This window comes from Gymnodraco acuticeps, unplaced genomic scaffold, assembly GCF_902827175.1.
Source record: "Gymnodraco acuticeps unplaced genomic scaffold, fGymAcu1.1, whole genome shotgun sequence".
In the NCBI taxonomy this organism is placed as follows: domain Eukaryota; kingdom Metazoa; phylum Chordata; class Actinopteri; order Perciformes; family Bathydraconidae; genus Gymnodraco; species Gymnodraco acuticeps.
The window spans coordinates 1,451,256-1,573,151 of NW_022989748.1; the positions used below are offsets into that span (position 1 = coordinate 1,451,256).

The 121,896-nt window shown below is 42.5% G+C and overlaps 2 protein-coding genes across 12 annotated transcripts in view; one reads left to right on the plus strand and one right to left on the minus strand.

Annotated features, from left to right (window-relative positions):
• LOC117561624 (B-cell scaffold protein with ankyrin repeats-like) overlaps positions 1-15,564 on the plus strand; it is a 19,475-nt gene extending 3,911 nt beyond the window's left edge. The window contains 11 exon segments of the mRNA XM_034239190.1: positions 505-619; positions 1,298-1,494; positions 7,358-7,480; positions 7,706-7,865; positions 10,342-10,404; positions 11,680-11,864; positions 13,600-13,663; positions 13,842-13,871; positions 14,113-14,192; positions 14,346-14,380; positions 14,480-15,564. Of these exon segments, the coding sequence (XP_034095081.1) occupies positions 505-619; positions 1,298-1,494; positions 7,358-7,480; positions 7,706-7,865; positions 10,342-10,404; positions 11,680-11,864; positions 13,600-13,663; positions 13,842-13,871; positions 14,113-14,192; positions 14,346-14,378 (1,050 nt within the window). The 3' untranslated portion in view covers positions 14,379-14,380; positions 14,480-15,564.
• Positions 15,565-50,745: 35,181 nt separating this feature from the next.
• On the minus strand, positions 50,746-120,164 carry LOC117552454 (nuclear factor 1 B-type-like). Of its 11 annotated transcripts, none has more exons than XM_034226093.1 (12): positions 119,830-120,164; positions 115,110-115,641; positions 79,368-79,424; positions 77,555-77,623; positions 74,146-74,266; positions 72,894-73,015; positions 69,655-69,789; positions 69,152-69,336; positions 66,927-67,062; positions 66,181-66,281; positions 59,912-60,000; positions 50,746-56,652 (listed from the first exon to the last, which is right to left on the minus strand). In XM_034226093.1, the coding sequence occupies exons 1-12, from the start codon at positions 119,845-119,847 to the stop codon at positions 56,520-56,522; spliced, it is 1,698 nt and encodes a 565-aa protein (XP_034081984.1). In that variant the 5' UTR covers positions 119,848-120,164; the 3' UTR covers positions 50,746-56,519. The 11 variants fall into 11 exon arrangements, with proteins under 11 accessions (XP_034081984.1, XP_034082057.1, XP_034081907.1 ...); XM_034226166.1 differs by having other exon boundaries at positions 69,655-69,786; positions 119,830-119,847; XM_034226016.1 differs by lacking the exon at positions 119,830-120,164 and adding an exon at positions 118,340-118,820 and having other exon boundaries at positions 69,655-69,786.
• Between the last annotated feature and the right edge of the window lie 1,732 nt (positions 120,165-121,896).

Here is a 121,896-nt window from a genome sequence, read left to right on the forward strand (position 1 = left end):
GAAACACATTTGAATGCTGCTCTATTCTCTCCCTTCTGAGGCACTCTGAATGTGTTATAGTGACTCATCGTTATGCAACGCATTTATAGAAATTAGGCAATCGCCGCCCTAAAACGCTGCTTATAATCAATCCACTTCAAGCCATTAGAAAGAAACAGAAAATTAATTAGATGCACATATTTCTGCTGATGTTTATGTACGCCACTGTTTACTGCCTCCTCTCTGGAAATGAAAGGGCAGGTCTCTTTCTGCCATGAACACTTCATTTGATTATGGTCTCTTTTGCTGAAGAGGCAAACATGAGCAATGCCAAAATAAGAATTGGCCAAGAGGACTTCAAAGTAAAAGCCTGGATTGACATGACTGGACTTTGATGCATGTTAAACTTCTATAGCTTCCCCTGAAGACTGTATTTGACCATACAATTATAATGTCACCATCAAAAGTGCTGCTTTTGTTTACTCCTCAATTTATAGTCAGAGATATGCTTTTATTTCATTGCAGGCTCTTCAGCAGTCTTCTGTGCAGAATCTGGACCAGAAGTTAACCTCCATGTTGTTAAAGCACATGCCCAACGGAGGGTTTCGGGGACTGCAGTGTGAAAACACACCCCAGAGAGGTACTGTATACAATGGGAGGATTGAGGACTGACATTGAACAAAACATGATTGGCATACAGTACATATGCAAATACTATCTCATACGTTTGGGAGAAGTGCCAAGCATGCATCAATTGTAGTATGAATGGATATACAGTAAGGTATAATCCCCCAAAATGTACTTACACAGTCCCTAACTGGGATGAAAACACTAATTGCAGATCTACCCGTGAGTAACAGGTGATGATTACTTGAAAGTATGGCTTTGGCATCATTGTTATAAAAGCCTCGAGACAACAGATGTTAATTCACTCCTTTCCCGGAGCATGTGTTTATGCAACAATGTGTAATGAACGTAATTCTCACAGTTGAAATGCCTTACTTTTGCATGACGCACATTATCCACCATTAAAGGAAAGCCTTCCATAATTTATTGGCTCATTATGTGGCAGATTGATGGCTTCATCAGCTCCTGAGATTGATGGCTTCATCAGCTCCTGAGATTGATCCTCAACTGCTACAAAGGGGTCAATAAGTGCCTCCGAGCTGTCTTCCACTCTCATGATTGTGTGAAATCGTTCACATTAGGTCAACTTCAAGATAGCACATGTAAAGGAAGTTGAAAGGGAATATTATGTATGGATTGTGAATTTAAAAAAAAAGTGTTTCTCATTTAAACTGGAAAATATCCACATCAGAGCTCCACCATTCAGATGTCCCATCACTCCTCCACTTTGCTGCCCAGTATGGCTTCAGGAGCGTGTCCAGCGTGCTCCTGCAGTGTCCCGGTGCAGAGCGAGCGCTGCACACCGCCAACCGCCACGGACACACTCCCACTGAGATAGCCATTACACACGGCCATACCCAGCTTCACGTCCTTTTGAAGGAAAGGCTGGTAACTATTCATTCATTTCCTTCACCTTGCTCGAGTAGTTATTGCTAATCTTGTATCAGCTTCAGGGACCTCATGCACAATGAAGACATTTCTCTAAATGTCAATATCCGATGACAGCTTCTCATGGTGCTTTATGAGCCAATTCAATCCACACAGAGGCATCGTTTATATCGAGCCAGCAGTATTTAATGTCACCTGAATGGAATTGCATAGTTTCCAAATACCTGCAGACAGCTGTGGTAAATACCACAATGCACCTCAGCTGCTGGGATGCAGTGCAGCACTCAGAAATGCACTCACTAACACCAATACAGCGTACAGAGGACTATGAGTGAGTGGTGCTTTATCAATAATGGACAGAATGGAGAGGAAAGGAAGGAGGAAAGCAGGGAGAGTGACCTGTATTTCAGGGGCGACCTCGCTCCCTAACTAGCGGCTTTACATTCAGCTCATGGCTCAGTTAGTGGATCCTCTCTTCCTGTGCGTTTGGCCTGTGAGGTTCCTAATGGAACACCCCCACAGAGAGTAGAAAGCTTGTTCATGCATGCACAATGGCTCCGAGCGCAGGTTGTCTGCATACATTCAGACAATTAATGCAGCCACTAATGTTGGGTGTTACTGGCGTAATGGCTGCCATTTCCCCGTGTTAATATGAAGAGCCTCTTCCTGCTCAACCTCCCACTTCACTAAACACAACATCACGTTTGCTGCAATCCTAATTTAATAGATCCATTGCATGCATGCACATCCCTTTATTTGATCAATCTGGAGGACACTGGGATCATAATGTTTTTTCCAGTGCTAAGGACATTATCGTTAAAGAAAGACATGATGCTGCCACGGTACAGTCAAGAAGGCAGGATGAAAACACATTACATCCAGCAAAGAGGGAATATTTGTATTGCCGTTTGTTTCTCAGAAAGATTACGGAAGAACTACTGGTTAGATTTTCTTGGAAGGGTGTAGCATTGGCCAATGAAGAACCCATTTGAAAGTAGAGGAGGATGTAATCATAATGCTGATAAACTAGTTATTTATCTCTCACGAAAACAGCCTTTGAATGACCTTTAGGTGTATTGATGTGTCGTGCAATTACTTAAAGACCCCGTGAAGTGTGCGCCTGTGCATGATCTGTTATGCTAATACGTATAGTAATGACCAAAATTGTCCATTGGAACCATATCAAAAGATGTTGGAATAGCAACGAATTTGACGAGTTTTGAATTTGCCGCAGGGAAATCCGCAGTTGACCTCCGCCTTCGTGGGCGTGGCTTGCGATCTACTGCGTGACGTCACGAGATGGTCGCCGCCGAAGTGTTTACATTCATCACAGTTTATTGTTTCTCTGTTTCAAAGTCGAATTTATCAAAGTTTTTGAGCGAGTATTTTACTGGAAAGTGTGTCGGAGTCGACTGGAAGTGATTGCCAATCGAGAAAACCTGACAATGGAGGCGACAGTGAAGAAAAAGGGAGGAAAAACACACGGGAAGCGATGCATTGCCGCTGGCCGTATTAATGTCAAGTCTACCGAAGTGGCGATGTTTCTGTTCCCAAAAGATGAAGGTGAGCCTGGCTGGTGTCATTGTTTCGTAGATTCGTTGATTGTTCATGACAAATAACGGCCACTGGTCGATTCGAGAGAAAGAGAGACTGAGAGAGTTACAGGGTTGTTGTTAGCATCTGGTGCTAGCTCGGAGCTAACGGAGATTAGCTGTTTCAACAATAAGGAGAGGGAGAGTCCTCTCCTGTGGGACTGAGAGAGATAACGTCAGCTCAGGGAGGTAAAGGACTCTGAGTGATTAGATTGTAAACTGTAGCCTAAGTTATCTCAGTGGGTTTAATAATTTAATAGTTTAATAATACTCTAGCACATGACATGTACATAAGCTAATTATTTCCCAGAGGCTGAGCCCAAGCAGAGATTTTAAACAAGGCAAAGGACCCTTCAGTCTTCACGCCCCCCCCCCCCCCCCCCCCCCCCCCCCCCTATTTTCCAATCGACAGTGACAGCACAGTCACTGCTAACCTGCTAACCATTCAGTGTTCTGTAGCCGGTCAATGTCTTCCCCATCGTCCATGTCGTCGCCATTATCCTCCCCACTTGACGTCCCTGACGGCTCAAATCTGTAGGGTTCAATGATGTCCTGCACTTCCATCTTCTGTGCCACTTTCCTCATCTATCCTGTCAAAATCAATCATTTCTCTCGCACTTGTATCACTTTCCAAAGTCTCCGCCATGTTTACAATCACAACAGGGCCCATCTTGTGACGTCACAGCCGATATCGTCTGCAACTTCCGGTAGGCTTAGACGGCCGTAATTATTAAAATTAATAATGAATTAAGTAATAATTAAAAATTATTTTAGCCATGAACAGGCGCAATGATATGTAAGGAATGAAACTGCCATTTCATTTTGGCGCAAAAACATGCACTTCACGGGCACTTTAACCTAACATTATAGATGCACATAATACATTTGTATATAGAACATTACTGACTGAGTTCAAACTGCTATCCTTTTAATGTGAGCACAAACGAGTCCAGTTAGCTGCATTGTTCAACCCCCTACACGTCACTGTGTAATAGGCAGCGAGATAATCGGCGTTCATTCATATGAAAATCTGCTCTTATCTCCCGTCTGCCCTTATAATGCTGACAACTTTTAACTTTCTCTGATGGCTGGGATCAACCCATAGAGAGTTCCCCCTTGAGGGGAATTTCGACACTCCAGCAGCTGTTCCAAACATATTTATCCCTAGCAACGCGGCTAATTGAGAGTGACTGCAGATGGAGCTAGGTTTGATCAGATTGCTCTAGTGAGTTGCGGTGCTCGGCGAGTCTGCAGCGAGTCGGATCAGCTGACAGGGGAGCAGTGATGTCAAACCGAGGCCTCCCCACAGGGACCCCCACATGCCTAGATGCGACAACTTAAAAAAATCGACATGCACAAGCTATTGACATTTACAATTTCCTTTGGAGGGTAATTAAAATTCATCTCAACAGATAAAATTACATGCGTGTTGCTACAGAGGAAGTGTAAGAGGGGTTTTGTTTTCTTTGTTTCATTAACTGATCTTCACTGTTACCCCCACCCCAATTAATCAACCCATGATGCATGAGTGATTTGGAAGTCAGTGTGGCAGCACTTTGTCAATAAATCCTAGATGGATGGGTCCCTAGCTTCATAGACGGGCTGAATCACTCACTGGGCCTGCGTCAGATCCACTACTCTGCCCTGGCACCACTTCTTTGTTAATTAGCTGTGAACTGCTCCAGATGGGAAAGATTCATTATTCAGGGGGGGCATAACTAGAATATAAATATAAAAAATGCTCCGCTGTTATTGACGATGTTCATGTCCTCAAAATGCCTCGTTACAAATCTTTATTAGTAACACAAACACACATTGTCCTCATTTCATATTTTAACAGAGGGTCACACATTTGGCTGAGTGTCACTTGGTATTAAGATGGACTCAGCGCTCCGACTAAGATGCCACTGTGTGCTCAGATAGAGCCGAGCAGGCCTCGATAAATAAATACAAATTACTGTATGGTTCTCTGAAGACTACACAGAGCCTTTCATGTGCTGCACGTTGTGCTCGTGTACACTCCTATCCAAATTCAAGAGGGACAAATATGGCGACACCCTGCACTTTGTTGACTCCACAGACCTTTTTGCATTTTATGTTTGGTTAGTCAGAGACTGCTTAATCATTAAGCTTACTCCAGAGAGATGTTTATCATTTGAATGATACAGTACTCCTCATTCTGCTAAATTAACTGGTTCTCATCCCTCAGGTTGAAGGAAGCAGGACTACTGAAAAGTGTTCCTCTTTGAGTCAGTCTTTAGCCATGTTAAACTGCGACCATCAGGGATTCCTATGATTCCTTTGAAGCATCATTGAGAATGCAGTTTGGTTGAATAGTATTGTTTTTTTGCAGGACACAGGGTTTACAATTTAGTCTGGTCCAGACTGAAATATCTTGACAACTATTGAATGGATTGCCATTCAAGGCATTCTCCAGAAGATGAAGCTACTGACTTTAGTGATCTGACTTCTCATACGGCAACACAAGCTATACTTGAGCTAAATGCAGTGAAACACCTCATCTGGTCAATGCTCATTAGTTAGCATACTAAACTAACATTATAACATTATACCAGCTGCAGATTTGTAGCATCCCCATTGTGAGCATATTAGCATTTAGCTCATACTGCAGTACCACTGTGTTTAAATGTGATGTACTATGGTTGAAAGAAAACTATAACCCTTCACAGAGAAAGGGATCGTTTCTTCTCCTGCTGAGCTGATTACGTTCTATTGTTCCGTGCCAATAAGTCTGCACATTATCAAAGTGATGGGTTCAGTGTTACCCTCTACAATCTGCCATGCATTAGACTCCGTTATCCTGAAACCACGGTGTCAGGTCAGCCCGCGTGTTGAGGATTGACCATTTCAGCTGTTGAAACCAGATTCAAACTCCTGATCTTTATACCAGGTTTGCTCTCCCTCTAACAAAAACCTGCCTGCTGTTCCGTCCACAGCACTGCTGCTCGGTGAAACTGAATTTGCCTGGAATGCCTGAGGCTCCTGCAGCTTCAGACATCTGTAAAATGATTTAGCATTCGTGGTTAGTCAATAAATTCCCCTCCCCTGTCCAGATATTACCTCCAGAAATACCACACTATGCTGTAGCACAGCTTACAACTAATATTAGTCAATGTTCACGCTGCGACGGTAATTAACCCGTCCTTTCTACCTGTTGGGCCCATTATGAAGCGCCACTGTTAAGTATTCATGGCAACCAATAAGTGATTTGCAGTACTAGGAACATTGTAATATTGTAATTGAGTCATGAGTGGCTGTGTTGCTTGGAAACTGAACACGGAGCGTGGCGGGTTATATATGGAGGATGTCAAGATCAAAGTGAGCTGTATTTCATATGTTCTGCAAATATTTATGTTATTAACTGGGATTTATTTCAAATTCAAACTTTAGCCATTCAAATTGATAATAGAAATGCAACCTTAAGGGGTTATCATATGCATTATGATAGAGGCTTTTGTAATCCATCTTGAGGTTAAATCTACAATCCATCCAGCTTTTTATTTTGTTTAAAGATGTGACTCGGTTCCTTACATCTCGATCAGAAGTTGAAACACGGCAAGATACTGATATCCGTGTCTCAATCTAATTACAGATGCAGTCTAAATATCAAGCCAAGGGTCTGGGATTGCTCACTAAATGATATGTTTGGACTGAAAGGGGAAGAATGTCTGATTTGATAATTACCCTGATCATACCCCGTCTGTCCCTCAGCGTGCTATTAGCAAATAGGCCGACTGTGCAGCAGAGGGAAAGCTGCTCTGTTATCCAGCAGCAGGCAGCGTTACAGCACACCTCTCTCTTCCTGCGATAGTCCTGAAATTGCTTTTTCCACAAGTGAAGTCCTAACAGATTCAGCGAGAAATTAATAGTCTGGACATTCGTCACATCCGACATGAAAACACTGAATATTAAAGTGTGGCATGGAGGCAGAAATCAGACCATACTGTGACGGAGCATAAAAAGCTTAGTGGATAGTCATCTTAGCTTTTTTTGTTTCGTAATTGTACCTTGGAAGGAGGACACAGGTGAGGACATGAGCTGACAGGAAGGATGAAGTGTGCAAGCCAAGCACACATTAGGTCACACACTTGTCAAACATGCATGAATACCGAGAAAAGGACAATCCACTCTAACATGGCAAACACCCGGCTTTAACATTAACATATCTTTCTAAATCTCCTCTATTGAGCTTCTCCTTTGTGATCTGGATGGAGAATAAAACCCGTCTCTTCATGCTCTTGTTGTTGCAGAATATGTTCAGCTCAGGCGAGGACAATGGTGATGCCAGTGTGTACGAAATGATGTGCGCTGCAGGTGAGTGAGGGGCTGATGGGAAGTGGAAGGAGGACAAAGGGAAAGCCGGTAATGGAATTGTATATTTTCTTCCAGCACATCATTATGCTGTTGCTGTTCATTTCCGACCACTGAATATGTTCCCCTCGCTGATGGGCACAGCGTGTAGCGTTTGCTTCCCATTCGCTGTGAAATTAGCAACAAAAGCATCAAGCAGAACTTGATCATGACAGGATAGTGCAGTGAACACTTTGTGTGTTATAGGGACTACTTCCAGCAAACATGCAGAGCCACCAGCAGAGGAGGGGGAGGAGGAGGAAGATATCTACCTACCACTGGAGGATGAATATGACTCCATCCTGAACTCAACAAAAGCTGTGGTTATTGCCAATCGCCCACCAGCACCCACACCTCGGCCTGAGGGCACCCAGGTGAAGGAGGACGGCACTCCTTACATCACCAAAGGTAACTTATGGCTGTTTTCTTGCATTCTGTAGCAGCCAATGATGTAATAATAGACTACAATGTAATGAAGCACAATCATAATAGCCTGAACAATAGTGTAATAAAACGTCCTGACTGCAATGAAGTACTTTAGTAAAGTAAACCCTTTACAAAAGCAGCAATTTCATAAGATCAGACGAGGCAAATAAGAAAGGGGGGGGGGAAGCCTTTAATGGATCATTAATCTACTGGATTGTGTTCTTCTGTGGCTTTTGTCCTCATCTGATCATCTGATCTAAGATGCACTCTGGTCTAATGGACCACTTTGCACATCGACCAATCAGCATCGGTTAGGGTGGGTTCATTTCCGATTAATATTGGTTTTAGTTGAATGCATCTTTGCCTGATAACGACGAGCCATTTTCCATCTGGTGTCAATTTAAAATTCTACATAAAGCCTGGATTGTATCAGTCTGTATTTGTTATTGTTTTACATTATCCATCAAAGTGAAAACATCATTGGTTTTGAAAAAGAAAGAGCCCATCTGAAAGGTATGACATTATCGATGTAAATGGTCATACAATATCAGACAGTACGGTATTGGTTGTTACATTATTGGGTTTCATTACATTTTCAGGAAATGAATACGTTAATATTAAAGTGCTGCACATCCTTTGCCAGTTTTCCCCCTCATCACAGACATGATGGAGCGGAGTAAAAACGACGCAGTAAGTGAAGGGGAGTTTGGGACATCATGTGGGAGGGATGAAGTGCCTGGAATGTGCATCGCCATCGTCAGTGGAGTGCTGCTGAATAAAGTGGAGATGCTTTTTGGGATGAAGTTTGTTTTTATCCCACATAAACCGCAAGAACATGGTCGCTCGCTGCGCTGCAAAACAAACTAAAGTGAGGAGAGACTCTGCATGGAGAGCACACAGCCCCTAACCGTTCAATTTCAGCTGTGTGAATATTTCATGAAGATGAAACATCCAAAAGTGACTGGTATTATTAAGGCCTATAAATCATTAAAAGGGCTCGTTTTCTTCTTGCAAATGCACACACACACACAATACTGATTTTTCCCACATAATAATGCTGCTCTCTCCCCACACTAACCATCATTTAAAAACACAGAAATGCAACAGGCGCCCTATGTCCATTATGAAGCTTTTTATTAAGCCTGTTATATCCAGTAAGCCATCCCTCTGCCCAATGGGGACCTACAAAGCAAAACAATTAATTGAGTGCACCACTGAAAACCCTGCATCCCAACCATTCCCTCAGCAACAGAGGCAACTACCGAGCTGCCATCTGCAACCAATCTTGGCCAGACCAAGGCCAAGTCAGCCAGAATAAGTCATTACATGTGTTTTCCATCATCCTTGTCCCCAGAGCGCACGAGAAAAAGGAGAGGGATTCTGAGGTTTCCATCTATTGAGACAGCGGAGCTTCAAAACCACACAAGGATCACATTCTGCTCCTCACTCCCACTGCCGCAGTGAGAGATGTGAGGGGAGAGATGAGGCTCGGCGGAGGATTAGGCGAGGAGCCAGTTATTGGACACCACTGCTGCACAAGTGGAAATAATGAGGAGTTTTGCTTTTGTTCGCAGCAGTGTGTCCAGCTAAATGAGACTGAAATGATGTTGGAATAACCAGGCATGTAAACTACATGGAGACAAATGTAGACACAAGGCAAAGCTTCAGTCATGTGTCCTCAGCTGTACTCCACTCACTGTTTTGGTCTGAATGGAGCCATAGCTGGTATTACGAGCAAGCTGTGTTTAAACATGGAAAAGAGAGACGCTGTCATGGAGGAAATGCTCAGAGGTGGGATTATCTAGCAGGGTGTGGATGTTTCAATCCAGTGTTGGTCACACAGCCGCAGCTCCACCGCTCTGACAGCAACACAGTGTTGCCTTTCATTCCGAGTGCTCACTACCAAACCAAAGCATCATTCAGGGCGTCTAATTCAACCCAGAGCGGAGTGTGTACGTCTCTCTCTGAGAGGAACACAGATTTAAGCTCTGTGAACCCAAACCTGTCATTTCACAGATATTTAGATTCAATTATACTGCATCTCAAACACTAGTAGGATGTTTTTCTCCTCCTGGATATTTACACTTGGCTTTTTGGCAATCAGTCGGTTGCTTGTAAGTAAAGGTTATTGCGCCATCTTGTGGAATAATTCTTGAAATGCAGAAGCACAAGCTTTGCAGGAATCTGTATAGCTTGGAATGTTTTCAGTGAGGTTGTTGACTGCTAAATTAGAAAAAAATAGAAACATATATGCATACTAACAGAGTTGGATATTTTACTTGAGTAACAGTAGTTAATACCACAGTTCAAAAATACTCTGTTACAAGTTCAAGTCATTCAAAATCTATTTAAGTACAAAAAGTATTTTGCATCAAAATATACTTAATAATAATAATGTTACTTGTCACCACTGCATCCTAAATAAATGTTGTATGTTATGTCTGCTTTGTATTCACAGTGTTCCAGAAGAAGAAGACGCAACAGGGAGAAACTGATCTGTACTCACTTCCCACTAAACAAGGTGATCTCAATGATATAAGGTTCATCATTTAAAGTCACAATTAAAGCGTCACTCTAGGAATTTAGTATTACACAACCAATAAGTTGTAAAACTACAAAAAAAAACTGATTACAGAAGAATTATCAATATCAGAGCAGCAGCTGACATACAGTATTAACACAGTATCAAGACACTGACACATTTCTGTTACAGCAGCGAACAGGTGGGCTACTGTGAGACATGCAAAACACCGGGGGCATTAAGATAAACCTTCCTTTAAAACAATTAAAAAGCTACTATTTTCAGACTTCAGTTTGAAAATTCACATGATGAACTTATATAACCTCTCGGTTAGGGGTAGTACGGGGGTCTGGCTTTACCATTTATACAGAAAGACCCAAAAGATTGATGAGCTAAATAAGAGAATAACCGCCTCGCATTAATATGCCTCCACAAAGCAGTCAGGTTGCAGTCAACATTTATGTGTGTCCAAAAAATCCTCACTTCATTTTAACCAAATTTGAAAGGAATCCTTCGAAAATCTGAGGATATCACGTCAGAGAAGGGGACGCAGGTAAAACCTACAAACAAAAAGCATCACAACACAAGGTTAACTCTCAGCTACAGGAGGCCATTTCCATATTTTCTGCTCGCAAATGTGTCTTGTTTATTTCCCCTTTCTTGACAGAATTTGCATTACGACTTTGAGACTGTAAATGTTTTACTCATGACAGCAGGACTTTTACTGTGCCAGTGATTTTTGCTGCCTTGTCTGTAACTGTTTGATTACCTGCTGGAATTACCTGCTGGGTGGTATAACTTAATGCTTCCTAGATAATTACTGGTGCGTTAAAATTGTAGTGATAACCATGAAGAAAAAAAGTCATCGCGGCAGTAATGGGCACAGAAACCCAAACACATTTGAACAAGCCAAGAAGATGAGAAATAAATCCAAAGTGTGAAAGAACGTCTACAGAGATATAAAGGTATTTTTCTGCTCCTCTGTCGCTGACACTGAGTGACAGATCTAAAGATCATCACAGTCACAGAACATTACTAACCATCTTCACGACTCACTGACAGTACAGATGTGCAGAGCAGAATCACATTACCAACAAATCCCCTGTATGAATGCCATCTGGAGTGGCTTTATTCCCTGTCTTGTCTTATATCTGTCACTGGAATTAACAGTTTAATGTATGCCATTATGTATCAAATCCAGTGTGATTTTTCTCCACCTTTTGCTCAGAATTTGGATGTTTTTTCCAGACGTTTTGATTGAGTTGTTTGTTGCAGCATGTGGGCGAGAGGATAGCATCTCTGCCACCTATAATACGTTCGTGCCGAAGCAGATGAGCAGTCTGCAGACCCTCATCGAGCTGCAGCAGAGTGTGAAGGGGGGGGGACTCACCGTGGACGCAGCTCTGGAGCGCTTAAGCGACTTGCAGCGGGTTCAGAAGGGCGGGGAGGAGGTGCAGCAGGTGGGACCATCAAACACTGCCATCACACACACACACACACACTGGAACAAATAAGCATGCAGAAATCAAACTGAATAATACAACTGTAACCATATGTTGCTCATGATACGCCGTCCTGCAAAACAGAGCCTGACACTTTGATATGCTTACTGCTCTAAAAAAAAGGGTAGAAATTGTAGCCTACTGTTAGCAGACAGTATAACATTACATTGCTAAAACATACATTAAATGCAGTGTTGTTGTGTGTGTCACATGGCAGGGGGAATAGGCATCTCTTTGCAGAACTGGTCATATTGTCTCAAGTAATACAGGTTTAAATGATATGAGTTAATTTGGTCTAATTTGAGCAGTTATAGGCGTCTTGTTTTCATGCAACCACAACAGCAACATTTTTACTTTTTCATTTTCATACACAAGGTACAGTAAATAGACAGTTGTGCAGGTAACTTTAGGTCAGCATTGTTCAAGATGCAAAGGCTTTATTGTCATATGCACAGTAGCTACAGTGTATAAATGGCAATACAAATCTAAAGTCCCAAGCTCCTCCAACATAGTTATATAGAGAGGTGAAGTCCCTCCTTCGCCTCTCTATAAATAGATTTAAAAAAGCTAAATAAAGCAGAGAATGTTGTAAGTGACCAAGTAGCCTAAATGCAGGAGTCTATATACATGTAAATAGAATGATATATACAACATAATGTAAAATGTAATATTCTACAGTAAAATAAAACACTGTTTATTGTAGTGATAACTATTTTGAATAGCAAAACATACTCAACAGTGAGTAAAACAATCTACCACTTACCACTTCATCCATATCCAAATACATATTCATATTCTAGAGTTGATTTACATACTTTTAAGTAGTAAAGTTGAGATTAAAAGGTTATATTAGCACTGTTTTAAACAACCTAAACTAAATGAAAACGAGCTAGTGTGGGCACCGAGAAGCTAATCATGCTAATGAGGGACAGGTGTGTAGGCAGACGGTGATTAGGGGAACTGAGGACCCCTGCTGGCTGGGAGGGGGAAGGACAGGAGTTAGAACTGAAACAGCCATCACCATCACAAAAGACGTATGTGTACTGTATGTGGATGTGTCTTAAAAACACCGTATAGGAAAAATACAGAGGTACATTTTCAAAGTCAATAGTAGTATATGTAGTAATACTCAGATCTTTTACATCATGTACAAATGACGAGGTGCAGAAATACTCTGCATTTACATTTTTAACTACATAATAAAAATATAATTTGCAAACATTTCCAGGAAGGATATGTGAACATTGAATAAAGTCAGGTGCAAAATTCTAGTTTTATTTTGTTGACATACTAGAATCAAAGGTTTTTACAGAAGGGATTTGGATTTGTTGTTTGGAACTACATAAATCAGAAGAAACTGCTAAATAATAAGCATAATTGTGGCATGTATGTGTAACATTCCATATACGCACTACAGGTGAACAGTGTTCAGTGTTTTTAACAAATATAAGACACTGTAAAACCTACCAAGGTGATAACTTACATTAGACAATAATATTTAGTTTTACAAGATTTAAGAAATGTTATGTTTAAATATGTAAATGCTAAGTTTTGGGGTGAATGTAGTAAAAATATACAAGCATAAATACACAAACCAAGTTCCAAAATAGCCTAACTTGTAACCAGAGCATAAAAAGACAATGCTTTAAGGAAACAAATGGTAAAATAAATGGATGTTTTCTGTTTCCTGCAGGAGAAGTTGAATCAGCTGAGAGCCAGTATCGTCAGCAGTAGAGAGGCTGATGACAGTGTCTACGGTAAATATTCCTCCATCCTTCACATGAGGGTTAAACTTTGCTGTCATCACAGAAAGCTTTCCTGGAACTTCAACTTAAAAAAATAAATATTATGCGGTGCAGTTAAAGTTGGAGCCTTACGAATGACTGTAATAACCTGTATACTGTAAATGGCTGAGGAACTCTTCTCTCCCCGCAGATAAAATCAACATCGTTCATCACACGCCAAGTGAGTATTTCAAATCCTATCGAGTGTGTACAGAGAAAACCTGTGTTTGCATGCCTTTGTAGTTTCCCCTGCCGCAGTCGCAGTAGTGGGGAATTAATCCTCAGGGAAGTGTTATTTAATCGAATCCCCACTGCCTCGCTTTGATCGAGTGAGCTTCACTTACAATAAACGGGACTCTTTTATTTTAATTTTAATGCACAATCCTCTGTTCAGCTGTGCATGTTGGATGTTTTCCCTGCAGGTGTTACAGAGAGTGAAAGTCGAAGAGGAAGCCAATAAGTGAAGTCTAATGTTTACAGCAAGCCACTTAAAGGACAGCATGTGAGTCACCTGCTAAAGTAAAAGCCTGGCAGAAGTTTGTATTCATATAAAGTTGACATGATACTGGATATTATTAGAGTTGGAACAGACATGCAGTTTCAGTAAACAAACATAAATGCCTAACAGGAAGTTTCCCTCTGAATTGTTTTGCAGTCAAATTTATTTTCAAAAGCTGACAAACGATGAAGGTAGGACTGAAAACAATGTTTCCTATAAATCATTTCTAAAGAAGTGCAATTTTCTTTTTCATTCAAGCTCATAATTTGTCACATTTTCCATATTCACAGGCTCCAACATTCTACAACGACTCCATTCTTCCACCAGATTTAATTCATTTGAATACATAGATTGTCATTTTGATTGTATAATTAAGAAAGATTTATATTTCTATCTTTTTATATATATATTTTCTCCTGCTTGTTTGGCCGTTATTGCTTCTTTTAAAACACAATGGAAGGTAATTGTGGTTTAGATAAAAGTTATTACATATGTGCTGAAATATACATTTATGACTCCCAGAAAATGATGAATGGATAATGAAGTAAATATTTAGCATTAGTGTCATGTTAGCTTTTTTTAAATAAATGCATGTCATTCAAGTTCTTTATGTCAACATCTACTATGAATCACAATCTGAATTTAAGATTATATTGTATAAATGTCATCTTGGAAATAATTAAGCTTCCTCAGTTGTTATACTTTATGAGGATGAATCCTTCCAACAACAAATATATTTGAATTTGCATTAAAAAAATGATTGGCAAGTAAAATACTGTTTCAGACCTGTGTTGCGGGGAAAGGGATACCATTTTCCTAGCAAGCTTTTTTCAAAAACCCCTTCACAGCTTTGCCTCTAGAGGACGCTGTATCTCTAAAAAAATATCCTCACACTCACTGTGTGAAGAAGCCAAAGACATCTGGCTCAGAAGCACCTGCTGACCTCCTGATGGCTGGGAGGCAAGCTTTGGCTAAAGAAATGTATCTGTACATGTATATGAATGTAAAGGGAACATCAAATACTCATGCAGCAGGTGAGAACATCAGGGCAGTTATTCTCACTGTGCCGGGCTGCAAAACAGGAAACATGTGTAATCCTGCTTTGCATCAGCCAAGACCTGCCAAATTGAAACCACAAATAACTTTTTATGTTATTAAAAATAAAAACTAGTATAACTCAGCACCCTGGGATAAATAGCACTGTCCATAGAGGGGTGTTGTAACAGCAAGTGAGTGTAAAATGAAAGGTCAAAGCCGGTTTAATTTTCCTGGGAAACTCATTGTGTTCAGCTGCCACAGTGCAGGCTGCTGTGTGTGACAAACAGCTTTACACTCATTTCATAAATAAAGCTTGAAAAGGCCTTTTTAAATCACATCCATTGAATCTCTGAATTATAAACATTTCCTGCATATACTTGTCAAAAATCAGAATTTGCTGTGATTTACAAAACTATTCAGAAATTGGCACAAATGCACACAGTCTGTCTCACACACACACAGATAGCAGTGTGTTGGTACAGGCCGGCCTGAGCCCGAATGAATGAATAAGAGCTGCATGGGGAATTCAGTGAATGCATGGCCAAATCCAAGCTCAGTCTTGAAACCCAGTTAGAGGCTGAGCTGTGTGCCAACGAAGCAGCTGGGTACACGGCGGGCACATTTTTCTGTTCAATCATGCTCTTTGTGAATAATATGTATTAATGCCGCTCCTACTTAGACCTGCCAGTTAGCCTTTGGAGATGATCCGGCTTCAGGACCCCGTGGCATTTGAGGCATATGTTTGCCTGTCACCTGCTGACTATATTTCAGTCTGAGCGTCAGGCATGGCCACCGAGATAGGCCTCCATTCATCTTATATACAAACATGTGAGCGGTGCAGAGAGACAACAGATAGAGCTTCAGTGGCATGTGTCGCCCACACCAAACATGCTTCTGAATGTGGGCAGCGCCACATCAAAGAGCAGGGATCAAAGATCCTCTGTTCCTCAAAACCCTGCACTGAATATCCATATCCACACTCCGGTCATGATGTATTATGGGGGACCAAACGTACTCTTTCTATCCTGGAAATGTAATTGAATGCCTGTTTGCAGTAGTGAAAAGTCAAATGTATTCAAGTAATGTGTAAGATGTTAAGGTTTTAAGCATTTTGCTTCTTGTTTTTTTTTATGTCGTGAGACTTTTTTCAGTTACACTTCCATTGCATTTCACATGTAATACATTTCAAATGTTTTTTGTTAAAAGACAATGTGAACGGGTTATCTTGTTTATAACTTGTTCTTCAGTTCACTTTGAATGCTTTTAATGCTGTATGCATAAAAGGTGTTCTATATCCTAAATAAGAGATTGTAATACTTTAATTTGTTTATGAATCTGTGTGGACTACTTGGTTGAGTGATAATTATATATTTTTATTACATTTGAACTTAAACTTAATTATATTTGATTTAAAGCGGGATCTGAACGCAGTGGAAAAAGCTGTTAACTTAATATTGACATCAGCTTTATCAGCATATACAGTAATGTTAAAATGGCAAAACATGTTATAAAGGAATTGCCCAAAATGTAACATTATAATATAGAGTCCTGTATTTACAACATTCCCTCTTCTTTTAGATTTGTATTTTTAGTATCCACTGTCTGTCATATATTTATATCAGAGCTTTTTTGTTGTAGGCTGCTAAAACCCAAAAATGTGCTAAAAGATTTAAAAACACCGTAATAATATTTTTTTTGTAGGTTTATCAACAAACTCTTTTATATTTCACATTTGATAAATATGAAACGTTGATAGGTACACCTTTAAGTTTCCCTCAGCAGTGAATGGAAATGTGGCATCAAAAATGCTCCCAGTTGGATTTCCTCTTCCTCTCTATCCCAGCAGCAGGCTTGGTCAGATAGTGGAGAAACAGGATTATACAGTCAACGCATCAATAATATTGTTATGACACAGTTCTTAACCATCGATGGCCTCGACCAATTGAAACATGAAAAGCCGAGCTGTCTCCTCTCTCATCTGCTGAACTCTTGCTGCATGCACGCCGCTGCAAACACACTCACGAGAGTACAAACACTGGGATAACTTATCAGGGCTAACTAGTCTACTGAAGGAACATGCATAAACACCACCATTCAGAACTTCCCCATCACACACACACACACACACACACACACACACACACCACACACACACACACACACACACACACACACACACACACACACACACACACACACACACACACACACACACACACACACACACACACACACACACACACACACACACACACACACACACACACACACACACACACACACACACACACACACACACTTTCCGTGGGGCTCGGTCCTCTCCCGGCCCCGGGATTAAGGCAGAGGATTGTGCACAGCTGCTCCCCAACATCCCCGATAAAAATCAGGCAATTTCACAGTCAGTGGCATTCTTTCATCCCCTAATCCACACCCTGCATACAGTAGAGATGAGCCTCGCTGCGATGAGAACAAGCTGTTCTGAACTGACCCCATCCCCCCACTGCGGTCAGTGTGGACACCTTCGATTGGCTGTGGAGGCATCGAGCGGCGAACTGTAGGGTGCAGGAGCAAGAAAGGAGATGCGGTCCAATGCGACATATTGACCTTCACTTCCTGTCTAAGCCACTAATTAGATGATTACAGTGAAAAACTGGTCTTGACTTTAATTAAATGTTTTATGTCAACAAATGACACATAATTGCATTAGGTTAGTTGAAAGCAATTATTGTAAGTTTAAATATAATTAGATATTTGTTTCAACTTAATACTTTCATCTAACCTAACACAGTTTTGTGAATTTTGTTGACATAATAAATGTATTTAAATTCAACGTTTCAGTTTTTCCAGTGTATGTGTCCAACAACAGACATTACTCTGGCAAGGATTACAGCTCATGGAGAAGTGAAATAGAGGAAAAAAATGCTGTCTGCCTTCAGGCCTGTTTTAGACCAATAACCTTTGTTTAATGGTTTCCTTAAACATTTGGAAGGGGCTGGAGGCACATCTACTCTTCTTCTCTCATTTAGAACTCCAGGAACTGGCCTTCCAAAATATGGCTTCTGGTGTCTGATATTAGGGAAGTGTACGGACAAGGAGTATAGCTAATATGGGCACCAAGTCAAATAGGAAGGCACTGTGACTGCCTTTAGGTCCCTTTTTTGGATGGAAATGATTGATTTGACATGGTTTGTTCAACCAAACAGGTTAAAAAAAGAAAGAAAAATAAGCTACTTTTTTCCTTTATTAAAAAGTCTTGCCTCACTCATCACTGCACATTATCAAAATGAAGCATTTAGAGTCAGTTAATAGGAAAGTGTACACATATCCCTCTTTATCAGATAAATGGGAAACTCTGGACTGATACAAGTCAGTGTAATTAAGCTCAGACATTTTAAGGGACATAAACTTAAGAAAAACAGATTTTTTTTACTTTAAATGTAAAGACTCATGATCAATTAATGCACAGCCAAAAGTTTAAACTACTTCAAGAAGTGTGCAATCTTATTAAGCCTAGAAGCCCATAGAGGAGCAGCAATCGTTTGCAGAGGCTTAATGCTTTTCCTTATTCATTGCAGCACATTACTCTTCATAGTTTTCCCCCTTCTCAAGTCATTCACTCTGCCCATTTTGCTCTGACCCCGACCTCCATTCACAGAGTAATTCTTCACCGAAGTTCAAACAGGGGACACAAAGGTACTTCACAGCAAAAAAAAGAGAAAAGGGAGAAAAAAAAAAGTATGAATCAAAAGGCAAGGAAATGGAATTCACTGTACAAACGTCGGGGGAATTTCAATGTCCGCTGAGGCACAGTGGAGCTCTGTTTGGAGCTCGCAGGCTGTGGGGTGAAAAGAGCAGCAGCCACAGCAGGGTACATCTATTCTGACATGTCTTACACTCTGTTTGTTTTAGAGGCAAGAGAGCCAGCGGAAGGATGCTGAAACTTTAACGCGATAACAGGATCATTTTATGGTTTTGCTCCTTGAAGAGGTGAAGGTAATGGAATACAATGTTTCCTGTTTCTGTTCGAGGCATTAACAGTTCAGGAAACTTGTTTTTGATTTAAAACCATTCAGCGTTGAAAAACATATTAGACACCATTTTTTTATAGAGTAGATGTGAACAGAAAATAGGAGCGAACCTCTGTTCACATCCTGGAGGTAATATTTTACATTTTGAGATACAGTTTCTGGTGATAATTGACTGATAGCACATAATTGCGGTCCTCTCTCTTCTTCTATCTCCGATTGACAGTGTTGGGACAAACGCATCACAAAGTAACGCGTTACTGTAACGCCGTAATTTTTGGTAGTGACTATTACTCTAACGCATTACTTTTTACATTCAGTAACTCAGTTACCGTTACTACATGGTGCGTTACTCCGTTACTGTTTTTGTATATAGTCAACAGCCAGGCGAACAGAGATGAGAACTGTACTTAAGTACAGTAGCCTACTTGAGTAAATGTACTTAGATACTTCCTGTGTCACATGCGGAGACGGGCTGTGGGCGTGTTTGTGTTGTTTACTAACAAGACTATCATGGCGGCTAGAGATGGCAAATCCGGATCATTTTATGGACTCGGAGTCTTCTGAGTCAATCATTGAAGAGATCCGGATCATACGAGTCATTTGAGTCATTTGAGTCATATGAGTCAGCATGACCAAGACCGTAGAAATCCTACCGGTGAAACCGAAAAGTTGTTGCATTTAACCAGCATATTAAACTAACGTTACATTAACCTCCGCTACACAGTGTCTTTTGCTTTAATAAAACATGTGTGTGTGTGTGCATTTTAAAAAATAAGTGTTTTGCATTATATGTATATAGTTATTTTAATATGTTCCTGTACTTAAGCTAATTTTGCACAATTGTGTTTTCATTTAATAATAATAATAATAATAATAATAATAATAATAATTGTATAATTACATTTTATATATTCTAACTGTTTTGCAATTTTCTATCATTTGTTTCTTTTTGTGTGCCATGTTCAAAATAAACGAGTTTCCAAGTAAGATCCTTATTGGAAATGCAGATATTATTACAGGAGACTGTTGCACAACATGACCATTTTGTTAGAAGTCTACACTGAAACTTAATTTAGAGCCGGAAAAATCGCGGGATCCGTGAATCCAGGTCAATGATCGAGAGAGACCAGTAGCCTACGAGGACTCAGAGCCGTAACATATAGCAGGCAGCAGATCCAGAGATCCAGCAGACTCGTCCCCATGCACGAATCTACAGCAGACTCAGCCCCTCCTCCGGCTCGCACGGCTCCCGCGAGTCCCACGGCTCCCTCGACGAGTCGCAGCAGACTCAGAGATTTGCGGACTCACGGCTCACTCACGGCTCACGGCTCACGGCTCACTCACGGCTCACGGCTCACGGCTCACGGCTCACGGCTCACTCACGGCTCCCGCGAGTCCAACGACTCACGGCTCACTCACGGCTCACGGGACTCTCGCGGGAGCCGGAGGAGGGGCTGAATTTGCTGTTGATTCGTGCATGGCGACGAGTCTGCTGGATCTCTGGATACAACAACGTTGTAATGTGATTGTACACGTTATAAAGAGAGTAAAGAGTGACGCAATTTATAGTTTTAATTGTTACGTCACATCAGGTGTAGGACTCAAAGGACTCGGGTTAATCGAGAGGGAGACTCGTCACGACCGGCTCATTACTAGGATCCGGGTTAATGATCCGGATGAATCATGACTCGCCCATCTCTAATGGCGGCGGCGGAGCTCAAGTCTAGTTTCTCCACCTGGAGATATTCTCACTATTTCACTTTTGTCGAGCACAAAGAAAATAAAGTTTCTGTTAAATGTAAGTTGTGTCTTGGCGGGTCAAAGAGCCTATCTACTGCCAAAAACAGCAATTCAAATCTCTTAAAACATCTGCAAAAACAACATGCTGGGACGAAGCTAGTAGCTAAGACCACAGAGACTCAGCCGACGCCACTCCACCTCCACCTAAGCAACAGCGGCTGGATTTTAACCGAGGGACTGCTAGCCAGGGGAAAGTCGATAAAGCCATTGCACGGTATGTTGTAGAACACATGCAGGCTATTGCTACAGTGGAGTCACCCGCTTTCAGAGAGCTAGTTAGCATGATAGCATGTCCGGGCGGCACACGGCATATGGGACGGAACACTTTTTCCAACTACCTGGAGAAAGAATATACAAAAATGGAAAGCCAGCTAATATCGATGCAATCCAGATTGCATATAAGGCATGTCAAGTTGATCAACAGATTCTATTATTCTCCAATGCAATAACCGTACTGAAATGAAGGCTATAAGGGCATTAATGGGAGCCCCTTTTCTAAGTAACAAAAACGTTACTTTCCACAGTAACGCATTACTTTTTTTGAAGTAATTAGTAAAGTAACTGAGTTACTTTTGAAATGAAGTAACTAGTAATGGTAGGCCTAACTAGTTACTGGTTTTCAGTAACTAGTTATGCCGATAGTCTCAAAAAGGGCAGAATATTGCCTATACATCACTCATTCAATCGCTTTGAAGTGTTTAATGTATGAAGATAATATTAACAAAGTGATTCTATGTTTGATATTTGAGTTGAAACTCAGACTTTCCGTAACCTCCTCCACAAAGGTCAAAGGTCAGGGTTAGATCCACAACTGCACCCATGGGGGGTGGTAGGCAACTGCTTTTATGAATACAAAGATGACACTACTACAATATGATTTTATTGATCATCAAACTAGGAGAATTGTAGGTTTATGTGATTAATTATACATTTTTAAATAAAGCTTTTGAACCATGCTGGTTATTAATAACCCTTTCCTCCAGTCATTTTTAACTTCTGTGCATTGCGATGAATTGTGTCCAGATGGTGTTGCTGTGCTTTTGCCAGAGCATACACATGTTTTGAGATTAGTCGATAAGACATTGTGTTGTGTGATTGTTTTAGATTAATATTTGCAGTCTTAATTGACATGCTACTGTTTGTGATAATATTACTAATTATGTTCATATTCTATCATTTTGAACACATTTAAATAAAAAGGCATGACATGCAATCTGTTGGTCTTTTCGTGGGATTCGTTGACTACCAACATTCTTTAGATTTTGCTATAGCATACAGTTGTTAAATCAGAGAATGTATCAAAAGTAAAGGAAACCTAGTTTTCACAGTATACAATACCAAAAGCCACGATTAAAATATTAATAACACCAGAGCAACTACAACCACACAAGAGAAAAACAGACTTTTAGTGCTTCAATCAGACAGCACTTTCTAGACCTATACTGACATACTTTCTGACTATCCCATTATTTTCCTTTACCACTGTGATAAACATCCTGTAATTCAACTGCTAAGGCAATACGGTTGTTCATTTCATTCCAGTATGACTTACTGTAAGTCATAATTTTGTCCTCTTGAGATTCTACAAAAGAATGAAAATGGCTAAACAAGCCTTCAATGTTTTCTAATTTACTCACATGAGCAAACCACCATGCATGCATACTGCAGTCAGGTCATATTGCTACATGTACAAAGAGTCCAAACTGCTAGTGTAAATGTGTCTTTATGGGATCATTTCAACCACAAAGAAAAGGCAAACGGAGCCACAGGTGTGGTTTTTCACTTGAGTGCTGCAACTTCCACTTTGGGCCTTGAACACCAGAGAGAAAGAGCTTCAGACAGCCCTCCATCTCTCTCCTCTCTCCTGATGGAGGCTCCACCCTGATGGACGTGGGTGGAGGCCAGCAGCACCGGGGCTGATCCTCTCTCCTCTCCCCGGAGCAGGCCCCAGCCTGGCATCTGCTAAAGGGCACAGGTACACCGTCCTGTGCCCTTGGCCCGCCCCCGCCTATTTGATCGGGGGCCAAGAGTGACCCCGCAGAGTTTGCCAAGGGCCCCCGTCTGCGGGCCCCAGACTCAGGGGCTCATGCTGGCTCCTCTGCTTTTCGAGGCTTTGGGAAGATTAATAGGCCTCCTCTGCGGAGCGCCTTTGTGAGGCAGCGCCCAGGCGTGTTCAAGCTGTTGGGTTAGCAGGAGACGAAAGGAGCAGCGGCTAATTCCTCTGCAGGTCAGTTTGTCTGTTGCTGCTGCGCTTTCCCAATGACTCACAAAGGTCACAGCCACTACCGGATAAGCACCGACTTTAATAGACTTCAGGATAGTTAAAATGTGTGGCAGGAAACCGCAGAATTTCCCAAATTCTTCTTTATTGGTGTCTGCTTCATCAAAGCACCTATCAACCGCACCGCATGACCCTGCAAACCACAGCTGAGCAATCAAACACATCCACACAATGCTGTTTGACCAGTTTCATTTGGATTATGGATTAATGTTCAAATGAATGACAGCACATATGCAAATATACATATCATATTTGTACAGCCGTTTGCAGCGGGGGCTGCTAATCATAGGCAAATACGAGGGTCAGCATGGCGACTGGAGAAAGCATCAATGCAGCCTTGTCTGTTCTCTGCAGATTTTTGAACCGCATGGTTTTCCTCCGCACATATTTCCTCACACACCTGCTGCAAATACCGAAAACCCAAGCCAATGTTTTCTTGATTGTACTTTGAACTTTGAATTTAACACCAGGAGAAAATGTTTTTTAAACTAAAAAGTTTTATGCAAAGGCTTTTGGCCTGAAACCATTTTAATGATTTTTCTTCTCACTCGGTTGCAGGTGAGGGCCTTTGATTCTCGTCTTGTCATGCCTCCAGTAGTGACACACACACACACACACACACACACACACACACACACACACACACACACACACACACACACACACACACACACACACACACACACACACACACACACACACACACACACACACACACACACACACACACACACACACACACACACACACACACACACACACACACACACACACACACACACACACACACACACACACACACACACACACACACACACACACTCCTGGCTGCTCCAGGTGCCAGGGTGTGAAGGGATCAGCCAATCCCAGCACTCGTCTGAAGTTGGATGCCGGCCATCGTGTTATTAAAAGCTACGGGTAAGCTATGCTGCTTGCCTCTCCTCTGCACTCCAAACACTTTATGAAAAATTGACTTATAGAGCAAAACAGCGTTGGGTACTGGGTTAGCTTTCCATAGGGAAACAAATAAATATGAATGTCTAATAAGCCAATGTCCTGAATCACTTTTACCATATCATTTGCATGTGCTGATAAGAAATCAATTTATGGTTCGTCATTACATGATTGATGTCTCCATCTCTCTGCTCTCTGTGTCCAATGATAATCTCCACTGATATCATTTCCATAAACATCATTATCAGATCGAGACGTACCCTGTCCTAATGCAGGACTACTGGGAGAGCTGAAGTGCTTTGATGAGATCACATTTTAGAGGGAGCTGCCTGCTCTTTGCCTGTAGCCAAAAACAGCCTAATTGTGTTTTGTCCCATATGTGAATTATTATTAACGGCGATTCATTTACCACACTTCTTTTGCCAATTTCCTAAATTAAAAAAATACCATGTTGAGATTTTCAGCACTCCCCCCCTTTTTTTCTGCACCGGCTTCCAGCGTCACCATGGCAACTTCCAATCAGCAAGGATGGTGGTGGCTGCCGGCCGTGTGTTTGGCGCGAGGCTCTGAGAGGCGCAGGTGGAGCACATATGGAACAATGGCCTAGCTAAAAAAAAAAAGAAAAAAAAGAAACACTCTGCCCGTCTGTATGTGCCAGCAGTGCCCATTTTAATCCCACCGTTGCCTTCTAGTGCTCTCTGATGGAGACGTTGTGCTGCAATCACAGCCTCAGACTGCTGCTGGGCCCATGCCAGGCTTCACTTGACAAAGCAGGACCCGGTGTGCTTTTGTAAAACAATGTCTCCAAGAGCCGTGGATGCACCGTCTCTCAATCGTTTAGTGTAATTATTCCTCGATGTCCTTCTCTGGAACGTCACTGACCTTGCCTGATCTTGGCGAGGAGAGATGTTCCTTCCTGATTCCGATATCTTGAAGCATTGTCATGTTTTAGGATGTTTTCCTACATTCATGCCCTTACAGTACATACATTGCCGTTAATGACTTTTGTGCCTCATATGGCTAGTAATTGGGGTAGTAATGTTATGGAAATCACTAGCATGTGCAGTAAATAAATCATTCATTCGAGGGGCCTTATCTATCACTGCACATTTAAGCAGTCAGCTCCTATGTAGGTTAATTAAAGCACAATGGCCGAGGAGAGGACCTGGCACCCGTCCTGCTTGTGTTTAAGCCTTCCTTAGGCCCGCTGGGCTGGAGCTTTCTACAGCCAGATGAAATGTGCCCATTTTATCCACCCCCATCCCCAGCTGAATACATAAATCATCTGCGAGGGCCTCAGCTTCGACCCTAAATTCCATGAACAATGGCGTTTGTCCGCAAATGCCACACATAATTGCTGGATTCTCTTCAAAGTATAAATCGTGTTTCTGTGCACTTATCTAGGGGCATATAGAGCAGATTTTTGTGACTCACGTCATCTGGTTTTTGGAACAAATCAATTAAGATGTTGTGCCACATCCAGCATGAATATTGCTGCCACCACTGATTTGCTTTTATGTTTGGTCTGAGCGGGGAGATAAGGATGGATGGCATCTGTGTGGAGGGGGAGGCTGTTTGGGTAACAGAAATGTCAAAGTTCAAAAGTATATTTATAAGAGCAGTAACACATTAACACTTTGTGAATTTCTTTCTCAGCAAAGAGTTAAAACCTATTTATATTCACACATTTCATTACAGTTACTCACCTCAGTCACTTTAACATAATGGGGGCTGGCTTGTTTGTTGTCTTTACAGCAGTTTGAAGGAGGGTTGATGTGTTCGTTGCGTTAGCTTAGCGCAGGGACTGGAGGTCTAGGGAAGGCTAAGAGAGGAGAAATCAGGGATGCCAAATGTTCATTTTAGAGTTAGTTAATTATTTGTATATTTGACAGGATCAAAGTCAGAGTGATCTTAATATGACTCTAATGAAAGTTTCGAGAGGTCAACGTTGGACATGTTCAATGTGTAACAAACCATAGAGGACGTAGGCTATCTGCTGACTGTTTGCATTGGTAAGTCAAATTTGATAAATGAATAACTTTTATGTTGTTTTTGGGTGCTCCAAGAATCATTGTTGTGTAAATAAGTTGCTGTCGATAACTTTTGAGTTAGCCGTTAGCTCAGGGTTGCCAACTTTGGGTACCTGGCTGGAGTGAGATTTTGATATCATGGGTTTGATTACACATATGCGCACGAAATGACTGCTATCGTGTCAGTAGCGAGACCTTAGCATATATATAGGATATATAGGCTATACAATATATACAAATACACAATATTGGACACAGATAAAGGGCACAAAGTTTCATTCACTAATGAAAGTCAAACACATGTTTGTTTCCACTGTTTTATTGTGTGCCTGTTGCGATAAGCACTTAATTGACTTATCGTACGATAAATAAAAATGAACTCGATAAATTGCCATTTACATGAGGATGTGACTAGCAGTTTGAAAGGATGTACTTGAATTATTATTATATATTATCATTATGTCAGTGGTCTAAAATGGTCATACAACGGTGCCGACAATATTATCGTTTATCGCAATAATTTCTGGGAAAATGTATCCAACAAAATTAATTATCGTGAGAGGCCTATACATGAAACACACACACACAAATCTACAGACTTACTCCAAACTGCCAAATATGCAGTGGCGTTTTCTCCTGGAGGCCAAGGGAAGCCAGGCTTCCCCTGTTTTTTCGGATTGTAGTTATAATTTTAATAAATAAATAAAAACACTTCGTTTGGTTTCGGTAATTGTTCTTTGCTGTGTGTTGCTGCCGGCCCGTCTCTCCCCCATTCTCATTGAGTATTTTACAAAGAGTGAAACAAACAGCGCCCCTCTAGATGTTATGGTGAAAATGTAGATTGCACTCACTGTTGCGAGAGGAGGCCAGCCGAATCTGGCTTCCTTTGGTGAAAAAAAATTGAGGGATTGACCAATCAGATGAGGCTCACGTGATGTCCCTTCCAACCTGTGATTGGTCAGGGCCATGCCAAGGGAAGCTGGAGGCGGCTGGCTTCCCTTGCCTCACAATCCAATCAAATCGCATCAAAGTGATGCGTCCTAAAATCCGGAAGTAAGCTGCGCTCGGTTTCCCTCGACAACAAATAAATGGGATTTCTCCATAGGACTTAGGAAAATAGCTTGAAATAAGGTCAGTGGAAAACGAACCTGTTAGATAAATGCACGTTTTGTTCAGTCGGATAATATCCACATGTCTACCCTACTTTTATAATTTTCTAATCATAAATCTAATCGATAGAAGATAGATAGCGTCACTCTCACCGCCGTTAGAAAGTAGCAAGCAACTGAAGCAAGTGCAATTATGGAGGGTGGAGATTTGGAGTATGTCATCAAAAATAATTGTACTAAACTTCCGCTACAGCAGCAACAACAACAACAAATACAATCTGATGACAGGCCAATGCCCAAACTGGAGCTGTGTACAGAGAGGAAAAAAGGAGCGAATCAGACGTAAAACGTTAAAGGTCTCCTGATTTAGTTTGTGAATGATTGCTTATTAGAGTTTCGGCTGGAGAGTGCGTGCGGACCTGTCGGTTAGATAACAGGCGTGTGTAAGTCCTGCATCTGTATGATACAAATGTGTGTAAAATGATACCGGGTGCTGTAATCACTCATCTGGTTACGTTATTATATTGACCACCACACCCCCGACCCAAAAGAAAGGACGTATTATTGGCTTCCCCTAATTTTTTCCCCACGCCACGCTACTGCAAATATATTAATTAACACACTCTATTTTGGCCTAGTAGAACAATAAGCAGCAGACTTTTACTTTTTTATCATTTCTACTGGATCTTAGATCTGCGCTTGCGCAATACGGGTCGGCAGTTGCGAGAGAGGAGGCTTGTTTGAGACAAGCAAGACCTGCGCAGACCTGCGCAGTTGCGATCAACGTCTTGCTAGTGCGTTGCATGATGGTTAGTCATTTTGTCCGACTTGCTCTGGAGGCCCGCCCACATGAGACTTTGAAATTTCGCGGGACAAAGACGCCCGCAGCCTTGAGAGCGAGGCGAGGCGAGTTGGCGCAGTTGCTCTCCACGGGCTGCAGAAGCGAAATGCTTGATGGGAAACGACTCGCTGGTATCTCGAGCTGATCGCTCATTGGTGGTTTTTACCACGTGCTGGTGATGAAACTCTCCAATTGGCTGGCAAAAGTTTGTTGTTGTTTTGTGTCAGTTTTACGTCGCCACATCCATTCCCATTTTTCATCATTGTTCCACAATATTTATCATCATTAAATTAATATCTATATATTTTATACTATACTGCTTACCGTTTTCATACTTTATATATCTTAGCATATTCATACACACTGTTCATGCTGCTCACAGGCTGATATCTAGTGTATTCATACCCCTCACTGTTTATTCATCATTCAATTCATTTTTATTCTGTAGGTTGTGTACATTACTTTTCACTTTACTGCTTGTTGCACCTGGTTAGAAGCTTAACTGCATTTCGTTGTCTCAGTACCTGTAATATGTGCAATAACAATAAAGTTGAATCTAATCTTGAGCAGGAACAAATGCATTTACTTAGTACATATCTGACATTAACGAATATACACATTTGTGCATTCTTTATAAATGCAAACTTGTCAAGACCACTGACGGAAGTAGTTTTGAAAAGTAATAAGTGGTTCTGTCTTTTACATGTATTCAACCCCCCTTGTACTGATTTGTTTCAAAATGAACTGACACTTGAGTCATTCATTTGTAGTGATATAATAATTGTGGGATTTCTATTGCATCCACTTCATCTGCAACGAAAAACGCCAACGCAATTTCCGCCATTGCAAACCCAGCCAGTCAAGCCGACTCCGACTCCGAGCTGTCCGACTTAAGACGAGCTTTTTGACACCTCCCCCGGCTGCGATCGGCTACTCTCGTCTACTTTCGAGGCGAGCTGCAATGTGTCTCAAACAAGCCTAGTATTTTTGTTGGGTAATCTATGGTAGGGCTAACCCATACAGTGGTGGGGCTCAAGTCAGTATTTGCAATGTAATTACATGCACGCTCCCCTTGACAGTGAAACGCCACGCGTGAGGGTTAGATTATTTCCCTGTCTCAATCCAAATTGAACTGTATGAAATAAAAAGGCACATTTGTCTTGTAGTAAATAAAAAGGGCGACCTGGAGCCAATCCTGCAGTTTCCCCACAGGTGAAAGAGTTGACATGCTGAAAACCCAACCCCTGCAGGGGGGTCTGGGGGGATTCTCCCCCAGGAGATTTTTTGAAATACTAACATAAAATACACATTCTGGTACTCTCTTGAGAAGAAAAATAAATACATCTATTACTACATGACATATTTAAAAAAATGAATGCCATTTTAGTTCTGTGTTACTTTGTTCTGAAAGCTGAACCTGCTGCTCCTCACAGAGAGAAGAGGCTGTGAATGACTTTACATTGTGGATAAGGGTGGATAGCCCCCATTGTTCTGTGTCAAAATGAAAGACAGCCCACACACCTATCAATCATCAAACCGTGGGGTCTTATTTCATTACGTGTTGATTTCTATCGACACGTAATATTGTATCGATGTATATAGAGATGTACAGCAAAAGTATTCTCCGTCAGGACTTCCTGCAACAACACCACGCCGTTATCTTGATTCTGATTGGCCAGAAGACATTATCAAAGATGTTCCTTCGAGAAGACGATCACTACGTCACAACAGTTTTAAAACCGTTTCTAGTCTTCGGTATTCTTGTTTTTTGGTGTGAGAATAGTTTGGGCAGCGTGAGAGCGTGAGATTGAGAGTGAAAGCGTGTGTCACACGCCAGATGCGTGAGAGTTGGCAACCCTGCGTTAGCTTTCTGTAGCCTTTGGTAGCTTTAGATATTTTGTTAGTAAGCCTTCAGTCAGCTGGTTTTGTTCACCAGGGCTAAGCTAACATTAGCTGTTGATGTGCAGTGAATGCCTCCTAACACTAGGCTGGCTTCTTGATAGACCACAACATCTCTTTAACACATACATTTAATAAAGTAAATGTGCATGGAGAAAAAAGGAATATTTTTCTTTTGCTATAAAGTGTGAAATGTACTTTTCCAACACCTCTTTACATTAACAGAGACTGGAGTTTTCAAAACAGTTCTTTTAAAGGACCCTTTAATTTGCAAAGTCCCAGAAGGTTTCTCACCTCTTGACAAACCTGACCAACTAATTATTAACAATCTAAAAAGCTATACCTCCAGCTCAAAAACAAGTGTATATTTAAAATATATACAAATATTTAATAGATTATGATAAACGGTTTCTTCTACATTAGTGTCATGCCAGTCTTCCCTCTCACGCTGGGAGGAGCAGAGCGGAGATACGAGACCTCGTGGCCCTCGGCTGTCACTGATAACAACTGTATCTCATTATCCTCCTTGTGGGGGCCAAGGAGGTAGCGGCGATCGTAAACACCATCCTCCTATCCTTCTACAATGAGCTGTTCCAAGACAAAAGGGATCTCCAAAGTTTGAACTCAAGCCAACAGCTCTATTCAAGTTGCCATATATGGCAGATGTCTCTGTGAGCCTATGGAAGGTTACACATCTATGTCTCTCATACACACAACTGCAAACGCAAGTCAGTGTCTCAAGGCATCTGCAACGTGTGAGGAGGAGTGGAGGTATTTAAATGTGTTCTTATAGTATTGATTAGATGAGAAGAAGTTAGCCTGTGTTCACTCCAAATTTGAATTGTGTTACTTTGGTTGAGTTTGACAGTGGGAGCATTTGTGTTTACGTATTGTGTCATTCATGCGCCTGAATTAATACACCAAAAATGTGTAAACTGATTCTACTGTGATATAATTGCATTAAGCAAATCAAAAAGATGCCGGAATAACAGACAACAACTACAAATATTTGAAATGCTTAATGAATGGTTTCTGTTTCTGTGCACATACTATGCTTTGACTGTTTGGAGCATGAAACCTACATGCTGAGAATTGAAGATATTAAAAGCCAAACTAAAAGTTGCATCACTTGTAGTTGAGTTTCATCCTCTCTACGGTGTGTACGACTACAATAATAACTGCACCCTAATTCATATTAACAAGTAGAACTGTGAAAATCAAAAAACAATTGCATCATTATCCGCTCACAGTTAAACATCTCCCTCAACAACCAGAGCCATTATTAAAAAAGCAAACAAATCAATCATTGAGTGCGGCACCCCGCTTTCATTAGAAAATCATATAGATTAAATGTTAATCATAGCTAACTCCATACCAGTGGGCTTCTGCCAAGATGACAGATGGACCATTAATGAGAATAACGAGGGGATCTTAGTCTATACACGGATATGGAGATGCAACAACAATCATAACACCACTCTTGGCTTCCAAAAAACTGTTATTCAGACAGAAATAGAAGGAGATAATCAGCGTGCACACGCAGAGTAGCTCCTTTCCCAAAGTCAAAGAGTATGTGTTAAAAATGTGTGAGATCACTACAATGCGGATGCAGGCGTGTTTTTGAGATGTTTTCATAGTGGGCGCTGCCACAGGAGACTGAGAGAAATTGGTGGTAACACCTGTCACACACATTCACCATCAGATATTAGCATCCGTCTCTTTTACTGCTCTGTGAGCGATGCATAATTACTCTTGTTTAAAAGTCTGCCTATTAGCGCTAACCAGGTTATATTGGACATCTGTCTCAGAAATCTGACTGATATAATTGGCTGCCATCATACCGTGCTTCACTCTATAGCAAAGCACACAGGCCTGACAGGCATTGGGAAGCTTCGTGACGTAGCTCCCACATGTCAGTTTCACAAGTGAGTCAAATGAAATTGTACGAGATGAAAGTTGCGGCGAAAACAGAACACATATGTCCATGTGTGGCGCTCAGTGGCATGTTATTGGCACAGTGTTTTCATCAGGTCTGATAACATATGTTTAGAACTCAGGAGGCTTTGGGCAGGAGGGAATAGCACAGCGTTTGAAGTCAACTGCCGCATTAGGCAGAGAAGCGGCACAGTTGTGTGGAGATGCTCTCTTGTTCAAAGGGATGGAAGGAACCGCTCCGGGGAGCGTCCAACATCAAGAGCTGACCCCGGCACTGTTTCCCGCTACCTTCTGCCATGCGTCCCGCCGCCGTATGCTGTGATTCCCAAAGACCGGCAGGCCTGTGCCATCTGGCCTCACTTCGGATTCCCCGGACACATATTGGGAATCCAAACTATGCCACCTCCCTGTCTCTCCCTTCCCTCTGCTCTCTCCCTCTGGGTCGTCTCTGCGCCTCCACTTCATCCCTGCTTGAGTGCTGGCTCAAGTGGAAGGGGTCTGCTCTCCAAGTGATCCCAGTTGCCCTTTTCCTCTTTAATCCCCTTGTGATGGGATCCAGTAGGAGCCCTTTAAATTCAGAGGGAAACAGTCGATAGTTTTTAGGATGAAGGAAAATCCCCAGAGGGTTCTCCACCCAGTGTCTCTGACGTAGGGTGCTCGGTTCATTACATGACCTTTAGACTTCTTGTTTTTTAACCAGCTGCTCTTAAAGCCCACAGCCATAAAGCCAAGATGCACACAATTCAGCCCCTCACATTAATAATACTATGCTACACATTGGCTTGCTGCTACATGGTGCTGATGGTGGCGTGTTTACAACACAATGAAAGAAGAGGCTCCAGGAAGAGAGCAGTGGTGGGCTGTACAGTATGCTCTGTAGCACTGCCACAGATTTCACACTCTTTTTGTGTGTCTCTTTCACTTCCTCTCCTCTGGGCGTCGCCTCAGTGGGGAATTCGTTTCCCTAATAACTGGGGAATCAAAGTTGGACAGCACCACTGCTGAGAGCCATAAAGGAGGCAGTGGAGTGGCTGGCCATTCATTCATCCAGGCCCATTACAATGACGTATACCAGATGGACACTGCACGTCACCGGGTGACATCTCAAGACAGCCGCGGCCGCCTGCCTGCCCAGCTTGGAAAAGATGAAAGTTAGGAGGGAGACGGGAGGCAGGTTGCGTCAAACGGAGACAGATCTGATCAACAACTGCAAGGAGATGAAATCAAAGTGGTTGAAGCATGTGGCGTGAGGCATCTGGTATTCAAGCAAACAGAAGCTAGCGTAGCTGCCAACGCTTTCGGGGAGAGCTGCCTCCCCCCGCTCTGCGGCCTCAAGTCAGTGGAAATGCTACTGGCTCGATTTTTAAATCCACAAGATGTAATATGTTTTGCTGCCGTGTCCCAGGGTTATTTTTTTGGGAGGGGGTGGGTTGCAGGTGAAGTAAGCAGTGCCATTTTATTGCATATTTTGATGATTACTTAGATAATTGAGGAATGCATTTATTTTAGCCAGGATGATCATGACCTGAAATTCTAATATTGCGCATGCTTTCATATGTCAAAGGTCCTAGGCTGGTTTCCTCCTGGAACTCAGGTTTACATGGTACACACATGTTAGCGCACCAAGCTGCCCTATGCTAAGTTCCTCACACAACAAGTATGAAGTAGGGCTGTGCAATTAATCGTATTTTAATCGCGATTACGATTATGGCTTGCGACGATTATGAAAACAGCATAATTGACAAAATACGATTATTTTGCTGGGTGCGCTTCGCCCCTCCCTAAAAGCCCACTCGGCCACGTGGGAGTGACATGTGTTGTGAGTGTTCAGCGCGAGCGAAGATGTCAGAACAAGAGCAGCAACTCGTTAAAAAGAAGGGTACAACTATTTCCACTATTTGCAAGTACTTTGCCATTACATTTCACATCGCTAAAGATATGTGCCCAGTTAGCACTGTTAGCAACCAGGGCTTTAAGCAACTTGTCAACACGTTGGACAAGCGTTACGCGATGCCGTCTCGGTATTATTTCAGCAGGTCTGCGCTGCCTACGCTATATGACAAATGCCGTGGGGAAGTTGAGAGAGATGTGGCTTCAGCTGACTACTTTGCTACCACAACAGACCTATGGTCTAGCCCAGGGGTGCCCAACCAGTCGATCGCAAGATGTGTCTAAAAATAGAACAACAATATTCTGTTTTATCGTTAATGTCCTAGTAACATAATCTTCCTGTGCCAGAATAATGCACTTGAACGCATCAAAGCTTTGTGATTGGCCGGCGTCACCCCATGTGTCGGAGCGTGGCTGAGGGTCTTCAGTACAGGTGGCAATATCGTCCCCTGCCTGCACTCATCTCTGAAACCAGACCATGTAAACAGCCTGGTGTTTCTAGCAAAACATCTTTGAGAGATGACATGAGCAGTCCCTACCAGCATTTGCCATGGTGGCCTAGACATTTTTATTTGGTCTTAAATTGTAGTTCAACATTTATTTCCTGTTACTTCTGGACCATGACGGTTGGCCAGCCTTCAACGTTTAACTGAGTGGAAATAATGAATATGTTGAACCAAAATGTTGGCTATATGTTAAGGAGTTTTCAGTAGGTTGTGACAGTGCTCTGCAACATATTGGATTTAATTTATTTTGGTCTAATTTATTTTTATTTATCATATTAATAATATATGTTTAGTATGGTTTTGGAAGTGCGCTCCAACATATTTGTTGATCTTGTTTATTGGTAAAATATTATTTGTTTTAAAGTTCAATAAATGGTCAATGAATAATCGTCAAAATAATCGTGATATCAATTATTGACCCAAATAATCGTGATTATGATTTTTGCCATAATCGCACAGCCCTATGAACAGTAACTTATTTATTCAAAGTAAGTAAATAGCAAAGGTGACATTAGGAATTTGTGCTTGCTGGAATGACGCCAGTACATCTGCTCAAAGCCCAGGCCTCTTTTCTTATCTGCAGCGGGAGCCAAGATCAGATAACAGAATTTTAAAATGGTTTGTTTTACATCAGCAAATATTGCATTTCCATACGAGGTACTGGAAAGTTACAAAAAGCCAATTACAGTATGCTAACACATTAAAGGAGAGCAGATGTAATGTGGGTTTACGCGGTGTATAACAACATTATGTATGGTGTATCTGTGTACATCTGTAGTAAAGGAGCCCGCTGGCATTGATTTTACATTTCATACTACTTCCTGCAAAGAGCCCTGTGAGCATCTGATCCCCTAATCTCAGAATGCCAGCTTTCACTCAATGTCATCTGCCAATGAGCTGCAACCAGGCGCCCATCCTGCCTCTGGCACCAGACCTGCACCCATCCAGCTTGTGTGCGCTAATACCCACCGTTGCTAGGCTACAGCGAGAGGAATCAAATTTAGGTGGCTTCCACAGCTGCGCGGTACTGTTGTGCACCGAGGGATATACATGGCAGCGTTCCCAGTATGCACCTGGATGGAATGAAACAGGAAGACGTAGAGAAGTCTAATCTACTAGGTACAGTCGTGCCCCGAGTTTGCCCCGAAAGTATGTCCGGAAACAAGAGGAAATCACATTTCACATTAAGGATTTTCTGATTTTAGAAGCCTTGCACTGTTGACCAGGAATATGTGTGTTTTACTGACAGGAAGGTCAGCAGGGGACTCAAAGTATTGGGTTGGGGAAAAGTGGGATTTTATCTGGAAACTGTTAGCTAGCTTCTGGTCTGATTGCAGGCACTTTCTAAAATGGTGCCACGAAGTGTTTTACTAAGACGCGTGATAAACAGAAACATCTGTGGCTTAGAAAAAGTTGGAGGAGTCTTGTGATAACACAAATCGAAAACAGTCCACTTTTCTCTACGGAGTCATAATGCTGGTACTTATTGTTCTTTACAGCTAAACTAGAGTTATGCTCTCATCCTCTTTTCATTAGTTATTTTTCATCAGTGAATGCTCTTTGCTCAGATGTGTGAAACAACAGAGTTTTCTGTTAACAATTGGCTGCAAACAGCCTCTCCAACATGCCAAAAGCCATAAAGGGCTTCTCCACAGCTCGCTTCTTAGTTTCAATGAAATCAGTGAGTCGCGCTGCTCAGATATTGTTAATTCACAGGGGTTACACAAATGCAACATCTTAAAAATCATGTTCCAGATGTGTGCCAAAGGAAGTGCTATTAGATCTTGGAAAACATGCCAGGTTTAAAAAGCACTCACTAAAAACAATGGAAAGCTTTAGTTGAGAGAAAATCAAGGTAAAACTTCTTACATATCTTCAGTTCGATATTTTAGACTGTTGATTTCTTTAAGTTTATGTTAAACAGCAATTCACCAAAGGATCGCTTGACCACGAACCAGGTTGTGATACTTAGTTTACAGACATGAAAGTCTATATCCAACTTTTCATAAATATCAAAGTGTTTCTCTAACAAAATGATGTGTCTTGTGAAAAAAAGCCTTTTAACATCATCACAATTAAGGAATTGAATTTCTTTAGAATTTCTTGAAAAAGCCAACAGTCCCTCAAGTTTGAGTCAAAGAGAGAACGAAAGTGAACACAGTCGCTGAAAGTGTATTCTAATGTTTGATTTCACTCTGCCTTGGCATATATGGGCATGATTGGTAATCCTCCCACGTGTAACTTCAAAGCTGGACTTAACCAGTGGGTGGAGAGCAATCGTTTAACAGGCTGTCAATGCACACTGATAAATGAACAAATACACTTTCATTTGAAAGGGCCAAGTCCTCTACCTCCCTCTTGGATAGACGTACGCCTCCTCACCCACACTCTCTAACAATCAAAAAACTTGACGTGGTACCAAACAATTACCTTTCCCATCATCTCTAAAGTACATTAGGATCAGTTAGAAGTTGACAAGTATTTTGTCGGTTTATCCCAAAAGTGCAGAAATAAATCCTTCCCTCCTCCAGCTCCTGACAGATGCTGGTGCCACCATGTTGCCAGCTCTCCTAATGCCAGAGAAGATGACAGGAGCTGCCAAAAAAAAAAAGTATCCTTCAGTGGAGGAAGTGATTTTCAAAAGCACCCTCTCAAGAAATGTTGAAATGTCTCCTTTGTAAAAAAAAAAACCTGGAATATTAATATGGACGTAAAATATTACACATTATTTTCCTCCAGGTAGAAGATAAGCTCTCCTGACCAAAAGGAGAAATAAGAATTCAGACCTACATGTGACCTTTCCTCTCATCTGCTCTTGTATGTAGGAGTTTATTTGTTCGGCATTTGAAACAGGATAGGTGAGATGGGCAGCTGAAGAGGAGCTGGCAGAGGAAGGCAGTGGGATGATTTTGTTCTAGTGAGAAGTAAAAATGTGATTTTCTTTCGGCATTATGAAATCAGGAACTTAGCATGATCTGAAAGTTTAAACAGTTTGGTATAAGCTCATTCAACCACAGTCAAAGTAATCACTTATTCCTCTCATACATTAATGCAAACACTGTGTGGGAGTTGAATAACCTTACGACTATGCATTTCCATTTTGTGCTGCCAAATCCTACAAGTAAATTCTGACTTTCATCCCACATGAAATCTACATACATTTCATGAACATCTTATACAATTGGTAGTGTTTTTTAATTCAAACAATATATAGAATACTTCAAATGTACATGCTTTCATGTTGATTGGTCAGTACTAATAATGTAGTATTTAATGTGGAACTTTTCTGATACTATTAAGTTCTTTATATATTTCAATCTCTTCTTTTAATGTCAGGCTTTTTTAGTTGTTATGGAGTGTTTTAAAGAGCACCATACTTCTTCCACATTCTCTGAAAAATGCAGTTTTATCCTAAAGTATTATATTTGTTTGCTTGTAAAGTGTATCCTTAATTAGGAATATCTATATTCTTCTGCATATTGGTTGACTGTACTGTAGTTCAGGATAGTTTCACATTGTCAGCTTTTGATTTATATTGAAAAAAAGGAAATGTTGGAAATAAAGTAAATTAAAAGAAAATGTCAAAATATATTGGATGTTGTTGGAGGATGGAGACATCTTTAACATACACTGCTGTTGTAGTGCTTATGAAATCAAATAGCTTGATATAGCCTGTGGGAACCGGCATATCTGAAGACCTACGAGCTTCCCTTTCTCTCACACACACACACACACACACACACTCACACTCAGTCTCACGCCCCATGTGAACACTCATCTTTAACGAGGGGAGAGCTCTAACCGTGCGTGATTGTTTTAGAGAGGCTGCCCTAAAGGCACGTTATCGCTCAATGTGGGACTGCTTCTCCAGTCATACGTCCCCTCTTGTTGATTGTGCAGCGTGGATCAGCGTCAACAAAGGCATCATTAGAGGGGCTTTGGTCCCCACCAGGCCTGGGCTAATTATGAATGGGGGGCCCGGTAATAATTCAAGGGCCCATCGGTGCAGCTTTAAACTGAAGAGAGAACTTCACAGATTCAGTGGTGGCGTGCTCGGCCCATCTGCCTGCGTTTCCCACCACCTGCCTGAAGATCTGACCCACGTCAGCCACGAGGATGGAGCACCATTATACATGAGAAAGAGGCGCAGGAAACATATGGGATTTATAGGTCGCTGTAATGAATGATTTACATTGGTCATTAAATGCTCAAGACGATTACCTGGTAAGAGCATGAAGGCCTGTCTGGTGAATTGGCAACCAATAGTTCATTTTACATTTATTTCTGGATTTGGTTAAATTATTTCCTCTCTATGCTGGAGCTAGAAAAGTTGAATCAACTGTTCCTAATTTCACACACACGCCTTTAAAGCTAACACATAAAAGGATAGGATAAGTCTGTTTTATATAAAAACGTATTTCCTGTGAAAATTCTGTACCCTTTTGCGTTAGTCTGATAACTATAGTAATTGAAGTTATCAATGTTTCTGCCAGCAGAGGGCAGTATCCATTTTCTTAATCACATCTCAAGTGATTTCCCACTTGGCCAAAGCAAGCACAAACATTGCTCCAATTCCAAACCACACAAAAGAGGGAATTTGAAAGTAAACAAATGAGCCCAATGGAATGATCAGCATTCCCAGATTCACAGCATAAACCCCGTTCCCATGGAGCTGCCTCATCATTTCAACACAGGCCTCGGATTTATCTCAGAGCGCTTGATTCAATTGGTGACGAGTGACGACGCGTCTGATTCACATCAGCTCTCAGATTTGATGTATTAAATCCAAAAAGGAGACAGGGTGAGAAAAATAACTTCAGTAGCGCACACTATTAATAGATGCTGAGAGTGTGTATTGTATCACTTTACTGTCAGAGATACTGTAGTAAATTCGACAAATGTGATCCATTTGGACAAACTTGGGCCATAAAGTATTCATGAAATCATGAGCTGTAGCATAAAGCGGGATTGCAGTAATGCAAATCAAAAGAAGGTATTCCTTCCAGATGCTGATGAATAACATGATCAAGCATTCACTATGTTCATATGAGACCTGATAAACTTCAAAAAGCTACTTTTCAGTTCAAATCCAAGGTTTTTGATTATGATCGTTGAACTCAATCAAATGTGAATGTGTTAAGTATTACCAGTTCGCCCCGGTCACTCATTAATATGCAAGCTCCAATTTGGGCCTCCACATATAGGAGTCTTTTCTGAATGGAGCAGCTAATTTGAAAATAATCTAGAGTGGCACACCGCTTTTGTGGGCGATGACATCACCCTATGGATTATTCACGCAGCTTGCAGACAAGGTTTCTCAACGATGGGTTCACCACTATTTATAAGTGCTGCCTCGGGGCAACGAGCCCTTTCTCTTTTGTTTTCTTTTTCACTGAAATTCTCACACACGGTCCAGGGTTTTCTTTGAGCGCAACATTTAACAAGAATGTGAGTGACAGAAAAGGTCTGATCTGTGGGGATGTCTGCCTCCAGAGAGCCGCTCATATTTGTGGTTTCTAATGCAGAGCTGCGGTGAGGATTTGCCTCCCTGTTCAGTTCCAGAAGCATTCAGCTACTGATTGTGAAGAAAAGGGGAGCCGAACACTGAGTCACAAACACACAGGGCTGGTTTTGATCTGGATTCAATGGCCTGGAATAACTGGCCCCTGAAGAGCTCTTGTGTCAAATGGTATCTGTGACAGGGAACAGAGAAGGGGGATAAACATGCTGCATTTAACATGTGGACATAACACCTCCCCCTCACACCATCTGGAGACAAACAACCACCTCCAAGTCTTGAAAATTTCTTGTTTAGGTTGTATTTCATAAACGTTAACTAGTCACAGATTCTCTATTGCAAAAACTCGAATGAAATCCATCTGTAGTGTAAAAAACAGCGATATGAGAATCAAAATATTCCCGTTTACCAACAGGAAGACAAGCGGTGAAGACGCATCGACAAGTTGGCTGACTCTCCCCCTTTGAGTCGTCCTCTGCTTTGTAATGTGAGGGTGTTTGGAGGCAGGTCAAAAGGCCCCTTCAACCCAAGTCCTCACCTACTTCCTAATGAATTCCCAGGGTCCATCAACCTGCAGGCGCTCTCCCATACAAGCTAACCAATGATTACACCTTGAGGGGAAGAGGGGGCGGGTGGAAAAGGAGGAGAGACTTGTGAGATAGAGCATCCCCAGCACACACACACACACAACCTCACACATCCACAACCACCACTATACCATCACCCCCCAGATTGGAGGCAGGTGCAGCAGCAAATCAAGCCTCATTAGCTGCACCTTCTGCTAGCGTATACCGTGGACAGATGGAAGCTCGCCCTCACATGTTACCTCACATCAGATGGCAGTTGGAGGAGGGTGGCTAGGGGGTAACAGGGAGGTACACTCGCCCCCTTCTGCCGGCACCACTTCCTCAGAGCTACAAGATGCCCCTAAGCGCTGATCCAGCACCGGAATGCTCCTTAACCTTAATCCTGCTGGCAACTACCGGTTTCCAGAGAATATCTTACATCTGATCAGTTGTAACCCGTTTCCCGTCAGGCCTGGCCCGGGTTAGAGAGGTGCAGTCTGGCCCAAGGAGGAGTCATGGTCATACAGAGCCCCTATGGTTGTGTTTCTGCCGAATCTATGTAAAAAGAGCTGGTAGAGTGTATGTTTTAGCGTGCATGGGCATACGATATGCTAAAAAACACACTATGGGGCCACCAGGTAACCGACAGTGCCTCCTCTGCAGAGTATCACATCGCCTCCTTGTCCTCATGGCTCTGACACAAGATCCTGAGCAGCTAATTGAGGCAACGGTGCATTTCATTGGTGCCAGGCACAGTGTCAACACCTTCTTCAAGGTAACAGCCGATTTATCTAGGGACGTTGGGAAAAAAGTGTCAAGGGGAGGCCATGTGCAAATTGATGTGACCAGAAATGTTGTGCTTCTAGAGAAAGGTTGTCAGAACTGAGAGGGGGTTTAGGATGCGGATATTTCCTGTTGAGCCCCTGGAGGTGTCTAATTCAGGGGATCATCTGTGACAGAAACACAAGCTAACACCAGTTTCCTTCAAACCTCAAGTGAGCAGGTTTCTGTTTTAAAAAAGTCCACACAAACTGGACAAAAAGAAAAAAATAATATATATTTTTTAATTGGAAACCCAAGGAGAAAGAAGTCACAGGACACATTGATTGGAAAGCACTGTGCATTAACATCCTAGGTAATTTTAAATTGCTTAATCCAGATGTATGACTCAGTTAAGTGATGTTTTGGCTAGTATTGATCTATAATAAATCAAAAAAGATATACTCTTGAATTAAGATGTTCATATGTATAATTAAAATGTAAGTTTAAGTTTGCAAAAAAAAGTGTGTCTTTAAAGTGTGTTGGTGGTGTTGCAGCAAGAATGAGGGCAGTGGCACAATGGACACTTTGTCTAGAGTTGGTAGCGAGTGAAGGGAGGGGTCACTGCGGTGGGAATGGAGCTGGGGCATCAATGGATTGAACTTAAGTAGTTTGGCTTTGAATCTTCAAGTTTTGTGGCTTTTACCGTACAAACCACAGTAGGGAATTTATGACTTAAATCAAGCGAATTGCTGTTCTCTGGCAGAAATGTAGAAAAAGTTTTAAATGTGACGATAGGTGGCAGAAAATGTGCCTCAAAGCAGCTGAAATGTATATAGTTGAACAAGAATAGATGCAAATATTAATTTAATGCAAAGTAAAGAGTGTCAATGTCAATGTCAAAATCTATGGAAACATTGGCGTTTGTGATGTCTTGTGTAAATGAACTGCGTCCGTCTTGACATTTAAAAAAACATTAATTTCAATCAAGCTGCTGAGGAGGTACTTCTGTTTGGCTGGGATTTAATGAAGAGAAACAGACACACATATGGGACTCTTTTTCTCCTTTATTTCCGTCTTATCCTTCCATCTACACGCAGATCCATTTGCCATATGGGAAAGTGTGGATGAGAAGATCCGAGAGCATGTTCGCCCTCTCTTAAAATGCAGCGGAAAGAATCAAAAAGTCTCCCTCTCTAGTCGAGCTCACTCCCAGGGGCACATGAAAGTGAAGGTTACACTTGGGCCCTTTTAATGATGGTCCTTTATTGATGGGTTTTGTTTCATTAGGAGGAAATCTTCATTGTTAATCCATTGCCTGTTGCCAGGTTTGAACACACAGTGCCATATGTTGTATGCTGCCTCGCTACCTTACATCTAAATCAAGGATTTTAAATCTGTTATTTTTTAAATGCTTCACAACCAGACAGCCTATTGCAGGTGCTGCTGATGGACTTTGTTATTAAAGCTTCAATGAAAAATGCTAAACTGTTGAGAATCCTCATTTATTTCCCTGGGAGATACTTCCTTAACCTTTAGTTATTTTGCAGTGCTTGAATATGTTTGGCAGTTACAGTAAGTCAAGCTAGGCCGTTTTTAAAGTGCTTTTTTTCTTCTCATACTGCCTGTGCTCCAGCACCTCTTTTCACCCTCTGTCGGAAACCAGAGCCCAGTCTGCTCTGATTGGTTAGCTGTTGTGATTGGTCCACCACTTAGAAATCACGTACAATGTGTTGGAGCGCTAGCCAATAGAAGTGCAAAGGAGATCAATGGGCCATTTAGGCAGGGGGGGTAGTGTGGGAGAAAAACTCACTCTGAAGGGAACTTTGAGATTTGCAGCCTTTGCAGACTATTTACTGTACATGCACATATATATACATATACATATATATATATATATATATATATATATATATATATAAAACACACGACAGGAAAGAGAAAACCCCCCAATTCATGGTACGGCCCCTTTAATTCAAACATCCATTCTTCTCTGCTTTAACCTTGAAAGTAAAAGCAGAAAGGAATGTTTGAACCGAGAACACTCTTATTGTAAAAGTCTCACATTAAGCATTTCTTGGTATAAGTTTCCAGCTTGAGGAGAATTCTCGCTAAATGACATCGATGTGCTGCAGCCAACATTAAGTCTGGAAGCTATACAGGGTATAGTGGGGCTTCAGCAGAAAGTACAGTAAATGTTAAGCAGGTGAGGGATTCAAAAGCTATAACGATGCGAGGAAGTTTGAGGAAACCACCTTTACAGATTGAAAGCTGGATAAAGATGGTACCAACATTAACACAATTGTTTCTGTCTTTGTAAAATACAAAATACATATGCAGCAGTACCTTTTAGCAGGGTTAAATGAAGTGGATGTTTATGGAGACTTAAGATACTAACATAACACTGCATGCATTATATACATAAAATAGCTTCCCCCAACATAAACAATTATTCCTGCTGTTCTTTTCACAGGTGGAAGTGCAATATTACTGTGCCATATCCTATACATCGCACCGTTCATCACGTAATTAGGTTTTTTATGAAGTAGATTGCCTCCTTATTGGTTGTCACTTCAACTCTATGCTGTCAATGAGAGAAGTCCCTTCTGTAGTGTGTTCCATCAGCCCATCTTTACTTTGCATACCTGCCAACACAGCTATGAAAAATTACCCTAATCATCACGGTAATTAACATCAATAATTATTGACAGTGTCACAGACGGAAGGGAACGATGGACAAAGGATTTGGTTTCTTTGTCGAGTGCTTTGAAGCCAATTTCCTGTTGTTTCCACTTTTAAAAAAAGACCCGTCAACGCGCTGTTTGGAATGAGGTATAGGAGCTGGGTGATGTCATATACTTGCTAATGTAGAGTGCCAACCGACAACAGCAGGTGACCCCCCCCAACACACACACACACACACACCAGCACTGCCACCCCCTGCATCTCGTGTCTTTGCCAGGAGTGCACCTGCAGCTTATTATCCAAGCCTTTAGGTTTATAATGCAGCGCAGGTGCCAAAGTGCCACAGCACCATTGTAACACACACACAAGTCAACAAACATAACAGACAGCGAAATGGGCATACACACTTGCAGATGTGCAATAATTAATTAATACTATGGTAGGTGAATCCTAAGCAGTGGTTCCTCCCAGTGTTGGGAATCAGGGAGCGCAATGCAAAGGGAAAGCAAATACCACTTATTGCAAATTTACATCAGACTCAAGATGATTAACAGTTGCAAGGACTAAAGAAAACAACTTGCTGAAGCAGCCTTTTGTGTCTTTAGCTCCATCAATTACAATTTGGTTACATTAGATAATTTAGTTCTTGGCACAACTGTGCTTTTTTAAGAAAACGTAATCACAGACCAAGCACTACTATAAGGGAGATGTTTTTAAGCCATCCTTTGAAAAGGATAACTTATATATTAAAGGAGAAACAGCATGTTTGAGAAGCAGTCCTTGATTAGGTTAAGTATTTAGATTTACAGGTTATCAAGCGAACTATTTATTGTGAATATTGTGGGTTTTGAGTTTAAAATGTGTGTATCTTTCTCTAAATGCTTGTTTCATTTGAAATCCATTGCAACTAATCAACACGTTTTTATTTTCAGTCTTTAGTTCTTGGTATTTCATATGAATGTACAGGCTGATGTTGCACCGTGCAGAAGTGGTGAGAAACCAGTGAATTGATGTATGTGTCACGGTATGTTTGAAGTGATATAATAAAAAGCTGAAGAAAACACTCACCTGAAGCAGGGAGGTGCTGGGTCACAGGCAGACGATAAAACGAAATAGTTTAGTGCAAAGTAACACGTATAACTCAAAAAGATAAGACGTTTCAGCAAAGAGCCTTCTACAGGGGAGAGTTGACACCTGAGTGGCATTAACACTAACGAGGGCAGGTGTTACCGATCAAGGCAATCAACTGGCGGTCAAGAAACAGGACAAAAATCTAAACAGAAAACACCTTACATCTATGCAATACATGTTAATATAAATGTCTAGTGAGCACAATCCAAATGTCAGCCTGCAGAAACATTAATTTTTCACTAGTTGGAATAAATGCTTCAGAGTGAGCGTGATTACATTTGACATAATATGGAAACCGACTATCTAATAAATTCCCTAAAATAATCTTTGAAAAAAAGGAATATTACATGGAAACCATTTATTTACTTTCTTGGCAGACATGTCAAAGGTCAGCTCCAGACCAGCAGCCCTGGAGCTGGGAGTGAAGCAGTGTGTTACTCCAGTACACATGGAGGGCATTATGGATGGTTATCCTCCTCCCTATGACACCATTACAAAAAGATAAACTTCTTGTTGAACTAGTTCTGGTGCAGCCCTTGGAATATGTGCGCTGGTCCCTTGTCGAGCAGTTAAACTCACTTAACTGCAAAATGTTCATGCCAGACCACATTATTCTGCAGTGGAGGACGTCTTAATTTCTAGCATACTGTTGTATATGTTCAGGGAAACAGACAACATGCAGTGATTCAAAAAGCTCAAATCTTTATGTGTGTATTTTTACCCCGTCTGTTTGGTGATGATTTTGTGTGCTGAATAATGGGAAACCACAGCGGGCTGAGACACTGACCACAGGCACCCCAATGCAGACGCAGTGACAGACCTTGTGGTGACATCTGCTTTTACTCAGAGAGAGCACTTCAGCACTTAATAAAGCATGTAATCACACTGTTGTAACTGGGGCAGCAGACAAAGCAATGCACAGTGAACGCTTCATATGCTTTTTCCACAAATGTCTGTTTCTATTTATCAGATTTTAGTTTATCAGCAATTTTACATTAAGAACCAAATGAAGACAAACAGCTCCTTAAAGCCTTTATGATTGATTACGGGTCTTTACCGCACACGCAAGGAAGCCATTTACAACAAAATACTACTGTAAAGTTGTTGATCTTTTTTCCGTCATACACCTGCATGCAATTTTCCTCGTGTAAGTGGACAGGAAAAGGCAAGGAGTTGTACTTAACATTTTTAATCCCAATGTAATTTAGGAGGCTGAAAACTGCATGTCACAACCAACAAAAGGGGGTTTGTGGTCTTCATGACAGCTGGGTTACAGTTTATTCCTGTTATCACACAACCGGACATGCTGATGGGGCAGACAGTCACATTGTTGAAATATTTTCCAATCTAGAGATTAAAAAAATAAGCTGTTTCAGGTTTTGCAAAGACAAAACTTTGACTCTGCACCAGCTACATAGTGCACAGGCAGGCTAAACTGAAACACACTTTGAGTGTGTTCTCTGCATCTCTTCTCATATTTCAGCTGCCTCCTCGCCAGGGCCAAGGAATGCATCAAGCGCCATAAATCAGAGGCTCGATAGGAACTTGGCGGCCAGACAGCAGTGCAGAGAGCTGTGTTATGTAGCTACAGTACAGTAAAGATGTTTTAAGGTGAACATTACCATCTTGGAGGAAAAGAAAAACGAGGGGGAGGATGCTTTGATTCAGGGCAGTTTTGTCCAAATGACAGCCCTTCTCACCTCCTTTCAGCCCTTTGCTTTTCTTGACACGTGAATCACTATGATCACGGGCAGAAATACAGGCCTCAAACCACAGTCTGCCTCTAATTTTATTTACAGCATGGAGTTTGGACTCAGGAAACAGGCCCCGAGTGTACGCAGGTGGGTTTGCTCAAACTCTATCTTGTGTCTCTTTCTTGTCGTGGCAAGAACGAGGCAAAGGGTTCATGTAAAGAGGCAGCCGGCGCTGTGTGTGCCAGGTTTGTTTGTCACATCTCCGCCTGTCTGCGCCTTATGCAAATGGCCAGGGGGCTGGGAGGGACGGCTCCATGGGAAACTGCTGGTGCTAATCCAGCATGTTGAACAGGGGAGGAGAGGAGTACTTTTCAATAAAGCACCCCCACCCCTCTGTCAAGTCATACACACACATGTACACACACACACACACACACACACACACACACACACACACACACACACACACACACACAGGCAATGAACAGCGTGTTCTCATCCTATGTGCGTGTATGCTTTCGAACAAACATCACGGGGGGCAACACAAAGACACACACATGAGTTTGCTTCCTCTCTCTCATACACACACTCACACACACTGAACACCTGTTTCTTTTCTGCGCATCCAAACAGACATGCTTTAATATGTGAACAAATCCCACGATCTTAAGACCCACTCTCAATCCGCAGGGTGTAATACCAGGGTGCTTTCAATGAGATAACAACAACCCTCAGTGTGTTCTGCCTGTACTACCACGTAAAGATAGACTAATAACACGCTCCAGCCACAGTGCATGACTTAGACTATGAAATTTATGCAAATGTGTGTGGGAATACACAGAGCTGAGAGTGCTATTTAGGACTAGTGCATTTTCAGACAGCCTTCTTTTATTCCCAGAGCTCTCTTCAACCACATTTTTGCAAACAGACGCAGGCTGTTGTCTCTGAGTGTTCCTTCACGAAGCTCTAAATCAAAAGATATGGGCTGTTGTGAAATGTCTTGTCCCTTGGATATCTCCAAATACATTTTAATGAAACACACCCTACTGTCAGAGGGCTGTCATGATGGTAAACATTTGTTTTACTTTTTGGAGAATATCAGGACAACTCGTAGGCTATGTGAGATATGAAGCTACAGTTGGGCGATTGTTAGCTTAGCTTAATGAGCACAAAAGCTAGCTGCTGCCATGTAAAATTGCAACTTGTCTTTTTTTACACTTTTCTTTTGTAAGGAGTGACAAAATGGTTAATGTTAAATAAAGAGCCTAAGAGTTATGAAGATATGTTATGTGTTTGTTGAGAGCCAGGCTAGTTTCCCCCTTTTTTCCAGTCTTTATGCTAAGCTAAGCTAATCATTATATTGATCTTCTCACATTCTTGGCATAAAATGTATTTACCCTAATGTTGAATTATTCCTTTGAGTGGATGCATATTAAAACCGTATCTGCTGTGGATTTATTTTCAAAAAGGGATTTGAGGTTATTATTTTTTTGTTTCCTTCCAAAAAATCACGAGGTCTACATTGTCTGCACCAAACACGAACAAAATATTTCCCTTGGTCGTAAACTAATTACACCTTAATGAATTTGTAGATAGAGTGTATTACACTCATACTTTGATGCCAAAAGACAAAATGGATCAGATAAATTCATTACCTTATTCTAACAGCACACAAGATGAATATTATATTCCTCCCATAAAACTTGGGGATGTGACAGAGTTCTTTGTGCTGGCATTGGCTCGCGTCCAACGGCCCGGTGCAGGCCCTGCGCTCACAGGGTTGTGTGAGAGTACTCGCTGTGCTGTCCCCCCCCTCTCCATCCTCTCTCCGGTGCAGACGCTTGTTGAAGAACCACAAGGCGCCGTTACCTCTCCTGGATCCATGAGGGTAGAAGAAGGAGAAAAAAAAACAGTGGACAAACACAAAGGCAATCAACAAATCCCCTTTGCTTGAGCCCTGCGAAACATAATAGGGCCAAATCATCATCTATTTAGCTTCGTCAAATCACCGACAGCAGGCCTTGATAAAAGAGAGTGGAAAATATGTAGGGTACAAGACGCTGCCAAGACCCTCACCGACTATAGCCCCCTATTGAAGCCAGATGTTGACTCAACTGGCCAATTTTGATAAATGGCATGATGATTACCATTATAGATCGGGTAATTTTATATCAGCGTGCCACATTGTTGGTCCTCTTTAATGATAGCCAAATGAACTCTGGTTTGTGCCCGAAGCCAGGTGGGCTTTGCTGTGATTATTGAGCTGCATGCAGGGCTTCAACGGGCCTGTAGGAGGGCGCCCTAGGTCTGGACAGGGCACCGGGTCATGTGGGTCTGACTGAAGGTGCCTGTTGTTGTCATCAAGAGTCCTGCTGAGCCCTGAGCCTATCACACAGCCGTAATAAGACTTAATTAGCCGTACTCTTTCAATGTCCTCAATTCCATTAGAGAGGCTTACTAGATCAGAGCTTCATGTACTTGACACAGTGACCCAGATGGATGTTACCTGACCCTCCGAGGTACCAGCAGACTGCTGTGGTCCAAACACGTCTGCCGCCCATTCTTCAGGGATTGGGGTATTACAGTAGATTAGCTTGAGAAATTACACGTTGGAGCACGGGTATGTGGGGTCATGGGATCGCTCCAGGACGTGAAAACTAATGTTTGCTTTTAGGAAGAACTGTCACAGACACACTTCTGAGAATCACCCAAATCCAATTACATTAATACTTTAAGTCAAATGGTCGTAATTCCTCTGATTTGGCACTGTCCTTATTCCACCCCTGCAGCAATTACTTACCTTGTTTTCCTCTCTCAGCCTTGCTTTCCTTAGTGAGACCATCCTGAACGTTGTGCCAGTTATCTTGCACTCTAATACAGAGAGCAGTTCGGCTCAGCTCTTAAAGATACTGTACATATTGGTTTAATCTAAAATGAAAAAAGCGAGGCCCAACATAGCATTGTTAATGTTTCTTTAAACTTTTTCTTGACTCACAATAATGCATTTGAAGACCATCGTATAAGTTGGTGGAGCTGATGGCCCATGTACTTGGGCTTAGTTCCCGAGATGAGGACTCGGGTTCAAATCCAGCCCACATGTGTGTATCATCCCTTCTGTCTCACCCTTTGATAGCTTTAACTAAAAAAACAAAAACCTGTAGATATTCGTAACCAGGCCTTAGTAAATAGCTAATTTTTTTTGTATAGCTACAGAATGAGTGGCACAGGTAGTAGTTCTGAGGCTTTCAGAAGGACTCGAGTGTCACACTATTCCTCAGTTTGCTGCTCTGTGATGCTAGCTCAAGCCAGATACTTGGCATCTCATCTTGGGTGCAAGGTCATCAATGTTTGGGCTCAGGCTCTGAGCTGAGGAAATCCTCAGGATTGAGTGAAAGTGTGCGTGCAATATACCGGCGGGCCAGATCTAATAGTAATTAGAAATTATCGTGCGGGCCGAAATTAAATCCACCAAGGGCCTAATTTGGCCCCTGAGCCTTGAGTTTGACACATGTGTTCTAGACAGTTTCCTGAGAGTGCTGCATTAAATATAAAAAACACCTTTGTGATGCAGCTATTTGACCTTTTTATGTATTTATTCTATGTTAAATCACAAGGGAAGAATACATCTGGGGAAATTAAAATATACCCTTCCCCTGCTGTGACCCTCTCTCGATTCTAATCAGTTTCATACTGTCCCTAAATAACAAAGAACAGTTCAATATTTTTTTTCCCCACAATTTCCAGCCAACTGACTTGAAAACACAGATGTATCGTGTACCTGATCAAACCGACAGATATAAACTTCAAACAGGATATTTGATATTTAGGTCTGAAATTGCAATCATTGAAAATCAAATAAAAACAAATGCAAGAAAGAGCCATCACATGAAAGTCGTTTTTGTAGCATAGCTCATTTTATTGTTTAAACAGTTTTGCATAGGAAATATATCCACTTCCAGTAATTGACTGCAGTAAAAACAGCTGCTAGCAGTATAGGCTGGATATAACAGTAACAATCACAAAAAGTTTAGCCTTTATTTACACTGATTTTAATCTTGTGGCAATTTTAGCCCCTGCACCAAATGTAACCAGCTTGAAGGCATTGCCTAATGCTCGGCGTTTCTAAAATCAATAAAAGAAGGGATATCAAGGCCTTCGCTATACAGTTCACAATGGACACCTGTGGCTCCTAAACTGTCAATGAAAAGATAAAAAACAAAAAAGGTTTCCAAAAAGTCCTCTAAAACGTACATTCAGATACATACATAGACCTTTGCACACACTTGCAGTGTAACTACGATCACTACTGGAGACTGTTTACATATCGTTTTGTTGGTGTTGTTGTTGTTGTTCGTTATATATAATTCCACCATCAATCACGTGGTCAAAAATGTGTGCGCAGAGGGACTTAAAAGTGCCACAAGACCCCAAAAATAAATCAGCCCTGCAGAGAAAAGACATTATTTGATCTTTTCACTGCTCGTAATGTAGCACTGACCCCCCCCCCCCCCCCCCCCCCCCCGCGCCCCTCCCGGAAAACAAAAGAAAAAAGAAGAAGAATGAACATTTCCTCTCTAATTTTGAACAAGCTTGATGTGGGCATAATGAATAAATCGCAACAAAAAAACATCAGAAGAAATAAAGAGCCTATTTCTAGATGAGTTTGCCACATTCTGTACTGTGATGGTTGTTTTTCATGTCACATATGAAAGTAAGTCTATCACATTTTACAATTATATACAATAGACACTCGGACAGCTTGAACAGGCACTGCATTGCTATCTTTTTTGTCTTCTTTTGGTGAATGTTACATCCTGTAAAAATGCTGGTTTTTCATGTTTTATAACAACCTGATGCCAAGTGACTAGCAGCTAGCCAACGAATGGAAGGTGTGTATTGCTCGTGTAGGATGAAAATGAAATGTCCTCTGCATGCATACGCCCTCTCAGTCCCTGCAGAGTGTGTGACATTCAGTTCAAAGAAAAGTATACATATTGCATGAGTGCCACAGGTCCTCCTTGCATAAAGATGTCCTGTTTTCTAATACTTTCTGAAATAATGTTGTCAAATCTTCCTTGGATATGGCTCTTTCTGAAGGGATGGTAGACTAATAACACGTTTCAAGAGCTTTCTAACAGGCTACATCCACACTCTGCGTAGCGATAGAAATACGTGACCATGCCCAAATACATTAGCTTTTAACAGCTGGAAGGTACAGTACCCTATTCTAAAGCACCTGCAGTACAATGTGATGTTCGTTCGTAGTGTTAATGAAGTGTTTTTACATCACATCAGGCATAAACAGCATGTGGAATGTGCAAAATGACTCATGAGTGATGCCTAGATGTAGTTACTGATCATGAAAGAGATATTAAAGAGTGTCGTCTGCATACAAATAAACTAAACAGCTCAACATTGGCCTGCCGAATCTGATCTGAGTCCAAATGTAGCGCCAATCGTCCCACAACATTTCCTCTGAGAAGAAGCGAAAAAGAAAAAAAAGAAACTATCTGATAGATTCATCGAGGACGTTTGTCACTGCAGATTTTACCCTGCTTCTCGCTCAAGTTCAGGTGCAATCTGGGGCCTTTTCTACTGGTTCAGCGAAGACACCTCCCAGCTGCTCCCGAAACACACTCACACCAACATCTTGTTGGACAAGAATTCACACCCATTTGCAAAAAAATGAGATAAATCACATCAAACTCGCTATGGCCACACTAATCAAAGAACAATAATTCAAATATTCATGAAGTGTTTCCCAAATGTAAATATCTAAGCACTAACCAACCAAGATCAGAAATAATAATATTAATAACAAAAAGCCTTCATTGTTGTCGTTTTTTTTTATATCTATGGATCTGTATAGAATATTTTCCCCCTATGTTTACTATACATACAGGAATACAACACTTTAGATTCTAATAATCTGGAAATCCTGGAGAGTTCTAACTCAAATCCAGCCTCCAAAACAAATACCAAATTAAAAAATGTTCCTAAAATGGAATTGACACATTTTTCCCCAGAATTGAAGATTTACAAATAAGGGCTTAAAGAGGAGAACTCTCGAGAAAGTTTCCAGTGTACAAACTCCTGTCCTATGGCAGGCTTTTTTTTTTTATTCAATAGAAAGACCCTCATCTTCTCTCATTGTGTAGTGTCAGAGGCACTCTATCACACACACACACACGCGCACATGCACACTAACACTCAAGCTGCCAACGCAGAGTTCAACCACACAGACTACTGCTATCGACGCAATCAGGATATTTACCTTTATGTACAGTCTCCTATTCAAATAAACACCAACAGCACAGTGACCCTGACACATTTTATCACGCACACTCACAGGCAAACACACGCACACACACGCATACGCACACACACACACACACAACTGGGGACAATGCACGTCAGTGGGGTCTCCAATGGCCAAAGGCTGCAAAGCACTTATAGTTTTTCTTCTCAAATAAAAAGAATAAAACAACGAAAAAAGACAGAACAGTGCACATAGAACGGGGTGACTTTTTAAACATTTTCTGCATAAGAAATATGGGTGAAGACGGAGAGATTGAGCTTGACTTGAGGATTATTTTTAAAAACGATTTCTGCTTCTTAGCCCTCTGCTTACGACTGCCGGAGAGCCCCGGTCTGTCCGAGGGGAACGTTTCTTTCACGATTGTAAGGAAAGAGTGCAAAAGGTGTCATAGCAGCATTGGAAACGCTGCTCTCTCTGTGAGAAGAGTTTTTTTGTATGATAATGATATAAATAATGCCCTGTATTACGCCTGAGAGTTTAGTTTAAGACTAGGTTTCAAAACACTGTACGGGGGAGAAGAAGATTGCCTATGTGCTAGATAAGTGCTATTCTTTTCTTCTAGTGGATTCTATTTAAGCTTCTACGGGGCCACAGGACACGAAATCAGAAAACACCACACTTCTGTGCTTCCAATATTTACTTCTACTGGGCTCTCTGCTGGGAAAGTATCTCAGGAATTCACATATGTGCATATCGTATATACATTTATACAAATCTACTACTTATAAAATACTTTCTAAAGGCTTGCTCGAGCCCGTCTGGAACTGATTTGGACAGGTCTCACTAGCAATAGTCGGTGTGTGTGATTGTTGCGCAGGTCACAGGCCACTTCACTGATGTGTTTAAGGCATCTACTTGGGAATTGCATTCAGGTGACGTCTTGAATAGTACGGCGTAGTACTCGATACAAGCGGGCAACGGTATCCGTCCTCAGTTGCAGCTTTAAGGGGTCTGTGAGAGAATGGGATTCGACGCAAAATGATTTCTTAAAATGATTGTCATACTCAAGTCAAGCCGTCTCTCCTGTGAAAAATGAACTCCTTCAAGGTCACATGCTAGCACCCCAGGTGGAAAGTTAAAAGTAAGAGTCACAGTAGACCAATCAGTGACTTTGCAGCCGTTTAAAGACCAAGGGTGCACTTTAAAAAAAAATACTTCTAGAAAAATACCGCCCCTCCCTCTAAAACTCGCAAATTCAAAATACACTGGAACACACCGTCATTCGGTAGGCCTAAATGCTAAAAAAAGAAAAAAAAGATAAAGACCTTGTCATACACTGCATAGAAAGCAGTCCCCACTTTGGTCAATAAAAAAGGAAAAACACCCACAACAACAACAACATCATCAACAACAACAACGACAAACAACGATATCAACAAAATAAATGCATTACAATATTGTCTATCTCCAAACTAGCCTCTAATAATTGACGCATCTATAAGCACTACCTACATAGGCAAAACTTGGTATTGCATAATTTTCATAATTCTGAATTCCACCCTCCACAATAGTAATTGGAAGATGAACAAAATGAGCATTGAAAAATAAGAAAAACAAAAAAATGACAGGTTATTAGAAAAACCACCAAAAATACTGAGAAAAAAAAAAAATGCTGGTTGATTACAAACTTTAAAACGGCAACTATACACAGCCTTGATATGCAATGTAACTGTGAAATAGAGTAGTACATGAAGTTAAAAATCAACAATTTCATTCAGAGTACAAAACAATTCTTATCATAAAAATGTTAATTTTTTCTATAATGATAAATGCAGCAAAAACAAGTGTAGTGATGTCTCTATATTCAAAGGCAAGGCACGTAATGTGGACTATATGTCATCGTGCAAATTAAGAGTACTGGAGAGATTTTCCTTGTATAAATATGTCTGGACTGGAGAGGCAATGGCTGTGAACATGCCGTGCACAATTCTAGATTTCAGGGATTTGCCACCACCTGGATTCATCTTGCAGTTTTAAACCTCTTCCGCTTTAGAGTTCAGCTTGCACAAACTGTAGCTTTACACATAAGCCTGCTGTACATTTGCATGAATTGTACATTTCCATGGATTAACACTTTGCATTCCATATATTTTTTTGTAAACATAAGCTTTAGAAGCTGATGGCCAAATGCATACGCTCTTGATCTTATCGTGAACATTTTAAAAAAACAATTAAATGCAATTTTTACACACTTTGTGTGTCTCATTACTTATGTTCGCTTATTTTTTCCCCAAAATAAATATAAAATACTTCCCCTATTGATGGGAAGGGCTCAAAGAAGAGCTGGTTTTGCTCAGCGCTGCACCGGCAGCTCAGTGCTTGCCTTCAACTGCCTTCCACGCTCGATGTTTTTCTCATGTGAGAAGACGGATATGTGAGTGAAATCAAATTCAAATGTTTTCTTAAACATTTTACCCATAAAACCATTTAATATTTATCCCCTTTCCTTTAGAGTCTTAGGGCTGACAGACTGATAGCTTCCCTTCAAAAAATTCCATTGCACTTGCCTCTATCGCGATTTTCATATTCTCTGTCTTTTTAGATCCTTTTGTAAAGGAGTTGCAAATTCTTTTAATGAGGGGTCCAATCTCAAGCCAAACATTTAGTGTTTTTTTAAAACCGCATCAAGAGTTCTCAACTCTTACCGTAAGTATTCACGTTAATTCTTAAAGTAAGTAGCAGTAAAGAATAAACAAAGTCAACACATTTTTCTGAACAGAGTCTTATCACAGTAAACTGAAATCAAACGCAAGAAGAAACTCTGAATTCACAATTTTTTGTTCCTATGGTGTACACAGTGAATCGTTTGACGCGGGGGGGGGCCTCTTTTCAAGAGGTCTGATCGGAGAGCTTAGAGTCTCAGAGCCATCCACCAGGCAGAGGTTGTTGCTGCGCAGACCTCTTCATGTATGTGTGTGTGTAAATCAAGATTTTACTTCCTCCCACAGCACGGAAAAATAGTAGGAATTGCCGCTAAGAGACTAGAGTGTCATGCAATAAAACATTAAGGCATCTATACATCACAGTATTTGAATGGATTGAGAAGTTCTTCCAACACAACGACTGACTGGTGGGTGGAGGTGGAGATGGGGGGGGGGGGGACACGGCAGACCTGAAGCTTTTTTTCTTTCCTCCGAAAAAACCCTTCACTTCACGGCCAGTGTCCTTCAAAAGGGGGAGTGGGAGGGGGGCAAGGAAGGGGGAGAGATGGGGAGTTAGGGGACGATTGTGCAGCTTCGTGCTGCTTTGCTGGTTTCATCCATGGCTGCGGACACCTGTAGGGCTGGCTGTGCACCACCAGCACCCCCCGGCCATGCATCCACCCTGGGGGGGGGGGGGCTTTGTGTTCAGTTCCCTGTCTCAGCGGGGACCAGCGGCTCACCAATGATGTTTATGCTGTAGTTCTGGTGGACATTTGTTGGCAGGATCGGAGTCCCGTTCGATACTTGGAATGGAACTAAGCTCGCCCAGGTACCAGGACTGTGGAGAGAAGACACACAGAGAGAAGGAGAGATTAGTCACATGCCGTTAGCTTGTTTCTGCAAAATCAGATTCTTTATTTCAGTTATCCTGCACACTGCTTTGCTGACGACCAGCAGCCATCAGGGTTCAAGGTCTGCTTTTTGTTTCGTTCGGACAAAAAGAGAAATGGCCGCCGTAGCTCATTAATCTAAACTGAGGTGATTCCACTTGATTCCCAGAGCCATGACGCAGGCTCTCCTCTCTGCATTGATGGCGGTGTAGAATGAGGGGGGGAGTGTGTGATGGTGGAGGAGGAGGGGGGTTGAGGGTAAAAAAGTGTGAGAGGGGGGGGGGGGGGGTCCTACATAAAGCTGTCCCATCCCTATTCATCTCACGCTAATGGCAAAACAACACAGTGATTGTTCCTGGGGAGCAACGGTGCTAACTGAAAACGCGAGCGGGGAACAAACAGCATGTTGTTCCCGTGGGGTGCTGTGCTACGTAGATGTCAGATAATTAGCCCCCCCCCACTACCACCACCCCCTTCTCCCCTAAAGGCCCCCTGTGTGCACTCATCTAACACCCTCTCACATCATCACCACTAACTCTGAGAATACCTGCGTCGAACACTTTCTACCCGGTTCACCGTGTACTAACTTTCTTCTGATGGAGCGTGGACGCATAAAGAAGAGCTGGGAAGGGAGGATGATGGAAGATGTTGAAAAAGTAGACAGGAGGTCATGTTTGGGGAGATGATAACAAGGAGAGGAGTTGTTTGAAAAGGAACAGATAAAGAAAAAATGTGTTTGCAGAAGTGGAAGAGGTGTCAAGTCACTGCTCTTCTACTTGAAAAGTGCAAACTCCATTCACCTCTGTGCCTTTCTTGTATAAAGCTTGAACGAACACAGAGAAGAGAAGATGTATTCAAAATAAAAGCAAACATCTCAAAGTGTGCAAAGAGTTAAAAACAACCTCAAGGCTAATCCTCTCTAAAGTCTTTTCCTCCTCCTCCTACCCAGCCCGTCCTCATGCTATCCTCTCTCTCTTCCCCCCGCCTCCTTCTCTCTTTCACCCTGCCAAAAATCATCGGACAGGAAAGGGAGGATTACGTTTTTCCTACCTTGCTGAACAAAGAGCGCACAGAGTGCTAGAGCTTTCTCTTCTCCCCGTTCCCTTTCTCTCTCCCTCCCTCTCTCCCTCCTCCCATCCCTCCCTGATTCCCTGTCCTTACGAGACTCCTCTCAGGTAATGGCTAAGATTAAAGGGGGACCACACAGCTACAAAAGCAGACTCACAGGCCTTTGTACGCACTAAACCGGCAGATCGGTTTTAATCTTGTTAAAATCGATGGCTGTCAGTCTGAATCTGCATCCCATAACTTAAAGCTGCGCTGGGCAGGACTTCAATGTAAAGATTTCCTCTCTACTATCGAGCTAAATCACAGAGTGGGCGGCTGGAGTCCTGCCTTCGCTACTGATTGAGACTTAATTTAGGATTTTACTTAACTTTGAATACAAACATCTTCACTTGGTACGGTGCAATCAGATACATTTATAATGCAGTCTTCTAGTGCCAAATAAAAATAATTTGGGGTATTGTTCCAATTTGTCAAGCATTTCCCTTTCTCTATTAAAAGAAAATAGCCACATTAGCTTAAAATACAACTATTTCTACATATTTTGTGTCTGTACAACGTTGCGTTTCTGCACTCTGACCGCCATCGCTGCATTTCCTTAGGTAACCTTCAAGATGGCCTCCCTGTGCCCTGTCCAAGCTCCCAAACCTCACTAATTCTACTCCCTGCAAGCACAGCCCGGGCATACTGCGTGCTTCGTTTAAGGATTAGCTCCCTAAATTAGATTATCTAATGGCATCTTAATGGATTGCTGACCCATTTCCTGCACAATGGCAACATGCGGGTCTGGCAGCGTTTTCATTTGGGGGGATAGAAGTGAAGAGGCTTCATTTAAAGGGCAGCAGAGATAAAAGAGAAATCCCACTGATCCCATCTGTATGTTGGAATGGTTTTACATTAATAAGAGGGAAAACAACTGGAATAGAATTACCGGGGCATCTTTGTAACAGAATTATCTAAATTCAGTTGGGATCTTTCTGCTCATTACTGTACTCTCACACGGGGAGAAGAGGAGGAGTTAGCTGCTGTGAGTCCTGCTGCAGGGGACATTTTCTCTGCTACCTCACCGGCCTATTAGGAGGCCTGTTGAAGGGGGCTCTGTTTGTGTAAAAGAGTTTGTAACTTCAGCGGGCACACACTATCTGCACACACACACACACACACACACACACACACACACACACACACACACACACACACACACACACACACACACACACACACACACACACACACACACACACACACACACACACACACACACACACACACACACACACACACACACACACACACACACACAAACTCTCACACCATCTACGCTCGCATGGAAAAGGGGAAAAGACGTAACAGGAAAAGGCTCAGCTCGCTCGCTCCGCCACAGTGAAATGGCTCAGGTTTTTTCCTCCAGAGAGGGAGAGATACAGTGTGGAGGCATGGGGGGGGGGGGGGGGAGATGAAGGGGGAGGGGGTTAGAAGACTTTCTGTAGCTTTAGGTTAACGAGAGCAAAGCATGACTTCAGCATAAAGTCAAACAAAGCAAAGCTTGTTAAATGTGGAAAGTAAAACATCCTCACGTGGCTGAAAGCTGACCTGGAATGACTTTGTTTTATTCTACCTGGTTGTACTTCATTTGTTCCAATTACTTTCATCAAAAGTGTGTGTTATGAAATGAGAACATTTTGTTTTTGTTGGGTGTCCAATAGAGAATCCCACCCTGGATACAATTTGGAATTAATAAAGTTTGACAAATTCACACAAAAACACTTCAAAACATAAATACAAAGATCTATTTTGGGGAAGACTGTCACAAAACAAGACATCGTCCGTGTCACACCACATCTGATGCCTTCTTAAAATTATGCAGCCACAAATCAGAAAATGTTGATTTATATGTGAATTCATATGTGACATTGTATAAATCAAATGAATTATATTGCATTATTCATTGCAGTGTGTGTGTGTGTGTGTGTGTGTGTGTGTGTGTGTGTGTGTGTGTGTGTGTGTGTGTGTGTGTGTGTGTGTGTGTGTGTGTTGTGTGTGTGTGTGTGTGTGTGTGTGTGTGTGTGTGTGTGTGTGTGTGTGTGTGTTTGTGTGGTGCAAGAGAGACAGAGAGACTGCATGAAAGAATGAAAAGGTTACCTTTGCCAAGTAATCCCCAAAGTGTCGTCAGTGGCACTGGGGCCATAATGCCTGCCGTTTTGAGTCACGCTCCAGTCACACTTCCTCAGCTGTCAATTGAAACCTAGCAGTCAGTTCACTTGGCCAAGACAACTTCCACTTCAGATTACACTACAACTTAACACAGATGCATGCAGAAGAGCCTAGGAGCAGCAGAAATACAGAACGACTCCGAAAATGAGTCCTAGCTGCTGTTACTGACAATGGAACATGTGCTGGGTAAAATGACAGTCAAATCAAAAAAGCTCGGGATAAAACAGACATAAAGAAAAAAGCATGCAATCACAGTTAGTGGTGACAGCTAACCTGGAAATAAAAGTTAGTTAGTGACATGTGTGTGGGGATTTCATCTGTGGGTGGGTGGGTGGGTGTTTTCTTTAGCCAATGAAGCCATGCCACAGGATGCATGCGGGCTGTGGATAATCACCGCTCCACTGCAAGTGCACTTTCAGATTCAGGAAGGAGTGCGCATGCCCTCAAGCATGCAGACTGTTTTTTTTTCATTAGCTAAATTGTTTTTATTGATTAGGGGTCAACATTACAATGGAGTTAAACAGCACACTCACACACACGTTCTCACACACACACATGCACGCTCACACTACCACCCTCACCCCCACTTTTAAGACATGCCAACCTTACATACAGATTACAAATTACTGCAACAAAAAAAGCCACACACAAACTGTGTCTCCTTTGCATGCATTATGCGAGCGCACGTGTCGGCAATCCAGCTGAGAGCTATCTCTGCCAATACCCAGCTAACCTTGCCCTGTGGTCAACACATTCATTTAGTAATGCATCGTGGGTAAAACTGCACTGTTAGCACTCTGCGAGCAGTGGCAGACGTTCTGCAGAGGCTCTTAAGAGAGATTTAATCAGAGACGCAGACGCTGAATATTCAGAGCCATTTGCAGCGGTCAAGAAGCACCTGGATGAACATCAGGAGAAGATGATGGCCTCCTACTTACACCGTACTTAAATACACTGATGTGTTTTTGTTATGTGCCTTGATTTCTTATGGAAATCATGCAACATATTGGCAAGAAACAGATGATTTTAGGGGTGAGTCTGAAAAGCCTTTCAAGGTAGGATGTAGTAATTCGAGCTAGATCTAACACTTTAGAATTAAAGATACATCTGCGTTGATTGATGGGTCTATAACACGATTCAATATGAGTCCAAGTTTTTGTTATTGGCCCTGATTTTGTTCTTGTACTAATTTAAAGTAGTAGCAAGAAACGGGCAATTTCAGGGGTGAATTATTTCATTGCATTTAGCTGACGATTTTATCCAAAGCGACTTACAATAAGTGTGTTCGACCAACAAAATACAAACTTGAAGAAAACAGAATCATATAAGTACATCAGGTTTCATAGAGCAAAAACATTTCAAGTGCTACTCAACTGGCTTTAGATAAGCCAGTCCTTTATTAGTATAAAAGTGCTTTGTTAATAGTTCTATCGCTCGAAGTGGAGTCGAAAGAGATGAGTTTTCAGTTTGCGCCGGAAGGTGTGTAAGCTATCTGCTGTCCTGATGTCAATGGGGAGCTCATTCCACCATTTTGGAGCCAGGATAGCAAACCCACGTGTTTTTGCTGATGGGAACTTGGGTCCCCTTCGCAGCGAGGGTGTAGCGAGCCGTTTGGTTGATGCAGAGCGGAGTGCACGTGCTGGGGTGTACGGTTTAACCATGTCCTGGATGTAGGAAGGGCCAGATCCATTCTGGCCCTTCCTACGCAAGTACCATTGTCTTGAAGTGGATTCTAGCAGTTATCGGAAGCCAGTGAAGGGAGTGGAAGAGCGGCGTGGTGTGGGAGAATTTAGGAAGGTTGAAGACCAGACGAGCAGCTGCATTCTGGATGAGCTGCAGAGGTCGGATGGCACATGCAGGTAGACCAGCCAGGAGGGAGTTGCAGTAGTATAGGCGTGAGATGACGAGAGCCTGGACCAGAACCTGCGTCGCTTTCTGTGTCAGCTGGGGACGTATCTTCCTGATGTTGTAAAGCGTGTATCTGCAGCAGCGGGTTGTAGCAGCTATGTTTGTAGTGAAGGACAGGTTGTTATCTAGGGTCACACCCAGATTTCTTGCAGTCTGAGTCGGGGAAACAACTGAGGTGCCGATGTTGATTGTTAGGTCAAGAGTGGGACAATCTTTTCCCGGAAGGAAAAGCAGCTCAGTCTTGTCAAGGTTGAGCTTGAGGTGGTGAGCAGACATCCACTGAGAGATGTCAGCTAGACAAGCAGAGATGCGTGCGACTACCTGGGTCTCTGAGCGGGGAAAGGACAGAATTAATTGGGTGTCGTCAGCGTAGCAGTGGTATGAAAAACCATGCGGGCTAATGACTGATCCGAGCGAGTTTGTGTACAAGGAGAAGAGGAGGGGACCAAGAACAGAGCCCTGAGGGACCCCCGTAGTTAATTGACAATGGTCGGACTCGGACCCTCTCCAAGTCACCCTGTAGGTGCGGTCTTTGAGGTATGAGGTGAGGAGGGAAAGTGCAGAGCCTGAAACTCCAAGTGCTTGGAGAGTGCGAAGGAGGATCTGATGATTCACCGTGTCGAATGCAGCAGACAGGTCCAAAAGGATGATGAGGAATCTTAAAAGCATCTCAAGAATTTTATAACTTTGGGTGCAAATAACGTTTTTTTTCTTTATAGATAATCTGCTGATTATTTTCTACATTAAATCCGTCTATAAAATGTCAGAAAATAGTAAAAAATGTCCCTTCCAGTTATTCACAATCCAAGGTGATGTCTGTATGTTTTGTTTTTTTTGTCTAAAACTCAACGATATTCCCTTCAATGTGATATCATCAGGAAAAAGCAGGAGGTTTCCACAGTTGAGGCTAAAAAATGAATTTTACAAAAGATGTTGATGAAAAATGCCTCTAACAGTAATCAGAATACTCCCATTAACCCCTTTACAGGTTCAATAGCCGTTTAATTAAACTGAATGGGAAACAATGCATGTTGTTGTGTGTTGTCTCTGTATTCAGGGAGCGTTGGAGACTAAACCCCCGCGCTCCGCAGCCTGACAAAAGCTGGGAGAGAATGTGCGGCGGGGCCAGACGCTCGGTGCCACCGCTCCTCCAGGGGCTCGCCATCTGTCCGCTGGCACCGGCACATCACAGTGGCACGGCCAGCGAGGGGAGCGGGGGACGGAGCCGGGGAACGTTAGCAAACAGATGCGGGCAGATTGTGGATTAGGATCCTTCCTTAGATAATACCAAATGACATCTGATCACGGATCTTTCCCTGCGGAATGCTCCACGCTGGCATTCCCTCGAGGGGTTAACCAAGGCGAGGGATGAATGGAGGGTTTCACACACTCACTGCCTGGGAACCATGGAGCAGGTGTGGGAGCGTGTGGTGGTGTTGTTTTGTTTTATTCTTGAAGCCTACTGTGTGTGTGAGTGTGTGTGTGTGTGTGTGTGTGTGTGACAGAGTGTGTTTCCAGGGACTTCTGTTTTAGTGGTGTCACATTTTAAAATAGGCACTGTTCTGAAAAGGGTTTTAAACTTTAAAACAAAGTATTAAATGACTATTAAGATGAATTTATAGTAATTAAATAATATGAGTGTTATTCATTAAGACGGCAACAATAATTTGTTATTATTGATGTATCTGCTTGTTATTGTCTAGATGAATAGTTTGGTCTATAAAATGATAAAAAATGATTTAAAAAATCTATAAATCATTAGGAGTTTCTCATAATTAATGACTATAAATGTCTTTGTTGTCGTTTTGTCAGTTAAAATCTGAAAATAAACACTTTTTTATGATATAAACCAGGGAAGTATATATATGAAAGGCATTTTTGTTGCTACATTTTTTTAAAGATTACCAATACAATAAAGAGTGTCTACCTATGGATACCGACTACTCATTGCTGATATGTAGTGGCAGTTTGAGCCAGGATCATGGGATATTAATTGTTTGTTATTTTATTAAAACAATGTGTGTTCCAAAAAAAAATCCGAGTCAGATGCATTGCAAGTCATGGCAGCTATCGTTCATACAGACGGAATGCAACTTTACAAAACGTTAACCCTCCGTATGTGCTCAACGCCTTTTCCTTTCCTAGCAACCAGCGGTTGCGGCTAAACAACCCAAAGTGTGGGTAAGCCTCACAGATCCCACACAGTAAACCCCCGTCAGCAGGCGAGCCGGTGACAGAGTGCTGGTGCTGAGGCTGTTTGGTCCTGAGGGACTTGGCTCGGTCCGCTCCGCTCTGCAGGGCCAGATCTCAGGCCGTTAAATCACACCACAGAAAACAACAACAACTGTGACAAGCAGAAGCATGATGAATCAATGAGAGGACTGTTTAGAGTCCCTTAAGCCGACCGGATCATTTATTCATCTGGATATAGCATGTCATTACTCTCATTTTGAGCCACCGTCTTTCCCAATGTCCAAAGATATCTTTACGTACGTTGTGTCCTGACGCAAATTACAAATATGTGTTATTAGATTATCATCCTGTACTTTGCAAAAGGGTACTTCTATCTGTGTCTGCTAGCCCTCTGATCTTGGCTCACACTGCTTCTGTTTTGTGTACCACTTTGTGCCTCACTCCAAAAAAGTAGAAGGTCTACAAGACAAACTGCACAACATCAGTGTAACTCTTCCTCCTCTTCCCTAGCGAAATAAAAGCGTCCCATGACTGCTGACAACCATCCACCGATATTTTTTTTTTGAGGCCTTCTCTGATTTTGAGAAAAAACGGGGAGCAGGAAGGCAGAAAGAGAAACATAAAGACAGAGAGAAAAAAAAAAGGCGAGCTGAGGAGAAACCCAGAGATCATTATGTAGCCGCGTGCAGATGCATTCAATTAGTTGTGGTTGGAAAAGCCTTGGCCTGAGACCAGCGCTTTCAATAAGACGGGGGGGGGGGACGGGAGAGCACTCTCTCCCGTCCAACAACACCACAACACTCCTACTGTAACCCTCGCAGACACACACATACACACACACACACACACACACACAACACACACACACACACACATACACACACACACACACACACACACACACACACACACACACACACACACACACACACACACACACACTCACACACGGGGTGACCACATCTGCCCTAAGGCCGCTGCTGGGGCAACCACGAGACGCCAACACTAAATATTCAGCTGTGTACCGTAGATGACTGAGCTGATTACATGTGTGTGTGTGTGTGTGTTTCTTAAGTGCGAAGGAAATAGAGCTGAGCACATTACTCTCCCAAAGACACCCACATGTCCCATCCATCTGCAGCTGCACAATGACAGTCGATTTCCTGACTTTCTTTAAAAAAATGAAGGAAATAGATTCCTTTTTTTAACCCTTCAATGCAGGATTTCAACTCTAACACACACTTTGTAATAAACATTTACGAGAAAGTGTTGTTGTTTTTAGATGTGTGGATCTCTGATGTGAACTGCTCACAGAGTGCATTTTTCAATACAAATAGCGACATGAACTACTCCTATTCAGCTAACAGATACACTTAGGTTATTGAATTGTGGGTCATTTAAGGCTTCTTCGAAATAAAACTGCATTAGAAAATGTTATTAATACTGAGATATATCTAGCAATACAATTATATATTTATATATTTTACTTTTACTTTCTATGACACCCATGTCTTTAAAGCATTAAAAACATACAATTAATTTTGTTTTAATCTGTTTACAGCAATGTATAATTACAGTTTTAAGCACTTCTAAATACAATACAATTATTATAATGTTTTAAAGCTATAGGATCGCCAAAAGAAAGCAATTTAGAGAGCAGCAGTTATGAATTACTAGATAAAATGCCTCATATGAATGTATTATAATTATTGTTATAAGACATGATGGGTATTTATGAGTGCGTTCATCTCAAATGATGGAGTTTTAAGCAGATGTTAGGTACTTTTATAATGCTCTATAACATGTCATAGAAGGTGTAGCCAAAGAAAGTTTGATTGCTGCTACAACATGCTTTTGTTTGATGACCTAACGCTATGAATGCTTTTCTGAAAAACGTTTTGATCCTAGTGTTGAATTCTCTGCTTAACCTCAGCCTATCTAACGAGATAGTCGAATGTTTCCAAAAAATCCCATTCAGAGTGCGACAGGCTTTTACAGGGGGCAACACGTCTGATGTGGGGGGAGACGGGGACAGATAATGAGGGGATAAGAGGAGCAGGTGAGTGCTGGAGGGAGGGGAGGGGGGGGGTTCTCACCTGTTGCTGGTGGAGGAAGGCGGGGTCTCTGGGGCTCAGGCCGACGAACCGGTTAGCCGTCGGGGTGCCAGGGGCTGAGTAGCCTGGGTAACATGCCATCACAAAAAACACAAATACACGCTTGCATTACAATTAGCGTTTCAGGAATTCATCCACGGTGACTTAGCGCCAGTCATCTGTCAACACTACAAACACACAAGGGTACACAGTGCAGGTGGGGGTGCACAGTGCAGATGGGGGTGCACAGGGTTTAAGTTTGGGACATTTAGTCACTTAGATATTCGATGCATTTTACACTGTGGACGTTTTCACTTCAGAATATCGCCTATAATAAAAGACCAACTAAACACCACTTAAAAAATGTTGATCTCTAGTCACCTACCTTTGTATAATGTTGGCACTTTTAGGGTACAATATTTAAATTGTTACTATTAATTGCAAAAAATAAAGTTTATAGATGTTATACTGACCGCAATCAATATATATTTGTTACTTTGTTTATTTGACCAGTTGTTCATATTTACTTTGCTTACTTGATTTGAATGTTTTTTTGTTGTGGGACCCCAAAAAGATGATTCCATTCAAAACATTATATTTAGTAGATGGAACAGCAGATTATGCATATTTAAGGACTGTATTGGAATTCAAGCATGTTCCTAACCATGAGAACAATTATAAAATCAAACATTTTCCTAATTGTCATGACTTGTATGAACCCTGTGCACACATGTATTGTCGGTAGTCACCTTCTGTTGACGTGGTGATGGGCTTAGTGTCCGGCATGGAGAGGGAGACGGGTCTGACTGCACCGTGGTGCGGGGAGGGGGCCAGGACCGGGGTGAAGTGTCCCGGGACTTTCCCCACCTGACCGCTGCTGTTAGGCTGTAGGGGGGGGGGGAGAAAAAACAAAACATATTTTAGCAAAGACCCAGATTTTTTCTTTCAGACTTAAGAGAGGTTAATGCCAAACATATGTGGAAGGGTTCGATCCACATCTGGAAGTTATCTGCTTTTGTTTTTGTTTGGTATAAATATATCGGCAAATATTAATATCAGCCAGAAACTGAAATCGTTTTAACAGGAAACATACATTTAAGCAAAAAGTGCATTTGTTTTTTCCGCCACCAAAACCCCATGTGAAGACAGGCAAACTGACTGTGACTCATGTTTACAAGCTTGTCTTGGCTTGTAAATATGCAGTTGGGCAGATCTCAATTAAACAAAACAAGAATGCAACAAACTGCACTTTTCCAAAACGGTTAGCACTAAACAAACATGTCCTTTTTCATAGAGGGGGGGTTTAACTCCTCCTAACTGCTGTGTCTGCTCTCAAATCAACAACAAAAGGTGCGTGCACTGCTTTTACACTTAGCGCTCCGTCTGAAGAAAATATGTTTTACTTCTAGTCGTTGCGTTGTCACAGTTATTACTAAAACTTCGGGGGGCGTGAGCAACAATAGATCCTCAGTCACTGACGATGGATTTCCTACATGATTTCAAACAATGATTTTAATGGCGCTCATAAATGGAATTTAGGAGGAGTCGGGCATGAAAAGAGAGCGCGCGCTTCAGAGCTACAATGGCGTGAATGTGCAAGTATATATATGGAGAGAAAAGGGAAGAAAGGAAGCTAGTGGGAGCTACTCTTTCAGGCGGCTGGAGACTGTCTGGGGCGTTCATTTCAGGGCCGCCCCGGGTTCAAAACTCAAACAGGCCTTTCTGCAGGAGAATTGTGTCCACAGGGTTCCCTTGGATGTGAATAGAATGTTTAATTAGAGTGTAATATAATCTGCGTTAAAGCAAGCATAAAAACATCCTGGCACTCGTCCATGGGATTATAAGCGCTGTGTTATTTGCTGAGCCTCCCCCCCTCCCTCCCTCCTACCCCAACTGGTCTTCCCTACTGAAACCAACCTCACTATCCCCCCCCCCCTCCCCTCCCCTCCAGCACCCCAGCAGAGGGCCAGTTAATTCTGCACAAGAGCCGGGCCCCGGCAACGGCAAATATTTACAACCTTTATCATTCCCCGCGGTTTTTCTCTCGAGTAACAGCCCCCACCCCCTCCGCTGCCCCCCCCCCCCCCCCCAGCCCTGTAACCCGCTCCCTGCTCTGGAGATGGAGCCGTCTACGAGGCCTTTGTTTACAGTGAGAACAGCGGGGATATAAAACTCACATAAATATCACACGGCTCTCTCATCTACAGAGACGCCTGCTCTCTCTCTCCACACTGCGACCAGTGTTTGTGAGAGAATTCATAAAGGGCCCTAAGCTATTTGATTTACTATAATGTCCAGATACACTTTTGTACGTCACGTGAGAATGCAATAGTTTGGTTGACTTTTTTTTATGGAGACAACAAGTGTACTGTAACCTTTTTCCTGAGCGTTATATCAAGCAGAATATATATAAATGCTTCTCTGTCACATGAAGTGCTCCGCAAAGGTCACTTTGGGGTTGCCTGCAAAATGGAAAGTAGTTTAATTTAACTATGATTGAATTATTCCCAATTAGTTATGAAGGCTATTGTAATTATAGGTTACTGACCAATATTATTTCCCCACATGCAGCAAAGTGCTCAATAAATGGACAAATATTATCAAATTGTGGTCAGCTTAAGGGATTAAAATGTCTCATTTGGGATTTATAATTATTATCTTTTAGGTTTTCTGCCCCGAGACAAAGCTGTTTTTTTTTTTTGAAACACCTCATTTTAATGACATAATGAATGACCAGGAGCATGTTTCAGAAAACAGGATGATGTGTCTGTACTTGCAAACAGTGCAATGAGGCAGTAATGAAATAATGACACATGCATGCTGTAATTTCTCTCAGTTCAGATGGGAACCGAGCCCAACGAGATAACAAAGGACGACTCGAGGCCAGGACACGCTTGCCAAAGACTTCTGGACTACACACTGGCTTCACACTCACAACAACAACAACAAGGAATAAAAAGAAAAAAGGGCTGACCTGGTTGCTCTGCGGGCTGGACGGGTCGTATGACGGCACGTAGCTCTTCAGGGGATCGGAGGGGTTGAGGTGGGGCGGGTAGCGGATGGTGGTGTGCGAGAAGTAGGGCGATGGCGCCGGGGGCAGGATCGCCGAGGCCGAGAACTGCAGGGGCGAGTGTGGGGGGGGGCTCCTCGTCGATATAACTGCAAGAGAGGGAGATCCAGTGTGTGAGATGGAGCTAAGACAAAGCATTGATCTGAGAGGGTCAATGAACATAGATTATATCCACAGCGCTGGAGGAAAGAAATCACTGAAAACTGAATTTAATTAAATATATTATGTCAACAGATTTCACATAACTGTATTAGGTTAGATGAAAACAGTAAGATTCATACTAAATAGTCGGTTCAACTTAATATTATTGCTTTCAACCAACCTAATGCAGTTGTGTGAAATGTGTTGACACAATATATTGAATTAAAGTCAACGGTTCAGGTTTTCAGGAGTCAGCAGGAACTCACCACTGTGTCCTACACCTGTGAGGCCGGGGTGATGAGGCTGAGGGAAAGTGCTGAGTCGTGGCGAGGAGTCCTGCGGGGAGGTGGGGCTGAACAGCGGCTTCTCTGGCTTCTTCATGGTGGGAGAGGACATGTCTGCTGGTGGGAAACACACACACGAGGACGCGCAAAAACACATGAATGCACGCTCAAGGTCGCAAAATCTGGCTTATTTATTATTCAAATTCAAGGTGTTTGATCCTTTCTGGAGCAATTCGCAAAGGACAAGATGAGAGGAACTTCTGTGTTGTGTCTCACATTAAAAAATAAATAGAATGACTTTACTGGTGCACTAAGAGAAACATATTTTGTGTGCTGCTGGGAATTAATCAAAATGTCCCTGGAGTTACATGTCAAAAAGTGAATTTAGGTTAATATCAAGCAGAAATGACAAGGAATAAGTGTAACCAATGGTATATTTTGAAAATGACAAACTCCACAAACAGTCTAAATCTGTCATTATCTCGGAAGTCCTTACAAATCTGGACATCCCCAAGAAATATGAGTCCTGTGGAAACTGGGCTTTTGTCACGTCTAAGCAGACAATTAAATCCAGAGATCTGATGCTCAGTAAAGCAGCCGGTCGCTCAAATAGGATTTAGTAAATTTCGCAATCCTGTACAGAACATTACACTGAAACATCTGCTCGCCTCGGCCTTACACGGTTTCTGACAAGCTACTGTGATTCCCCGTGAACAATCCCAAATACATGATATGTAATATTTGTTTAGCTTTACAGACTGAAAGAATGCACACAAACTCTTCAAATGTTGCTTATTACTGCTGCTCCTCACTTTCATGAGCAATATGCTGCTGTCACAGATGTGCGGTTTTCAATTTTCCGTGGTGAGACTCGGCGTCTGAGGAGAACGTGATAACAAATAGACGCTGCTTCTTTTAGGAACATTCATCAAGAGCTTTTCTGCTCTGTCACAGATTCCTGGGGTGTATAACTTTCAAATCATCCATCTTTTTCCTCCCCGAAAGAAGTCAAATAAACCCTATTTCTGAGGCATTGTTAACCGCTCTCTCCTCCCAAAAACAGGGAAGGAACCACTCGAGTGACGGGAAGAGTCTCTCATTTCCAGAGAAAGGTGGCAGGAATTCTGGGGGATTTCCCACTCTGAGGTTGGAAGAGGATACAAGCTTAAGTGCTTTCATTTTTGTGTCAGAGGGAGAAATACCTCCCGAAGATTGATATCACTGCTTAATGTTTCCGTGTATAAAACTATTTTCTGCGGTGGAGGTGTTCAGCTATTTTCTCTCTGTTGTGCTAATTAAATCCTGGGGCTGCTCTGCCTCAGGAAATTAAACCGGTCGATTAATAACCAGAAATGAAACACTTTAAATAAAAACTGTTTAAACTTTCAATGGTTAATTTCATTTTAAATGTGTACCTAGAAATCCACGAGAGAAACTACTCCTTCCTCCTGAACGATCACATGTGAGAGAAGTGACCACTTGGCGCTTGGAGGAGGCCTCATATGGGTTTAATATCGCCCCACTTCTCATTTATTCTCTCTTGACAGAATAATGGGTGTCTTTGGAGAGTTTCCTACCCACTGCTTTCCCTTTCTCCTCGCCCCAGAGCGTCTAAGTTTACACAGAGCGATACACACAGGCCTTGTGCTGCATTTTCATGTTCCCACAATGGGCTGTGGTTCCAACGCAGCGATATGTGAATCAGCTGGTGTTTTCCTCTCAGCCTTCGTACTTATTACATTACAATTTAAAAGGATTGGAAGATAAATGTGGTAGAATATTTTAATTCTTACATTGGTGAAATTGAGTGTGGTTAGCAGAGTGTGGAGAGAAGTCAGCAGAGAGTGGGAATGATCCGGAAACACGGGACAGTGAGGCCTTAATTAAAAAGGGTGACGGGCTCTGCTCTGCACCAGGAGACGACGTAATGAGACGTGCGAGCCGTCCCGCGAGGGTCTCTCTCTCACATGCAGGACGGCTTGTTTTCTCTGCATCTCTACCTTTTCTCAAATCTAGTAAGCCCTGTGTGTGAGCTCATTAGATGAGCTTTATTTCTTATTCCCTTCTCACTAGTCCTCACAGTTGGCGTCAAAACTTCCCTGATGGGGAATTTCTCTCAAGTTCAGCCAAGATGTGTATCATGACTTCCTGATGAGACGTCACCTGACACGTTCGCCCTGAAGAGCTCTGCATCAGGGTTATAAATAGGGATTTCTCTAAAAAATCACATGGTGTTCAAGGGATTTGTATAAAGAAATCTGTTTTTACTTAGGCAACAATAGCAATATTAAAGTACAAAAGTAATGGCCGCAAAATATAGTTAAAGTACAAAAAGTTAAAGTACTTTTTGTGCTTGGTAGTCCTTTTGAGAATGATGTATATTAAATTACTGGGTTATGATTATTAATGTTGGGACAGCTGGGAGAGTTCAAGCTCATTTTAATAACATGATATACAGCAGGTTGGTATTTTAACCTATAATTACATGTTAATGTTTATTAATATACTTTATTAGCTATAAATCTGAAAGTTAAAAGTAACTAAAGCTGTCAAATAAGTGGAGAAAAAAGTGAAATGGCAATATGTACTTGAGTACTTATACTTCATGATTCCTCTGTATTCCGCCACTGTATGAAAGTAAAACTTTTTCTGTAAAGTTGATCAGTTTTAAAATAACCAGGGGTTACTCTTCAGACACGTGTTGTATTTCAGCTGGAACAGTGTGTTCTCGGGACGGACCGTGTGTTGTGGGATCCAATGTTTCCTTTGTGTGAGCGACAGGTGCGAGAGAATACAGATTTACATTCAGACAGCGGTTCAAATGGGTTTAAACATTTATACGAGTGCTGAAGCCTGGGGCTATCTCTGTCATGGCATGTATTTTAAGAGTTGAGCGGGTTCATGTGCAGAGAAACCAGATGCAGTTCATCCGCAGAGGAAGGGGTGGCGGCATTGATGTACAGTAGCTCATGACAAGGCAGAGAGCTAAAGACAGTTCAGCTGCTGTTAAAAGACAGCGCGAGGTGTTCTCTTTGATCAAATCTATTTGCATGTGTTGATGGTGAAGCAGATAATGCGTTCCTATCCCTCATTAATATCTGTCAACATGCTGCTGTGCGAAAGGGCTCTGAATGTTTGTGTTACTGTATGAATGTGATACAGCCTGTCAAAACTCCCTTAAGTAAATAAATGAGCTTAAACGTAACAAAAAAAAAGTTCACCTCCGTCTCTGTCGTGCCAGTTGGCCCGACTGCTGGCTGGAGAGCTGGGTGATGAGTAGAAGTCGGGTCCCGTCGGGCTCGTGTCCATGTTCTCATCCATGTTCACCGTTTTGGGCCTTTTGCTGTGGGACAAGGAGGAGTTGATATTTCAGTGTTGACTTCATTGTTTCAAGATTGCAAGATGGCGTCTAACACAAATCATACATTATAACAGAAACAAACCATGACTGATGAAAAGTGCTGCTTACTGTCTTTGTGTGGCCATACTCATCTATGTGTGTAAATATAAAACTTTGTACAGTATAAATATACTGCTACTTAGTTTTTTTATCATGGTGTAATTATGTGCTATTTCTTTTTTACTTATTATGTTTTTTATTATTAATAATGTCTGCCTACTTTGTTGTTTTTTAAATATGTAAATCTATTCTCTCAACTTAATCTGCACTATTTTTGAGCTGTTGTAATTATGGAAAGGAATAAAGGATTTCTGATTCTGAAAATAACTGAAACTGTGAAGCCCAAGATGTGTTCAGGTTTTTACAGGTGGTCCCTGATTTGTTGACAACACACGCTCAAAATAAATGTGAGCAGATTGGGGGATTTTCAGCCCAGCTTTAGGATGGATTATCAGTAATGACAAGCTTTGGGTTGACTAAATGTTAGCTTTGTCATAGTTTGAACGTTTTTCTTATATTTGTTCTGGAAAATGATGAAATAATTCAGTACTGTTGATTTGCAACAATGCTGTCACTGACTGATGAGTTTATATGTTTAGTGTGTCCAATGCTGTGTTGGTTGTAGAATACAATGGTAATTAAATATGTATATTATGTAATTAATATTTATAAAGCACCACCAGTCTTTGTGACATTAAAGCACTTTTACATATACAAATCAGCATTAACCCAATCACACACATTCATTAATAGTCCGAGGCTACAATATAAAAAAGGTACCATCTGTTCAGGGTAGCACACTATAAGGAGACATTTGAAGATAACTTTTGACTGCAGGGACTGGGAATCGAACCACCGACCATCAGAATAGAGGACAATCATGTTACCCCTGAGCCAAAGCTGCCTAATAGAATACTTTATTGCTTGTTTATAATGAATAAGACAGAATAAAAGGATAAGGAAAATAAATTGGAAACTGGTCGTTTCCCAATATAGCTGTAATAAACACTGCTATGAGTTATTATGGGAGTTTTTCCTCCTAACTTTTAAAAAGCTTTGCTGCTGTGACTGACCTGCCGGGCGGGGAGGACAGGGAGCGGTGCAGCCCCACGCTGGAGTTCAGGTCGTGGTAGTAGGGCTGGCTGGGCATGTCGGTCATGGAGAAGTTCACCGCAGCGCCGTGTATGATGGGCACTGCAGAGGACAAAGAGGGACAGTTAGTATGTAATCACTGCGGAGAAGGACTTCTGTGTCAGCACTGTTGTCTTTACTTTGCATCTAGAGACGCACAATTAATTGCACAATTAATTGCACCACAACGGCTTGACTGACTGTTATTGACGCTCTGTGTTTAGAGGCTATGTATCAAATTAAGCTCTCCCGATTTCACATTTAACTGTCTGACCATCACGAGCGTTTCTGCTGAGCTCTCCGATTCACAAGTCACCGCGTCCCCGAGCAGGAGGGACATCTTCTATCCAAAGTTTTCTGTCACTGCAGCTGTCCTTGGCTTGATAGCAACTTATTCAACCATCCCTTCTAAGAGTTTTCAGACCGATCAATGGTTTGGTTGACAGATCTGAGTGTCTCCACAAAGACTCATGCAAAAGCACGATTTTTAATATTGTGTTAAGTACAAATATGCTTATACATTGTTTAGAATTTGGCTATTTAAAAAATAAAATAAAACATAAACACGTGATATATGGAGAGAAAAAAAAGAGTCAAGTCTTATTTATGGAAGACACACTGATCACAACAGGCCATTTGTTCCTTATTATAGTAATGTGTGATGCATCAACAGTACATATGGGAAGATTCATTGATTAGTTGTAAGCTATTAGATTAATCGCCTGTTTAACAGATACATTAAAAAAGTAAAAAGATCGTTCGCTTTCTTTACACCTCTGTGACAGTAAACTGAATATGTTTGTGAACAAAACAAGACATTTAAGGCTGCATCTTGGGTTTTGGGAAACACTGATTGACATTTTGCGGTTTAAATCAAAGGTAGCATGAGCTTGGTGTGAAAACCAAATCATCAACAGCTCCTTCACTTGTATTCTCTCCGATCTAAAACTCAGAGGTTTCCCCCGCAGAGTGATTTACAGCGGTGAAAGTGTTGTTTTTCTCACTGCGGTCAAGGTGAGGGATATTGTTTCAAGGGAGGCCGGGCCCGTGTTTACAGAACAAAAGGAGTTCAGCACCATCCCCTCTCCCTGTGTGTCTGTGTGGCCTGCAGCTCCGGCGCTCGCTTGGTTTGGAGTCGATGAGAGGATGGAGTGTGTGGCGCCGTCTGTTGTGGTCTGAGGTTCACCACTGGCACGATCCCTCCGCCAGCCTCCGCCCTGGCAGCCCACTGCGGCCCTGGCAGAGGCCCCCACCCGCTGCCACCACACTGAGCTGTCTGTGGAAGAATGCATCCGGCCAGCGCTGAACACACCACCATTGTTTTTTTTACTCGAGGAGAGGATAACCCCAAACATCTCTGTGTGTGCAGCCTTCTCACTTCTTGGCTCGGCTTTTGCCACTTGGCTGCCCTGCTATGACTTTCTAGCAGCAAATGATGGTGCAAATAACCTGCCACACAATGCTTCATCACTACTGTCTCCACACATTCACATCAACAGATTTATTTGCCTGCGCTTGTCCACACTGACTAAATATCTCGCAGTGGAGGCTCCTGTTGCATTAATGAGTGTCCTCGCCGAAAGGCTGGATTGCGAGGCAGCCTTGAACCGCGGAGCGCCTTTGATGGACTTCAAAGAACGTCTCGGAGAGTCCGGAGAGGAGCGCGCTGACGGACGAGCGGCTGCTTAGATGTCTTCCCAGGGAGTGACCGGCTGAGTGAGTGACAATTCCTCTGTGTCCGTCGACCTTTTTAAAATTCCAGCTCCACTTCAGTCGGCTTCAGTGAAAAACAGGGGCTCGGTCACATGAGAGCAGGCATGGCAGCGCGGCGGCCATCTGGTCAGGGGGCGAATTAAACACTAAACAAAAACACGGGCTTTAAAGGGTATTCAGTCTGAGCATGGAAAAGGAGCAGGTTCCGCCTTTCAGAGCATGATGTATGGGAGCAGTAGGACGACCTGGTCTAGCTGCAGCAGCGGAGACACTTTGATACGGCAGGTAGACACACAACAAGGTCAGCTTTAGATACAGAGTGCTGTTCTGCAGCCATAAACATGTGAAACGCCAATTGACTACAATGAGGATTTCCCATGTAAAAAAACCCGGGAACAGGGAATATTTATTAGTCTTTATTTTTGGATGTTTGAGGGTAATTGAGCACAGGAGAGTTGAGGATTTGGACGATTTTGGTCATCACTTTAGGGCCAAAACTATCAAGTATTTTCATCAGCTAATGTCTTTTTTGGACTAATAATTTGGTGTTCAAAATAGTAAGAATTGCCATTGTCATAAATATTAAACAGATTGTGGAAAAATAGCAAACAGCAAAACAAATATGAATAAGCCAGTCATTCAGTCATTATTGAAACCAGCAGAACAGCAGGATATTGATTTTTAGAACAAAGCATTATGCATATGATTTTTTTTATGACCCTCTTATTGTAATATTTTGTTAGTTTGAATCTTATTCTGTCAATAACTTCATTGGTTATAATGCGGTTAATGGCAGCACAGCACATACCAAAGTCTGGACACTACAGAATATTACCTTTAAAATAACTCAATTTAAAAAAGCACCATAAGATTGGCACAAACCTAACTCGGGTCGGGTAAATCTAATGTAATAGTCTGTGGTGTAGACTGGCATTTAGTTGAGCTGCACTTCAGAGTTTCTGCACTAAACAGGACTCACACTATGGGACTGGAATAGACTTTAACACACAGACAGGTATGCTTCTCTTAAACACAAGTTATTGGGGGTGACTGGAGACTTTGTGCACCGCAGGCATGTTCTGAAGCACAGGAAAAACGCCACCTCGGGGGCCCTTGGAGAGGAGAGAACTGCTGCGAGAACAACCGTCTCGTGGACGTGTCTGTACAGATGCACACAGGCTCACACAGACGGCTGCGCAGTCAACAGACTGGACAAACTGGATCTGCCAGTGCAGTGTTACAGCACAGTAGTTCAGTAAATATACACAGGTTTGTAGAAAAGCTGTTAGCTACATATTCTGTACAAATAAAAACACTTTCAGTCTGGATTTAATTAAAAGAAAAGATTAAACGTTTCTCTGTGACCTGATTAGACCCCTGTGGGTGTGTACAGACTGTGTTTGATTGACATCTCCCTGACTCATATGATCTGGCTTGCACCTGTTAGGGCAGGGAAACTAACACCCTCGGCATTCTTGTCAGTACATAGACTTTGTTCTCCTCGCGCGATTCGCTCGTAGCTCCGCCCAGCTTCAATGTGAGCCGAGGGGGAATCAGTGGCAAGGAACACAATACCTGAAAACACCTGTGTGCGCAGGCTAAACACTTATAAACAACAAATAATAACTGTGTACTTACTTCTGGACACTCGCACCAGCTCTGCAACACTGAAGACTCCTGATTTGATGAAGCTGTCCTCCAAGTAGACTGTAGAAACAAACACAATTCATGCAATCATTATTATTATTATACTCAAATATATACAAAATTAAGAGTTGATGATTTATCCTCCATGCCACATATTTCTTTGAATGTGAACTCAACACAGTGATCAATATATCTATAAACCCTCTTTTTTTTAAACACTGAAGTAAACAAAATACTTATTTAACCACACTTTTCCCTTAAGCATAACCTTAAGTAGTCAAACATGGAAACAGACCACATTGAGACTGAAACCAATAAACAAAATCCTATATTTATATAAATATATTTAACATTTTAAAGCAAGAGGTATATGAAGTCATCAATTCGTCACAGACAAATACACAGTTATAGATCATGACACACAGGGACTCAGTCATACTGATAGTAAAAATAAAATCAGTTCATCAGTAGTTTCATGCTTTTCTTTATCGTCGTCTTTATTATTACTACCATGAGTTTTATGGACTTCAATGTGTTTTACGGAACAACAAATTTAGTTACTGTGCCTGTTTTTAAGTGTTTAAAGTGACAGTGTGGTGCGCAGCAGTACAGTACAGAGTGACAGGACAGGTGTGTGTGAGGGGGGGGAGGTGTTGACACTGCTGCTGAGAGGAAACCAGTGAGGGAGGCAGGCGCCGCTTATTTAATCAAATACACAAGCAAAACTTAACAACCGTCAGTGGACTTAGATACACTATCCCATCAACAAATATCCACCTTAAAGAGCCGTTTGCTGCAGTGTTTACATTAAAGCTTAGTTACTCGGTAATGTAATCCAATGTAAGCTTTGGAAGGCGCTTTGGAAACAAATTAAAGATTTGTTTTCCTCACACAGCCCAAAGAATGATAATGTATATTGTGTTGAAGCATCTCTTGTATGACCAGTGACACTCATCAGAGGCTGCAAGTCAAGTCAAACAGTCAGACAAGTTATTGACACCCAAATGACTTCTGGCTCTGCTTTGATGCGGTGCCAAAGTCGGTGTGGCAGTGCCAGAGAGATAGGCGGGCGGCTCCATTGGCACCTACAAAGCCTCATGCCTCCAGAGCGGTGCCACTGCTGAGGGGCCTCCAAGCCCTGAGTCATTGGCTCGCTAACATGTTTTCCTTGGCACCTGTATCGGCAGAACCTGCTCTTGAGGTAGACAACTAATTATACTTCTCAAACTCTTTTCATTCCAATATTGTGACGACAGAGCGCAGGTCAGTGCGGGGAACAACAGCGTCGCTGTGAGAGAGTATTCTTGGCAGCTGCTTCAACATGACACACTCAGCTACCAGCCAAAGGTGCAATGTGCTGTAAACTTTTCACTCTTTAGTTTCTTGGCCTTCAGGATGATGACGCTTCAAATGTAATCATCCGTGTTATTTCTCCTCGCTCCATTTAAAGTTAAGCTACGTCCTTAGCCAGCGGATGTCACACAGAAGTCAAAAAATCACTTATATCTGATTATTTACAACAAGTGTGTCAATTTTCTGAATGGTCCATTTTTTGCAGATGAATTGACTTAATCAGAATGAGCTGGTTTTGTGCTTTTACAAATTGCCGTTTGTCTATGGTTGTTGTTGGATCACATGGTGTGGAAAGCACCTAAGGCAGTACAGTACAGTTTCTCTTGATTGTTTTTGTTAAGTGAGGGTTTTGCTGCTTTATTTAAAGAAGGTAAGTTGTGGTGTGCATAGGGCGAGCTGCCGGGAACAATAGAGCGATGACAGGAGGGAGGAGGGCTGGTACTGTACATACCTGGAAGAGGGTTCTTGCCTTGCTCATTGTTACTGGGACTTCCTGACTGCTGCGAGTCTGCAAACACACAGAGAGATGAGGAGGGGGGCTTAGTAAAGCAAGAGGACAATAACATGCCATCTTACTGAAACACGGTTCTCTTGTCAGCATTGATTTGTTTCCCAAGATAACCTGGTTGAAGTATTTTAGAAATGTATTTGATCTCTCTTTTTTACAGTTTGTCAAACACCTTTGACCTACTAATCCTCCCTGAGGTTGTTTAAAAAGAAGAAATCACTTTTTTCCAACAAGACAAAGTGCATTTCAGGGCTTCCTGGGTGTCTTAATGTTTTCCTTATCTACCAGGCGAGCATACCCACTGTGCATTAAACAAGACAGTTTTGTTTGAACAGCATTATCATTAATGGGAAGAAAAAAAGCTCTCTGTCTGACACTCGATAGCTAAAAAGTTTTTACCGGCAGACCTCTGGGTAATTTTTCAAAGGGGCCGAGAGGGTGTTGGAAGGGGGGGGGGGACGCAGAATGTGTTCGGTCCCGCTGTGCAAGGTACGAGCACAGAACGTGGAGAGAGGACAGGAGGGGCGGGGGAACACAAGGAAACATGAGTGGAATTCTTTCCACCGGCATTGGTATGAGTCGGCCCGGACTGACGTCTTTTCCTCAGCAGTTCCTCCCCCATCAAACAACAGCAAGCGTTGGGAGACATCAACTTGCTGTTGTATGTTGGAAAGAATAACCCCAACATATCAAGGCCTCACAATCACACACCGAAATGCTGCCGTGCCAAACAGTCTGCGTGGACCCCCGTAATGACGGCCGAAGCCCCCACACGCCAATGAGAAGCAGCAGGGAGATTATCATCTACGCCTTAAATACGAGAGCCCAGATAAGAAGCTGGAGAAAGTGAACTCAGATACCCTCGCCGTGCATCAACACCCCCTTTTTCCTGCCGCAGCCCTCATGAGCAGCGTTACAGAGAGAAGGAAAGAAGAGGAGGGGGGGGGGGGTAGATGGAGGAGAACAAAGTTGAAAGATTTATTCTTGTTCTCTCTCTGTGTCTCTCTCTCTCGTTCCCCCTCTCCTAAATTTGACTATTAAACAGCCCTGCAAAAACAGAATGTTCTTGGCCGAAGCTCAACAATGACAAAGTAGGGAGGGAACGGGACCATACGTTAAGAAGAAAAAAAAATCCCCCTCTTCAGTATGCTTATATGTAAGAGTGGAGTTAAAAGTTACCGTCGCACAATCCGTGCTCTGATTCCTAAAAACACAAGCCAGACAAATGCTTTTGCAACACGTCGTTTTATGGATCTCTGGTAAATCTCATTTGCACACAGTTAGTTAGAGCTGCAGCTACTGATAACTCAATTTGTGATTGTTTCTGAGTCCTCAGAAATGCCAAAGTGATGAAAAATGTCCAAGAACTCAAGGTGACATTGTAAAATTGCTCATTCAAAACGTTTAAAACCTCATTATTAAATTATTAACATGAAAAGAGCGTCAAATATTCAAGTTTGAGAAGCTGGAACAACAGACTGATTGGCATTCATCTTAGCATTAGATGAAGTCAATCATCGGCCAATGACATACGTTTTCAGATCATCATACCAGTAATACAAATTGTTAACTGTTGACATCATTGTCTATTCTCAGGAAAGTTTGCCTTGCAGAAATAAGCAACTATTCTATTAAGTTGACCCCTACAGTACACACACACCACACACACACACACACACACACACACACACACACACACACACACACACACACACACACACACACACACACACACACACCACACACACACACACAACACACACACACACACACACACACACACACACACACACACACACACACACACACACACACACACACACACACACACACACACACACACACACACACACACACACACACACACACACACACACACACACACACACACACAGTATGTAAAGGAGCTTTTGTGGGCGAGCGGACGGTAGTGTGGATTTGGCACAGCACATGTCCATAAAGTGATTGCACGGAGCTCAGTGGCCTTGTCTCCTGTCTTCTCCGTCTCCGCCCCCCTCCCCATGCCACTTTCAGAGTCATCCATCAGTCTCGTTACGACTGCCAAGTCTACGCTCGCGCCCTGAGAAACTGCTGAGCGGGGAAGAAAGGAGCCAGAGGAGAGAAAAGAGCAACCAGAGAGTGGGGATGAGGTAAACGCCGGAGAAGGTGGTGAGGGGAGAGAGGGAGGTGGGAGAGGGTTCGTTTAGATCGGATCGGAGTTTCGTGTCTTTGGTTTGGTTTCTCTCATACTCCGAGGGCTGACATGACAAAAAGAGCAGATGGTGGTGGCAATTAGAGATCCCAGGCAGCATCTTCCAGCATGAGGCCCCACTGTCGCACCAGGAGAGACCACCTGGATGACTCAAGGTGGGACGCGAGCATATGGCGCATCTGCCAGGCCTGGAAACACCGCCCCTATTGCATTACATTTTACCTTTGACCCGGGAAGGGCAGCTCCACGCTCCTTCATCTTCTTTCAGCCTGATTACAATCGTTTAGATCAGTGCGCGCACATTTATCAGGCCGCAAGGGTGCTGATTATATCTGCTGAACACTTTATTTCACACCGTCACTCAACAGGTATTTCAATAAAGCCTCAATTAAAAGCACAAACAGGTCCAAGAAAGATAATTCTGGGTTGTAAAAAGCTGGATTTAAGTGCAGTTAAATAAAAAAATGCACTTCAGAAAGTGGTTTGAATAAAGTAAAGAAGCGGGGTATTCGGAGCCTGGTATCTGTATCTAAAAGGTGTCCTGTGCAAAGCCCTAGCCAATCCGATAGTCTTCAAATAAACAGTAGTGTAACCTGTAAATAAACAGTTGCGGTCGAGGAGGCTGGGCTTTGCCCCGGGAGCTTGGCAGGCCTGGATCACAGGGCCAGACACCACATACACACACGCCTTCTCTCACACACACACATACATAAACACGCACATACACACACGGCCCTTTTCCAAACAACATTTTTGGCACCCTCCGTCCCTGCCACTTGTTTAAATAAACAAACCGATTCATGAAGGAAGTGAAAAAACAGGGCCACGTATGAATCACATTATCTGCTGTTACTCGGCAAGAAAAAAAGTGTGGGCTTGTGGGTATTTTGTCCACGAGTTCTTACACCTTCTTGTCCGGTGGGATACTTATCATACCACTGTAACGATTAGGGCAATTAGGTGTAATGGCAACAGAAATCTGGCTCTGCAAGAAAAGTTTTTTCAGTGCTTGTGAGGTTCCTCCACGCCCAAGTGTGTTACTCGCCTGGCTTTTATAATCACTAAAACACTCGCACACACTCTCTCCCTAACCCACCCTCTCATATTTTGGCATCATACCGATTCTGTTCCCACTAAATTGCGGAACACACACACACACACACACACAGCGTGGATTAAATTAGCCACATAGTTTGGGAAACTTTTTTTTTTTCTGACAGCGGCGGTGCACGTTCCTTGCCCGCAAACACTTGCAGACACGTACAGATATCCTCCACAAAAAAACAGTGCGCACGCGCAACACACACACACACACCCTGCAGATGCATACCGCTGTCGACATTTCAGGAGGAGAAGCCTGTCTGGCAGCCATTTTATGCAGAGCGGGGTTCTGTGCACATGTATAGCACTCTGGCTGCCAGAGGCATGGGTCCCGAGCCAAGACGCATTTCAGCAGCCTCGGGAGGTGAGGGGAGGGGAGTGTGGAGGAGAGGGGTGGACTCCCGGAGAAGTAGGGAAACTGAGAGAGGGAGAAAATATCGACCTAATTACGGAGCAGCTCCAATGCGTAATGTTTCGACAATACAGCTGCTCCTGAGTAAATATTTGATGTGGCCGGGCAGACTTTCTGCTCAGTGTCCTCCTGCTTTTCTTTCCCTTCCTGCTGCAGGAGACCAGTTTGTTCTTGCTTGCACACACACAGAAAAATATGTGTGTGAAGCGCAGGGTCATGCAAGTCTTGACAGTAAATGGCCGTACATGTGCCCGTATGGAATGTGTGTGTACTTTGTCCCATGTCCTCCTCTGCTCCTGCTTTCTATCACTGGCAGCTCCGGCGATGACCTCACGCTGCTCGGCGGCTCCATAGCAGCAGAACCGGCTCTCTCACTATCTGCAACAGTATCCTTCCTCTATTGTCTCTTTTCATACATGCCTCTGTGTATATCTACCATTTAGTGTGTATGTGGAGATATCGTCTTATCACGTGTGTATCTTTTTTCAAATTTCCTCGTTTTTTAACATCTTTCTTTTAAAGTCCCCATGTATGTCGATGCTCTCCCCCCTTTGCCGCCTTTATTTGTTTGTAATGCCCCCTCTCTCTCTTTTTCTATCTCTTTGTCTCTTTATCTCTCTCTTCTCTGCCTCCCTCGCGCTTTGTTGTCTAAACAAAGTGGCCTTTATCAGGATGAGCTGCAACCCAAACAAGCCAAACAAAAGATATGGGCGAGGAAATCTGCCCGCAGAAGAGGGAGGATCTTATCGTGCCAGCCATTGTGTGCCAGCCTGCCAACTGGCGATGCCCCCCGCCGCCGACCCCTCCCCGCACACACACATGAGAGCCAAATTCTGGTATCTCAGCATGCCCCCCCCCCCCAACCCACCCGGACTCATGCATGGTATTCTGCAAAGGGTTGGCACCTGACCTGTCCAAAAGGAAAGTGATATTGACACAGAGGGTGAAGAGAAGACAAATGCTGCAGCCAAATGGACGCCATCTTGGGGTGGCATTGTCTCACAAGGAAGATTGCAGGAAAAGTAAAAGTACATGCCGCTTGCTACCGTTACTATTCATTATGAGTCATACTTTTGCACAGACAGAAAAGCATTATTCCACTCAACAAACTCTGACTGCGTTCCCTCAATGGAGCCTGCACACTGTGTGACACTCTAATGATTATCTCATAATTGAAACAAGGCAAATATTTCTTATTGGCTCAAAGGAGCACCTGGTAATCCGGATAGCTACCCTATCGAATGACAGGGAATGCAGGTACAGTAGGATGAGTTACACACACACACAAACACAGACCCACACACACTCAAAGGCGAGATAGAAAGTGAGAGGGGCAAAGTTGAAACGTCTGTGAGAACAATGACATTTTGCCTTCTTTTCTCTAAGCCAGACACCACAGACTTGTTCAATAGAGCAGGCGCACGCACACACACACACACACACACACACACACACACACACACACACACACACACACACACACACACACACACACACACACACACACACACACACACACACACACACACACACACACACACACACACACACACACACACACACACACACACACACACACACACACACACACACACACACACACACACACACACACCACACACACACACACACACACACACACACACACACACACACACACACACACACACACACACACACACACACACACACACACACACACACACACACACACACACACACACACACACACACACACACACACACACACACACACACACACACAGTAGGACTGTCAGGGTTTTGAGACTTATGGAATCAAGTGGGATCCGAGCCCAGACGGGAACAATGAGAAGCCATACAGTGTATGTGTGCGTGTTTGTGTGTGTGGTTGACTGCGTGTGACCGAGCTCACTTGTATCTGTCTGTGTGCGTGTGCATCCCTCGATGTGGGCACTGCCACCTCTGTGTGTGTGTATCATCAGTGTGTGTTTGTTTCTAATCGTTGCATACTAATGCCGATGAAGAGCGGGCCCTCTTATTCTCCGCCGAGTCTCTGTGCCTTCTCCTCAGTAAACTCTCACGGCGGTGAAAAGAGGAGAGCATTTTAACCGAGCCGGGAGGACAACAGGCTCCTCATTGAGGTCACCAAACAGTGTGGACGGGGAGGGAACGCATTCAGTGGCGAGTGGGCCTTGAACAAGGGACTGAATGGCCTGACGGATCATTAGCCACACCGGCCCGGGAGAGGAGAAGGAAGAACCGGGGCGAGCACAAAGGGATACACAACCACAAAACCAAGGATGCAGATGAGGGTTAACCCATCTAAATGCAACTTCCCCACCTTTTAATTTGGGAAATAAAGTTTACCCACCTCTACACGGACGCCTATACGGTGCATACACACAAAATGAAAAGCAGCTCTGAATGCTTGCGGTCTGATGCTGTGTGCGACGTGTACACACACACACACACACAGGCTGGTATACAGTGTGCGCACAAACAGGGGCACACACACCCGGCATCCTGCAGCGAGCTGATCTGGGCTGTACATGTGTGAAGCAGACAAACACAACACACAGTGGCTCATCTGTCCCATGAAAAATGAGCAGGCTGGCCTCCAGTCAGCACACTGCGGCCCACTTAATGTCCCCACCTCCGCCCACTCTCTCTCTGTTTGTCCTTTTCTCACAATGTGGCTTTTCCTTTTGCTGTTTTATGACACTCTTTGTTTTTCTTTTCCTCTTTCAGTATCCCTTTTTATTCCTTCTGTTCCGACCCTCCAAGCATGCTGCCCAAATGTTTTATCTCCTTTGTGGCACCTGGCGCCATCCATTGCATCAAGTGTTGCAGATATATCCATAAAAGATTAGCACAACTCTTTGTGCTCACACAATCACTTAGTGAATCGACGGGAAATCAATCCCCAACAATGATCTTCTGAAGTCATTCATTATGCAGAAGTTTCAAACGTTGTCTCCCTTGTAAATTGGGATATTTGTGTTTAACTATTTCAGTACATTTTATGGACTAAAAATCAAATAGACGTATTGAAAAAATATCAAAAGATTCACTGATCATTCAAATGATTGCTAAGATGTAGGCCTTAAAATAGTTTACACTTACAAAGAACGCATAAATTAGCTGATTTCCCGAAAGTGTGGTCTCATCATTCACAAGTTTAATCAGCGTCAAGTCTAGCCTGTGAGAAAAAGAACTTTGCATCTGCGCTGAAACAATGGGCCCATCAATGGCTAGCCCCGGCATCTTTTTGGTATGCACCAAACAAACAATTAGCTTTGTTGGGGCGTAATTGACTGGCAGGACCGGGTGGCATTTACATTCGCCCGCTGTTGCCACCCTGCCATTCGATATAAAAGAATAGGTCCATACGAGGGTGGAAGGTTGGCCACATCTCTCTGGTTGGAAGACACCGCTCTTTTTTAACGGTGGCAAACTTCCAAGCAGGAGCAGTTTTTTATGCACGGCTGTGCAGGAAGGGAGGGTGCGTTGAGGACGAGACTATAGATTTAATTATGCATGCATGTTTTCTCATTCATTGTAGTGGTGGGAAGGGGAGAGGCAGAGGGTGAGGGGTGTGTGGTGGGAGGGTTGGAGGGGGGGAGACAGACCAATGACATTCCGTCGTTGTAGTCCTCCTCCTACATACACACACAAACACATACACACACACACAAGGAGCAGTCTGGGAGCGAGCCGCTATAGGCTAATGAGGTGACACTCACCGTCTGGAGACTAGCCAAAACAGTCCATTAACTCCTAGCCAGTAGTTAAGAGGAGAAGAAGGAGAAAGGTGGTGGTGGGGAGGGTGGTGAGGAGAAAGGAGAAGGCGGATGAGAGGGGGGGGGGGGGTCAAGCGGGTGAGGTAGACGGCTAGCCCATGGGTTGGTGGGCGGAGCATATGAGGGGGGGGAGAAAAAAAAAAGTCTGAAGTCTTTCAGGATGTGAGGGTGGGGGGTATTTCTGCAGTTTTGTAGTTGTGAATGAATCAGCGGGGAGGCTGGTAGAGGGGGGGGCTGTGCACGAGCGTTCACTGTCGGCGATTATGCTCTGTGGAGGCAGCTCTTCAGGAGAAGTAAGGCTGTGTGATGGAGGAGGAGAGGTGGTGGGGTGGGCGCGCGAGGGAGAGAGGGGGACAAGGGAGATAGATCCAAAACCCCCCAGTCAGGCAGACAGACCTTTGACAGAGGAGCTCTGTGATTCGCCTCTTTCATCTTCAGAACCCCCCCATCCAGTCGGATAATTATGAGACAAATGCACAGGACCCCTGCTGCTTGAGTGGCAATGGGCATGGGAGGCCAGAAACACAGAGAGAGGGTTCAAACCTGCACGTCTCGACCGGTCTGCGGGGAGGGGGGGGGGGGGGAGGGAATGAGAGATGGCGGGGGTGTTTAGGGGTCTGGGAAATTCCCCACTCTCCCAAGAGAGACACGTTGGCCCACAGATCATAGTTCAGGGACGGCCTGGTTGTGATACTAGCGAGGCTAAAACTGGCTTAAGCCAACAACCTTCTTTCAACTTCCACACACTCACATCCAGTTAATGAATACTGTATAGTTTGGATTTTCAAACGCACCTTTCTGAAAAACATCTGAAATATGCTCCCTGATCTCTGCGCTCAGTTGAGTCTGAGCCAACATGTTGTTTTATTAATGTATTTGATGGTGCTCTGGTCTGCGCTGATAAGAGAGCATAGTCAGGGACAGCTATGGTACCTACATGTTTATCTCACACCAAGCACACTTAGACCCTGGCGGCCTCAAGCAAACACATTGTACAAATTCCAATGAGAATCAAATCTGTAAAACCACTTTGAATTCAAAAGGGACCTTTGTGAAAATAACTCAAAATGTTGTGGAAATATGAAAGCAGATTGTACAAGCAATGCATACTTTTTCTGCCAAAGTCAGTTCATTTGAGGCCTGTGTAATGTGTCTGAGGCCTCAGCCAGTGATGTGTCAATGATTGTCAGCGCTCACGACGGCGTCTGGCCTCAGCCAAGAGGAGTTCCCACTGGCGAGAGCGGCAGGCCGAGCCAGGGCGACTGGGTGCTCCCTCTCAGGGCAAATGGCTCTCCTCCAGCTGGGCGAGAGGCCACCGAGGATCCCTGCCACCCATTGCCACTGTTTGCACTTCCCAGGCTCTGCCAAACGAGCGGCGGGAAAGCGCACACAAACACACGCGCGCACACACCTTGGAAGGAATTATCCGATCATAGAATGCCACCACATCTAAGACCAGATCTTGGCCCAAAACAGACAAAGAAAACAGAGCGTGCACTCATTCAGACGATTTTGCTGGCACTGCTCCCCTGGAACGGGACATAGGGTGGAGAAGGGGATGGAGGAGAAGCAACCACAGAGTTTAATGTGTCATTACAAGCATTAAAACAGACTACTGACATTGCCAACAGATGTCGAGCCAGTTTATTTTTGCCATTACAACTCCAGTAGGGAATGAAGCGGCAGGTGCAAATGAACAGTCATGTAGCTTTATTCTTTACTACTGCTGCATCATCGTTTCTCCTGATCTGATATTCAGATATGGAGGGGCTGGTTATCAATACTGTTCTGATACTGGTACGAGTATCACAAGTGCCACAGATACAGCCTAAAACCCTGAATTAGGTATCCAAAGATCCAATATTACGTTTTTATATCAGCTCATTAACCCTAAGGGAACAACATCACATGTTTGCGTGTACCCAATCCTACATGTGGATTTTATTTGGACGGTACCTTCTGGCAAGGTGTAGACTGATTGTAGACTCGGCTCTAATAATGCCCACACCTTTCTGAACGTTCTACTCCCAATAGTGCAGTAATGACAGAAAGATGTTTTAACTCTTTCAGGCGTATGCTATTCAGAAGCAGCAGGCCGATGGAGGAGCTTGTTGGTAGTTTAAATGCCGGCTGCCTGCCGCATGGCCAGTAAAACCCCTCCTTTCCTGTTAATGAGCTTGGAGACTGAGGCCCCCAGTCGGAGCTGGCCCGAATCAAAGCATCTGTGGGGATGGAGGCTGGGGGGCAACAGGGTTTGTTGAGGGAGTGGGGTTCGGGTGTCTGCACTGGCACAAGACCAGGGAGTGAAGCTTGCAGGGCAACAAGGACATTATGGAAGTCATTTCCCAGGCTCTTATAAAGACAATTGTTGGTGGTTTTCCTTTATTCACAGCACCAGGTAAATGCTCATTCGGTGAGCCATGCAGAGCAGTGATTTGAAAAAAAGCTGCATCATAAAACCGGTTATTACATAACTCACAAGGGAGTGACAGTGGCTGTGCCCGCCACAAGGTCAGAGCGTTGGCAGCAATCCAGAGACGGCGGAGCTCCTCCGCACCTCATGGACCCTCCAACTGTCTGGAGATACGCAGCGAACAGCTATTAAGGTGCAAACCGTCTCTGCTCTTTGTGGTTGCAGCTCCCCGATGCACAATTCAATCACAAACACCCAGAGACTCAAAACAGTCAACAGCAAGTCACTTACATCCACCAAGCGGCATATCATGACAAAACATCTTCCAGGAGAACAAAATGCAAATAGAATCTCTCAGGTTTACCCAACCCAGTCTCATAAAAAAACGTGTAATAACTACGTTGGTCCACAACGTAGGACGTAGTATTTCTACAAAAACACCTCTGAAATTGTAAGATCCCTACGTTTTTTTTCACCATTCACTCCAATGGCTGGCGTCTATGTCACGTGATCTTCACATTTCTCCCTGCAGAAAAAAAAAACATGGCCGAACTTCGTTTTAATCTCGGTGTAAAATGCCTATTTTAAAGTTAGTTTGGCCATTAAAATGCATTTTGATGTCATTTGATGCGAGAAATATGAGTTGTTATTTCAGATTATGTGTGCAGTTGATGCACATGATCTTTAGTTTGCTAGTTATTACGAAGATTACTTCAGGAAATTGTGTCGATACAACGTTTTCATTGTTACCAAGGTGGTTGCTAGGGACGCTGCTATCGATATTATTTCTGTTATGTTGTGTAACAGTTTAATGGTGTAATCTTTATTGCTACCCCCTTCCCCATCAATGTATAGTGTTGGTCCACAGCGCAAACGTATTAGTTTAACAAAATCCGCATCTAAAATTGTGGCATAGATACGTTATTTTCCCCTGTGCAATTCCAGTCTCACATCTCACAGCACATCGTCATAAACAAATACCGGAAACAGACCGAAAACACTTTATTCCGAGTATGCTTGCTTTTCTCTTTGAAAGTCATCACATAACGGCATTGTAATACACGGTTCGGCTGCATTAAATATTACATATCTGCCGTAGTTCTGTATTTATAGAGCCCTGATGAGAAGACTTCTAGACAAACATGAGGAACTGCCGCCAACACTGAAAACGTGACATGGATCATAAATATATCAGCCATTAAACAACATCTTACATTTCTTTTCACACAATACGTCTCCTTGCAGTATCAACACTAATTCGGCGGACTTTTATCTAAAATGGTGGCATAGATACGTTATTTTCCCCTGTGCAATTCTCCATTTACTCAACAATAACACATAATTATCCTTGTCTTTATTTATTTGTTTGATTAATAAACACAAGTTGGAGTCCGTCAGGACCGAGGGTCGGAGCAGCTCATTTGCTTTACAGAATATTACACCCGGAAGTAAGTATTCTCTCCGCTTCGCTTGACAAACCCCGTGATAGTCTTCAAGCTCTGTGATTGGAGAGTGTGCCGAGCGTCGAACAGCACTTGAAATGGGATGGAACCACGGCAGACTGTCCAAAACTGGATTTGAACGGGTCCACCCCGTCCCCCCCTCCCCCACCCCGTCCCCAGAACTACACATGCTGGCTATTGTGTTTCGCAACCATGTTCGCAACATGTTCTATGGCACGTCTCTACTGGGAGTTGTAGTTTTAAAAGACGTTTTCGTATTTCCCATAATAAGAAGTGGCCAGTATTAAACTGTGTCCATCCCTGGAGGTTTAGGGGATAGGAAACACTCAAATGTAAAACATATAATTAATAAATGGGTGAAAATTGCTTGTGCCCATAATGAGTAGCATTACCCACATGCCAGCTAAGGTCAGAAGAGCTTTATTTAACAGCTGGTCTTATGTTTGTGACCCCTCCTGTTGTTAATTGATAAGCCTGAAACATGCACTTGTCAAGATTCAGAGGCACATTTTGCAAATATGGCAGTAGCCATCGATCATCTTAAGATAAGATATACTTTATTGATCCCAAGTTGGAAACATTTGCGTTACATCAGCATGTGTAACAGTTGTAAATATGCAGTGGTGTTTATTTGTAAATCATTTAGTATAATCACACAAATTCTGTGTTTTATATTTAATAATTCTGTGTTCTTTATTTATTGATTGTTCAATACCTGACAAGGCCGGAGATGAAAAACTTTGGTCGCAGGTTCCTCAACAGTGCATTACAAGACATCTATCAATATGTGTGTACCTCCACCATTAAACTGTCGTATTCTGCACATTTCTTATACTATCTACATACATCTTATATAAGAGTATAATACATATGTATAATATCAGTTAAAATAAGTGCTTCAACATAGTTAACATTGCTGGAGGTATACACAAAGTTTTTCATTCATTGCATAACTACACCGTTTGTGTATAATATGTCAATAAACCTTAGAAAATCTTGAAATCTTGAAAGGGATGTGCAAAATAGTCATTATATACAGTCTTTAATTAACTATTAGTAGAGAATAACGAGTAATGAATATACTTTATAGGGATCCTATTAATATCTAATAATAAAAATAATGAAATTAAATAACATGCTTTAACCACCAGGTGTCCCTTTATATCAGCTGTGCACCTTTATGGTGTAAATACAGCATATCTACCAATTGGATCAAATATAAAAGTCAGCCGAATTAGTGTTGATACTGCAAGGAGACGTATTGTGTGAAAAGAAATGTAAGATGTTGTTTAATGGCTGATATATTTATGATCCATGTCACGTTTTCAGTGTTGGCGGCAGTTCCTCATGTTTGTCTAGAAGTCTTCTCATCAGGGCTCTATAAATACAGAACTACGGCAGATATGTAATATTTAATGCAGCCGAACCGTGTATTACAATGCCGTTATGTGATGACTTTCAAAGAGAAAAGCAAGCATACTCGGAATAAAGTGTTTTCGGTCTGTTTCCGGTATTTGTTTATGACGATGTGCTGTGAGATGTGAGACTGGAATTGCACAGGGGAAAATAACGTATCTATGCCACAATTTTAGATGCGGATTTTGTTAAACTAATACGTTTGCGCTGTGGACCAACACTATACATTGACGGGGAAGGGGGTAGCAATAAAGATTACACCATTAAACTGTTACACAACATAACAGAAATAATATCGATAGCAGCGTCCCTAGCAACCACCTTGGTAACAATGAAAACGTTGTATCGACACAATTTCCTGAAGTAATCTTCGTAATAACTAGCAAACTAAAGATCATGTGCATCAACTGCACACATAATCTGAAATAACAACTCATATTTCTCGCATCAAATTACATCAAAACGCATTTTAATGGCCAAACTAACTTTAAAATAGGCATTTTACACCGAGAATAAAACGAAGTTCGGCCATGTTTTTTTTTTCTGCAGGGAGAAATGTGAAGATCACGTGACATAGACGCCAGCCATTGGAGTGAATGGTGAAAAAAAACGTAGGGATCTTACAATTTCAGAGGCGTTTTTGTAGAAATACTACGTCCTACGTTGTGGACCAACGTAGTTATTACATGTTTTTTTATGAGACTGGGTTGGTTTACCAGAGAATTCCCTTGGCCACACCACAATGTGTGATTTATAAATCATACTTATCATACTTAAGATTTATAAATCATACTTAAGCATGCTAAGCGAGTATTCACAGCCAGAAAGAAAGAGAGAGAGAGAACTCTATTCCACAATCCTGGCAAAAACAGAGAGCGAATCTGTTCTGTGCTACTAAGGCCTGCTGGGGCAGCCCCTCTGCCACTGCAGCAATAACAACATGTGCTTTGGCTGCACAGTGCCAGTTTACAGTGGGAAGAGGAGAGGCGCTAAATTAATTTCAGATTCTGTTGTTTGAGAGTCATAAACAATGTTCCAGCAAAGCATGGCATCCAGACATGAGGCCACAGTGTTTGGTCACATGGTTTTGGAAAACCTCATCAGTAGCTTCTCAGGGTTTTTTGGAAATATGTGTATATTAATATAGTACAAATCATATTAACACACCAAACTGTGGTCATATTAGACACAGTGTAGCATGTGGCGTCCTCGGGCACAGCAAGCCTGGCCCGCCCTCGCTTTTTAGTACCAGAATGTAAAGGCCCTTTGTTTCCAAATAATTTCTCGGCCGTTTCCAAAATACTACGATGATACGCAGAACAAAGGCATGTCACCAGGCTTCACCTGGCAGGTTTGTTTGCAGGTACCTTGAATATTGTGGTTTTGTGATTACATTCATGTTCTGATCAAGTTAAGAAGGCAAGGCTTTCTGCTAAAGCAAGTTTAAGTCTTGCAGTCCTCGCTGCGCTGCTTCAGCCTTTCCCACGAGGCTCCAAAACCATAATCTCTTGAAATATTTGCACAGATGACGGCAGCGCTCGACTGTTTTGACATGGAGCGGCGTGAACGAGATCTAGCAGTCACTTTTTCCATCACTGTTCAGTACGGGAAAGGGAATTCCCCTTTTGCCGCTTTTCCCTGTAACCCGCCCGCACGCCTCCCCACCAATCCGTATGCGCCTCCCAGCACTCCTTCCTCCACTTCCTCCGCCTGTTAGGATTTGTCCACTCAGGGCCACACCACAGGGGCCTTTTACGCCCGCCTTACAGCCAGCTCCCACAGTCCTTGCTTTTCCACTCACCCAAGCATGTTGTTTTCACTTTATCAGAGATGCCAAAAGTTCATTCACTGAGATCAGGGGTGCAGGGGTTCGGAGTAAAAGCTGCAGGAGGACGAGGAGAGAGCCAGTTCCTGTTCGGCCCCGGTTTCGGCTCAGGAAGGCGAGCAGTGCTGTTTACGTTTAATATTTCTGGCAGTGTGCCTTTAAAGCTGCGAGCGACAAGCTGTAAAAAAATTGGCCTCTGTTTGCATTTGACTGCGAGTTGATTCCCTCCTTCATCACAACAGCTCATGACTCAAGCTGGAGGCAACACAAAAATATACAGTACACCGAGTCACACACACACTTTCTTTCTTTACCTCTCTTAAAATCTTAGTGGCACCTCCCAGTCACTCAAATGTTGATAGAAATATGCCGTAGCCATATGCATTGATTTTTATGTTTGCCTGAAGGTGTTTATCCATAGTCTCAGTTCTTAAACATGTTTTACTGCGCTCACATACCCTTTCCTGCCTTCTTGAATACTAACCACACAAAATATTTACTTTATTAGGCCTTTTGTTTAAGGCCCAACCCATGTTAACTTGTCACTTTAACTTATTCCGCACTTTATAACTTAGATGATGACCAAATATGTATATATGCTGACAGTTATTTTACTCTTATTTTTATTCATCTCCTATTTTCATAGTCTTTTATTATTATTATCATTATTTCCTTGATGTTATGTTATTTATTATTTATTTTAGATTTTATTGATCTGTGTGAATCTTTGCTGTACTGTTTTTTTCACGCTTACCCTGTTGCTGCTTTGTACAACTGAATTTCCCCTCGGGGATTAATAAAGGTTCATCTTATCTTATCTTATCTGTATACGCATTCCCTATATTTTCTTTTAGAGGAAGAACTAACTAATCAAAATCTTTATATATCACATTGAATTTCTTTGAGGGATTTGGCCAAAGGCCATACAAAACATAATCTCCTGATAGTAGCCACCTCATGGGAACAACAGCTAGGAGTATCAAAGGGCCACCACTGGAGCCGACTCTACAACCCTCCCTCTGGCAAGTATCTGAATATATACATCTGTACGTGCCATATTTTTTCTTCCTGAGGGCCTGCTTGAGTGTGCATGTTGTTGAAAACACTATCTCTTTGCTGATACTGAGGGCACAACAGGCTTGTTGCAATCACAGCTCTCTCAAGGTTGGCAGCCCTGCAGAAACACTTCCCTTTTGCGGTGCGGGGCTTGGTCCAAGCCACTTGAACTTGGCAGGGCTTACCTGGAACAGCCTACCCGTAGGACTGCCACAGACCTGCCCCTCAGCCAAAACAGGAGGCCATAACAGCTGATGTCAGGCACACCTCTGGAAGAATGCCTACAAGTGACTCTTAGGTATTTGCAAAGGAAGAGATAATACAACTTTGTTGAAGTTCCTGATTTCCCTTTTCAATCAGTTCAGACATTAATGTCATGTGGAACCCATTTGCAGTATGTATCATAATTGTATAAACCCGAAAAAAAAGTTGAGCAAATGTTACAAGGTAGTACATAGAGTACAGAGCCCCCTTACAAAGGACAGAATTGTGCCGACAAGGTGATTTTTTTTTATCAATTGAGGGAATTACACAGATCATATGACACCATATGGAATTCTTTTTACACATAATGTATTTCCTTTGCAGGCGCTGTGAAAGGCGAGGCCTACAGGGAGTCGTCTTTAGGAGGAGGGGAGGAGAAGAAAAAAAAAAGAAGCTGTATGTATGGGGAGGAGGGAGGAGGGTGGGGGGGGGGTCGAGGGGTTTAGTGGGGCGGTCCAAGCACGCTCAGCGAAAATATGCCTCATGCACTCGTTGAACTTGGGGCCTGCGCGGGCTTCTCTCAAGGTTACAGGAGAGGCCTGTGCGGAGAGGAGCAGGAGAAAGAAAGCATGCAGCAGCAGTAACACGCCACCAGCTTCCACTGGACTCTGCTTTATGCTGCTTTCACTTGATTTTACCATGAATGCTTAAACATGTGTTATAATTAAAAGTTGCGACATGACATTGCATACACATAGTTACTAGTATCCCTGAGTGTAACTATGAGCGCCTGTTGCTCTGATAACAGAGGCAGCAAGCGATTGCCTTTGACACCAGGTTTCCTTCCCTCCTCGGAGCCTGCCGGGACCCGGGCCATGTATCCGCTGCCGCACCCCTGAGCCCCTCGACCACACAAAGGTAGGAAGCTGGCCACCGGCGCATTGTGACGAGGCCACTAAATCACCTCTCGTTTTATCTCACCGCTATTTCTGCATGTTTCGCCAGTGGAAACCATAACGACAACAAGGCCTAGTAAATACATCTGAGGAGGGGGACAGGCTATTAGCTAATTGAAGGATATGGTCAGTTAGATGTACAAAGCACTTTCTTATGAGAGGTCTGAATAAAAAGGAAAAATAAACACTCACAACAGCTTAAATTCAATAAATATATTATCTGAAATAATGATTCCAAAATGGGAGCTGATTATATGGTTATGAAATAAGACAAATTATAATTATGCTTAATCTGTGCTGGACTTTTCTACAAGTTCAAAGAAAAAACTATGTATGTATCCAAACAAAACACATTGGGTCTAAATACAAAAATTATAAGCAGGTTTTGTCCTTAGCAAACTTTTAAACCTTTCAATAAGTTGTTAAATGTACGTTTTTTTGTTGTTGAAGCTATGTTAAAGGCAAAGATTCTTCCACATAACTTTTTGGGTCATAATTTTTTATACACAGGATGAAACCATTACAGTACACACACAAACCTAAAACCCCTATGACATGGTCTGATTGTGGATTAAAGGTTTTATTATAATCTGTCCACACTCCTAAATCATCGCAATGCATGGGAATTGTATGTGTTGGTATACAGCATTTAGGGCTGTAAAACCAACATGTCAGCATACCATGTAAATACACACAGTGCTGAAACAACAACTTGAATTTGACCTCAGCCTGACAGACAGGGGTCAAAGGGCAGTGAGTAGTAAACACTCGGCTGAAGGTATTGGTCACTTTGCCTTTCCCCAAGAATTAGCAGGCCATTAGCACCTCGTAAAAGTGCCACTTCTCTGCTTTTCAACAGATTAGGCCAGCTTTCATACAAACAGCTGAGCAAAGTGATTCATTGTTATCACAAGAGTATAGAAAACTGTGTAAAAGAAAAAAAGCCACAGAGGAATTATGGCAACACAGCCTACTTCAATGCAAAGATATTACTTTGTTATAATCTTATGAAAGCAAACGGAAACATTTCTTCACAGTCAATCCTAATTTCCCCCAAAACAAATTAGCATAAAATGAAGTGGGTCATTCTCATGTCTTGATTAAAGTAGGCCTCAGCTTTGCCCAAGTGGCCACGCGGCAGACTGCGAGTTCAAGCTTTACGGGCTGAAGGCCTTATTGGGCGTCTTTCGTAAACAAGAGGAGAGGAGAAAATAGCCCCGTGGAATATAATAAAGGGAGCATCAAAGCAGCTATAGAAGAGAAATCAGTCGGAGTATTAGGAGCCACTTGGGGTTGTCAACGTGATAGCTTAGATGTCACTGGAGAACATCTTCATGGACGTAAAGCGGGCAAACAAATTAAGAGGGATGAGCTCGCACTCTGTGGATTAGTTTTAGATTTATGGAGGCAATTTGGAGCCGATGTAGAGGCGAGAGAAAAACAAGTCTGTCAAAGCTGTAAAGACATTCACATTGTTAAATATGAAATCACTGACGCGAAAGCAGGCAGCACTATGTGTGACTTACAGTATTGTGAAGTTATTTGACTTCCAGTGAAAAGGATCTGAGGTACATTATAAACCGCCTCGACTTGACAGGGCGATTCTCATTATATGAGTAACATAATTTCCCTTAGTTAACCTTGGCCACTATAGCACAGCTTGTTCTGTAAAACGATAGGGTTTGTGTGTCCTGAGACCAGGTTGAGCATGCTGACAGCTCTTCATAAAACAAGGGTGTGGTGCAGGTGCAAGGAAGAACCTATAGATTCATTGGACTACAACTGAAAAGAAAATGGAGAGCTTTTATATCAGCAACAAATGGTCAAAACTAGAAAACCTTTTGGGTCTTGATTTGAGCAAGAGAACTCTAATGTGAGACGATAGGAGACATACACGCAAGGATATCTTTAGGCTTGTGTGATTTCTCTGTGACACATTTACTGTTCAAGACCTCAAGTGTGATAACATGCACACACCACAGTGTGCCGTGGAGAGTGACAGCAGCCACAGGAGAAACGGTCCAATTAATGCCAAGAAGTCTTCCGAGTGTAACCCTTTTTATAATCCCACAACCCACTTTATGGGGAGCGCTCCCCTCTTTTGCTGATGTGCGGATCATTAATCACATTTTCTGTCAAACGCCATCCCTTGCTGCAAATATTCACTCCCAAAACTCACATCAATGCATGTCAAAAACTCCTCTACAACAGAGCACGCTACTTCAACTTTTCACAATCAATTATTAAGAGAAAAGGAGTTTCTTAAAAGTTCATACATTTGTATTTTGGAATCAAATCTGGGGTTGAACACTTTTGAGCTAAAGTCAATCAACACTGTGCCACCACCTGCAGAGACTGAAAAAGCCCTTACTGTATAAAAGGAGCATGCCAACTTCATTAAGACCCAGGAAAAGAAAGCATGATGGTTTTAACTTTAATTTAACCAATGCTACTTAAAGCCGAGCTCTCAAAATTCTCGCTCAGCAGCACGCAGAACTGGCACTTGAGACATGAAAGGGCAGCTGCGACGTTTGGTTTACATTATATCTTAGTGGTTTCCACATTGTGGCCAGGGGATAAGCATCAGGAGAGGTTTATCTCTGTCACAGCGCTCTATGGAATATGTAAACACTATGTGTAATCAGTGCTGCAGTGAAATGGAGTGCAGGGGGGTGTGTGGGAAAGTGAAGTGCTTTAGGAATAAGCCGCCATCTTACTCCTTGAGCTCACGGAAAGATAAGACATTGGAGGCAAAGTTGTAGAACATTTAAAACTATATGTTGCTTTTTGCAAATAAAGGACTGAATCCACAGATGTATTTATCAAATAAACGACATAAAGTTTCATGCAGGCGGTGTTGTTGGTAACTTGGGAGTTAACCTTTAGACCTTTACTCTTATCCGTCCCTATCTTCTCCTTCTCCTAGTCTTTGTCCCCATCATCCACCCTGTGAGGCAGCGCCACTCTTTTTGTTGAGGACGGGTACTCGCTTTAGATGAAGAGGCTCTCTCCCGCCTAGAGCCCAAGTTTTAATATGGTGTCCAATCAAAAGTGATTAAGCATCGCAGAGCACAAACAATGCTGGCCCTTAAATCTCTGTGAACCCTCTTTCAGTGGAGCGAATGAAAGAGCACTCTGTCTGCAGCAGCAGATGACAGACGTGCGCTTGAAGATAAGTCTTCTCCGTGAGCCCTCATCCCACCAAATAAAGGCATAAATAAATAGATTACAAAACGCTAAATGCAGCAGAATGGGATCCCACCTTGAAGGCATCGATGGGGAAGTGAAGGGTTTTTCTTTGCTGGTAAATCTTTGTCCCTTCACTGTAAAATGCCTCAACATGTTACCTAAAAACTGGTTGCAATGGGAGGTTGAGTGAGTGAGCTATCGTAGATTACTCAGCCGAAAGGAATTAAGTTGAGAATAGAAGACAAACGGAATCAAACGTATATAAACGAAGAGAGCAAACAAGCCAGTTAACGTACAGTAGCAAGCATGAACACAGCAATGAATCACTAGTGAGTTCAACCAGCCGCTAAGTGCAGTATCACGTGAGAAAGAAGTATTCCAGAAATGTGAACTTGGTGAAATTTACTTCAAATCATCGTCTAGCTCATAAATTACATACAATCACAATGTACGACGTACTCCGCATGTTACACAATACCCTGAACTAATGCATTAGATGGATGCGGTTCCTGCAGGGCATACGGCAGCATGAAGATTTAAGGAGCGCTGGATACCAGGGTCGGCTAACTAACGCCACGGGGATACTGTTCTTAATGGGCCTTTTTTGAAATGCCAAGAGAAAGAGAAGTGGTGCAGCCTAAAATGACACGGTGGTTGGACGAATGTTTCATCATTATATAATATGAACATGAGACACTGCTGCCTAAATTCATGTTTTCAGCACGTGTAATGTAATCTTGCATCTGGTCTGGTAAGATTCCATTGCAGTGGGGCCGTCTAGGGAAAGTAATTGGCTAGGTACAATCAGAATTGAAGTTTCGTGTAAAAGAAAGAACATTTTTCAAATTGGGCGAGGTACACGAGAATCAAGACGAGAATTTAGGCCCAATACCCCTTTTCGAAAACGTTCATCTTGCTGCTGACTATTTTGACAAATGTTTACCTGTTGTGTGCTTTATAGTCCAGATCTGCTCAGGAATCCATCCTGGCTGCACCAAATTCATATTGCAAATATAAAGCATTTTTATTATCCATTGTCCTGTTGTGTGTGGGGGAAAAATCATTCTTATGTCTGATTTGAAACATAATTGGTGTGTTTGTTCTTCAGCAAATACAACATGTCCTTTTAAGTATGTTGCTTCCAAAATATCAGTCTTTCAAGGTATGGTTTCAGCTTGGATCTAAGAAGGATTCGATGGTCTTAAAGACAGTATTAGCAGGGATCTATTTGCACCATATGAAGGATTCAAGAGTCTACGCATGCAGACACTTTTACAAACTTCAAAAAGGGAAAATCATCACTGGGAGGTCATGCGAGGGAGGAGCTGGCACTACGACAACAAGGCGTCAGTCGTGTGCAGCCTGCTGCCGTCAACGAGTCAGCGTGAGCACTACCATCTGACCGGGCTTCCCTTTCCACTGCCCCCAAACACGCAGCCAAAACTAGCTAGTGCTGCTGCTGCTCCTGGCTCCTGCTTTCAATTTCACTAGAGTGGGCCAAGTAATGGCTTCAGCATTTTGTGGTCTGCCGACACACATGGTGCGTGTAGCGATCTGGTGTTGTCCCCCCCAAACGATGGTTTTGGGACGTGCAGGGAGACAGACACAGCCCCGGGGGCCGGACACAGTTATTGAGGGGGGCGGGCATTGGTCTTGTTATGACTTGCGCTCAAAACCGGTGTGTTGCCGCAGATTGTTGAATCGACTGAGCAGTGGACATTTTTCAATGTTTTCAGACATTTTATGTACTCTTTGTTTGGTAGAGAAAAGGAGTTATTTACAATGATAATTTGAATAATGTTTCAAATATGTTTCTTATTTTGCTAATCGGTTCAATTGGAAGAGCAGTCAATATAATCGCAACTAGTAATTTTTCCAAATTGTGACAATTAATCAAGAAGATATTTGGCAGATTAATCAATAGAGGAATATTTGTTATTTGCAGATGGAATGACCACATTAGCCTTCTCTTTATCACCTTACGTCACCTGTTATCTACCACTGCTGCTGCCCCTATCTGGCTTCATGACCTAGATTAAAGGTTATTCGCTCGAGTCGCAGAGGCAGCTCCTGCGGCTCGCCCTTGTTGGGTTTCCTTATCTGGGTTTGTCTGGACAAATCTTGGACACAAAGCGCCCATTTTGTGCTCCTCTCTGGAGATCCTGTTACAGTGTTCCAGACACGACGCGGTCCACCAGCGGTGCCTCTGGGAGCATGGCGTTTTTGCGGGTCGGAGCGATTAGGTGCTTCCTAGACTTCAAGCATATGATACATGTGCACTCCTCTTACGTCTCAGAGCGCCCTTTTGTGCTGTGATGGGGTAAAATGAGCAGCGAGGGGGGTCAAATGATGTCATGCAGCGAGAATTCAGATACAGCAACCTCCTATCCCCGTTACTCACCAAAGAAAATATACAAATGAATCCAACAGGGCTTCAGGATTCCCCATGCGCTGATTGCTATAGTAATTGTATTAGTGCTTTTGCCTGTTACTACTACAGATAATTCTCACATATTCAAAACATGAAATAATTTATAACAGGACTTAAAGGAACAAGTTATCGCTTGTCAATGGCACTGAAGGAAATACAAAGGTTCAAGTGTACAGTAAGTACAAATGCCTTGAAGTTGATCTTATTCCTTCTTAGAGAGAAGGAGAGAACAGTGGGAGAAAAGAAGAGTGGTGTACGCTGACCTCATTCTGACAACAAGCCCGGGAAGAGCCTTCCCTGGAACCGTTTCGCAATAGTACAAGTGTTTATACAGGTGGCGGGGGTGAGTCGAGTGAGATATGAAGAGAGCATGCATTTTGCAACACCTCATAATAAATGCTAAACACCTGCTGCATGTCAAATCCTGCATACGGAACTAACCGCTTTATTCCTTTGCCCAACATCAGTTTCATTTTTAGTTGGGACATTTGCGAGGGAACGCAACATGGCCAATTCACCCGTCTCCATTTGAATTTCAAAGTTGCTTCACGCGATCCAGGAGCTGTCAAACACTACTATCCTGGGGTATTGTCCAGTGAGTACTCGCCTCCTGGAACCGAGGCCTCTGGTTGGCTCGCGTGTTTGGCTGCGGGGCCGTCTCCTGCAACAACATCCACTTGGCCAGAGTTCAACCCACGTGGAAGGCTACAATAGCCCAAAGGTGGCTGCCCAGACCATTGTTTATGCAACAGCACACTACTGCCAGGTTAAAGGGAAAAGAGCAAGACAGTGGATAATAAACATGCACAGCTCCTACCTGTAAGAGAGTCATGCTTTCTGTTAATCTTTCCTGAACCAGCTTACTGACTTATTTCATTATTAGATTTTTTAACAAGACCATTTTTCTCTTCACATAATTCTGCTTTTGTTGTAGTGTCGTCTCTTACTTAAACACTGATGATTTCAAATGAACTGAACATGTTGCTAAGTAAGAATAATGTGGTTAATTAATATTTTATCGGAGGTAATGACCTGTTGTTTGAGATGCTATTTGTTTCTAAAAAGAAGTGGCACAGTGTTGCAGTGACACAAAACAGAAACCTGGCATCCAAACCAAAGTCATTTCACTTTAATGAAATCTTGCCCAAACTAAATAGATTTTAACGCTGTTATTTCTGTAACAGTTGAAGCCTGAATACAAACCCATGCATAAGTTAATGTAGCGCCCATCTTATTTTCTCACTAACCAGCGAGGTGAACCAAATCCATTACATCTTCGAAAGAGGTGGGAAAAAAAGGATCCACACACCAGCTGTTTGGTAAACACACCAAAGTAATTGTTCCAAATACCTTACTTTAAAAGATTAAATGCAATTAGTGGCTGTTTATCTAACCACAACAAGTCTCTGTGCCAAAAGAAAAAACCTCTGTCATTGTTTTTAGCAGTTCTGCTCCAAGGACCTACAGCTGGGAAGAGGATGGCTTTTTTCAAACATCCTTATGTACAGGAAGGAACTTTTATACACAAACAAAGGGAATGCTCATTGCATAGGAAGACTATAGGGATGGAAATAACGGTTGGTTGGCTAAGGCAAAGGTCTTCTGAGGTGAATATGAGGAATTTAGGTCAGTGCAGCCGAGACTTTTAACCAGCTCAAGCCGCTGCAGCCTGGGTGGAAATAGCATGGGAGGCCAGCGAGAGGGAAACCAGTGCGTCACAGCTCCCGGCCCGATTCCAGGCTCCCCCCGACGCAAACAAGAGCCATAACTTCCCTAATGATCCCAGATCATGTACGCCTCGGACATATCCCACCAATAGGGAGCACTTCCTCTTCACCTTTAACCCCAAAGTGGGTGTGCCTGCCGTTGACTGTGCAAAAGAGTTCCAAAAATGAAGGCTTGCTGGGAGTTTTGGATGAATAGTTTAGCAAAACAATTATCTATGAGGGTTGAAGGTCCCATTGTGACAAATCTTTAATCCAAGTATGTACAAAATCTTACTGCAACACTCCTAAAATCTGGGCAAATCCTATTCTAAGACACAACAAATCTCTTAATATCTTAAATGTTTGCCAAATCTCAATAATCTGACACTCTCCTGCTTCCACTTCAGTCGCCCCGTCACACACGATTGCACCGTGATTCAGAAGTCTACCACCACACACACTCACACACGCACACATGCATTGTAAACAGTCTTTATTGAGACGTGAGTGCTTGTATAAACATAGCCGAGCCCTATTGAGGGTCTGGGGCTGGGTCGAACAATAAGAGGGGGAAAGTTGCTGGACGTTCCTCACAGACGGTGTGTACAAAATCCAATTATCAGAGCCACGGCATTAACATTCCAGCAGTCTGGCAGGTGACGGCTCCGTCTTTTCACCCCCCCGCCTCCCAACACACACACACACCACCAGCATGGGATAGAGTCGCCCGGCAGCACCTCGACAATACACACACACACACATGCGACCCTCTTCAGCTCCCCCCCTTCCCGGATCCCACAAGTATTGAGACATATATAGAGGGAAGAAGGCAAAGAGTGGGGAGGCAGTGGGGGGGGTCCTCCAGCGACACTGGTCTTTTCTTCAGGAGATCAGCGCGACCGGCCTCGCAGGCAGTATCAGTCAATGGGGCATTCTTCTCCTCTCTGTCTCTGGGTGAGAATATGTTGATCGCTGATAACGTTGCTTTGATTGCCATAATGGGGAAACCACTTTTTGTTTTGAGCGTTTGCCTCCAAACAGTGCGTGCTTTGTCAGCACCGGGTGATGTTCGTGGCATACAAGATGCCGATTAAAAAAAGGTTTAACGATAAAACAAAAACATTGTTGTTGTTCTTGGCTACAGGGCGAGTCGATAAAGGATTAAAATAAAGTCCGCGCCTACGGGGTCCTCGCTCACAAAAAGCAATACATCTAACCTAGAGACCAGCACTGTGTAAGTTTAACCCTTACTTACAACACAGATCTTATTTAACTATACCCTCTTACTGCTGTAATTAGCCTCTTCCTCTTCTTTCAGCGTTAGAGCCTGTGGTGTCATGAAGCAGGCCACCATGCATCATTAGCAGTTGTTCTTTTCTTTGCTTTACATACAGTACATGTGGTGTACGTGATAGTGTGCATGTGATATGCAACGCCTCCGCCTGGTGTCCTGCTCTGTACCCTCGTCAGGTCCTATATATAAACGTACATCTGGCCCCCATTCTGCTATTTCCAACATGTCATCTAACAGACAGGGCTGTGAGAGATACACACAGTACAGAACATCATGGTAACGCAAGGCTGGAACTCATTTTTATTTTCATTACTGATTGATTATATTTGACTGAGTGCTTATTTTGTCCAAACAACAAGCTTAAAATGAAAAATAAAAAAGAAGGGTATTCCTCACAGCCCAGAGGATTCATTGATTATTCAAATGTAACCGAACTTTCTGACGATAAATTGGTTGAATCATCAACTAATCGCATCAGCGCTCTAGTACAGTTAAGTACTGTGAAGTACATGATCCCTGCAGATTCCCTTAAGCCCTGTTACCAAACACCTCGAGCTGGGATTAAGTTAAGGGTTGAGAGTGTGTTCATGTCTAGATGCAATGTGAGTGTGTGTGAGTGTATGTACGTTAGTTTAACAGATATGGTTGGACATGCCAGCAATGTACTATGTAATACCCTAAGTTTATTTTATGTGTGTTTTTGTTGCCAACTTTCTTTGATAAAACTTATTTTTTCCTACAGTAAGTGCTACAGTTTTCAATTCCACCTTTAGTTTCAACTGCCCTCTTTTCAAAGCTAAGAAATAGTCTAGCCTTTTTCAAAATGCCCCATCTGCGTTTCACTGTCCTCCTCTGCGGTGAGATGTTAGTCAAGTGTCTTGTGGCTTTCTCCAGCCACACCAGAAGGCCTGCGCGCGCTTAATTATTCTTGGATGGTGGATTAAAAAAAAGTGAGTTCTTTCATTTCTTTTTTTTTCATTAGCTCAGCAGCGGTTTCCCATTCATAACTGTTGGCACTGGTTTCAAACTGCCTGCCAGAGATCACACCCCAACCATTTTCATTTTCCTTCATCCATTTGTTTCATTCATGTCATAGATTTGGCACAGGCCTGCATCGTTTTCCTGATGGCCGTCAACTCTTCAACACCCCCCTTTTGAGGCTCAAACTCCTGTTTGTGGCTTTGTTTGGAATCAGAGTCAAAAAAATGAGGAAACAACAGTGACTTTTGTCCTACAGTGTTACAGTTTTTGAAAGATAAAATAATAACGTAATCCAAAACTGAAAGGAAGGGCTTTGGCGAGGTAAAGCATTGCTGACACAATCTTGGATGAGGAGAAAGACTTCCCACATTGAAACTTGGATATTGCTCTTGTATGATAGTAGCAGGGATTAATACAAAGATAAAAAGCCCAAATAAGTAATTGGGAGGTAATACATACCGCAGCATTCATAATGGCATAGTATTTATGCTATAAGACCTTGGAGATAGTGAATGCACTGTTTAAGGCTCTCTTCTCCCACACTTTAAGTGCATTACACAATGCATTTAGCTATCTTAGGCACCAAGAAACAGCAGTTTATCATCATACTACTGGAAATATGCCCACTGACAGGAAAGCTCTATAACACACACACACACACCCACATTGCTCCCACCCGCCTGTTCAGCAACCACTTTGCTAAATCTATCAACTGCAGCTGTGTGCATGTGTTTTAATACACAAGCTGAATAAGTGAGTTTATATGTGCATGTGAACATCTGAGTCTAAACACTCTCAGGGCTGTAACCCAATCCCGGAGAACTCCAGAGTTTCAAATAAAACACAGGCTCTGTAGCTTTCGGGAACAAGGCTTCCCAACATGGAAACAAACAAGATGGCTACCGTGTCTCCAACCCGGGCATGCCTTCTGTGTTCACCGGCTCCCATCTGAGTGGAGTTACAGGCCGAGCTAGCAGGAGTGTAGAGGAGAAGAGTCTCCTGGGGCAGTTGGCTCGGCGAGCGGGACCAGAGGATGGCTGCACCGTGGATTAGGGCCCCACAGTGGTCCATTGTTAATTGGGCGCCATGTGTGAAAGCTACAGAGAGATTAGTTTGTACAGCTGCTGCCATTTGTCATAACTGCCCTTAACAAGACACACATGGCAACCCAAGTTACAGCCAGAGGTTTTACAGAAAAAGGGGAGAAAAATGTCTGGCGATCGCTTAATAGTTTGTGAAACAGGCCTGCATAAGCAGATGAAGATGTTCCTGGGAAACACCGAGCAGACTCAGCTGTGATCGCATAAGAGATGATGAGCTTCAGCATTGCTCATTTAGCCATCTGTAGGTATCATAACTGCTCAAAATGTATGTCAATCCAGTACAAAGCCCAGACCACAGATTGCAAACAAATCTGTAAAAACAATGAGGGGAGATCAACTGTTACATCATGGCTCTTAAAAAATACAGTTTTGTGTTTTATTAGAGGGGCAACAAGAGAGCTAGTGTCTATAAACTGATAAGCTATTGTTAGCCACATTTTATTGGTGATGCACTCAACACCATGCGGTTTAGGAGAGGTTATTTTTTGGTAAGAATCCACACTGTAATTGTGGGTTGTAGGTCTGCGCACATGTTGGAGGCCTAATTACAATCTTGACTTAGTAAATCCGGAACAAGCCTTTAAAGCTCTCACACTTTCATTTTCGCCCGACAGACGCTAGAGAACTGGTTGTTATCGTGAGGCGTTGCGGTTTGTTGAATCTAAAAGCAGTCTTTCGAGCTAAAGTGCAGGTGATATAATAAAAATGAGTGAGTGTGAACCTATGTCTCCATGTGTGCATTTTTGTGTTTGCATGTAACATTTTTGAAGGGTATTCTAAAAGTACAGCAACATTCTCAGCTGGAGGTTTGTGCCAGTGGAGAGTTTGGGGCCAATTCTAGATCCTTCTGGAGTCTGATCATACAGGGGCAGTATGTTAACTACCCCAGTAAAAATAACGGGGTTAATTAACCATCTTTTTAGTGAGTCGGCGAGCTTTAATCACAGGGTCAGCACTGGACTAGCGTCACACAACTATTAGCACAGTGGAAAATAATGTGATTATGACCAAACCCATAGACTCATCACATCTAATTTAGCAAATCACGGCAAAAGGGAATACTAATAGTAATTGAGGGTAGCTCAATTTACGCCATGCCTGAATCCTCACATATCCTTGTAGAATTTCTTAAGAAATCTGTGCAAAATAAAGGCCTATTGTTTCCCCGTGTATGTTTGTTTATGCCTTGATATAAAAAGACTGTATGAAAACTAAATCTCTCTAAAAGTACGTCTGTAACACCTGCTAGTTGGGTGATTCTTAAATATGAGATATCCAACCAACAAGGTCCATATTTCCTCTCTTCCCGTCACTCTCTCTATATCATTAATTTTCATGACATAAAACCCAGCTTAAAGATGCTGTCAGTCGTAAAAAAACGGAATGTTTATGTAAGTGGTAAAAATGTAAATGACTTATTTTCCTATTCTTCTTGCCATGACTGCTGTTCTATAACTTTTCTTACTGGATGGGTCCATAAAAACAAACCTTATTGGGGGTTGTATTGTTTATCACACTGAATATATGGCATCTTCTGCTAAATGTTTCTACATTTGGGAGCTTTTGGGGAAATGAACCTGACATATGTGAGGGAGGAGTGGAAGCTCTTTGGCTAGCTTTGACAACTCAATGGGGCGCTGATGAATCCGTCCCAAGCAGGCCATTCCCAAGCCCCAGACACCATATCCCCTCTTTGACCCGCTGCACTGACATTAGAAAGAAATCCTCTGGGGGATTCGCCCAACACCCCTAAAAGCAACACGCCCACCCAAAAGTAAATTTTGCACCGCGCTGCGATGGCGGGGCCTTTATTTTTCTGTCCTGCTCAGGTCTTGTCGAGCCGTCACAGTGATGGGCCGTACTGTACTGCCAGACAAAAGAAGAGACAACCATCACTCTGGGCCACTGATCGGCCCTGTCTGGACTGAAAAGACTTTGATGGAGCAAAGCGGGGTGGGGGTTTGCTGCACAGAGAAGTTAGTGTCTCCTGGGCAACCGCTCTGATTGTCTGCCCCTGCCCAAAGTTCCCCATCACACCCCACCAACTACCCCTTCCCATTCTGTTCTTCCCTTCATTGGTTGTTCACAAGGCTCCTTCCTGCATAAAGGAAGACTGGCTTTTGCATGAAAGTCTCAGTCTGGTACTTGAGGGTGCTTTTCTCCTGGTTGACTTGAAAAAAAATGGAAGGTCAAAAAACATTCTCCTCTCTGAAACTTCTTGTTCCTCTTTTTCTACAGATCCTTCTGCCTAAACATGACCAGTCTGGCAGACAGATGGGACAACTGTAAGTTTACATGCAATGTCAAAAAAGAGAACGCAGACATTGGATGGAGAGAAACTCAGGCAACAGGGAGGGTCTGCTTTGTAAGCAGGACAGTGAGGTACAGTGTAGTGCCTGGGATAGGGGGTGAATGTACCCATTTGTCTTCATTTGGGAGGACCGGCAGACAGGGTGGGGGTGGGGAATCTATCCGGGAGGGGTGGGAGGTGCCGGTCCTCCAGTCAAGTGGCCTCGGGGGGATTTGAAATGCATTTGGGGTCCTCCCCGAAAGCCTGGGAAAGTGTGGTGAAGCTGAGATCTTAACCATAGACTAATGACACAAAGTGCAGCCCTTAACCAAGTGCAGTCACAAACGCAAAAGTGAGTGTCCCGCTGAATATACAAGGAAAGCCTTTTAAAACACAAAGCCAAAGAAAGGCATTGGCCCATTTTTGAACAAATGCAACGGCGCAAACTGTGACACAAGCAAACTGAACCCAGTGTAGCAGAGCAAAAGGAGGGAGTTGTACATTTTGTTGAGAAAGAAGGCATCCACATTTCTCAGTGGCCTCTGCTCCGAGTTGCCTTGTTTCCATGGAGATTTATGTACACATGGCACACAAAAGAGGGCCAAGGAGGTAACACGGCCTGTTTAAGCCTTGAGGTATTTGCTCGAGCAAAACCCCGCTGCTAATAACACAAGCTTCATACTGAGCCAGGCAACCTGGCTGCACTGCACCCAGGTTGGTGTTTGAGAAAGAGCAGGAGGGGAGAAAGGAGACAGAAGAAAGTCAGATAGAGATAACAAATGAGCAAAGATTCTGGAGAGGGAGTAAAGCCATTAAAAAAGAGAGAAAGAAAGAAAGAACGAAAGAAAGACAGACAGAAAGAAAGAAAGAAGCAAGAGGCAGGCAAGCAAGCAAGAAGCAAGAAGGAGAGAAAGAAAGACCACTGCAAAATATAAATAGCTGCTGGGTTAAGAGAAAAAGGATCGGGAGGACATTTAGTGGGAAGCGGAAATCAATAAGGCAAGCGGTGAAGCTGGGAGGGAGTTCTAAGTGGATTAGATTGAGAGAATGTGTTCGATAGGTTATGGCTCTGACAGAGAGGTAGCCAGACACCGCAGGCTGTATTGCATACTAATAAGGAAGCCAGGATGGAAGCAGAGCTCAGGGTTGTGCAGTTCAATCTGGAGAGTTTTTCTATATGGCTCTGGAGTCATCGGTTAAAGTTTTTCCCAGGAGCTGTATTTTACGGTCTTGCTGATTTTTTGTTCTGAATGTTCACTGTTGAAATTCACGTCCAGTAGTAAAAAAATGCACTCAGTCCCGAGACTTTTTCCAGTTTCATCTCACTTAAAATTAAAAGGGCAGCTGAATTACTTGACTTAACCCAAAAAAAAGAAGACAAACAGAAGTGATCTTAACGCTGTCTGCTTGCAACCACTTTTTATTCACACTTCTGGCCCGAACCCAGCCACCCTCTCTCTGGCCAAGTGCCTGGGCCCGGGACAGCTGTCATGGTCGGAGTCTCGGGCTCGAGGGGAAGCCGGGGAGTGAGGAAAAGAAAAAAGGGAGAGAGAAGGAGTCATTTGGCCGGGCAGTCTGCCGCAGGGGTGATTCCTGATGGCAGAGGACGATAAGGGGGATGAGGGGAGGGAGGGATGGATGTTGTGCTTAGTCACAGACCTCCACTGTGACCCAGAAGGTCAGGTCTCCACACTGGCCGCCTGACCAAAGCCTCTGAGGCAGCAGGGCGGAAAACAAGATGCAAGAAGCGACCCCACGCAGCATGGCAAGCAGGCGATGCTCGGCCTTAGAGATCAGCCAGACGACCGTGCCTGAGGGATTGGACAGGGGGGTGTCACTGGTACCTACTCCCCCTCACTTAGGCCAGTCAACCAAGGGACCACCAGCCAGACCAGAAGCAGGAGCAGGGTTCAAACAGTTGCCAAAAGACCACCAGTGATCCTGCGACCGCCACGGTTTGACCCCGATCTAGGAGGCCAACCAGGGGGGCTTATGAGCAGCTTCCCCAGCTACCACTCCCCCCCAGGGCAAAAAAGTCTTCCTCCTCCTCGTGCCGCAGGCCCACAACGCCATGTTTTCACTGATCTGATGTGCTCAATTAAACTTCAGAGGATACCCTGCCACATCTCTTTGAAAAGGTCACGACCCGGGGGTCAGAGGTTAAGTCTGCCGCTAGTAAAACAAGGTCTCCATTAACATGGCAGCGTGTTTTCAGAGGTAATCCATCCATTTGCACAAACTATCATGACACCGTGAAAAAAAGTGGCGTTACTGGGGGGGGGGGGTGTCAAGGTAATGATGTTTTATGGCTGTGTTAACTTTCAGCAGTAAGTATTGGGTAAGCTGCTTGACCTTTACTTATTTAGTCTCCTATTTGACTACCTCAGCTATTCTCTTCTGTTTCTGGTTACTTTCACACTTTTTTGTAGTCATTTCTAATTTCTACTATACATTTCCTACCTTTTTTAATGAAAATATTGCAAAATACATTAAAAATGTTGGTTAGAAGGCACAAAACTTTAACATTTACATAAACGTAACATTATCCAAAATTCCTCCAAAATGTTCAGTTAGGATTGCTTATCAGAATTATTTTGTATATGTTTTTATTATTAATTCCAGACATTTCAATGTTCAGAGGCGAGGGTTTTCATTGACCATGTTAAATACATTCCTATCTTTTGAGGAAATAGCGATGAGCAGCTCAACAAAGTCAAATACAAACAAGACCTAGACTTTCCCGACGTGCCCTAGCATGACCATTATCTACATGCCTCGTTACAAATATTCCATCAAGCTGTCAAACTGGATATGCAAAATATAAATCCAGGTGCGGAGAGGAGGTGATTCAAAGAAAAGGAAAATGCACTTCTTGTTGTATCAGATAACGATTAAAACATTGGAGGACAACAGCCGTGTGTGTGTGAGAAGCCAGGGCCCTGTATTGAACACGGCCTGCCAGTTGGCACAATGGATACCACAACCCCCACTCCTAGCCCCCAGCCTACTTCCCAGCGGGCATTCATCTGGGCATGCACATGGGTGCTACAGCCCAGCCTGGCTAAACGCGTCTGTGCCCCAGAACAAGGGGGCTGAGTGCCCTCTCTAAATTCACCCAGCACACTCGCTGCCAACCCGCCGACCTTTCTCAGGCAGCAACCCACCAGAATACAAAACAAATGCACTCTGAACTTATGGATTTGTACCCCAAAAAAAGACCAGAATAAACACAGGTGTGTAAATAAAGGGAGCAACATATTTCGTTTTTCAAATTAGAGCAAAAGTAAGTCGATGCCAGGACAGAAAGAACAACATTCGTTCGGACCTATTTTTTTTCTAGCAGTTCGGTCGAATGCCAGATTCTGTTTCAGCCGAGCCATTTGCTACTTTTTTGTGCATTTGATTGTTTCGTGCAGTTGCAGCAGAACAAAGGTAGCGGCTTCCATTCTGCGACGGTCAAAAAACTTTCCAACGTGCCCACTGCATTGCGGATGCCAACCAACGAATCAAAGGCATGCTGCAAGCAGACAAAGAGGGTTTCATGCCAACCTCCAAACCTCTAACAACCATTACTGGTGATTTGCCTGCCTCCCTGGCACAGTGCAAAACAAAATGGCGCCGCACCACACGGTACCACAATATGGCTGCATTGTCTGGTGATGGGCACTGCTTGGTAACTTGAAGAAAGGAAAAGACGCCATAGGTCGCTAAATCGAAAGAAAAGCAAAAGGGTCTTTGTGATCCCGGTGAAAGAATGCCATTTTGTATTTGCCAAAGTATCAACACAGACATTTCGGGGACAACGGGAAATAATCGCTCGGATTCACAATGCGATATTGAATCGAGGGACTTTTTTTTTCCGGCGAAAGAGAACATTCACCGTTTATTTCAAACACTTAAATTGATCTTCTATAATTTGCTCTCCCTTCATCGTGGACACATTTTTCTTAAAAAAGGAAGCTGGTGAAAAACCTTCCATAATGTAAAAAACAGGCACTATCATTTAAATGTAGTACATTATCTAAAAACAGCACTAAAGAACCATTCTCAACTTGCTACTGAACGGTTCAAAATGCAGCAGATGCAAGCTAGAGAAGCGGTGGCATCCTACAAAAGACACAAAAGAGGGTCTGATGCCAACCCCGGTGCCAGTGGCAACCATTATTGTCTGTGTGCTGTGCCTTCTGCTTTCCCTGGCACTTATCAAACACAAAATGGCGCTCAGGGTTTGATGATAATGAGCTAGCTATACCACCATTCCTCCCTCAATAGCAAAGTATTGGTGCTTTTTCAGGGTCACTGCAATAGATTTAAAACTGGGGAATTTCTCAGTGAATACTACATTGTGGATTCCTATAGTGCCAATGGTTACCGTTACCGTTAGGGACATATATTACTGAATTGTAGTAATATACCACGTCAAGAGTAACAACACAAAATTGATGTATCTGGTGGCCAAATAAGAATAAAAATAGCATTGATTTGTACATTTAGATCCAAACATGTTCTGCTCTTTGTCCTTAATTACTCTCCCCTTCAATTTAAATGTAGTATGGAATATCAGATTCAGGTCTGTAAAAATTCAAAATGTATTTCTTCCATGCAATACATTTAGGCTTTTAATTGAGGGTTGGACATTATCTCAAATGTTTCAGTAAATTCTAGTATTATATATATCGATTTTTGTATTTTTTGTGCTCATTTGTAGAGGAAGAAAAGCGTTTTAACACATTCATTTTAAATAACATGCACGTAAACCTAATCCAGCACCTGGCAACACAACCTCTTATTTACCACCATGCAGGATTCAGCCTTCACACAGAGAAAATCACTGTGTCCGGAAAGGCTTTCATGTAAAAGTAACCAGCTTTTCAGGAATTAGGAAAAGACAGATTTCAGCACAAACACGATCACACATCACAGGCATGACTTATAATAAAACAACATATTTTATGATCCCAAATCTATTGCAAATATTTAAAGAAGCCTAAAGCTTCACTGTATTTATATATCTTAAATGCTAATCTGTAATGGGACCTATTATCAGCAATATGTTTATTAATATAATTGTGTAGCTAGAATGACTACATGTTTTAAATCATGGGAACCTCATTTTAAACCAAAATCGTTATGTGATTTTTGATTGAAAACAGACAAGTTTTAAAATTACATAATTTTACATTATATAATAGTGACTAAGGGGATTTTTTTTTAACAGTAAAATATGCACACGAGGACATGAATAACAAAGGGTTTATACATATCCTGTGTTACTGGTGGGTTGATTTTTAATTTAACAAAGTGTACTGCAACTTCACACATTTGTCACTACTTATTTAATATCCTAACAAATAGGTGTACAGTGTGTGTGTGTGTGTGTGTGTGTGTGTGTGTGTGTGTGTGTGTGTGTGTGTGTGTGTGTGTGTGTGTGTGTGTGTGTGTGTGTGTGTGTGTGTGTGTGTGTGTGTGTGTGTGTGTGTGTGTGTGTGTGTGTGTGTGTGTGTGTGTCTGTCTGTCTGTCTGTCTGTAATGGTAATGCAAACTGCCAGAGTACAGCGGAGCAAATGTACATTTAAAACATGTTTTTTAAAACGTATCACAGATTGCCTTTTTGTTTAGCAATGAGTCACACTTGAGCCGTATTAAAATGTATGCTGCGTAGTATATACAGTACGGACTATCGAGTTCCTCATGTTTATTTGTCTGGCGAACGTAGTGGTGATTTCAGCCAGCCTCAGTGAGACTGCCAAAAAGTAACACATGTGACCCCTGACCTTGCCAAGCCATCATTTACACATGCGCATTAGCTCTCACACACACAGTGAAACAGATAGAGTGAGCTTGAACCTACCTTGGTCCTGGACATAGTATGCTAGAAACAAGTCCAGCTCCTTGACCGATACTGTAATGTGGTGCGGCTGGACACAAAGTGTGGGGTTGGTGCAATGTTGAGACTTGACGAGGCGCTCCCCGTCTGTACTTTCCAGAGGGATGCCTTTGAAGAGGATGACCATCACCAGGTCCAGACGCCAGACTTTGTCGGCCTGCCTCAAGCAGTCGATCCGGCGGATCTTGCCCTTCTGGTCCGGGTTGGACTGCACGCAGCATGGGTGCTTCTTGCCCGTCACACTGAGGACAAAGTCCTCTCGGTACTCCTGCCGAATGTCCTTACGCAGCTTGGCCAGCAGCCTGGACGCCCATTTCTGCTTTACCTCAGGCTTCTCGCCCAGAAGCTCGTCCTTCACCGCGCGCTCCTCGTCCTTGGACATCCTCTTCTCGTGCTTCTTGAAGTACTTGCGTTTTCTGGCCTGGAGGTTGAACCACGTGTAGGCTATGGCACGGACGTGAGGGAGAAGAGCCTCGATGAAGGGATGAAATTCATCCTGTAGTGAGGAGAGAGAAACAGAGAAATGTAATCAGAAACTCATGCCATTAAACACACAGAAGAAATATGGATTCAGTCAGCTACTAATCTGAGGCAGAAGGCAACACAGACCACAAATAAACAATGTCTCATAATCAGTCACATGAAATAATATTGGCAGTTGGAACAGTTTTAAGAGAAGTTTCCCTTCACAATGCAACACTGGTTTCACCATCGTGGATGTATCTAGGCGTACAGCAGGTATGACAGGCACATTCCACTGTTTATATCAACTGCCAGCACTACAATAGCAGTAGGCCCGCTGACTGAATGCACGTCTCCGCTCTCATTTCCCGAGCACGCTGCTGCTGCTGCTACAGGCCCCCCCTCGCTGATGCATTTCTCTTATCAAACTATCCACATTCCATTGTGAACTATACGAAGGAGGCAGGATAAGTTGCAGGGTCATGGGGTGCAGTCAGAAAATAGGAAGTTAAGGAGATTCCCTTTCTCCTGGAACATACAAGCAGGCTGCTAATTCAAAATACATTCAAAAATACTAGCAGAGAAGAAAGGCGGCGTATGAAATGAAGGGATTGTGTGAAAGGTATTTGAGTTAGGACTTCAAGTTCGTGCCAAAGTGTTGAGGTTCACACGCAGAATGGCCCAGCTTCATTCCAAAACCTGAGTCAGTCGTATTAAAATCATGGCCTACTTTCAAATGTTCAACATATCTTTTGTGTGCGCGTGTGTGTGCGTTTTCTGTGTGTTTCTGTGTTGTATGCAGGTCCAACTGACCCAATCATTGTTTGAGGACATAACTATGTGGGGGCATTTTAGCAAAGAGTACTAAATTATATTTCTTTCTTTTGAATGTTTTTTATAGAAAAAATAAGCCAAGGCCCTGGGGTTTCAGAAGAAAAATTATATTCTTGTATCTTTTTATTTTATTTTAAATTTAAAAAAGGTTCAATTTGACTATCACACGACTTTGACTTTGTTTTGTTACCGTTAAATTATCAGAGATTTAGATTAATATTAGTGGAAATATTTTCAACACTTTTTTTAATGTTTTGTTCTATTTGAATTTGTCTATGTACTTTGCATCATGCCGTAGTACACTTAATACCATATTATCTTTCATTTTAAACAAAATCGACAGAAAATATTAATAAAACAATTTATTTTTTCACATTTGAGAGAATCTCTCATGATCCTAAAAAAGCTGCACACCAACAATTCAACAGCGGTCCACTGGCCTACAGGCTTTAAGTCTCAAATATATTATAATAATCTCTTAATGCTTGTTTTGTGTAAATAGAGGAATGTACAGGACGCTGTGGATGATTTAGGGTTAGGTCATTACAAATTACAGCAGCTTGAGTGACAAGTGGAAACATTAACTTATCTGGGATTTGACGGTATTAAAATGTCAAATTGGAAAGTGTAAGCAGACCCTTTTGAGGAGGCGTTTGAAGAGTTAAACCACATATTGTTCTTTTTGTGGGGCAGCCAGTCAGGCAGGCTGTATAGGAAACCACAGAAACCCTCTCCCTCCTTATGAGCGCCTGCCGCTGCTCTCCTCACAAGCCACACACTTTCGGGCAAATAAAACTCTTCTCCAGTGGAGTAAAGTCAAGTATAATAATTAAGTTTACACTGTGAATACATATTTAATTATCAACATATAGTTCTAAAATGTTTTTATTTACTATGGTTGTTATTAAGTGTTTTACAGAGGTCAAAATAAATGGAAATAAATTGAGATACTCCTTAAAATGTCATCTCCTCGCTATAATTTTGCCAATTAAACTGACAAAAACAGGCTGGACGGCAAATGTTTCTGAACTCTTTAGCACTCCTGGTTTCCTGTTGAAAAACACTTAAAATATTCTGTTAATTTTTTGAGCCAGCTAAAGCCAAATGCTGTAAAGATAAATGACTTGGCCGAGGCCTATGCAGTGCACTTCAGCTGGGGCCATAAAAGCACAATCCTCTTAAGTACAAACTAAACCACATCTCAGTCAATCACTTACTTATGCCAAGTAAAATATAAACAGTAAAACTGAGTCAGCCAAAACAGTCAGCTACTCTGTCCAACGCTGAATCAACCTTATCATGGTCTGATCTTCCTGCAGTGAAAGTGGCTTTATCTCCAACTCCACTTCCCTAAAGTATAGGGGTTTTGCTCTAAATAGAAATACACACGTGGAAAACTAAATATACACGCAGTTCAAGCTAGGCTGGGAGGAGTGTGTGAGGTTATTGGAGGACGCAAATAACCTAATTACGAAAACGAGCATACCTGCACCAATTAGCCAGGACTGTTAAAATGACAGTCTTGGAGTGCTATCGTAAATAATCCTTTTTACGCATAACTTTACGCACACAAAGAGCGCGTTAAGATTGGCCCTATAATAACTTTGTAAGTGCCAAAAACTATTAAATGATTTTCGATAGGGGTTTTGTTGAAATCCAAGAACTAGAAAGTTTAAAAAAATACCCCAATTGTGGCACATATTGGATTAACATATTACATGATGGTTAGTTCTTACGCTATATTTCCACTCCCAGGATAATTGTGGATTTAAATTATAAAAAGTATTAATCCTGACGCATGCACAGAACTTTGAATTCCCTTACCACCGCCTGTAAAAATGTTATTACAAATATGCAGATTAAAGCAGTTAAATGTATAAAACAAAAGACACAAATACCTGAGTAAGACAAATCGGAGAATACATGACGAGACGGCTACACAAGAGGTGAATGTACTTGGACTGATTCCTCTGATCACTTTATCGCGCCATTCCTGGACCGATGTGCACCATGCAAGACTGTGGAGCAGCTATCCGCGTAAATCAACGAGAGATTATCCAAGAACATCCATGAAAAGTGTGCGATCCAAAGATTGTCGTCTCCGCAGAGAAAATGAAGATGTTTCACGCAGGAGGTTATTATGTTTTAAAAGTTGTCGCACGGTGAACGGATTGTTCTCGTGGAGCGGGTGCACACGGTGCCGCTGCGTACTCCTCTATACACGGGGCTGCTCGCTGCTGCTGTGATATCTCGTTCATAAAAGCATTGTGGGAAGCTTTCAGAGGGCGCCCAGTGTGTGATGTTCACCCCAGCTTTAACCAAACTTGATATGAAATCGACCGGTGCACCTTCGGTCCTGCGCGATTCCAGCAAATCAGACCCAACTTCTTTTTTTTTTTTCCCACGTAATTACAGTCACACTCCTCCTCCTTCTTCAAACACACAACCCCTATCCGCCAGCCAGCACCTTCTTCTTCTCTTAAGCTATCTGAAAACACACCATACAGTTCATCTGCTCATTCACTCCACATAATGTTTTGTTCTTTGGGGACTTTGGACCACAGCCTCGGTTAAAACGGAAAAGGGACATTTTCCTCCGCAGCCCCGCGTCAACAACAACTCTTTTCCATTTTCCATGATATATAACTTTGAACTCTGTCAGTGACATTGCAACCAACATGAACTCACATTAAAATGCTGTGAGAAGTTATTGAAATAAACCATAAGATACATGTCACTGATGTGTAAAGGATCAGGCAAATGTAATGGGAATATTATGGGAATACAAGTGTTTTAAAGACAGCCAATTGAATATTTTATTTTATTTTTTAAACTACAGAATTACATAGGAATGCTAAGCTTCTAACTTTTAGATAATAAAGACAATATATTTTGAATTATTTATTTTTTGTCCTTTTATAGTGGCAACTCAGTGTGCCAAATAACTACCTGAACACCTTTTTATGGACAGTTGGTAAACACTCATAACTAAACTGCACCCATGCTGAAAGGACTGGAGGTTAAACATTGTTACTTTGTGGCTTGTGTGTGTGTGTGTGTGTGTGTGTGTGTGTGTGTGTGTGTGTGTGTGTGTGTGTGTGTGTGTGTGTGTGTGTGTGTGTGTGTGTGTGTGTGTGTGTGTGTGTGTGTGTGCGTGTGTGTGTGTGCGTGTGTGTGAGCTGTCACCAGTCCACATAGAGTTCATTTGCCAAATTAAGGGGGAATGTGATGTTAACATAGCCTGCCACAGAATCTGTGCCAACTTTACGGTTTTGTCCCTGCAGTGCCAGTGTTGTGGTCTGACCCACTGTTCTGAACGAGGGCAGGACATTATCACACATGGCATCATAACAACATTTAAAAGCAATAATAATCCATGTTCACGTACCATTGCACTGTACTGCATGGATTAATAGGGAATCCTGGAGCCTAGTTGAAAACACAAGCCGTTAGCTTCACATTTCTCACGTTCAACTTTGTGCTTGGGAGGCTTTTTCTCTTGCACGGATCGCGCAACAAAAAAAAGTCAACACCGGAAGACAATTCTTTGCAGATAGCGGTGAACAGAAGTTGGGAGCAGCGAGAGTTTTTTTTCTCTTTTTTTCTGGTCTTCCTTCCTCTTCACGGCTCACTTTTTTGGATCGGTATTGGGGTTGTTCAGTGAAGTTGAACGGGATCCAGAAGAGGCTGAGTTTTCGGCACTGGGCTGGTCTCCGCCTTCACTTTCACTGCCTGCCCTGACCGCCGCCCTCCGGCTCTCAGCGCCGACCGCGAGGCTGCAGACTGTTCCGACAACACTACTTCCGGTACAACTTTTCGAAATAAAACTCCAATTTGAAAATGCTTTAACAATCTAACTACACATGTCAAAGTAATTCACATTCACACATACTCGTGTGAAACATATTGTAGCGTATTACTCAGTTTTATCTTTGTTTGGTATTTTTTCATTTGTTTTTTGTCTTTATGTAAATACCCTTTGTATTCGTGGCACTGTATTTGTCTGCACTTGCCCTGTAGTTGCTGTAAATAAATAAAAACATAACAAAACCATGTCCATTGCAAATAATGTATCTCAATTTTGGTTAGCTTTGTGATGGCACTTTTTTTTTTTTCCGGCAATATGTTCATTGAGTTTTTAAAATAAAATAATGATTCATACAAATACAGGATTATAATAATAGACAGATTTAAGTGCCGTAGACATAGCTATACATATTCAAATTGTACACAATGCATTACTTATATTAACTCTGAATACATTTTCTTTTTTTTATTATGAAGTGAAATATTATTATGACAATAATAATCAATAATTTGATGCATTTGCAACACCTAAATAAAAATATACAGTATATTTCTCTACAGATGAGCTCTATTGCAGAAATGCAACACTTATAATTCAACAGTGTGTCTTTTATTGGTTTTAAAGTCTGAAACCATACAAAAAAGTTGGTTTATTATAGCCTAGAATGACTGAAAGCCATTGATTTCCACTGGATGTGGAACGTGTTCTTACATATCTACTTTTTGATACTGCAAATCAAATATGTATGCATCATCTTTGGGACCAGAATGTCCCTTTTATTTTTGAAAGGATCAACTCAACGTTTCCGGGTTTAGATCAGGCTGTTTCTCTGCAGCTTGACACAGCTCAGTTTTGTAATGTGTTTGCATTCTTGCCTCTCATTGGCCAGCAGCAGTGGCCCCGGGACTCTCTACCCCGGGCCCCTCACTTCTGCTCCATGACGCTCGTGGGCTTCACGAGAGCCGGACAAACAGACAGACAGACAGACAGACACACACACACACACACACACACACACACACACACACACACACACACACACACATACATACACACACACACACACACACACACACACACACACACACACACACACACACACAGAGACAGATAGACAGAGTAACGACGACTGATGCTGGAAATCACTGCACTAATTAGGCCTTCTGTTAAAACAATGCAGAGATTAAATAAATATGTAATTATTATTATTATTGTAATAATTATTATTAATAGTAGTAATGGTAATAATAATTGTATGATAATAATTCAAAGTGGCAATCTTATGATAATCATTTAAAGTAGCAATACCAATATTTGTACTAAGTCAAGTTCACATGACTAATTAGTAATTACTGTCCATTTTTAAATATCAGGATCCTATTATTCTTGTATTATGTTAAATGTACACTTAACAATAACACACTACTAATTCCTCATTCAAAAAAAAAGTTTTACAAAAGAACAATATATATATGATTAGGGAGAGATTATCATGCTGAAGGCTTTTTTTACGTACGTTTTAATGTCGTAAACACAGAAGAGAAAAACTTTAAAAACACTCCTATAGACTCTTATTAATGGGAATTTCAAGGACACACTCAGCACAAAATACTTACACTCTCAGTTCACATTTTTTACAATAATGTT

What these genes read in the sequence shown, in the direction of transcription:
- LOC117552454 (XM_034225922.1), bottom strand. Translation starts at nt 118,366, where the DNA reads ATGTATTCTCCGATTTGTCTTACTCAG. An exon ending in GCTGGTGCGAGTGTCCAGAA is followed by an intron (nt 74,267 to 77,554) that starts GTAAGTACACAG and finishes TGTCCTCTGCAG; the next exon opens with TGCCCATCATACACGGCGCT. An exon ending in TTGGGGATTACTTGGCAAAG is followed by an intron (nt 56,653 to 59,911) that starts GTAACCTTTTCA and finishes TTCTCTCCACAG; the next exon opens with TCCTGGTACCTGGGCGAGCT.